At 51.3% G+C, this 139889-nt stretch overlaps 5 protein-coding genes, 1 non-coding gene and 1 pseudogene across 7 annotated transcripts; 6 read left to right on the top strand and 1 right to left on the bottom strand.

The window, feature by feature from the left end:
• Window positions 1-19270: 19270 nt before the first annotated feature.
• On the bottom strand, window positions 19271-19401 carry LOC136150453 (small nucleolar RNA SNORA26; annotated as a pseudogene).
• An 18633-nt stretch (window positions 19402-38034) lies between these two features.
• LOC136150391 (U6 spliceosomal RNA) lies at window positions 38035-38138 on the top strand. Its single transcript, XR_010659823.1, has one exon. It is a non-coding gene; the product is annotated as a U6 spliceosomal RNA (small nuclear RNA).
• Window positions 38139-50294: 12156 nt separating this feature from the next.
• On the top strand, window positions 50295-57208 carry LOC136149075 (keratin, type I cytoskeletal 42). The gene is made up of 8 exons (XM_065908984.1): window positions 50295-50603; window positions 52927-53009; window positions 53135-53291; window positions 54436-54597; window positions 55137-55262; window positions 55477-55697; window positions 56901-56950; window positions 57074-57208. Exons 1-8 carry the CDS (start codon window positions 50295-50297, stop codon window positions 57169-57171), a joined length of 1206 nt encoding a protein of 401 aa, XP_065765056.1. The 3' UTR covers window positions 57172-57208.
• Window positions 57209-59304: 2096 nt separating this feature from the next.
• On the top strand, window positions 59305-64719 carry LOC136150217 (keratin, type I cytoskeletal 17). 2 transcript variants are annotated; one of them, XM_065910951.1, is made up of 8 exons: window positions 59305-59760; window positions 60841-60923; window positions 61514-61670; window positions 62475-62636; window positions 63235-63360; window positions 63456-63676; window positions 63775-63800; window positions 64625-64719. In XM_065910951.1, exons 1-8 carry the CDS (start codon window positions 59305-59307, stop codon window positions 64717-64719), a joined length of 1326 nt encoding a protein of 441 aa, XP_065767023.1. The 2 variants fall into 2 exon arrangements, with proteins under 2 accessions (XP_065767023.1, XP_065767022.1); XM_065910950.1 differs by lacking the exon at window positions 63775-63800 and adding an exon at window positions 64350-64409 and having other exon boundaries at window positions 64632-64719.
• Window positions 64720-71496: 6777 nt separating this feature from the next.
• LOC136149194 (keratin, type I cytoskeletal 16-like) lies at window positions 71497-73805 on the top strand. Its single transcript, XM_065909262.1, is given in 6 exon segments — window positions 71497-72003; window positions 72444-72526; window positions 72633-72789; window positions 72892-73053; window positions 73143-73261; window positions 73574-73805. Coding segments are annotated over 6 exon segments (1260 nt in total).
• Window positions 73806-102558: 28753 nt separating this feature from the next.
• Window positions 102559-106635, top strand: LOC136149036 (keratin, type I cytoskeletal 14-like). Its single transcript, XM_065908892.1, has 8 exons — window positions 102559-103125; window positions 104354-104436; window positions 104978-105134; window positions 105285-105446; window positions 105528-105653; window positions 105750-105970; window positions 106063-106109; window positions 106541-106635. Exons 1-8 carry the CDS (start codon window positions 102571-102573, stop codon window positions 106633-106635), a joined length of 1446 nt encoding a protein of 481 aa, XP_065764964.1. The 5' UTR covers window positions 102559-102570.
• A 9589-nt stretch (window positions 106636-116224) lies between these two features.
• On the top strand, window positions 116225-122275 carry KRT9 (keratin 9). Its single transcript, XM_065910890.1, has 8 exons — window positions 116225-116887; window positions 118525-118607; window positions 118728-118884; window positions 119165-119326; window positions 120024-120149; window positions 120280-120503; window positions 120889-121157; window positions 122256-122275. The coding sequence occupies exons 1-8, from the start codon at window positions 116225-116227 to the stop codon at window positions 122273-122275; spliced, it is 1704 nt and encodes a 567-aa protein (XP_065766962.1).
• Window positions 122276-139889: the final 17614 nt, after the last annotated feature.

A 139889-nucleotide genomic window follows, 5' to 3' on the forward strand; every position in this document is an offset into this window, starting at 1 on the left:
GTTCCCTTATTTATGTCCCTGCTAGACTGTGAGCTCGAAAGAGCAGGGTACATGCCTGTCTCCTTTTCTGTGTATGCACAGTAGGTGTCTGCACACGGGGGGTGCTCAGTGATTGTCAGACAAACAGGCATGTAGGTGTCACTGATCAGGGTTCTTGGCCCTCAATAGAAATTGATAAGAGGCCAGACGAAAAATCCAGGCAAGGCTTTACTGGGGCCCCTGCTGTAGCATGGGAGAGCAAAAACAAGCAACAGTTTCTCTTCTTTGCTCCCTGAGGAGGGGTGGGTCGGTTCTCTATGTGGACAGAGGGTAGCGGCATAGCCAGGGGTTGGGCCAGACGGGAGGCTTCGGCGGTTTGCCCACTTCTTTGGTGGTGGTGTGTTCAGGGGCCTTGAGCACTACCCTGCTTTTGCTCCCGGCTCCTCACAAGTGGCAGTTAGGTTTTTGGTCTTTTTGTACCTTGCTGTCCATAATTTGCCCCAATTGTACTTGAATTCAGTTATTTTATTTTTTACACAGTTATTTTTAGTTCCTTACAGTTTGTGTTTTGTTGCTTGAGGAGACATTTGTCCAGGTGCAGGCACTTCAGCAAAGGGTCCCAGGTCCCGGCCTGTCTCAAAGGTGCTCAGTGATGGGAATGACCAACCCCTGGCTCCAGGCTGTAGCTTCTGCCGCCCTTTTAGACAGTCCTGGGGTGAAGCACTGAGAAAAGTTCTTCTCGGAGGTCCAACTCTGGGCTCCATGGGGAGCTGCTGGATCTGGCCTCCTGGTGCAGGGCAGGGAGGGTGGCCCTAGATAAGCACGTTCCCCAGCTCTTGTTGCAGGGACCTGATGTCCAGTGCACTGTAAACAGTTATTGCCACAAACACACACAAGCTTTGCTCTGGGCAGGCTGCAGTTCAGAGGCGAAGCCTGGGGCAGGTAGGACTCCAAATTCTTGGTTACTACCAGCTTCCTAGGCCCTGCTCGCCTCTCAGGGACTCCCATTTTATCCCCCAGAAAGAAGACTCAGGAATTTCTAAGACCTTTGCCAGGTCTAAAGTCTATAGCTCTGTGCTCCCTGCTGGGGACATTTCCAAGGAGAGGTCTGTAAGAATCCACTATCCAGTGTGGAGATTGCTTCCAGCCCGGAGACCTTGTGGCGTACTGATGGAGCCAGGATGAATTTGTCTGAAAATGACATCTGTGCCTGCTGACAATCCTGGCTGATTTATTACCACGCTCGTAGTTTTGAGTCCTGGCAGGACACGGAGCATGGGCTACCTGAATCTGAGTATCACCTCTACCTCTTCCTGCCTGGGTGCCTCAGTCTCCCAGCCTCCATTTTTTTTTTCCATCTCACACATTTTCTCTTAAGTTTTTGAGGCGATTTAAAGAGAATATATGTGATAGGGTAAAAATGTTACATTATTAAATCACTAAGTAGATTATGCCAGATTCTCAGCCAAGAAGGGAGAAAGAGCGAGCGAGCTCCTCAGAATGAGGCAGACGTGGGCACCTCTCTGGGGTGAGCTCCGGATGTGGCAAGGACATGACTGTGTGGGACACCTGGGGACCCTCAGCCTCTATTAAGATTCCCCAGAGCTCTGAAATTGGCATGCAAGCAGCAGACTCTCCCACCAGGAAAGAATCACATCTTCTGGGGAAATAGGTGTCTCCAGGGTAACCAGGGCAGATGGTTGATCTGGTCCAACGGAGTTCCCAGTAGCTCCGGTGCTAAAGAAAACTCTGACCTAGAGGGAACCCCAGGGATCACTGGAAGCCCTGTCACACCCAAGGTTGGATTTCTGAGCAACTGGAGGGGTAACGGGCACAGGATTTAACTTGATTGAAAGTCAAATAGATGCGCTCTTTATTGCTTTCCTTATTTGGGAGCTACTGGTTATGTATGTACATGTTGGGAATCATGCCTCTCACCCTTCCTCAGTGAATGAAGTCTGCTGTTCTTGCCACTTGGTAAAGGAGGCAGACCTTGGCCTGCTGTGGCTCTGACCACCCAGATTGCACGGGGTTTTTGTGAGATGTGCGTTTCCTTGATCATCTCTTCAGCCTCCCCGCACTCAGGGTTGGATACTGGGAAGTGACACGAGAGACCTTTATGGAGTATTGGAAACGATCTCCATCTTGAGCCTGGTGGTGAAAATTCCTGGAGCCTAGTATGCTTTACTACCCTCCAACCATCCCCCCGCCCCCCACTGCCAGGCTGTTTTCTTATTTTTTGGCTGCACTGGATCTTTTTTTTTAAATTTATTTTTAAAAAGTATTTTATTTGTTTATCATTTTTGGCTGTGCGGGGTCTTCATTGCTTTGTGCTTGCAGGCTTTCTCTAGTTGCAGTGAGTGGGGGCTGCTGTTGGTTGTGGCGCGGGGACTTCACACTGAGGTGGCTGCTTGTTGCTGGTGCGTGGGCTCTAGGCACACTGGCTCAGTAGTTGTGATGTATGACCTTAGTTGCCACTAGGCATGTGGGGTCTCAGTTTCGCGACCAGCGATCGAACCCATGTCCCCTACACTGGAAGGCGGCTTCTTAACCACTGGACCACCAGGGAAGTCCCGCCAGGCTATTTTCTTGTTCTCATGTTTCCTCTCCTAGTCCCCTGAACTACGTCCCTTGCCAGGGACTCCAGCTCAGTTCTTCTTTGCTGGCAGAGCATCTGCCTTCCCCATCTTGCCTTCCGCTCCTTCCCCCTCCCCTGGGATCCTGCAGAGGATGGGATGGGATGAGGGGAGGCAGCTTTGCTTAGGGAGGGAGTTATAGGCCAGAGTCCCTGGCTCCCCTTCCCTGGGCAGGCCAACTGCAGACTTGCTTGTGGGGAGGATTAAGGGTAGCCTGGTCTCGTGGAGGAAGCCAAGAATGGCCAGGCCTGGTGCCCATCGTCAGAGAGTTCACAGCCTGCCAGGGTTCAGAAGATGCTCCCAAGGAGCCAGGGACCCAGGCAGAAGGGAGGAAGTGCCAGGCACAGGTGCACAGAAGGTGCTGTGTCCTGAGTGTGGCAGAAGGAGTCCCCTGGCATAGGGGCGGGGGTGGACATTTCAGATGGAGTAAAGAACACCAGATGCGTGGTGTGGAAGTCAGTTCAGACCTGGCTCCTCTCTGGGAGAACCACAAAGGTGTGTTTGGCAGTCTGCCCTCTTATTTTTTAAAAAGCTAATGTAGGGATTTCCCTGGCAGTCCAGTGGTTAAGACTCTGCACTTGCAATGTACCAATGCAGGGGGGCGTGTATTTGATCCCTGGTTGGAGAACTAAGATCTCATGGGACCACACATACACACAAAAAGCTAATGTAATTCACATAAGGGCCATCTTCAGGAAAACCTCTGTGTTCACCCAGCAGCAAGTCTTCCTTGGATTTCAAGTCCTTCCTATGGACGTGAGAAGATCTCTCCTACCAACTGGGAGAGAGTGAGTGGCTTGTACTTAAGATCCTGGGGAAGAAACACAGAGAGAATTGACAGGACACAGCTGGGTGTCCCCTGAACTAAGTCACATGACCCCACACCTCTGTACCCTCCCCAGGCATTCAGCTCCCCTCAATGTGCAGCTCTGCCTTGAGCCTGGGTCATCTGCAGAAGCCCAGGCCTCTCTGGGTGGCTGTTGTTCTCCCCTGCACCCACCCACCTTCCCCCAGTTAAATCCAACTCTTGAAGGGCCATGTAGGGGCCCACTTGTGGCTCGTGAACCCTGGAAACAGGACCAGTCTGAAGACAGCTGCATTTTATACTTAATGTGCTGTTAAATGTAAAACATACATGGAGTTTTGAAACCTTAGCATGAAAAAAATTGTAAAATATCTCAGTAATTTTTGTATGAGTACTTATTGAAATAATATTTTGGATATATTGTGTTAAATAAAATAGATCATTAATTTCACCTGTGTCTGTTTTAAAAATGTGGCTATTAGGAAATTTAAAGTTACAGGGGTGGCATGCATTGTATTTCTCCTGGAAGGTACTGCTCTAGGTGATTCCAGACTGAAGAGAGGGTTCATTGGCCCAGCAAGTGGCAAATCCACACTCATACCCTTGGCTGTTCCCCCCAGCCTTCTCCTTACCAACATCAGACTTCTCTCCTGGTCTTCTAGTCCCTCCTCGATCTTCTCTGATGAGCTGACGAACTGCTTTCTGCTCCCAGTTTAGAAAACAGCTCAGGGATGGTCATGTGAAGAGTCAGTCACGTGATCTTTTCCTTCCCCAAATGGCTTCTCTTCGCCCATCCAAACTGGGTCCCCTCCTGGGCAGGGCTGAGGGTTCTATCACCCAGAAGGTGGAGGTCTCTCGTTCTGTCTCACACGCTCAGCCCAAGCTGACACTTCCACCAGTTAGTGACCAAATATGGGCACCTGAGGGCCTCTCTGGTGGTTCAGACAGCAAGGACTCTACCTGCAGTGCAGGAGACCCAGGTTCAGTCCCCGGGTTGGGAAGATCCCCTTGGAGAAGGGAATGGCAGCCCACTCCAGTATTCTTGCTGGGAGAATTCCATGGACAGAGGAGCCTGGCGGGCTACAGTCCATGGGGTCAGAAAGAGTCAGACACTGAGTGACTAACACTAACTATTTTCATGGCCACCTGACCGTGCCCCAGCGGCCTGGGGGCATTGGCTTTGTCTTTTGTCCCAAATAGCATAGATGCTGTTCTCTGAACCCCTAATAACATTCTTCCTGAGAGGAATTCTAGGAAATAAAGTGAAGTCGCTCAGTCGTGTCCGACTCTTTGCGACCCCATGGACTGTAGCCTACCAGGCTCCTCCGTCCACAGGATTTTCCAGGCAAGAGTACTGGAGTGGGTTGCCGTTTCACTCTTCCTGAGAGGAATTCTAGGAAATAAGTAGAAAAAAAGCCTTTGTTCTTTATCACAGTTTCAGGTTTATAGCAAAATTGAGAAGAAGGTGCAGAGAATTCCCTTCTGCCCCCAGGCAGGCATGACTGTCTTCTCCACTATCGACATTCCCACTAGAGTGGTACATTTGTTATAGTCAATGAAGCTACACATCACAATCACCCAGAGTCCATGGTTTGCATTAGTGTTCATTCTTGGGCAATACATTTTTTATTTTGTGAAACTAACAATTACTGAGCACTCACTACCCGCGAGGTGCTGTCCTGAGTGTTTTCCACTCCTGTCTCACAGAACTCTGACAAAGCAGGTGGCATTAGCTCTTTCGTAGGTAAGGCGCCTGGGTTTGGGCAAGATCGCTGGCCTGGGTGGCGGTGACCCTCTTCTTGCTGGGCAGCATGGCCATCAGAGGGACCAGGTTTCCAGGAGAAGTCTTGGATGATTCTGCCCTTGTTAAGGGGGTTAGTCATTTTCTTGATGGGGCTAGTGCCTGGGAGTGCAACCCCAGGTCTGGGTGAGCGGGGGATGTTACTTCATGCTTGAAGACTGAGTCTGGGTGGCCAGTGCTGCCGTGGACAGGGCAGCTATCACAGCACATAACTTGAGTTTAAAAACTCTTTTGACCCTTAATTCCTTTCTTTAAACAGTGTCTGAACTCCTATTTTGACTAGCATTGTGCTGGGCGCATGCCTGTCCCCGAGGGGTCAGGGGAATCTCCAGGGTTCAGTTGTGGCTTAGAGATGAGTGGGATGACCTGTGTGTATATGTGTGTGTGTGTGTGTGTGTGTGTGTATGTGAATAAATGGGGTGAGAGTGCATGTGCGTGCTATTGGTGTGTGCCTGTGGATGGGTATCTGAGTGTGAGTGTGTACACGTTGAGTGCGTTCCTTTCTTTCTTCTCAGATGCTCCTGAGGACCTGAGAGCTTCCAGCATTGCAGCCCAAACCTAGGGGAATCATTTCAGTCCCCACAGGAGGCCCTGCTGACAAAGATTGTTGTTGTTTTAAATTTTTATTTATTTTTATCTTCGGCTGTGCTGTAAGACCGTTTCTCTTGTTGTGGTGATCGAGGGCCACGCTCTAGTTGCGTTGCTCAGGCTTCTCGTTGTGGCGGCTTCTCTTTTTGCAGAGTACAGGCTCTAGAGGGGCAGGCTTAATATTTGTGGTGCACGAGGTCAGTTGCTTTGCAGCATATGGGATCTTCCTGCATCAGGGATCAGATCCACGTCTCCTGCATTGGCAGGCAGCCTCTTCACCACCCAGCCACCAGGGAAGTCCCAAGATTAGGGGTTTGAATCAAGGGACCATTTGAAAGGCTGTCCTGCTACTAGTCTGTTCTGTCTTCAGACTGTTACCAAGTCCAAGGTCATGCTGCTCACTACACAATAGGCTAATAAATCAAGAGACCAGTTGCTGGCACAAGGAATAGTGACTTTATTTGGAAAGCCTGCAGACTGAAAAGATGGTGGACAAGTGTCCCAGAGTACCATCTTCCTGGAATTAGAATCCAGGCTTATGTTCAAAAGGGTTCATTGCTGCAGACTTCTTGTTGCCCAAATCCTTTGTTCCTGCAACTGTCTGTGTAGGTCAGGTTTTGAAGTTCTTGTAAACTTTCAATAAGACAAATGTTATTCTCTGTTCTGAAACTTTTTATTTCTATATGAGTGGAAAATTGTTATAACTTTTAAAGGTCAGAGCTTTGAGAATGGACTATTCTGTATATTTCAGGCTATAGGCAGCATTCTTAACTTGTAGCAAAAGCAATAGTATACAAAGGGTCAGTTCAGTCACTCAGTCGTGTCCAACTGTTTGTGACCCCATGGACTGCAGCGTGCCAAGCTTCCCTGTCCATCACCAACTCCTGGAGCTTGCTCAAATTCATGTCCATTGAGTCGGTGATGCCATCCAACCATCTCATCCTTTGTCATCTCCTTCTCCTCCTGCCTTCAATTTTTCCTAGCATCAGGGTCTTTTTCTATGCATCAGGTGGCTAAAGTGTTGGAGCTTCAGCTTCAGCATCAGTCCTTCAATGAATATTCAGGGTTGATTTCCTTTAGGACTGACTGGTTTGATCTCCTTGCTATCCAAGAGACTCTCAAGAGTCTTCTCCAATACCACAGTTCAAAAGTATCAATTCTTCAGCACTCAGCTTTCTTTAAGGTCCAACTCTCATCCATATATGACTACTGGAAAAACCATAGCTTTGACTATATGGACCTCTGTTGGCAAAGTGATGTTTCTGCTTTTTAATATGTGGTCTAGGTTGGTCTTGGCTTTTCTTCCAAGGAGCAAGCATTTTGGCTGTCAGTCACCATCTTCAGTAATTTTGGAGCCCAAGAAAATAAAGTCTCTCACTGTTTCCATTGTCCCCTTCCGTTTGCCATGAAGTGATGGGACCAGATGCTATGATCTTTGTTTTTTGAATGTTGAGTTTTAAGCCAGCTTTTTCACTCTTCTCTTTGACTTTCATCAAGAGGCTCTTTAGTTCCTCTTCATTTTCTTCCATAAGGGTGGTGTCATCTACATATCTGAGGTTATTGATATTTCTCCTGGCAATCTTGATTCCAGCTTGTGCTTCATCCAGCTCAGCATTTCTCACGTTATACTTTGCGTATAAGTTAAATAAGCAGGGTGACAATATACAGCCTTGATGTACTCCTTTCCCAATTTGAAACCAGTCTGTTGTTCCATGTCCGGTTCTAACTGTTGCTTCTTGACCTGCATACAGATTTCTCAGGAGGCAGATAAGGCGGTCTGGTACTCCAAGCTCTTTAAGAATTTTTCACAGTTTGTTATGATCCACACAGTCAAAGGTTTAACGTAGTCAATGAAGCAGAAGTAGATTTTAAACGGAAAGAAATAGATCCCGTATGGGATCAGATTTTTTTTCCCCCTACTACAAGGCGATTTGCATAATCTCTCTGAACCTCAGTGTTTTTCCTATGTGTATCAGGAAAAACCCCCTGGCTTAAATCTGTAACCCCCAGTTCACCTTCTAAGAAGAGCAATTTCAGTGCCCTGAGGGGCCTTAGGGGGCAGGTGGAGGAACCTCATTGAGTTGAAATGCTGGGCTGAGGATGAAACCCCAGGGAAGGAGTAAGTGCACCATCGAGGCTGGGGGCCATGCATTCAGTGAGGACAGGTGGGGGGGGGGGCGCTGGGAGAAACGATGGATCTCAGGTGGCCTTTGGGAGGAAAACTCTGTGCTTGGTGTGTGTCCCACCTGCCCCTCCTCACTGCAGGAGCAAATCCTTGGTAAAATAGTGATTGCTCATTGGTGCTTTTGAGGAGATGGCTTTCTTTAGGGGAGAGTGAGGTTTTGGGCTTTGCTTCAAGACTGGCCTAAGCATCTGCATGGGGGAAACTGTGACACTTTGGTTACCTTATAGGAAGGTCATGGCCCATTGCAGAAATATTTACTATCTGCTTCCAAGGGATGGGCATGGCATTAAGCACTATATTTGCTGTCTTGTTCAATCCTCCCAACATCTCACCCAGTGGGAATAGCTCTTCTCTTTTATAGATGAGTATGCTGAATGTATGGATGTGAGAGTTGGACTATAAAGAAAATTGAGCACTGAAGAATTGATGCTTTTGAACTGTGGTGTTGAAGAAGACTCTTGAGAGTCCCTTGGACAGCAAGGAGATCCAACAAGTCCATCCCAAAGGAAATCAGTCCTGAATTGAATAATGGAAGGACTGAAGCTGAAGCTAAAACTCCAACACTTTGGCCATCTGATGTGAAGAACTGACTCTTTGAAAAAACCCTGATGCTGGGAATGACTGAAGGCGGGAGGAGAAGGGGACGACGGAGGATGAGATGGTAGGATGGCATCACCAACTCAATGGACGTGAGTTTGAGTAAATTCCGGGAGTTGGTGATGGACAGGGACGCCTGGTGTGCCACAGTCCATGGGGTCTCAAAGAGTTGGACACAACTAAGCGATTGAACTGAACTGATGCCTAACTTACAGGCTGGAGGTATTTCTGCAAGCCCACAGCTGGTATGTTGCAGGGCTGCATTCAAGTCCTGAACCTGTTCCCTTAACCGTTAGGGTACGGCTGCCCTGGCTATGCTCCCCACAGACTCCCTGAAGTCACTGCTGGCTTCTCTTCCCAGGGCTGGGGGAGGCATAGAACCCTTGTCCAGGGCAGAGTGGCCTGGTGCGGCCCTTGAGTGAATCCACTTCCTTCATTTCTTTGAGCATCTCTATGTTCTATTTTGTTTTAAAATAAGGATGATTCCCCCTGAATTATAAAATAACTATTGCATACAAATTTAAAAAGTAGAAAAATGACCCCCACTCTAAAAACACCTGTTAAATCAGGTAGTACCTGGGGATGACCAGGATCCATCTTGGCATGTTTCCATCTGTTTGCATGGATTTTTATGAATCTGTCCACTGCTCTGAGTGCCTCTCTGCCTTGGGCCCAGTTATCCTCTACATAGCCTTCGACATAGCTTCTGATCTGTCCCAAAGAATCCGTTCTTACTTAAAACACTAGTGAACGATGTAAGTTTTACCCAGTGACCCTTGATAAAAGTGAGGGAGGACAGTTTAGCTCAAAAGTCACCTTGTGCAGACCCTTCTTGGCCCGTCTTATGCAGCTCTTTCTGGCTCCTTCATCTCCCACTTTGAGCCATTCCCAGTTCCAGGCCTTAAATTCCTGCCCCCTTGATTTTGCAAGTCAGCTCTGCCCCTTGCTTGACAAGAGTGCAGTTAAGACCTGACTCCACTTGGCAAAACAAAGGGCGTGTGTGATTGCAGGGCTCCTAGAGAGCAGATATAGTTAGAAACATCAAAGATGTGGGTTTTTTTTCTATTATTATACATTTAAACATAGTATTTTTGTTTGAGATCAAATTGTATAAACTCTCTTATAACTTGTTTTTGTCATGTAACAGAGACGGAGGTACCCTAGTCCTAGTAAGAAAAAGGATATATGTGTGCGTTGATCCTAAAAAAAAAAAAAGGTGACATAAAGGAAAATAGGATATAGAGTAGAGAGGATGGGAATATTAATAGAAACTGGATTTTCTTGACTTTATCTTGTTTTGGACATTTGGTTTGGGAACGATGTTTATATTTTATATAATTATAAGAATAATAAATGCAATGCTGTTGTTGCTACTTAGTCGCTTCAGTCGTGTCCGACTCTTTGTGACCCCCATGGACTGCAGCCCATCAGGTTCCTCTGTCCATGGAATTCTCCAGAATACTGGAGTGGGTTGCCATGCTCTCTCTCAGGAGATCTTCCCAAGCCAAGGATTGAACCCGGGTCTCCTGCATTGCAAGCAGATTCTTTACCACTGAGCTACCAGGGAAGCCCAATAAATGCAACAGATGGAGGCATATCGAATATGTTCATTTTAGATATATTTAAATTCACAAGTTTGTAATGATTAAAGAAAATCCTTGTAGTTGCCTTTGGAGGATGTTAGGGAATCATTACTTTGTGAGCTTGCCTTTCCTGGAAGAACTGTGCCTACTGTGTGGAAACTAATTGTAGATGTAGGGGAGGGACGTAATTCTCTTTATAGAAGTATTCTAGGTAATAAATGAAGAAGGCAGGCTTCCCTGGTGGCTCAGTGGTAAAGAATCCGCCTGCCAATGCAGGAGACATGGGTTCAACCCCTGGTCTGGGAAGATCTCACATTCTGAGGAGCAGCTAAGCCCATGTTCAGCAGCTGTTGAGCCTGGGAGCTGCAACTACTGAAGCCCTCACACCCTCGAGCCTGTGCTCCCCAAGAAGAGAAGCCACTGCAATGAGAAGCTCGCACGCCACAACTAGAGAGTAGCCCCCACTCACCGCAATTAGAGAAAAGCCCATGCAGCGATGAAGACCTAGCACAGCCAACCTAAATAAGTAAAATTACTTAAGAAAAAAAGGAATGATACAAGTAGACTGTTTCCATTTTGCAGCTCCTAATGAATGAATGAATGGATCTGGGCATCAATCATCTACAGCTGCTAAAGCTGCCAGTAGAGAGACATATTTCTCCTGTACCACCTATAAATTGCCCCTGCTGAGGAGACAATCTTAAATCTGATCAGGACTTTAGGTCAAACTAGCAAGTTTCAAGCAACACAGAGGACAGCAAAACATGTTAAATTACACCATGAGAATGCAATCAGCAAAGTCCAGACTCTGGCTATCAGGTTGACCAACAGTCTGGATCTACAGGACAAATCATCTTTTCTGCAACAATTTCATTAGGAGGGAAAGAAAATACAGGGAGGAGGTTCTTATCATTTGAAAGACTTAAAATGTATACAACCAGTTTTTTGTGTGTACCTTATGTGGACCCCAAATTCAAAAGAAAAAAATGTGTCATTTATAAGCGTGTGTGCTAAGTCACTTCAGTTGTGTCCAACTCTTTGCGACCTCATGGACTGTAGCCTGCCAGGCTCCTCTGTCCGTTGGATTCTCCAGGCAAGAAGCCTGAAGCGGGTTGCCTTGCCCTTCTCCAGAGGATCTTCCTGACCCAGGGATTGAACCCTTGTCTCTTACACCTCCTGCATTGTCAGGCGGATTCTTTAGAGAAATTTAAACACTGACCAGATTTCTTTTTTTTTTTTTTTGGCTGCAGCAGGTGGCTTGTGGGATCTTAGTTCCCTGACTAGGGATCAGACCTGCGATTGGAAGTGTGGAATCTTAACTACTGGAGTGCCAGGGAACTTCCTGACTAGATATTCTATTATGTTGTGTGGTATTGTGATAAAATAAATATATATTTGGTTTCTGCTCCCAGTTCCTGACACAGAGCTCCTAAAACCCTTGTAATTTCCTGAATGATAGGGGTGCTAGAATCATTTTTTTTATTAGAATGTTTGGTCTTAGTCCCCGGTTCCTGACACAGGAGCTTCTAAGACGCGAGTCTTTGGAGCGATAAGTGATAAGTGTCTTTTTGTTTGTTAATGCGATGCCTGGTGGCTGGGGCCCCTAGATAATTTCCGGATGAGGGCTGGTTGCCAGAGGAACCAGTCACGTGATTAGAGAGCTAGAACATTCAGTCTCATTCTCTAGCCTCCTATGGGGAGGGGGGAGGGGATGGAATTGGAATTAGTCACCAGGGGCAAAAGATTGAATCAATCGAGTCTGTGTAATGGAAGTTCCAGAAAAACTTTAAGAAGCAGGGTGCAGGTTGGTGAACACCTCCAAGTGCTGGGAGGGTGGTGCACTCATTCCTGGGAGTAGAAGCCCCTGAACTTGGGACTCTTCTGCACCTTGCTCTGTATTCTTCATCTGTCTGTTCATCTCTGTCATTTATACTATCCTGTATATTTAACTGGCAATAGTAAGGGCTTCCTTGGTGGCTCATTTGGTAAAGAATCTGCCTGCAGTTCGACCGGAGACCCAGGTTCGACCCCTGGGTTGGGAAGATCCCCTGGACAAGGGAATGGTTACCCATTCCAGTATTCTTTTCTGGAGAATTCCACAGACAGACGAGCCTGGTGGGCTACAGTCCATGATGTTGCACAGTCGGACACAACTAAGTGACTTACACACACACACATGAGTAAGTAAAGTGTTTCCCTGAGTTCTGTGAGCTGTTATAGAAAATTATCGAACCCAAGGAAGGTGTTGAGGGAACCCCAATTTGTAACCAGAGTTGGACAGAACTGTGGGTACCTTAGGATCCACCACTTGTGATCAATGTCTGAAGATGGGGACTGAACCTTTAATCTGTGAGGTCTGTACCAACTATGGGTGGTTAGTGTCAGAATTGCTTGGTATGGAAAATCCTCACATTTAGTGTCAGAAGTCTTGTGAGTAGAGAAACCATGCTTCTTTATTAAGGAATTATTATTAATTATTTTAATAATTAAAATTAAGGTCAAGAAGTGACAGTTAGAACCGGACATGGAAAAACAGACTGGTTCCAAATTGGGAAAGGAGTACATCAAGGTTGTATACTGTCACCCTGCTTATTTAACTTATATGCAAAGTATAACACGAGAAATGCCAGGCTGGATGAAGCTTAAGCTGGGATCAAAATTGCTGGGAGAAATATCAATAACCTCAGATATGCAGATGATACCACCCTTATGGAAGAAAGTTAAGAGGAACTAAAGAGCCCCTTGGTGAAAGTGAAAGAGGAGAGTGAAAAAGCTGGCTTGAAACTCAACATTCAAAAAACGAAGATCATGGCATCTGGTCCCATAACTTCATGGTGAATAGATGGGGAAACAGTGGAAACAGTGAGAGACTTTATTTTTTGGGGCTCTAAAATCACTGCAGATGATGACTGCAGCCATGACATTAAATGACGCTTGTTCCTTGGAAGAAAAGCTATGACCAACCTAGACAGCATATTAAAAAGCAGAGACATTACTTTGCCAACAAAGGTCCATCTAGTCAAAGCTATGGCTTTTCCGGTAGTCATGTATGGATGTGAGAGTTGAACCTTAAAGAAAATTCAGCGCTGAAGAATTGATACTTTTGAACTGTGATGTTGAAGAAGACTCCTGAGAGTCCCTTGGACTGCAAGGAGATCAAACCAGTCAGTCCTAAAGGAAATCAACCCTGAATATTCATTGAAGGACTGATGCTGAAGCTGAAACTACAATACTTTGGCTACCTGCTGTGAAGAACTGACTTGTTGGAAAAGACCCTGATGCTGGGAAACATTGAAGGCATGAGGGGGAAGGGACGACAGGATGAGATGGTTGGTTGGCATCGCTGACATGAGTTTGAGCAAGCTCCAGGAGTTGATGATGGATAGGGAGGCCTGCTGTGCTGCAGTCCATGGGGTCACAAAGAGTCGGACACGACTGAGTGACTAAACTGAACTGATTAATTATTTCAGGTGGTGATAATTGTATGAAGTTATGTTAAAGAAAAAGGGTTCTTAGCTGCTAGCTACATACTGAAATATTTAATGGTGAAATGCTATGATTCCTGGAATTTATTTGGAAATAATATGTAGTGATGAGGGAGGAGGTGGGTGGGGATATAAATGAAGGTGGTCTGTGAACTAGCAATTGTTAACTTTAAGTGGTGGGTGCATGGGGATCTTTTATATAATTTTTTCTACTTTGGTACATGTTAAAAAATTTCTGTAATAAAACAGCTGTTGTTGTTCACTTGTGTCTGACTCTTTGTGATGCCATGGGCTGTAGCACACCAGTCTCCTCTGTCCTCCACTATCTCCTGGGGTTTGCTAAAATTCATGTCCACTGAGTCAGTCATCCTTACCATCACCATCCATCTATCTATCTAACCATTTCATCCTCTGCTGCCCCTCTTTGCTTCAAACTTTCCCAGCGTTAGGGTCTTGTTTTCCAATGAGTCAACCCTTGTATCAGGAGGCCAAAGTATTGGAGCTTCAGCTTCAGCATCAGTCCTTCCAATGCATATTCAGGACTGATTTCCTTTAGGATGGACTGGTTGGATCTCCTCGCTGTCCAAGGGACTCTCAAGAGTCTTCTCTAGCACCACAATTTGAAGGCATCAATTATTCAGTGCTTAGCCTTCTTTATGGACCAACTCTCACATCCATACATGACTACTGGGAAAACCATAGCTTTGATTATATGGACATTTGGCAGCAAAGTGATGTCTGCTTTTTAATATGCTGTCTAGATTTGTCATAGCTTTCCTTCCAAGGAGCAAGCATCTTTTAATTTCATGGTTGCAGTCACTGTCTGCAGTGATTATGGAGCCCAAGAAAAGAAAGAAAATCTGTCACTGTTTTCACTTTTTCCCCTTCTGTTTGTCATGAAATGATGGGACTGGATGCCATGATCTTAGTTTTTTTGAATGTTGAGTTTCAAGCCAGTTTTATCACTCTCCTCTTTCATCTTCATCAAGAGACTCCTTAGTTCTTCTTCACTTTCTGCCATTAGAATGGTATCATCTTCATATCTGAGGTTACTATTTCTCCTGGCTATCTTCCAATCTTGTTTCCAACTTGTGATTCATCCAGCCTGGCATTTCACATGATGTACTCTGCATACAAGTTAAATAAAACAATAACCATATAAATATAAATAAATAAATAAATATATATATAAATGTAAAACAGTAACATATATACAGGCGCATACTTAGTTGCTCAGTCATGTCTGACTCTTGTGACCCCATAGACTGTAACCTGCCAGGCTCCTCTGTCCATGGGATTCTCCAGGCAAGAATATCGGAGTGGGTTGCTATTTCCTTCTCCAGGGGATCTTCCCAACCCAGGGATCAAACCCAAGTCTCCTGCATTGCAGTCAGACTCTTTAACCACTGAGCTATGAGGGAAGCCCACATATGTATATGTATGCACATGAACCTCTTTCTGGACCAGTGAACAGAATTCTAATTCTACAACTACATCAACTGCATTTTTAACGACTATGTAATTTTTGTCTGCATGAAGCAGAAACAATGTTACCAGTTTCCTTTACTTGGACATTGAAATCATCTCCAATCCTCTGTTCTCATCAACAGCACTGGATGAACATCCTTGCGGATAATTCAACTTGCATGTCTTTCAGAATTTCTGAGAATAAATTCCTCTAAGTGGATTTTCTGGGTGAACAGTTCAGCATGTCTTTAAGGTTTTTGCTAAACTGCCCTCCAGAGACAAATTGGCTCGTGTTTCCTTCAGCAGCCCCTCTGAGGGAGGGCCTGTCTCCTTTCTCCCAGTGACTTCTCTAACTGTTCTCTCCCTGGGCTCTGCAACACTCTTTCATATCTTGGCCCCAGGCTTTACAAATCCTGGTTCATCACATTTAGTTGTCACATCAACCCAATGAGGCAAGGACTTTTAGTGCTCCCATTTTACAGACAAGGAGACCAAGGCTCAGAAAGGGTGAGTAACCTGCCCAAGGTCACACAGCTGCTAGTAAGCTGTGATTGGAGGGCCTGGTTTGGAACTATATTGAGGCTCAGCTCTCCCTCTGCTTTCTCTACTAGCTCCCCTTCCTTCATTGGACTCATGTCCCATCCCAAACTCCTGCTTCCTGCTGTCTTGGGTCTCACATTCCTCTCTTCTGCAGCGAACTCATTCCCCACCAGCTCTATGAAGATGGCTTCCAAGTTTGCACCTTGGTTCAATTCAGCTTCCATGAATTTCTATTTCCAAGTCTCTCTCTAGTAGGGGTGTCAGAATCACAGTAGTCAAGAGAACTTTGGCTCAGGGATCCCTACCTCCTGTAAGTCCCTTCCCCTCTCTGATTCTCAGTCCCTCCTGTGTATAAGTGGGAAAAACCACACAAGATTGGGAAACAGTGAAGCAGTTCCTCATAGCAGAAAGCTAAACATAGAATCGCCATATGATTCACAATTCCACTTCTGGGTACAAATTCAAAAGAATTGAAAAGAGAGTCATGAACAGATGTATACCAATGTTCATAGCAGCATTATTCACAATTAGCCAAAAGGTGAAAAAAACCCAAATGTTTATTGATGGATCAACGGATAGACAAAATGTAGACTATCTATACAATGGAATATTACTCTGTCTTAAAAAGGAATGAAATTCTGACACAGGTTGCAACATGAATGAACCTTGAGGACATTATGTTAAATGAAATAAACCAAACACAAAGGAACAAATATTGGAACATTCCTAGTATATGAAGTACACAGAATAGGCAAATTTGTAGAAATAGAATGGTGGTTGCCAGGGCCTGGGGGAAGGGAGAAAAGGGAGTTGTTGTTTAATGGGTATAGAGTTTCAGTTTGGGAAGATGAAAGTTACTGGAGATGGATTGTTATGAGGATAATGCTAATGAATGATGGCTGAAAAACAACGTGAATCTATTTAATGCCTTCAAACAATATATTTAAAAATGATTAAAATGGTAAATTTCATGGTTTGCATATCTTCCCAAAGTAAAACACACACACATATAAACGCACACACACATGGTTACCCAGTGGATTGAAATTAATTCACTTGTTATCCTCCCTATGATGTTTAATAAACACCCCAAACTCAGCCTGCCCTAGATTGAGCTCCTAATCTCCCCTCTCCACCAAAATGACCCCCGCCGTAGCCACCCTTTCTTGGCTGATGGCAACCCCATCCCCATGGAGACAGCATCCTGACTATTCTCTTCTCTCCCAGCCCACATCCAGTCTTTAGGAAACTCCGGGCTCTGTGCACATATCCCTGATGTCTGGTCCCCACACAGCAGCCTGAGAAAGCTCCTTAAAATGGGAATCACATTGCGATGCTCTTCTGCTCAAAAGTAAAAGCTGTTCTTCACATGTTCTATGCGGCTGCCTGTATCAACCTCTGTCACCTCTCCCAGCTCATATCAACTCTGCGGCCCTCGGCCCTCCACTCCAGCCACCCCCGCTCCCTTGTTGGGCTAGAACATGCCAGAAATGCTCCCACTTTGGGATCTGGAAGCTTCTCCCCAGATAGTCACATGGCTTTCTTCAAAGTCTTGTAGGGGAGGAAAACATAATTTTCCTTCTATCCTTCTAAGTTTCTGGTTGACATTTCCTGTAATAAAAGACAGATTAAAAGAGAAAAACAATATATTTATTAACATGTATAATTCCAGCATACAGGGGAGGTAACCAGGAAAAAAATGAGTGACTTCATGGTGGCTTAGAAGTGAAGTGAAGTGAAAGTTTCTCAGTCATGTCCAACTCTTTGTGACTCCATGGACTGTAATACATGGAATTCTCCAGGCCAGAATACTGGAGTGGGGGTAGCCTTTCCCTTCTCCAGAGGATATTCCCAACCCAGGGACTGAACCCAGGTCTACCGTATTGGCGGATTCTTTACCAGCTGAGCCACAAGGGAAGCCCAAGAATACTGGAGTGAGTAGCCTATCCCTTCTCCAGAGGATCTTCCCAACCCAGGGATTGAACTGGGGTCTCCTGCATTGCAGGCAGATTCTTTACCAACGGAGCTTTCAGGGAAGCCCGAGGTGGCTTAGAAGTCAGATTTAGATATCATTTTAATAGGAAAAAGGGAAGGGAGGGGGGATATAGGCTTTTTAAGGAGAAATAAATAAAAAAAAAACTTTTAAAAAATTGATGTGTAGTTGGTTTAAAATACCTGTCAGTTTCAGGCATACGGCACAGTGATTCAGTTATATAAATAAATTGTTCAGATTCTCTTTCCTTATAGGTTTTTACAAAATACTGAGTAGAGTTCTCTGTGCTATACAGTGTGTCCTTGTTGCTTATCTATCGTAAATATAGTAGTGTGTGTGTGTTAATTCCAACCTCCTAATTTATCCCTCCCCCAACCCCGCTTCCGCTTTGGTAACCATAAATTCGGAGAAGGCAATGGCAACCCACTCCAATACTCTTGCCTGGAGAATCCCATGGACGGAGGAGCCTGGTGGGCTACAGTCTATGGGGTCACACAGAGTCGGACACGACTGATGCGACTTTAGCAGCAGCAGCAGCAGCAACCATAAATTTGTTTTATGTCTGTGAGTCTGTTTTGAAAATAAGTTCATTTGTATCGCATTCCTTAAAAAGATTTCCTGCTATCCTTCCTCTCAAGATTTAGCCTAAATGTCTCCTTCGTACAGCGGCCTTTCCCGACCATGCTGTTTTATTTATTATTATTTATTTATTCTGCTGTGCCAGGTCTCAGCTGTGGCACGCAGGATCTCCCATCTTCCTTGCGGCGTGGGGTATCTTTTTAGCTATGGCACGTGACATCTTTTAGTTGTGGCATGTGGGTTCTAGTCCCTGACCAGGGATCGAACCCCTGCCCCCTGCGTTTTAGCCACTGGACCACTAGGGAAGTCACAGGATCACCCTGTTTTAAACTGCAGCCCTCCACCCTGGCCTCTCATACTCCTTTTCCTGCATCACTGCTCTTTTTTTTCCTCTTAGCACCTTCTAGGACACCGCATATTTTATGTGCTTATCAGGTCTGTTAATGTCCATCTCCTCCACTGGAATCAGCCACCAGTTACTGATAGATCGCAAGCCCTTCAGCGCAGGGCCTGACACATAGTAGGTTCAGTAAACACTGGTCGAAGGCAGGTGTGAGTCAAAGTGCTTTGCTTACTCTGTAGTCTGCACACATCTGAGTGACTGCTACTGCTTCCATCTTTACTAATTTATTAGTCCTAGTTGCATGAAGGACATGTTCACTGAGGGCAACTCAAGCTGAAGCCCTCCTCTCTCCCCGTGGCCCTGGCTCGTCCGCGCTCCCAGAGGTACCACCCTCAGCGCTGCGTGTCCTTCAACCGTTTTCACTTATCCTGTTCACGCCCCTCCTCTGCAGTTATACTGCTCTTTCCTGGAGACATCCCTGCTGGAGCTTGCCCTTGCTCGAAGACCACTGCATAAGGTCTAAGTACAAACTCAGCCTTGCCCATCAGGCTCCCAAATGATCTTGCCCTTAACGCCTTACTCCTGATCTCGTCTTGGGACAAACGGGATTCCTTATGATGCTTTCCTGACTCCGTGCCTTTGCTCAGGCTAGTCTCTCTACCTGGAGTGCCTACTTCTTTTTTCCCTTCAGCTGTGACTCCAGCCAGGATCCAAAGAGGAGTTCCAAAGAGGAGTTTGTAAAATCTCTGGATTTTATGGAGACTGTCTTTACCCTTCGGTGTTAGCCTCCTAAGGCACTGTGTCAACCTTAAAAGGGCACAAGAAAAGGGTGTGAAGGGCCTTCTTTCACCTTCACTTGCCTCCAGTTCTACCTGCCCACCCCCCGCTCTTTCTTTTTAAATTCAGAGAGTTTTCTTGTTTGCTTATAATTTATGTATTGATTTTTGGCTGTGCTGCGGGGGCTTTCTCTAGCTGCGGTGAGCGGGGTCCACTCTCCGGTTGTGGTTTGTAGGTTGCTCATTGCAGTGGCTCCAAGGTGTGCAGATTCCAGTGACTGTGGCACATGGGCTCAGTAGCTGAGGCTCCCCGGCTCTAGAGCGCAGGCTCCATCCTTGTGGCAGGGGCATCCGCCTCCACCGGGGATGGAAGCCATGGCCCCTGCAAGGGCAGGAGATTCTTTACCACTGAGCCGCCAGGGACGTCCCTGTTCTGTGCTAGGCTTAGTCGCTCAGTGGTGTTTGACTCTCTGACCCCATGGACCGTAGCCCATCAGGCTCGTCTGTCCATGGGGATTCTCCAGGCAAGAATACTGGAGTGGGTTGCCATGCCCTCCTCCAGGGGATCTTCCTAACCCAGGGATCGAACCTGGGTCTCCCGCATTGCGGGCGGATTCTTTACCAGCTGAACCACCAGGGAAGCCTCTGCCTGCCCTTTAAGGCGCAGCTTCAACATCACTCTCCTGATGCTTCTCTATCTTTGGGAAACTTGTGCTGACCTTCTATTTTGGTGAGTATTCGGTGCTGAGTTGAGTTTGGGGTCACGTCATTTGGAGGCCACGAGGCCGGACTGTGAGCTGTCAATGAACTGTAAAGAAACGGGCTGTACCTCGTTCCTTCCTGTGTCCGGAGGAGATGGAGCGCAGCGCCCAGTTCCCGCTCAACCCGAGTGTTAACTCGGAAGTTGCTCGGAGCGGCGGAAAGGGCGCATTTCCTGCTGTGACCACAAGATGGCAGCATAGACCAGGCTTCAGAACAGGTCAGGCTCCCGCCCCTCCTTTGTTCCCCGGTCTTCCCTGCGCTCAAGGCCCTAAAAAGTAACCCGGTTCCCTCCAAGCGTGTGGAGGAGAGTCGTCTCTCTAGGGCTGGGGGCGTCGGGTCTGGGGTGAGGGCACCGGTGGGTGGCCTATAGTGAGGGTGTGCGTGGGTTTCCTGTACCGCCCCCTCCCAAGATCCGTTTTCCAAGGGAGACCCTAGTAGGATGGAAGGAGCACATTTGGTCCCATCACTTCATGGGAAATAGATGGGGAGACAGTGGAAACAGTGTCAGACTTTATTTTTTGGGGCTCCAAAATCACTGCAGATGGTGACTGCAGCCATGAAATTAAAAGACGCTTACTCCTTGGAAGGAAAGTTATGACCAACCTAGATAGCGTATTAAAAAGCAGAGACGTTACTTTGCCAACCAAGGTCCATCTAGTCAAGGCTATGGTGTTTCCAGTGGTCATGTGTGGATGTGAGAGTTGGACTGTGAAGAAAGCTGAGTGCTGAAGAATTCATGCTTTTGAACTGTGGTGTCGGAGAAGACTCTTGAGAGTTCCTTGGACTGCAAGGAGATCCAACCAGTCCATCCTGAAGGAGATTAGCCCTGGGTGTTCATTGGAAGGACTGATGCTGAAGCTGAAACTCCAATACTTTGGCCACCTCATGCGAAGAGTTGACTCATTGGAAAAGACCCTGATGCTGGGAGGGATTGGGGGCAGGAGGAGAAGGGGACGACAGAGGATGAGATGGCTGGATGGCATCACCAACTCGATGGGCGTGAGTTTGAGTAAACTCCGGGAGTTGGTGATGGACAGGGAGGCCTGGCGTGCTGCGATTCATGGGGTCACGAAGTCGGACACGACTGAGCGACTGAACTGAACTGAACTGAGGGGAAGGGCAAAGATGTCTGGAGAGGGTCAGAGACAGCCTGAGACTTCCCTGGGGTGAGGAGGTGTGTGGTGAAGGGGCGGGATTACCCCCAGCAGTTCTCAGGGAGAGCTGGGTCGGGTAGGGACTGCGTGTCCTTCCACCTCTTCCCGGGGCACGCAAAGACGGGTCTCCCCAGCAGAGGGCGCCGCGAGCACGCGGAGCCCAGCCTTGAGCTTCCTCCAGCATCGTAGTTCAGTTCAGTCGCTCAGTTGTGTCCGACTCTTCTCGACCCCATGGACTGCAACACGCCAGGCTTCCCTGTCCATCACCAACTCCTGGAGCTTACTTAAACTCATGTCCATCGAGTCGGGGATGCCATCCAACCATTTCATCTTTTGTCATCCCCTTCTCCTGCCTTCAGTCTTTCCCAGCATCAAGGTCTTTTCCAATCAGTCAGTTCTTCACATCAGGTGGCCAAAATATTGGAGTTTCAGCTTCAGCATCAGCCCTTCCAATGAATATTCAGGACCCATTTCCTAATGCATTTGTCTTCTGGGCCTCTGCCCCTGAAGCTTGGCATGCTGCAGTCCATGGGGTCACACGACTTAAGTGACTGAACGGCAAGCACAGCCTTCACCCAGGATGTGATGGGGGTGAGGGTGCTGCTGGCTAAGCTGGGGAGCTGTGGGCATTGTCACCATTTGTAATCGTGCTGGCTTATGTCCCAAGTGGCAATTGTGAGTTTGCCTGTAATCAGTAATCATTCATTCACTCATTTATTTATTCAGCTCACACTATTGCACACCCTCTGAGTGGCAGGCACTGTAGTGGGAGTGAAGGGCAAATAAGGAGTGTGCCCTGATGACCAACACCTACCACCCATGTCACAGGTCAGCCCAGGGTGCTGGGGGAGCAGCCCGAAAGGGGAGCACTTCCTGCCTCCATCCCTGTCAAGTGCACCCACTCTGAGGTGAGCAGGGTTATGCCTCTTTCACAGAGGAGAGAATTGAGGTTCAGAGAGGTTAGGTAAGGTGCCCAAAGCCACATAGCCTTTGAGGGGATGAGCTGGGATTTGCACCTGGAGCCTTTCCCACCTGCCCTGTGAGGCTGCCTCCCTCAGGGAAGAGCCAGTGAGGATGTGAGGGGGTGAGAGGCTGTTCTGGGGGCTCCACCTATGCATGGCCTGAGCAGGACAGGAGCCTGTGGGCAGGGGAGCATACAGCTGGCTGATTCATCCCAGAATGAATAACTCTGCAGCCATCAGAACTGCCCAGTCGTGGAAGGGTGAGCCTGAGGAGCAGAAGTGATTTGCCTCTTTGCGGGCCTTGCAGGGGCTGCCGGTAGACCCTGGCACATTCACACAGCATTGGAGGCTCAGCCTGGCACAGTTCCCTTCACCCTCCAGCCTCATCTTGCCTCCTCTCCCACCTGTCCTCTCTGTTCCTGCCTCTCCAGCCTTCCTTCAGCAACTTGTTGGGCACACACACCTCTGGGCCTTTGCACACACACACTCCCTCTTGTCTGGCTAACTCATCCCCCTTCAGGCCATTTCAAGCCTTCCCCAATGCCTTGAGTGCCACTCTGCTGCTTTAAGCTTCTCCATTCCCCCTAAATATGCCTCCTCATGCCTTACTGATCTTTCCCAGGTAGCTCAGTGGTAAAGAATATGCCTGCCACTGCAGGAGACACACGAGATGCAGGTCTGATCCCTGGGTTAGGATGATCTCCTGAAGGAGGAAATGGCAACCCACTCCAGTATTCTTGCCTGGAGAATCCCATGGACAGAGGAGCCTGGTGGGCTACAGCCATAGGGTTGCAAAGAGTCAGACACGACTGAAGTGACTTAGCACTTAGCACGCATGCCTTACAGAAATTAACGGGTAATCCTTGTCCCCGCCGGACTGTCAGATACACGTGACAGAACACTGTCTTGTTCTCAGTGCAGTGGGTGCCTCCTTTGGTGCTCAAGAAAGGTTTCTTGAAAGAATGAATGAGGAATGAATGAAGGTAAGAAAGAATGAAAGAAAAATGCAATGCCCAATGCATGGTCGGGGGATTTGGGTCTGTTGATGATCTTTCAAGTATCTGCCAGCCACCCTCTGGCTGCAGCTCTTGTTCCTTGTTCGGGGCACCTCCACCACCAACGCCGTACACCCCCCCCCCCCCCCGCCCCCATCTTAAAGACACAATTAACACCTAACGTTTTTAAGCATCTGGACACCCTGATGGGACTCCCATATGTATTCTCACCCATCAAATAATCAGGGACGACCTGAAACGTTGTCAGTGGACACAAGTTTGAAGACTTTAGTCGGCCTGGAAGAGTTTGCGGGTTGGCCTCGCTCGTTGCACACCGGTCAGCACGGCCCTGCCCTCCCTCGGACCCCACCCCTCGTATGCACGTCCAAAGACGACCAGCAGGTGGCGGTAGACGACAAGGGTCGGGGCTCAATTTGCTCTGTCGAATCCCCGACCGCCGGCAGGGGCGCTGACGCTCTGCTCCGTGCTCGGATGGAGGGTCGGGTTTACTAAGCCGGGGTACCGAGGCGGGGTCAGCTCTGCCTGGAGATGGCGTAGGTCCCAACCTTAGCGAAGAAGGAAGGCTGTGTGGCAGCTTCATTCTTTCTCATTCGGATAGCGCAGTCTTAACCTCTGCCTTATAGGCTTAAGAGGCAAACTTTTTTTAGGTTTTACTGGCCATCTGGTCTCTTCCATAATCACTCAATTCTGGTCTCCAAGTGTGAAATAACCCTTGAACAAATGGGCGTGGTCATGTTCCAATAAATACTTGTGGACGTTAAAATTCGAATTTCATCCAATTTTCATATGTTGCTCTTTTATTGAAAAAAAAAATAGACTAAAAAATGTAAAAACCATTCTTAACTCTTGGGCAGGGTGACCCCTGATCTAGGTAAAGTCCCAAACCAGTGCCTGGCATACAGTAGGTGCTCAGCAGCCCTTGGAGGACTTGGCAGGACACTCTCCTCCCAGTTTTGGCCCTGGGTCTCCTAAACCCCTCACAGAAGTGGTCAGTTAAGGGGATCCCTCTCCTCCCCTCCTCCCTGCGGCCGTGGCTGCATTTTGCCCACCTCCAGGCCTCCACCTGGGCAGTTGCCTCCTCCTAATGAAATCTCTGTCTTTATCACCTTACAAGGCCCAATCTCATTGCTCTCTGTAAAAATTCAACTTTAATTGAGGTACTGAAGTATTCACCCATCTTAAGTACAGAGTTTATGAGTTTTGAGAAATGCATTTACCCAAGGGGCCACCACCCAGTCAAGATAGAGAATATTTCCTTCACCCCCAAAAGCTTTCCTGGACACTTTCCTAGTCAACCTTGGAAATTTTTTAAAATGTCTCCCAGTTATCAAGCACTTGCAACGTGCCAGGCTTCAGGGACAAGTCCTGTCTCACTGAAGCCTCGGGAACCTGGTGGGATGGGGGCAATTGTTCTGTTTATTAGACCTCGTTTCTGTGAGTGGGCTTTTCCTGGGGGCACAAGGCTTCTTTAGTTGCCTTATAAGGGCTTTTAGTTCCCTGACCAGGAATCGAACCCAGCCCCCTGCATTGGAAGCGTGGAATTTTAACCACTGGAGCACCAGGCAAGTCCTGGCAATTGTTATATGTGGGCACCGTTCGGCTCAGGACCCCGAGCTCTGGGATGGGGAGACACGTGCTCACCGAGAGTTGGGTCAGGGCTGAGATTTGATCCTGGCCTGCTGGCTCCTAACTGCTTTCCTGCCTGGTTTTCTCCTAGCCCCCCCTTATGTTCCTGGGGGCATCATGGCACACACGTCTATATTACTAGTTATTTGCAGTGTGTCTTGGGACCAAGAACTTCAGCATCCCCTGGGAGCTGGCCAGAAATGCAGAGTCTCGGGACACACCCAGAACTGCTGAGTTCCCCACTCCCCAGGTGATTTCAAGGCTGAGAATTGCCATCCTGAGGCCAGCTCTTGGTTGTTTGTGTCCTGGAAGGCAGGGGCTGAGCCCATCTCAGGGCCACCATACTGCAGCTCCCCACCCCCCCGTGACTCAGAGTTGAATTAGTAGGTGAAGGGAAGAGCAGGAGACCGGAACTTTGGGGTAAAGGTTTGGGGGTGGGGCTTGTGTATCCCAGGAGCTAGTGGGAAGACTGAGTCAGCGGTAGGGGTTGGTCTGTCCACTTGGAGTTTGGAGGTCTGGCTCTCACTCCTTCTGGCCACTGTCCAAGTAGATACAGGGAGTTTAGTTCACTTGCATATTACTTGCATGTGATTAACTCGTCTCTGGTGCCTTTCCTCTTCTTGCAGATTACATGGTGGAGGGGTGGGGGGTAGGGGTGCGTGGGGTTGGAGCAGGCTGGAATCTGGAGCGGTGGACAGGACACAGGGCCAGGATGTTGGGGAGGCCTTGGGCTGCAGACCCAGGCCTAGCTCCTGGCTGAGGCACATCCTGGGAGCAGGTCTGGCATTAAGCACTGACCCTCTTTGGGTCAGAAGGGGTGCCTGTGAGCTTCTCCAAGCTCTGGACACTTGCTGTGGGAGCTAGGCTGGGGGCTGGGCTGTTCCTTCCCTGCCTTTGCCCCGCCTCCCCACCAGGTTCCCCCACTTTGAATGCCCTTTCCCATGCTCTGTCACAGGCCCTGAACACGTGTGTGTTCAGGCAGCAGGATTCTCTCCAGCAGTGAGAGGACCTTGCAGACATAATGTTGAGCAAGAAAACATAAAAGGAGCTGTATTATGAGTCCAATTATGTGAAGCACAAAAGCAGTTCTATGAGTCTCTGCTGTTAGTAATGGTTACCCAGGGTGGGGGGTTAGTACTTGGAAGAGAGCAGGCGATGGAGGATGGGGGGGCTCTGGGAGATGCTCAAATTGTTTTGTTATCTGAGTGCTGGTTATACAGCTGCTGGTTTCACTTTGTGAAAATTCCCTGAGCTGCACGTACGTGCATGTACAAGGATTGTATGTGCATTTTTCTTTCTTTCTTTTTTTTTCTCTTTCTTTCATTTCCTTTTTTTTTTAAACTGATTTACTCAATATTTATTTTACATTTACCTTTAAGAAGTATGGCAATAATATAATTTAGAAAAGTTCACTTTTTGGACCAATCATCTACACTATGTCTGTCCCTCAGATCATTTATATTAAAAATATGCCTGGGGTCATCCCTGGAGGTCCAGTGGTTAAGACTTCATCTTCCAATGCAGGGGGTGTGGGTTCATCCCTTGTTGGGGAAATAAGATCCCGCATGCTCCATGGCTAAAAAAACAAAATGTCAAACAGAAGCGACATTGTAACAGATTCCTCAAGGACTTAAAAAATGGTCCACATTAAAAAAAAAAAAAAGCTTTTAAAGAAAGTCTGTATTTTGGGATGTCTGGCATTCTAAATCCTCAAACTTTGCTTTTCACATGTCTTTAAGAAAGGAAAGTTTTCATTGAAATCTATTTGCATTTTATATATTAACAAGGTAATTTTAATGTGTAATAATAGCACATGGAGGGATCATTTTATGAACTGCTCTGTATGTTCATTTTTTTCTGTACACTACGTTGAAAAAAGACCAGATTGAATGTCTAGATGAATCCTGTGCATATTGGCCACTGGGAATGCTCCTCTTCCCATTGGCAGCTGATAAGGCCTTGGCCACTCCGTGGGGTTTTAGTTTCCACGCTCCCTGTGGGCTGGGGCTCCCTGACATCAGACCCATGGCCATTCATCCGTGTCTCCCAGCCTGGGGCCTGCACAGAGCAGGCGCTGAACATCTCAGCACAAACGTGACTCCTCAACGTCCTTGGGGTGAACTCTGAGGCCCTGGGGCACCAGACAGTGTGTGTGTGGGGGGGTGTTTCTTCTTACTGCCCCCAAGAAGGCCAGCATTAACACACCTGGCTGTGGCCAGGGTTAGCGGGCCAAGGGTGGGGAGGGCAGACAGTGCCAGAAGGGAGAGAGGGGTCCCTGGCGTGGGGGGCCGCTGACATTCTGGTTCCTCGGCACCCTAGCTTCTTGCTGCTGCTCCCACTGGCCGGGGTCAGCACCTCCTCTCATCTGGTATGTTCACCCCTCACCCTCAGGGTGTCCGGGCCCCTGCGGAGCCCCCATTTCAGGCACAGGCAGTCTCTGATTTCTCTGGACTTGGCCCTGCGCTCGGGCCGCTCTGAACCTGCCCAGCTTTGCCTCTGACTCACCCCTGCTCTCCCCACCCTGCAAGTCAGGGCCTCCCAGCGGGGCCCAGGTTACAGGATCCTGCAGGCTGGCACAGAGCCCCCTCCCTACTGCCTGGAACTTGTCATTGAGGAAACCTGGGCAGTGGTCTGGCCTCTCTGGCCTCAGTTTCCCTTGTCTATAGGTGGGAGAACAATGCTGCAGCTCTGGGGTCTGAAGAGTGTGGGACACCTCGGGACCCAGCAGGGCAGGGTGCTAAGGCCAGCGGCTGGGGGGTGGTCAGTGAGGGGCGCAGCTCCTCCCCTTGGGGGGTGGGGTCTGGGTGGTGGGGGCAGGTGAGGGGTGGGGAGGTCTCTGCGGCTGTTCCTGGGGTTCCCTGGGAGGTGGCTGGGGGTGTCAGGGTGAGCATGGGAGAGTCAGGGGCCTGGGTCTGGCCCAACTGGACCCTTGTCTGCAGGCCCGTTCCCTCTCTGGGCCCCAGTGGACGCCTTGGTCAGGGAGGCCGTTGGGTTCCATTGTCCTTCGGGCCCCTGGAACTCTCTCACATCCATGCTGTATTTGATCTGCCCAGAGTGTTATTTTGGAATAGCTTCTACATTTAAAAGATCGGGAGGCCTTTCAGTCAAATCCTGAGTTCCAGCTTCCTAAGTGGGCAGAGGTCTGGCTTCTTTGGGATTCTCTGTGCCCGCAGCAAAGCAGAGCAGCTGCTGCCGGGAGCCTCCACTCCCTGGGGCCCCAGCCTCCCGCACCATCCACACCCCGGACCCCAGCCCTGGGGCGTCTGAGTGTAGTCACTGGTTCCCCCTCCAGCCTGGGAGCCATCCCTGCCCAGGACCCTCTGTCTCCAGCTAGGTCAGCCCTGTGTGTCTGTCCCCCCGCTCCCAGCAGCCCAGCGCCCAGAAGTTGGCACACGTGCACGAACAAGCCTCTTTTCTGTTTTGCAAACTTCAGGCTTTGGAGGGCAGGTCTGGATTAGATGGGCATTAGCTCATGTGTTTATCCAAAGCAAAGGCTTAGGTTTTGGGATTTCCGGGGCAGGGGGATGTCCAGAGCCTGGGTCAGGGCCCCCAGGAGGTGTCTGCTTGGGGGGACATGGGTCCCTCCCTCCTGGGGTCAGGTCCTCCCCCTCCCCCTGCGATGCCCCTCACCCTCAGTATCTCAGCCTGGTCACAAGGCCCTGGAGACCAGTTCCTCACCTGCCTGCTGGTCTCTTGGCCTCACTTTCACACCCTCACTTCCAAATGCCACACTCATTGTGTTCTTTTTGGCACGGCCATCTATCCACATCCTTACACCCCTTCCCCTCCCTCCCCCTCCTCAGCTTCTCCTCCCGCTTCCCCCAGAAACCTGCCCTGCCCTGGCCCCATGGGCCGTCCACGATGCCCACGGCCTCCTGTGCCAGGCTGTGGGGCCTCGGTCCAGCCTCCCAGCCGCCAGCACGCAGTCATGCGCATCTGAACATGTGTTTCGGGATTTCCAAAATCATGTGTTGTTCACTGCCCTGGAAATCCCGATGAGCACATGGTCAGTGCTCAACCCACGTTCTAATGTTCGAAGCTGTCCTTTGTCCGAGGGCCAGGGGGCTGGGGAGGAGTCACCGAAGGTCAGGCTAGGATTCTTTGGGCTGTTACTTGGCCATTGCTGCGAGCGGGAGAAAGGGTAGCCCCGGCCCTTGGGCTAGAGGCCAGGAAGGCCCCCTCCCCTCTGACACCGCTCCTGAGCACAGCCCTGGGCTTCTGTCCTCAGCCACCCGCTGGCACTCAGGGGTGCCAGCCCTGGGCCAGGCAGTACTCTAAGCAGTTGTAGAGGGAGCCCTCAGAATCAGGGCCTCCCAGCCAGCTGTGAGCCCCCCTGCCCACAGCCCTGCTCCTGCCCCCCTGGCTCAAGCCGGCTCAGCTCCTGGTGGGCAAAGAGCATGAGGGAGGCTTCTCAGGGAGCACCCAGTGCAGCTTCTGACGGATGGGAAAACTGAGGTCCAAGAGAGGTGGTGACTTGACCCAGAGTCCTGGGGCCCTCTCCCAGGTGGCCCGAGTGCTGGGTGGTACCGAGTCAGTCCTGGGGGTCAGGACACGCCAGTGTCTGAGGTGCTGGGGCCCCGGCCCCTACCTGAGCATCAGGGGAGCCTGCCCTGCCCCCAGCTGGCTCCACCTGGCTGGCGTATCCCAGAGCCAGCAGAAAGCTAGGGCGGAGGCAAGTCTGAATTGGCCCAGGTGCTGCAAGTCCCAGGGGGCCCTCCCTGCCCGCAGGCCCTGGGAGCAGGGCCTGAGCTCCACACCCCAAATCCTCTGCCTTCCCTCCCCACCCACGCGTTCAGCCTGGGGCCCAAACATGGCTCAGAGCCAGCCCCAGCCTCCCTCCTTGGTAACCGAGGCACAACACCCGACAATAGAGACTCTTTGTCCTGCCAAGGCCGCACCCCAACCTGGGCCTGCATGCCTGGCTGGGGAGAAGGTGGGAAGACAGGCAGGGGGAGGGGCAGCAGGGCCCCTGAGCCTAGAGACCCTTCCCTCCCTTCTCATGCTCAGGGGAGCCAGGGCTGTTGCCCCGCAGCCTTGGATGGTGTGCCCAATCCCAGCCCCTTAGACTTGGTAGCAAGCGGAAGGTGGAGACGGGTCAGGTGGATCACAGGGAAAAGTGTTACTGATCAGTGGCTAAGTTGTGTCTGACTCTTTGTGACCCCATGGACTGCAGCACTCCAGGCTTCCCATGTCCTTCACCACCTTCCAGAGCTTGCTTAAACTCATGTCCATCGAGTCGGTGATGCCATCCAACCATCTCATCCTCTGTTGTCCCCTTCTCCTCCTGCGTCAATCTTCCCCAGCATCAGGGTCTTTCCAATGAATCAGTTCTTCCCATCAGGTGGCCAAAGTTTTGGCGCTTTCAGCTTTAGCATCAGTCTTTCCAATGAATATTCAGGACTGAGTTCCTTTAGGATTGACTGGTTTGATCTCCTTGCTGTCCAAGGGACTCTCAAGAGTGTAGGTCTGAACAAGAAAGCCCTCTTGGGCCAGCTGGGCTGTGGGAAGGGTTCATGGGGGTGGTTATGAGAAGGCCCTTCTGTGCTGGTAGGGAGGAGGGCAGCAGGGGGTCTTTCTTGGCAGAGGATGGATGGGAAGTTCGCCAGCCCCCAAGATTGGGGCAGGGAGCACTAGGAGGCTGTTCTAGCATCGTGTTTGGGGGCACCTGGGTGAGCAGAGGGGATCAGGACCTAGGAAGTCGGGTGGTACTGAAGAGGGAAGGACAGCTTTTCTGGCCTGCACTGGCTTTTAGTTTCCATGGCCCAGGGCTTGGGGCTGTGGGGTGATAGAGGCAGACAGGGTCTCGATCCCCAGGGAGCCCCCAGTCAGGGAAGAAACAAGGCCCCAGCCCTTGAGGGTGCCTGGTCTGAGATGGGGGGCCCAGCTTCTGTCCTGGGGAGTTTGGGAACATCCATATTGGGTGACAGAGAATGGATGGAGTCTCTCAGCTTGAAGCATGGACCTCATGAGGCCTCCTTAGTGAATGCCTCTGAGGCTAAGGGAGTGATGAAATCTGGGGTCTTCCTGCTTCTCCTCCCTGGGTTGGGGCACCTTCCCAGAGCTGGTGAGCCCTTCCCCTGGTTACCAGGCCTGGTCACAACTGTGCTTAATTGAAACTGCTTGTCCAGTGCCTGCAGGTTGAGCAGAAGCTTCTCCTCCTACCTCTGTCCGGCCATGTGGGGGAGGAACCAGCCCTGGCCCCATTCTATGGATGAGGAGACTGAGGCTCAGGGACACGAGTGGGCCATGCTAGAGGGCTTGGGTCCTATGGGCCAGACCGTTGTTTTTAGAGCGCCGAGCTCTCCGACATTTGGGGGGAATCTGGCGTGGGCAGACCGCAGGCAGAGCCGGGAGGGAGAAGTCCGGCGGTGTCCCTGCTGTCCCCCTAGTCCCGAGGCCCGGTGGGTGCTGTCCTGGCTCTCCGCCCCTCTCTCAGGCCCTGTCCCTTGCTTCGGGCCCCAGTGGGCCGGGGGAGGGGAGGGTGGGGCCGGAGAGCTTGGTTCCTGCTGAGACTGTATCTTCCCGGCCCACGGCCCACCCAGGCTGAGTCAGGGCCGGGCGGGAGCCAGGGGGGTGGCAGGTTTCCCAGGGCCAGCCCAGGCGGTGTCCACATTCCTCACAAGCAGGGTGCGTCGGGGTTTGGCCAAGCCAGGTGTTCTGGGCTCCGCCCCGGCCCCCGCCTGCCAGCTCAGCGCCCCGGCCTTGGCCTTGTATGGACCCTGCCTGGCAGCCGCCTAGAACGGGGCGTGGGAACTGCTTACCTTGCACATCCCTGCTGGGTGGGGTGCAGGCTGGCTAGGGGGAAGCCTACTGGAGCCCCAGCTGCCATCACGGCCTGGGCAGCTGGGGTGCCCACCGCTCAGCCCCTCGTCACGCCCCCCTTGGCCTCTGAGCTTGGAGAGCTGGAGGCTGAGGCTTACACTGGTGTGTGGCTTGGGCCTTGGCCTCGCTTGTGGCTCAGGAAGCACTGGAAGGAAGAGCGAAGGGTGTTCTGACAGCTGGGGAGGTGGTGAGGGCCCCCCAAGGCCAGGAAGCAGTGGGTGGGGGTCACTTCCGGTTTGTAGCCCCCCAGTGTCTAGAGGAGGCTTTTGTCCTCACCAGCTTGGAGACCTGGGTGCCAGGTGGGGCCTGGGGCAGAGGCTCAGAGTGGGGCCCTGTGCCCATGGCAGGCTGCAGCTCTGGGGCCTGCCAACAGCTTGCCACCTTCCCTGTTTCCTCCACGGCCCTCCCGGGCTCTCTGCATGGCAGGGGGCTGAGAGGGATTCATGGAGTGTTCCGTCAGGGTCAGTCCCCACCACTCCCTTGTGAGACGCTCCCACAATCCATCTCCTCTCTCTGGCTTCTCCTGTCACAGGAAGACAGAGCCCCCCACTCTATTGAGGCCCCTGGGCTCTTGGTGGGCAAACTGTGACCTTGAGACTGAGACCCGAGTTGGGCTGTCCCAGGACCCTACACTTTCCGCATGGGGGACCCTACCCCCCAGCTCTGCAGCTTCCCCATCAGCCTCTGCAGGTCAGGTCCGGCTCCTGGCTGGGGCTGGGGGAGATAACCTTAAGTCTGGGGTCTGGAGACCCTGACCGTAGTTGCCTGGTCTCCTCTGAGGGTGGCTGGTAGAGCTAGAGTTTCATTCACCCCGGCGAATGTAGGCTGGGCGCCCCTTGCCTGCCCGTCACCCAGTTCTGCGGCCTCAGCAGTTCTGAGCCCAGCCCGTGGGGCCTGGGCTGGCGCCCTCCGTCATGTCCCTGCAGCAAGCAGGGCTGGGCTGTGTCCCGGGCAGGCCCGGCGTAGCTTGGGCTGCAGAAACCACTTCCCAGGCCTTGGTGGGAACCGACGGCCCTGGCCCCGGGCCCAGGGTGGGCGTGGGAATTCTGTCCTGCATGCAAGGTCGGGGAGGGTGACCAGGGCTGTGGGAGAAGAGGCAGGGCACGAGCTGAGATGTCAGCCGGACTCCTGGAGAGGCAGCAGGCTGAGTGCCAGGCAACCAGGGGGCTGGGCCAGGGGAGGGGGAGCAGGTGGGTGCACGCAGCCCCCTCCCTGGCTAGCCCATCGCCGAGCACCTCTCGATGAAAGGCCTCCCCTTTCCAGTTGCCTTCGGCTGAGTCCTAGGGCTGGCTTTCTGGGTGCCCCCATTCCTGGGGACCCTCTAGGGACTTCAGCTGCTTTTCTTCCTCCCCTGCCCAGGGCCTTGTGGCTGGAGGGCAGCACTTTGCCCCAGGGTAAGAGTGGGGTGCTGTTTGCAGTGGAAGGAAGTACCTCAGCTCCTGGAAGCCACTCTATGTCCTGGTGTCTTAGAGCTAAGAATGGTTCAGTGTATGAGTGTGTGCACATGTGTGTGTGTGTGCATGTGTGTGCATATGTTTTTATCAGGGGGAGGCAGTTATCCCAGTGGAGGTGGACTTGTGCACATTCAGACCAGGGTCCCTCTAGTTGGATTCTGAATCCTGAAGGATTCTGGGAGTTGGCACTGAGAACTGGGCCCCAGGGCAGCCTGGGAAATCGTGGGAACAGGTGAGAACAGGCTGGAAGGGTGCGGTGGCAGCTGGAATGTGAGGCCTGTGAGGCATGGAGCAGCCCCGCCCTCCCTCATGCAGGAATGGGCATGAGCTGGGGAGCCAGGACCCCGCACCCTCCCGGTGCTGTCCCCAGCTCTGCTCTGCTGGCCCCCCAGCCTCTGCTCCTCCACCATGGGGTGCCCCCACACCCCCTCACTCCTTGCTGGCCTAGAGCCTGTGGGCTGGCTGTGCCAGTCTGCTTAGGAGAAGCTGGCAACTTCTCCTGAAGGTTCCTGCGTTTTGGTTGGCCTGTTTGCTTCTGACCCTCTGCACGGACAGACTCTATCACTCTCAGGGGACGTGTTCTGATGACTTAGGACAGCACAGAGTCTACCCGTGGAGGCTTTCCTGAGCCAGTGGATAGAGTTTCTTTTTCAAAAACTTTTTGGCTGGGCTATACGGCATGTGGGATCTTGGTTCCCTGACCAGGGGTTAAACCCTTGCCCCCTGCATTGGAAGCACGGAGTCTTAACCACTGGACCACCAGGGAAGTCCCTGGATGGGTTTCTGCGCCAGCTCTGCTCCTGGGATGGGTGCTGAGGGCACCAGCCCCTCCTGGAGCCTCTGGACTCACTGTCAGCCTCTGCAGAGCAGCTTTGTCCTTGCCTGTCCTGCATGGTTGACTGGGACACCCCGTGGCCATGCTCCCCAGCAGGGCACATCGGCCCTTCCCCTGTGGGCCCCTGCCAGCGTCTCCAAGCTCAGGTCCCATCTCTGCCTCCCCAGCTGACTCCCTCCATCCAGGACATCTCACTTCCCTGAGGGTACGAGGCCCCGGTGTGTTCCGGCCTTTGCATGTGCCAATCACTCTGCATAGGCCAGTGTCTCCCTATGACCCTCATGTAGACAAGTCCCCGCTCAGACCCCTCCCACAGCTGTCCTGCCCCTCTAAGGTGCTTCCACAGCCCCAGCTGCTCAGCCAGCTTGTGATGTCCAGTCTCCCTCCAAGACAGAGTTCCCTGAGACCAGGACCCATTGTCACGTGTGTCCCCTGGCACGTCCCCAGGCCCTCTCTCACGGAGATGACAGAGTCAGAGAGTGAACTGTGAAGGGTGCAGGCAGCTTGGGGAATTCCTCAGAGGCCCTCGGATTTGCAAATGACTGTCACATGTGTCCCCTGGCACGTCCCCAGGCCCTCTCTCACGGAGATGAGGGATTGAGAGAGTGAACTAGTGAAGGGAGCAGGCAGCTTGGGGAATCCCTCTGAGGTCCTTGGACTTGCAAAGGGGTGTCACATGATCCTGGCCCTGCTTCTACTCCCTCCAGTCTGAGGGGAAACATCCTTCTACCCTGCGACTGGGGTCTCCTGGGGCGATTCCAGAACTCTCTCTTGAGATCAAGGCGCAAGCTCCTGACCTCACCCAGGGTGGGGACTCAAGGTTAATGGGCCAGTGTGCCTGGCAATGACTGCTTTATGTGAGTGGGTGAATACAGTACGAGCAGAGAGAGGCTGTGTGAGTGTGCACAAGTGTGAAAGCGTGCATGAGTGTGTCCACAAGTGGGTAAAAGTGTGAGCATGAGTAGTGAATGTGAATCAGTGTGTGAGGCTGGGAGAGTCTGTATGCATGTGTGAGAGTGTGGATACGAGTTGAGTGTGCATGGGTGTGTCGGCATGAGGGTGTGTGAGTGTGAATGCATGTGAGTCTGTGAATGTGCATGTGAGCTGATTATGAGTGTGGGGCCTGTGAATGTGTATGTATTGTGTGTGTGTGTATGGATCTATGAGTGTGTGAGTTCGTGTGCATCTGTGGATTATGAATGGGTGAGCCTAGAAGTGTGAGTGTGACTATGTGAAAGCTGTGGGTAATGTGTGAAGGTGAGAGCCTGGGTGTGTGTATGTGGATGTGCCTGAGTGTGTAAGAGCTTATGAACATGTGTGAGTGTGTGAATCTGTGGTGAGAAGTTGTGTGAATGGGAGAGTGAACATGTGGGAGAGTGTGAATGTATGAGTGCATGAGTTTGTGACTATGTCAGTCTATGTGTGTGTCAATCTGAGCATGTGACTATGGATGTGTGAATGCGTGTGCGGACCGTGTGTGAACGTGTGGTTTATCTCGGAGGATGGTGACAGAGGACCTAGAGCGGTAGGTAGGAGAAGCTTGGCTCCTCTTCCCCAGGGTGGAGGTCAACCCCAGGGAACCCTCCCAGGAGTCGGGGGAAACCCCAAGAGCTGCCTGACTCAAGTTTGCCCCAGAAGTTGACTCAGAGGGGCAGGGGGTCTTCCCCTCTTCTAGAGAGAGCTCAGAGGCCAATCTTTACTAAAAAGAAAAAAAATACTACAAAATAGATTCAAAATATAATCTTCAAGACATAGGTAGGATTTAAGAATCAAGGCAAAAAAAAGAAAGAATTAAGGTAATAAACACCTGGGAACCTGTGAGTTTAGAAACAGTGACAGTAGTCTTTCAACCCACCCCGACCCGCACCGCGGATTTTGGGTTGTTATTCCCTCGCTGGAGACACAGGCCTCCTCTCGCCGCCAAGTTGCTGGCTGGGCCAGAGCGGCTCAGTGCTGCCCCCTGGCGGCGAGGGGAACAGCGGCTTCCTCTCGCTCCGCGCCGCCGCCGCAGCCCTGGTTGGAGTCCCAGCCAGGCCACCCTGCAGACCCCACGGAGGTGCACACACTCGCTGTGCACGCACGCGCAGGGCCCGTCCGGGCACAGATGCACACATCAGGCACTCAAAGCTTTGCACGTCGACCCGGTCGACCTATTGTGAACGGAGCAGGTGACATACGCTGTGTGGGGCGCTTCAGCAGGAGCCAGCCCACAGCAGCTGCTGTCCCCAGGGAGCTGGAGGCAGGAAGGCGGGGGGGGGGGGGGGGTCCCCCGGGGGGGTCCCCCCCACAGAGGGGACAGTGTCCTGCCTCAGGAACCCTCTCACTCTCCGCTGGGGGAGTCTGGGCAGGAAGCAACTTTGGGGTGAGCCATTTAACAGAACGACCTAAGGTGGAGGGAAGAGAGGAGAGCTTTGTGCCTGAGGCAGAGAAGGGATTTTTGGAGATGAACTCAGGGAGAGGCAGAGTGAAATGGACAATTCAGCTTTAACAAGGAATTTCGCATCCAGTGGCGTGGAAGGGACACAATGGCCCAGCCATAACCCCTGGTGCTATGGGGTTCGTGGGACTAGAGGAGGCACTGAAGATGGTGAGGAGGGGCCAGGTCCCTGGAGAAGGCGCCAGGTGTGAAGCGCAGGTAGAGGATGCCTTGAGTTTCATGGTCTTCTCCGCAATCGCAGGCCGCAAGCACCTTTCGGGACTGCACAGCAGAGACGCGCGACCCAAAGTAGCCAGCAGAGGGCGCTCCTGCTGCAGATTTGAGGCTCCAGTGGGCGGGCTATTGAGCCTCGGGTTTGAGCAGTGTCAAATCATTCTTGGAAAGCGCCGGGGTCTGCAGTCCTAACGGAAGCGTTCTGGCTTCCCTCTTAGGCGTACGGAGCAGAGGGGTGAGAAGAAACAACCACGTGAGGTGGGAGCCCCACAAGTCCCCCGCTCCCTGGCCAGGTGCTGTCTAGTCAGTGTTTGCATCTGTTGCCTCCAGGTGGCGACCTTGGCATCAATCCAGAAAGGCAACTTGTTCTCCCAACCTGCTCAGGAAGTCTTCCTTCAGGCCAGCCAGCTTTTCTACAAGGTTCTCCAGGGCTCCGCCTCTGGAGTCTCCGCGCTTCCCTCGCTTGCCTCTAGATGGAAGACTTCCTCGCCTGGTGCGCAGCAGGTTCCCCCAGCGGCCACATCCACCAAACCTGTGGATGCTAGAATTCTCAGAACCAAATGCAGCCCTTGTCTTCTGCCACAAAGCATGACAGGCCTCTGTGTGGTTGGTGAGTGGACACAGCCAGATCCCGCTGGCTCAGACAAGGGGGCAACCCGTCAGTCCCTTAGTGGTGGTGGTGACACCTCCTTCCACCCCATCATCTCCACTCAGGCAGAGGTACCTGGAGCTCAGGTCATTCACATATTATTCCTTTCTGCAGTTATCAAGCGTCATTTGCTATGTCCATTTTTGGGGACAGAGAGGAGACAGGGTCCCTTGCCTGAGTCTAGAGGAGGAGACAGGAAATAGATGTGACCACGCAGGGTGGTATGTACTTCGAGGAGAATTGTTTTCTTTCTCTGAACCCTACTTTTCTGTCTGGCTTCTCTGACAGAGTCAGTGGCATCATTACCACCCATCTGCTCAACCCGAAAATGCAGAGTCATCTCCATGCTTCCCCCACTCAGCCCCATCTCCCTTTAGGCCACTGAATCCCATCTCACCCTCATCATCTCTCTCCCGCCATCCTTTCAGCCTTGGGGCTGGCCTTTGGTCCCCTTCCAGCTTTCACATTGTCACCAAAGTGAGCCCTTCTTCAAACTCCCTGATGCCCAGACTCATGTGAGAAAAATTTTAGTGAATGTGACCTAAGGGAAATCATTTGTTTGGGGGAAAAAACGCTAAACAAGGTTGGAAGACCAATGGCCAACTGAGAAAAGACGTTTGTAACTCGTGTAGGGAGGCCTTCTTCCCACAATGACCAAAGCTGACACCAGCCAGCAAAGACAAGATGCCACAGGGGGAATAAAAGGTAAAAAGTAGGAACATCTAGCTCACAAAAAACAGGAAGGGCGCTCTCTTTGGCAGTGCATATACTAAAATTGGAATAATATGGAGAAGGTCAGCATGGCTCCTGTGCAAGGATGCATGCAAATTTGTGAAGTGTTATATATTTTTTAAAAAAAATTATACACATGAACTTATTTAGAAAACAGACTCACAAACTTTGAAAACAAACTTAGAGTTGCCAAAGGGAAAATGTGGTGGTGGGGGGAATAAACTAGGAATTTGGAATGAACGTATACACACTACTATATATATGATAGATCATCAACAAGGACCTATTGTATAGGACTGGAAACTCTACTCAATACTCTGTAATAACCTATATGGGAAAAGATTCTGAAAAAGAATGGATATGTGTGTATGTGTAAATGGATCACTTTTCTGTACATCTGAAACTAACACAGCATGGTAAATCAACTATACTCCAATATAAAATAAAAATTAAAAAAAAACAAGAAAGAATAAAAAAACTTAAGGAAGGATGTTCAGTCTCACTCAAGGTTAAAGAAATGGAAATTGAAGCAGCAGAGAGAAATTTTTCAACCGTTGAAAGGACAAAACTTGAAAAATAGCAACAAACTTCAAAGTTCAATGAGACCTAGTGTTGATGGACGTGGTGAGGGAAATATTCTCATTCATGGCAGGTGGGAATGAAAATGTGTGGAACTTTTTAGGAAGACTTGGAGGGGAAGATCCATGATGTACAGGGCACTGGGCCTGCCTTGGCCTTTTTAAAAAATTTTTTTGAATTCAAATTTCAATTTCAAATATACACGAAAGTAGAGAGGATGGCAGAACAACGTCCCATATTCCCATCAGTTCAGTTCAGTCACTCAGTCGTGTCCGACTCTTTGTGACCCCATGGACTGTAGCGCGCCAGGCTTCCCTGTCCATCACCAACTCCCTGAGCTTGCTCAAACTCATGTCCATCGAGTCGGTGATGCCATCCCACCATCTCATCCTCTGTCGTCCCCTTCTCCTCCTGCCTTCAATCTTTCCCAGCATCAGGGTCTTTTCCAGTGAGTCAGTTCTTCCCATCAGGTGGCCGAAGTATTGGAGCTTTCAGCTTCAGCATCAGTCCTTCCAGTGAATTTTAAGGACTGAATATTCATATTCATAATATGAATATTATCACTCAGCTTCAGTAATTGTCAACTTGCTGCCATTCCTTTTTTCTTTTTTTTAATATTTTATTTTAATATTTTAAAATTGAAATATTGTTGATTTATGTTTCAATTTTAAAACTGAAATATTGTTGATTTATAATGTTGATTTATAATGTGTTCATTTTTGCTGCACAGCAAAGGATCAGTTATACATGTATATACATTCTTTTAAAAATACTCTTTTTTCATTATGGTTTATCATAGTTTTTTTTTTTTTTTTTTGACTGAGCTGGGTCTTCCTTATGGTTCATAGGCTTCTGTAGCAGCAGTGCCCAGACTTGGTTGCCCTGTGATGTGTGGAATGTTGGTTTCCCGATCAGGGATTGAACCCATGATCCCTACGTTGGAAGGAGGATTCTGAACCACTGGCCTGCCAGGGAAGTCCCTATCAGAGGATATGGAATATAGTTCTCTCTGTTATACAGTAGGACCTTGTTTATCCACTCTATGTATAAAAGCTTACATCTGTGAGCCCAAGCCTCCTTCTCATCCCTCCCCTGACCCCCTTCTCCTTGGCAACCACTGGTCTGTTTTCTGTGTTCATGGACATGCTGCCATTCTTGTTCCTTCTCTCTCCTCCACCACCTTTTGTTGGGGAGACTGGGGTATTTTAAAGCAGAGATATAATTTCATTCACCTTGAATGAAAATTTTGCAATAGCCATCAAAAGAAAAACATGGATTTACCCTTTCATTCAGTAATCCCACTGTTAAAATTCCCTTAAGGATATATTGGTAAAAGTTCACCAGGCTAGATGTTCAGGCAGGTTTATTATATCATTGTTCGTGAGAAGGAAAAAATTCCTGGATGCCTGAGCGGAGGTTGGGAGGGACAGGAGTGAATGAATTATAGCTCACGGTCACGATGGATTAAAGAGAGTGAGGTGGCTCTCCAGGAGATACTATTAACTGAAAGATTGTGGTATTATTAACTGGGAAATGGAGGCATTGAGGAGATCGATCATATCCCTTTGTATGATTAAAATATCTATAAACAGACAAAACCAAAATGAAACATCATAGCAATGCTTGGATGACTCTGTTGCTACAGGATCAAGTCCAAACTCTTCAGCACACCGTTCGTGGTGGTTTCTCTTTCCAGACTTCATTCTAGCCATTTCTCCCAATAAGCCCTATGAGTTGGTCCACGGATTCCCAAGATGGGTTTCAAGGAATTCTACCTTCACCTGCTCCTCCTGGAAGGGGCTTCATGGGCGATTAAGTTTGGGAAATGCTGTTTTCTCCTTGGAGAGTCACAGCGCACATTAGCTTGTTGAAGGCTCTGGGAAGTTCACAGTCAAACAAACAAAAACTGCTTGACCGGGATGTACATGCCTTGCTCTGGTCCCCCCAGACTCTGGAGCACGGTTCTCAGCCCTGGCTTTCATCAGGGCTTCGTCCCTGGTGGCTCAGCTGGTAAAAGAATCCACCTGCAATGCGGGAGACCTGGGTTTGATTCCTGGGTTGGGAAGATCCCCTGAAAAAGGGAACGGCTACCCACACCAGTATTCTGGCCTGAAGATTTCCATGGACAGAGGAGCCTGGTGGGCTACAGTCCATGGGGTTGCAGAGTCAGACGTGGCTGAGCTATTTCATTTCACTTTCCTTCACTGGCTCTGTGAGGAAAGGAGGAGGACCGCTACCCTCTGGGGACTCCTGCCCTTTGCTGAGCTTACATAGTCCCACCTCTCCTCTGCTAACCACCACCCCCTCTCCCCCAACCTGCTAACACTTCTAGTTCCCTAAGAAAGGAGTGTTTTAGTCCAGCCCCAGGGCCTTTGCTCTAGCTCTTACCTTGACCTGGGAATGCCTTCCCCTGCATGTGCTGGCTCCTTCCTTAATTCAGTTTCCCCTTAAACGTCACCTAGGAGAGGCCTTCCTGCCCTGGTCCCTGGAAGCACTAAATTTTCTTTTCATGCTTCCACAGGGAACATCTCATTCTCTGGTTTGATTATTTTCCATCTTTCCTACCAGAGTGTCTGCTCCATGAAAGCAAAGATGTCTTTTGTGTTCATCACCATATCCCCAGAGCCTAGGGATAGCTCAGCACACAGTAGGTGCTCAACTAGCAGTAGCCAATCAAACGTGTTTCCTTTGAGATTTGCTTTTCTTGGCGTTCCTTTTGCTCCCTGAGAACAGTGATCCAGCTGCAAGTCTCCTGGTCCCCACCCACCTCTGCTTGGATGTGTTCTCACCTCATCTCCTCTGCCTGGCAAAGCCCCGCCCTGGCTTCGAAACCTGGCTTTGTGGTCCCTCCCCGTGAAACCATCAGCAGCAGCCTGGAGTGAATGAGTCGCTCCCTCCTGCTCCTCCCAGGCGCTTGAACACACACACTTTCATCACCGCACAATAACACGGCGCCGGGATGGACCGCGTGTCCATCTCTTGCTTACCTGCCTATGCTCATTAAGGGCAGGGCTCAGCTGACTCAGTGCAGAGTTCTTGGCACCCTGCCCAGGGACGGCCCCACCATGGATGCGAAGAATGGGTGCTGAGGAAGAGCCCAGCATCGGGCACTTGCTGTCTGCATCCAGCAAGCCAGCATCGATTGGGCACTTCCTGTGCATAAAGTGCCAAGTTAGACCTTAGGGTGGGTTCAGAGATGAACAGAAAGCCGTCTTTTGGCTGTGCGTGCATGCTCAGTCGCTTCAGTTGTGTCTGACTCTTTGCGACGGTAACCCGCCAGGCTCCTCCGTCCATGGGATTCTCCAGGCAGGAAAGCTGGGTTGCCATGCTCTTCTCAGGGGATCTTCTCCACTCAGGGATCAAACTCGAGCTTCTGCGTCTCCTACATTGCAGGCAGATTCTTTTACTGCTGAGCTCCTGGGGAAGCCCTCATTTGGCTGTAAAGGATTGTAATTCTAGAAGGGGAGCAGATCTACCTCCAAATATTAATGATTCTAACATGAGTGACAGCGGCTAGCATTCTGGTGCTAGAATAGGTGAGGGGGAGTGTATTAGTTTCCTATTGTTGTTGGACAAAATTGCAGTTTTATTTTATTTTTTTGCTACTTTTTTATTTTATTTTATTTTTGTAAATTAATTTATTTTAATTGGGAGCTAATTACTTTACAATATTGTAGTTTTTTTTTTTTTTTTTGCCATACTACAGCTTTATTTTTTAAATGATTATTTATTTATTTTATATTCAGCTGCACTGGTCTTGGTTGCCATGCCTGGGCTTTCTCTAGTTGTGGCGAGTGGGGGCTACTCTTCGTTGTGGTGCATGGGCATCTCATTGTGGTGGCTTCTCTTGTTGCAAAACATGGGCTCTAGGGTGCTTGGGCTTCAGTGGTTCTGGCACATGAGCTTAGTTGCCTTGTGACATGTAGAATCCTCCTGGATCAGGGATCGATCCTGTGTCTCCTGCATTGGCAGGCAGACTCTCAACTGCTGGGCCACCAAAGTGAAAATGAAGTCACTCAGTCATGTCCGACTCTTTGCAACCCCATGGACTGTAGCCTACCAGGCTCCTCCATCCGTGGGACTTTCCAGGCAAGAGTACTGCAGTGGGTTGCCATTTCCTTCTCTCTAAAGTTGTCATTTGGCATGTCCCTGGTGGCCCAGCTGAGCCACGAGGGACTTCCCAGGAATCACCAAGAGCGTGCCAAACGACCACTTTAGGGGCTTAAATAATACGTGAACCGTGAACTTCCAGATGTTCAAGCTGGTTTTAGACAAGGCAGAGGAACCAGAGATCAAATTGCCAACATCCGCTGGATCATTGAAAAAGCAAGAGAGTTCCAGAAAAACATCTATTTCTGCTTTATTGACTATACCAAAGTCTTTGACTGTGTGGATCACAATAGACTGTGGAAAATTCTGAAAGAGATGGGAATACCAGACCATCTGACCTGCCTCTTGAAAAACCTGTATGCAGGTCAGGAAGCAACAGTTAGAACTGGACGTGGAACAGCAGACTGGTTCCAAATAGGAAAAGGAGTACGTCAAAGCTGTATATTGTCACCCTGCTTATTTAACTTATATGCAGAGTACATCATGAAAAATGCTAACACTGGAAGAAGCACAAGCTGGAATCAAGATTGGCGGGAGAAATATCAATAACCTCAGATATGCAGATGACACCATCCTTATTGCAGAAAGTGAAGAGAACTAAAAAGCCTCTTGATGAAAAAGAAAGAGGAGAGTGAAAAAGTTGGCTTAAAGCTCAACATTCAGAAAACTAAGATCATGGCATCTGGTCCCATCACTTCATGGGAAATAGATGGGGAAACAGTGGAAACAGTGTCAGACTTTATTTTTTGGGGCTCCAAAATCATTGCAGATGATGATTGCAGCCGTGAAATTAAAAGACGCTTACTCCTTGGAAGGAAAGTTATGACCAACCTAGATAGCGTATTAAAAAGCAGGGACATTACTTTGCCAACAAAGGTCCATCTAGTCAAGGCTATGGTGTTTCCAGTGGTCATGTGTGGATGTGAGAGTTGGACTGTGAAGAAAGCTGAGCCCCGAAAAATTGATGCTTTTGAACTGTGGTGTTGGAGAAGACTCTTGAGAGTCCCTTGGACTGCAAGGAGATCCAACCAGTCCATCCTAAAGGAGATCAGTCCTGGGTGTTCATTGGAAGGACCGATGCTGAAGCTGAAACTCCAATACTTTGGCCACCTCATGCGAAGAGTTGACTCATTGGAAAAGACCCTGATGCTGGGAGGGATTGGGGGCAGGAGGAGAAGGGGACGACAGAGGATGAGATGGCTGGATGACATCACCGACTCGATGGACTTGCGTTTGAGTAAACTCCAGGAGTTGGTGATGGACAGGGAGGCCTGGCGTGCTGCGATTCATGGGGTCGCGAAGTCGGACATGACTGAGTGACTGAACTGAACTGAACTGAGAGGCTTAAAGCAACACTCACATTATCTTACAGTTCTGGAAGTCTGAGGTCTGAAGTGCATCTTGCAAGGTTAAATCAAGCTGTCAGCAGGGCTGAACCCCTTCTGGAGGCACTGAAGGAGAACTGTTCCTTGCATTTTCTGCTTCTAGAGTCTGCTTACATTCCTTCACTCATGGCTTCTTCACTCTGACCTCCGTTTCTGTTGTCACATTATCTTCTCTGACTCTGAGCTTTCTCCCCGCCCCCATCCCTATTTAAGGACTCTTCCCAGGTGGTGCTAGTGGTAAAGAACCCGCCTGCCAATGCAGGAGATGTAAGACACACGGGTTCGATCCCTGAGTCAGGGAAGACCCCCTGAAGTAGGAAATGGTAACCCACTCCGGTATTCTTGCCTGGGAAATCCCATGGACAGAGGGGCCTGGCGGACTATGGTCTGTGGGATCACAAAGAGTTGGACACGACTGAAGTGACTTAGTACTCATGCACGTTTTTATATTGGGCTCAACCAGAAAATCCAGAAAATTCCAGTTAAGAATGCAAATTCCTTAACTTAATCACACCTGCAAAGTCTCTTTTGCCATATAAGGTACACAGTTCTGGAGGTTAGGATGGGGACATCTGCCTAGCAGAGGGAAGGGTTACCACTCACCCTGGGAGCCTTCACCCACCCAGCTTGGGAGTCGCTGATCCTTCCAAATCCCTAGTGTGCACAAGGCCTGAGGCCAGCCGCTGTCTCATGTCAGCCTCACGAAGAGTTTGTCATGGAAACCAAGTAGCCTCATTTTTCAGATGAGGCTGAGAGAAGGGTTGTGACTTGTCCACAGCAGAGTCTGCATCGATCCAGGCTCTTGGAGTTGGCCTCCCGAGTGAGCTCTTTCCATAATGGGCGGAATAGTGATCGTGGGGGTTGAGAAGATTAGGGGCTGTGATTCCTCCCCAACAGAACCTTACTGGAGAAAGTGAATCACACCTGAAATGTTGAACAACAAGCCCAGGGCCTGGGTTTTGGGGCAGAGGCAGGACCAGGGGGCTGTGAAGCTGCCGGCTTGGGGCAGGTTTTAATGGGGAGGAGCCTGTCCCACTTGTGTGGGACGGAGTATTCCATGGGGCCCAGGCCTCTGCACAGGTGTGCTCCTCCCTTTTCTTGTTGGTCAGGCATGTGTATCATCTTGTGGTGGGCTGGGTGATCAGAGGAGGCGCAGTCGTAAAGAATCTGCCTGCCAAGGAACTAGAGGCAGGAGACGCAGGTTTGATCCCTGGGTTGGGAAGAACCCATAGAGGTGGGGAGGAGGAAATGGCAACCAGTATTCTTGTTTGGAGAATCCCATGAACAGAGGAGTCTGGTGGGCTGTAGTTCATGGGGTTGCAAAGAGTCGGATATGACTGAGCGACTGAGGATGCATGTAGTACAGGTGATCAAAGACCCGAGAGACCCCCTTCCCGCCGGTGGTGTTAGGTGCAAGGAAGGAGACGCACCAAGCTCAGAGCATCACACAGGGGGACACAGCGCCCACCCCGAGCGAGCTCCCAGTCTGAGTGGGGAGACAGAACGTTTACCCTAGGAAGCGTCCACTCTGACGGGGGAGATGAAGCCCCTTTCTCAGGGAGCCTGGGCCACACATCCCCTGGAGGAAACCACTTGAGAGTGTTGAAGAGCAGGGACCAGTGAGGGTGAATTAATCCAGGAGCAACCAGCCTCGCAGGGCATGGAGAGTCGAGTGGGCAGGTGGGGCAGGGCCTGGGGGCCTGGGAGGCTGGGGTCTTGAGGATGGGCAGTCTGGAGCCCCTTGGGGGTTTTTCAGTTGGTTCCTGCAGGCCCTCAGGTCCCCTTCAGCCTTCAGGGCAAAGCGGGGAGGGGATGAGCCCCAGGCTTGAAAGGGGACCCCCCGGACCTGTTGCCTTCTCATCCTCCCCCCTAGCTACCTCAGGCCAAGGAAGGGGAGGGGTGGATGGGGAGAGAAGGGGGGGCAGAGGGGAGAAGCTGGTCCTTTCCCTCTGTGCCCCCCTCTGGCTCCCCTTCCTGGACCTCCTCCCCATCCATTCCCGTTGGTTCGGGGCCTCCCTTGCCCTCTCCTCCTGCTCTGGGCGCTGAGGCCTCTGGGCCCTTGCTGGGATGGGGCCCTGGACAGCCGATGTGGCTTTGCCTGGAAAGGCGCAGTGTCCCGGGCAGCTGAGTCCCAACTTGGGTCCACCCTGGGAGCATGTTTCCTGGAAGCCAGTCATGGGGGAAGGGAGCCCCTGGGAGCCCCTGGTGTGTGTGGGGGCGCTGGAGGAACCCCCTGCCCCTGACTCTCCTAATTGGATGCCTCCTGAGGGCCCAGGATCTCCCACAGCCGCTGTGGAGGCAGAGGGTGGGGCCTTCTTTGGAGCCAGACACAAATCATTACAGGGTGGATCTGGGCAGGGTGGCCCTGGGGCCTCAGGAGAGAGGCTGAGGAAACAGACTAGGGGAAGAGGATTCCACCTGCGGGCCAGGGTGCCCTTCCTGGCCAGGGGTGGGGGTGCTCGGGGAGAGGTGAGGGGTAGGGCGTCCTTGGTGACCCTCTGTAGCCCATCCTGGCGAGGTCCCCGCAGCTGAGAGGGGCTCAGTGTCTATGAGGAAACAAGCTGACCGGCCCTGGTGGCCGGGCTCTGGGGGTAGGGTCCAGGTCTTTGAGAACCCTCAAGGTTTTGGGGTGTTCTCTTCATCAGTCAAGCCAAGGTCCCAGCTGGGAGGCCCCCCCCCCCCCATCCTGGGCCTCTCACTTCCCCAACATCACCTGATATGGACTCTTTCCTTGGAGGGAGGGTAGGTAGCCCTAATAGTCCCTTCCTGGGTCCCTGTCTTCCACCCTAGTCATGGTCCAGGGTCCTCGTTCCTAACAGCGAACACTTAGAGAGCACCTGACGCATACATGCTGTGTCCTGGATTCTGGGTGGCGTGGACACTGCCTAGGAGGGTGACAGTTAATGCTTGGGGGGCCTGCAGGAGCCAAGGTCAGTTGGGCTGATGTGGCAAGATGTTTGTCAACATCAACGTGCATCTATTTTTTAATAAAAATATATGTATTTTTAAAATTTATTTTTGGCTGTGCTGGGTCTTCATTGCCACGCTCAGGTTTTCTCTGGTTGTGGCCAGTGGGGGCTACTCCCTAGTTACGGTCCGTGGGCTTCTCATTGCGGTGGTTTCTCTTGTTGCAGAGCACAGGCTCTAGAGCTCGACCTCAGTGGTTGGGTCGTGCTGGCTTCGTTGCCCTGTGGCATAGAGTTGGACACAACTTAGCAACTGAGCAACAGCAACAATGTGGGATCTTAGTTTCCAGACCAGGGATCGAGCGTTGGCAGGTGGACCACTGGACCATCAGTGAAGTCCTGATATGCATCTGTTGAGCATCAACTGCATACGGGGGCCCCCAGATCACCTTGCACCTGCCGTCAACACCATAGGGTGGGTGTAGTCCCAGGGGCCCTCCCCGCATACCCTAGTCCTGCTCAAGTCTGAGACAGGCCTGTTCTACTCATGCTGAGGACGCACTGGCTCTTCAGCAACCTCTGGAGAGGAGACCCAGGGCCTGTAGGTTTGGTCAAGCCCGGGGCTGGCGTGGGGACCCTGGGGGATTCAGCTGTCTCCCCGGGGTCTCTTCCTCCTGTCTCCTCCCTGCTCTGCTGGGCTCCCAGCGGCCTCTGGGGCTGGATTGCCTCCTCCTTTTCCCGACCTCTTCCGCCTCTGGGCCAAGCTGCTGACAGCTGCAGGGGGTGTGGGCCTGGCGCTGCCCCTCCGGCTGCCAGAGGCCTCTCCCTGCTGGGGGTGGAGGACAGGCCTGGGCAGGAGGAGTCATGGCCGAGAGGACCTCGGCTCCTGCCAGACCTCCCCTCCTTCCCTGGCACAGAGAGTGGGCACTGCTCGGGCCCTGGCTTCAGGCCCGGCTGCCCTGCCTATTGCCTGCTGGCTGCTCAGAAACCCTGGGCCTTGGCTTCCTCATGGCGTTGTTGGGGAGATCCGGCAAGGGCTGTCCGGAGCTGTGACGGAAGCATGTCTGGGTCTTCTTAGGCGTTCCAAGGATGGCCACACTCTCCAGAGAGCTAGGGAGGCCTTCCTAGGGCCTGTCTCCGCCCCTACACCTGGGGAGAGGGGCTGAGCTGGGCCTGTCCTTCTGCAAGTGAGGCCTTTCTGGGCTGAGGTGGGCACAGAAGTGGAGGGGTGCTCCAAAGGCCAGAGGCACAGGGCCTGGGAGTCACTGGTGTGGGGAAACCTAGGCCCTGCCCTTGGCGCACGGCCCGATGTCAGCAGGGGAAAGGGTAGAGTGACGGGGTGATGGTGGGGACTTGGTGATTTTCGAGAAAAGTTTAGGAAACTTTCTGTCCCTTCAAACTGGGCCTGAAGACGGACGTCTGGGTACTTTGGAGATGGGATGCAGGCTCTGGAGAGGCAGGGTGTGGGTGGTGGGTGCCTTGTGGCCTGGCCCCCTCTCCAGGCTTCTGGCTCTGCTTCATATTCACTTCTTTGAGCTGAGGGAGGCCTGTCTGGACAGAGGAGGGCTGTCAGCTGCTGGTGCGGGGGTTGGGGGGTGGTTCATGGAGGGTGGCTCCAGCAAGGAGGGGAAGCTCTTTCTCTGTGGGGGTGAGTGGCTGGTGCAAGGGTGGCCTCTGAGCCACTCAGGTGACCCCAGGTTCTGTTTGTTCCCTCCCCCAGACTGTCCTGGAGTAGCAGGAAGTCCTTCCAGGTATTGTGGAAGAGCCCTGGTGTTCTGACCTTGCCCCCTAATCTTGACCTTGAGACCCTGCTCCCCACGCCCAGGAACCTTCAGACTTTACAGTTGGGGCGGGAGCAGAATAAACTCTGGTTATCCCCTCTAGGCAGCCCGTGCAGTCCCCACTCTCCAACGAGGAGACACCCTTGCGTGCGAGGCCACCCACTTTCTAGGCAGGAAGTCCTTCCAGCAGTCTGACCTCAGCATACCAGCTCTGATCTGCATGAAACCCGGACTCCCTCCCTGTCCCCATGTGTGTGGGCCCAGAGCCCAGGCCACCCATGTGCCTCCCTCCACCCCTGGAAGCTTCTCATTCAGACAGGCCCCGTGCAGACACAGACGCCAGGGTCCTGGCAGCGCCTAAATCATTAGCACCGCCGAGATTAGGCCGCTAATCTCCAGGCTGGGAGCGGGCGGGTGCCAGTCGCCAGGATGTGGGCTTGTGTTTTTTCCTTGCAGGGGCCGCCCTTCCCCAGGGTGCGGCCGCCCGGCAGGTCCTGCCTCTCCTACGCTCAGCACCTCCTCTGGGGGCCCTTGGGGGGCGTCTTTCCGTAGATACTGGTAGGGTGAGCAGGGGCGGTCACCCTAATCAACTCTCAGATTCCCTCTCTTCCTTGGTCCCCACTTGACTCATTCCCGCAAAGACCCTGGGAGGCAGGAGTTACCCCATTTTGCAAATGAGGCAACTGAGGCAGTGAACTGACTTCCTAAAAGGCTTGGATCCAGGGTTCCCTCAGGTCAGCAGCTGTGACTGTTCCTCTCAGGTAGGGCAGCCCCTGGCCAGGAACTGTGTTTCCCGCATAGGGTGGAAGTAATCCCAGGAGAGCTGGGGGCTCCCCTAGGTCAGAGGCTGACTCGCTCCCACTGTTAAGGAGTGGGGGAGGGTGTCCCCCTGGATCTCTCCACCCTCTCCCTGGAATCCAAGAATGCTGGGTGGGGGGCCAGAGCAGCCCCAGGCTCCGGGCCTGTGGAGCCTTGTCCCAGGCCCTTTCTGGCTCCCAGGGTTGGGTTCTCCGGACTCCCCCAAGAATGAGCTCAGCCGCCTAACTGCGGTTGAGGATGCAGGATCACCCTACCCCCGGGGCTGCGGCTCCAACACCACCTTTGTTTCTAATAGACAATGGCGGCTAAGAGGCCATTGTGCCCAGGCCAGGCTTGGGCAGGGGAGGGGGCCCGGGGATGCACTCAGGGTGTCCAGCCTGAGCCCCAGGCCCTAGGCGGCTTGTACAGAAGCAAATTACACAGCTGGGGTTTTGGCTCCGACTTCAAGGGCCAGGGGCCCAGCCCCCCGTTAGCCTGGTTATAAAGGGCTGCCTGGGGTCTCTGTCCAGACCAGACCCTGCGCTTGACTTGTGGACGTCATGGCCGCCACCACCAGCAGCATCCGCCAATTTTCCACCTCCGGCTCTGTCAAGGGCCTGTGTATGCCCAGCGGGGGTTTCTCTCGGATGTCTTCCATCCGTGTTGGGGGTGCTTGCCGGGCCCCCAGCCTCCTGGGAGTCGGCAGCCCCGGCAATATGTCCATGTCCTCGTCCCGCTTCTCCATGGGCTTGGGGGGCGGCTATGGTGGGGGCTACACCTGCAACCTGGGCGGGTGCTTTGGCTCCAGCTTTGGCATGGCCGACAACTTGCTGGGAGGCAGTGAGAAGGAGACCATGCAGAACCTCAACGACCGCCTGGCCTCCTACCTGGACAAGGTGCGCGCCCTGGAGGAGGCCAACACCGACCTGGAGGTGAAGATTCACGACTGGTACAAGAAGCAGGGACCCGGGCCCGCCCGAGACTACAGCCACTACTTCAAGACCATCGAGGAGCTTCGGAGCAAGGTGGGCACTCCCTGCCCTCTGTCCTCAGTATCTACTTCCGACTCGTGCATCCCAACTTTGGACCTTTGCCAACATTTCTCCTCCAGCCTAGGTTTCCATCATTCATCCATTCATTCACTCATTCTCTCACTTGCCCTGGAACCCAGATCTGGTCCCCAGGCCTGGAGGGCATCCCACGAAGGGAGGCTGTTTGGAGTTCCTTCTTCCTGGGGGAGGGTATTTGGTGTGAGTGATAGAGGCATGGTCAGGGAAGTCTTCAAAACCTTGAGAGCATCAGAAGACGTTCCAGGTATAGAGATCAGTGTGGACAAAGACACAGAAGTGGGAACGAGTTTGGCTGCTGGGAGATGAGGCTGGAAGTCTCCTTCTCACTATTCCATTCCCTCTGAGTTTGCTCCCCTGCTACCTGCCTCACCTCCTCCAGGCAGTCCTCCTGGATGGATGGCACTTGCCTTTTGTCCTCAGATCTTGGGGTCCTTTCTGTACTTTGAGGTTCAGTCTATACTGTGTTCATTGTGCTGATTTCACTGAGTTTGACATATTCTCCCGGCTGTTTTCGTTGTGGGTCTTCTTCATTCCTTCCACGATGTTCACGCTGGGGATCCCTAAGGGCAGATGCTGTCTCTCCTTGCAGAGTTCTCAGAGCAGGGCGGGGTGGTCCCTGAGAAAAGGAGCTATGTCTTCCTACTTAGACTGGAAGCTCTCAAGGAGAGAAATTTCTCTAACTTAGTCTGATGGAAGAGGCAGCACACACACTCTCATCTGATCGCTATGAACCCATGACCTTGACATTCTGTAAACATCGCACCTGGGTCTTTTGCACAAACCTTCTCGCTGGAAGGACCTAAAGGGCTGCAGTTTCCGGAGGCAGGAGAGAGGTCAAAGAGGTTCAAGAGCCAGGCTTGGGGAGAGCTAGGCTGGGGGCTGGCTGGCCTGGGCTCAGCCCGCTCTGTTTCCTGGTGGAGAACCAGGCCTGTGGCCCTGTGGGGGGCTTTGCTGGCTCCTGCCAGGGACCCAGGCCAGGAAGGGAACTCCTGCAGTTGCCCCCTGGAAGCCACACCGATGGGAGTGCCAGGTCAGATACCGGCCTTGGTCTGGGCAGCGGGGAACCCAGGGGAGCCCTGGTGAGTCAGTGTTCCCGAGCTCCGGGGTCAGCCAGCTCCTCACCGCCAGACCCCAGCGCGCTGCGCAGCAGGCCGCTGAGTCACTGCCCCTCGGCGGTTTTCACCACCACCCCCTCGCTGGGCCCCAGCAGCCTCCAGACTGGGAGGTGGGAGGTGGGGCAGGTCTGCAGGCTGCAGACGGGCCCACTGAGGCCCTGGGCCAGTTCAGACTGGCTCTTGGGTTCAGTCTGGAAACGGAGCCTGACCCAGGGAGTCTTTACAGAACTTAGGGCCTCGAGTGGGCTCTGAGGTCCAGGCTGAGTTTCCTGGGGCTGCCCCCTCTTAGAGCTTCTGCACTTCAACCCTCAGTCTTAAAAAACTCCAAAGTCTACCCAGCTCATCTGCCAAGACTTCCTCTCTGCTTCCTCCGGGCAGCGTGCAGGGGCCTCGCCCTCCCCCTCCCCCACCGCCCTTGAAGGGAGCCTCTCAGGTGTTTCTCACAACAATAATGACAGCGGCAGTAATAATAATGAACCCTTTGCTCCTTCCAGAGCCTCTCCCTTTCCTTGTGGTCATTTGAAACTCCCAGCTGACCCTGTGGGAAAAGAAAATCTTGGCCTAAGGTTTGATGTGGGACCCATCATAGCTTTAATAACCATTTCATTAATTGTTTAATTAAATTAATGTTTCCTGGGGGCTGACTCTGGGCCAGGCACTGTGCCCAGGTCTGGGGATTCCAAACAGAATGAGACAGGTGTGAGACCAGGCCATGTTCCTCTGGAGCACAGAGACCAGTGGAAGAGAAGAAAAATACACATAAAAAAGTCATGGAAAAAACTGCACTTGTGAGAAGTACCATGTAAGAGAGATGGGCCGAGGGGAGGAATAATGGGGAGGAAGGACTCAGACAGGAAATGGAAGAGGGCTACCTGGAGGAGGTGGCAACTGAGCCCAGAGGTGAGTTTAGCTGGGGAAGATGGAGTGAGGTCCAGGCAGCTTGGCAGTGACTCCCATGGTGTGAGAGGATTGCATATGGGTCTTTCTACTGGTATCATGGTATCCATACCTGGGTATCATGCCCTTTCTCCTTGTGAGGAGACCACAGGGGCCCTCACCTCCCTCACTCCAGCTCACATTCCAAAGGGTTGTCAGAGGGATGTTGCAAGGCCTTCCCAGGGCTGCCAAGGGTGCTTGCTCACCAGCCCCACCATGTTCCCCAGATCCTGGCGGCCACCATTGACAACGCCAACTTGGTGCTGCAGATCGATAATGCCCGCCTGGCAGCTGATGACTTCCGCACCAAGTGAGTCGGGGCCTCCCAGGCGGCTCAGGGGGCTGGTGCGGTCCAGCTCTGCACCCCGCAGAGCTCTCTGTGTGTATGAGGGTGTCCTCGGGGCACTCCATGCCTCATGCTTCCCCTCGCTGCAGGTATGAGACGGAACTGAACCTGCGCATGAGCGTGGAGGCCGACATCAACGGCCTACGCAGGGTGCTGGACGAGCTGACCCTGGCCAGAGCCGACCTGGAGATGCAGATTGAGAACCTCAAGGAGGAGCTGGCCTACCTCCGGAAGAACCACGAGGAGGTGAGGCCGGCTCGGGGATGCAGGAGAGACTTGCCTGGGAACAGGCAAGGCTGGGCTCCCCACATCTTCCTGGGCCGAGGCCACGCTCTCCGTCCAATTCCTGTCTCTGATGCGTTCCTGGCTCTGACCCTGGGAGACCCTCAGAGGGCCCTGGTTGAGGCCTGGAGGGCCCTCTCTCTGGAAAGATACTTCCCTATCCCTCGAGGCACAGCCTGCTATGGGTTGGCAGTTAACTATCTAATAGGCCAACCGGTCTAAGAACACGCTGGCTAATTATTATGATTAATTGTAATAGTGATAGTCATAACAACGGGGAACATCTGCCCAGTGCATTCCAAGTGATTCACAGCAATTATCTCAGCTGATACGGACAGCATCACTGCGAGAAAGGAGCCAGTTCCTCCCTTTGCCAGCGAGGGGACTGAGGCTCAGAGAGGTTAAGGAATTTATCCAAGGCTGCATGGGGGTGGGTCTTCCCTCCTGTCTGCCTGAGCCATGTCTGCACCAGCTCTGACGCCACCACTCTGACACTTCTCCCACCTCTTAGGGACCCCGAGGCTTAATCCAAGGGTAGGGATCCAAGACCCTGCAGGGGTACTGATGAGCCTTGTGGCTTCCTTCTCACCAGAACTCTGGGGTGGCCTGAGCTGAGAGAGCCTAATGCCCGAACGGCAGGAGTTCATCAAGTGGTTCTGCTTGATTTTGAGGCTGGTTTTGGGGATGCACCCCTGAGCAGATTCACATTTCCTAGTGAGGCCTGACTCTCCTAGTACCAGCAAGTGGCTGCTTTCCTTGTGTTTGTGCTGCGTGGCTGGTGGTAGGGGCCTGAAGTGAGGGGTCAGGGCAGCGAGTGAGGTTGTCCTGGCTCATCCCCCAGTGTAACCAGGAGCTGCCTTCTCTCCTGCCCCAGCACCCACTGGGACTGGGCGAAGTCCACCCTCCAAGTGTGTGTTGGGGGAGATTGTTGATGTCCACAGCCATGCGCGTTTGAGACATGGCCACATCCATCTCCACCTTCAGGGTGAGGAGCTGTTGGCCTGTCTGTGTCTGTCCTCTGCAACCATCTCTCCCAGAATGAGAAGGCAGCCCCAGGCACTCTCCCCAGGATGGCCCTGAGTGAGCTCCTCTATCCCTCTCTGCCCAGGAGATGAATGCCCTGCGAGGCCAGGTGGGTGGGGACGTCAACGTGGAGATGGACGCTGCCCCCGGCGTGGACCTGAGCCGAATCCTGAATGAGATGCGCGACCAGTATGAGAAGATGGCGGAGAAGAACCGCAAGGATGCCGAGGACTGGTTCTTCAGCAAGGTGGGTGGCCCGTGTGAGCAGGTGTGCACACGGGTGTGCGCGGTGCTTTGTGCTGGGCACTGCTTAGAAAACTTGCAGATGTGGATTCCCAGCCGGAAGGACCTTTGGAAACCAGTTGGGACCAAACCATCACGTTCAGGGGGAGACTGTGAGGCTCAGAGAGGCCTCAAGCTCACATAGCCCTTTACGGGGGCCAGGGAAGCAGAGCCAGATCTCCTGACCCCACCAGACACCCCCCCCAGCCCGGGAATTCGTAGGCAGGTGTGTATTTGGATGCAGACTCCTATGCCCCCAGTAAGAACAACACCCAGAGCAAAGGCCAGGGCCTGCCCTTACGTGCGCCTGCAGCCCAGTAAGGAAGCAGCAAAGGACCGCAAGACAAGATGAATCCTGCAAGCGCCAGTGTGTACCAGCGAGCCTGAGGCCCTCTAGGGTCGAGGAAGGGCGGGTCTGGGAGGTCAGGGCTCGGGGGTGGCCCCTGCCCTCTGCCTCACCTCTGCCAGCCTCCTCAAGCCCCAGGGGCCCATCCTGCCTTCCAGACGGAGGAGCTGAACCGCGAGGTGGCCACCAACACCGAGGCCCTGCAGAGCAGCCGGACGGAGATCACAGAGCTGCGCCGCATGGTCCAGAACCTGGAGATTGAGCTTCAGTCCCAGCTCAGCATGGTAGGGCCGCCGTCCCCTCCCTGCCCTGTGCCCACCGCTCCAGGTGGGCCCTGCCTCCTGGACCCCCGCTGGGAGAACCAGAGGCTCCCTGCCCCGCCCTGCCATGCTGGCAGCACCCACAGGCCCGCACCACCTGGGGACCCACTTTTGGGGGCTCTGTCGTGGGGAAGTGCCCCAGCTTGGTTTCCCCAGTCACCTACACCTCGACCCCCAGAAAGCGTCGCTGGAGGGCAGCCTGGCGGAGACCGAGGCACGCTATGGAGCCCAGCTGACCCAGATGCAGGGGCTCATCAGCAGCATCGAGGCTCAGCTGAGCGAGCTGCGCTGTGACATGGAGCGGCAGAACCACGAGTACCAAGTGCTGCTGGACGTGAAGACCCGGCTGGAGCAGGAGATCGCTACCTACCGCCGCCTGCTGGAGGGCGAGGACGCCCAGTGAGTGGAGGGCACCCCGCACCTGCTCAGTGGGCTGGAGTGGCTTCACCTGGGTGGGATAGCACCAGCTGAGGCAGGAGGAGGCGTGGAGGCTTGCAGGAGACGAAGCAGAGAACACTGGCTGGGGTCCCACTAGATGGTATAGGCTCCAGGGAGCCAACGGGGCGCTTTTGTGTAGAGAGAAGTATGGCTGTCAAGACATCTTAGAATAGTCACTTTGGCTACAGAGAGAGAAATGTGTCTGAGGGGACAGGGTGGGGTCAGGGAGACCTGTCAGAAAACTGGAGCAGGGAGTAAGGCCAGGGAAAGTGTTAGTCGCTCAGTCAGGTCCAGACTCTTTGTGACTCCATGGACTGTAGCCCTCCAGGCTCCTCTGGCCATGGAATTCTCCAGGCAAAAATCCTGGAGTGGGTGACCATGCCCTCCTCTAGGGCATCTTCCCGACCCAGGGATCAAACCCAGGTTTCCTGCATTGCAGGCAGATTCTTTACCGCCTGAGTCACCGGGGAAGAAGACCTGCTATAAGGCAGGTGGAGGACAGGGGAGGGGAGGTGGTGCACCCAGAGGATGTGTTACAGCTAAAAACAGCAGGGTTGGATGCCTGAACACGGGGGTGAGCGTGGCTTGTAGGCGGAACTCAGTAAATGTTTGAGTAAGTGCATGAAGGAACGGGTAACAATGACCCTGGGTTTCTGGTTCCAGTGACTATATGGATGGTGATCCCATTGTCCAGGATGGGTGGCGCTCTGGTTTGGAGTTGGGAGGGTGCGCAGGCCCTGGTGTAAAGGGGCCATGGATATCCTGGAGTCTCCATGTTTAGTCACTCATTCCAGCGTTTTGCTCTGTGACCATGGCCAAGTCCATCTGTAGTCTAACCACAGTCTCTCCTGTTTTAACGAAGTTTATTTGTTGGGCCCTTCAGGATATGGAAAAAAACACTCGCTCAGCTTCTCCTTGTAAATCCCTGGTTGGCAGCAAAGTGCCTCTGGGCCTCCTGTTGGGGTATCCGCTTTCTTTATTCCTGCCCACTGGGCCTGTCCCTTTGACCCCATGGTTGCCATTCTCTTCTGTGTCCTCCCCGCTGTGATTTCTCTTCGATTTCCTGGGACTTCTCTCCCCTCGGCCTCACCAGCTGCTCCTCCTCCCAGGGGGCTGGACTCCCCACTGGCACCCCTGGGCTGACAGCTCCCCCTCTTCCTGCAGCCTGTCCACCCAGTATTCCTCCTCCCTGGTCTCACAGCCCAGCCGGGAAGGTAAGAGCCTGCCCCGTCCTGCCCAGGGCGGGTGGGGAGAGGCTGAGGCCCCTTCTGTGTGGGGGGCTCAGGGAGGGCCTCCAGCCTGAGGTTCTGTGTGTATCCCTCCCCCTCCGCCTACAGGCATGGTGACCACCCGCCAGGTGCGGACCATTTTGGAGGAAGTCCAGGATGGCAAGGTGGTCTCCTCCCGTGAGCAGGTCCACCGCTCCACCCACTGAGGCCCCTTTCCACCTGCAACAGCCCAGCCTCCAGGGCCCAGGGGCAGCCGTTGCCTCCAGCTCCCAGCACGCTACTGCCGCGCCCCAAGAGCCCATCTGGGCCACCACCCAAGAGCTGTTGCATTTCTCTGTCTGCTTCCCACAGCCCCTCACTGACGGGGGCCTCCTGACTTTGTCCCAGTGACTGCAATTAAAGCTTTGCTTGAAGTTCCGTGTCTCCTGTGATTTGGTCTGGTCATTGGTTTGGGCAGTGTGGGCTGGCGATGGCGGGGTGAGAGAGACATGTTAAATGTCTGGGGCTGCTTGTCACCTGCCGATCTGTCTTCCCACCCCATCCGGGCCTGGGGCCCAAAGGAGGGAGACAGGATGCTTGAGGATAGAGAGATGGGACAGTCCAGCAGTTGGGGAAGGTTTTGAGAATCAGTCCCTGGGTCCCCCATTGTCTGAGACTGGCCCCTGGGAGGGCCCCATAGACTTTCCAGGAGCCACACCTGTTACAGAGAGCGCCCTGCCTCAGCCTGGGGCGGCTACAAGGCCAAGATCAGAGGGAGAGGGGCTGGGCAGGGGACTTCCTGGAGAAGTGGTCCAGGGCACTGAAGGGTGTGAGGCTGGCAGGGGCATGGCCACCCCAGGGAACCAGACGGGCTCTGTTGGGCTTGGGGGTGTGTGGGGCGGGGTGGCCGCTCTGCGTGTGAGCGTGGGGGGGCGTCCTGTTTGCTTTGGTGGCTTGGCAGCTGCAGGGCTATTGGGGAATCTCTCTCAGCTGCTGGCGGGGGCTGTCTGGGCCTGTCTGGGAAGTGGAAGCCATCGGCAGTCTGAGACACGACCACATTCCGCCCAGCGGGCCCGCCGGGACCCTGGGACCGAGGGTGGTGGGCAGGTCAGGGTGGGGCTGTGGGGCGGGCACCCGGCCCATCCTGAGGGTCTAGCTCAGGGGATGGGGTGGGGCCTCTGGGGGTGGCTGCAGGGGAGGGGACTGGTGGGGGTTGGGGGTTCCTAGGAAGACCGTCTTCTTGGGCAGTGTCCTTTAGATTTCCAGTCAGCTGGGACCTGAAGCCACATACCCCCCATCCGAGGGTTCTTGGGACACAGGAGGGGTAGGGAGGCTGGAAGGGGCCTGCCCCTCAGACTTCTTCCTGTTCCCCTTATCTTGATGCCCCCTCCCAAACTGTTACTTCCCCAGCCTGCAGCTAAGCTCCTCTTTGCCCACTCCAGCCCAGAACTCCCCATCTGAGAAAGAGAAAATGGGGAAAGGTCAAGAAAGGATGCTAGAGTCCCAGGGGGTTCCAGGGATAGAGACAGGAGCAGAAAACTGGCCAGATGGAATCATGGCCCCAACATGCTCCCCTGGCGTCAGGGCTCTGCAGAAAGGGGGGGCCAGTGTGTCAGGGGCCCCCAGGGAGGCGGAAGGGTGCTGTGGCTGAGTGCAGTGAAGGATGAAGGATGAAACCCAGCCAGCCGGGTTCTGAGTCAGGTCGGGCAGAGGGACACCCTCCCCGTATAAGCCCCAATTTCCTTTACTGTAAATGGGGTGGTAATCAACCTTGACTTAGCTGCTGCATGCTGAGCCCCGTGGGTGGGTCCAAGGCAAGATGGGGTCTCGGGGCTCGCTGCCCCCCCTGCCGCCCAGGGGTAGCCCCAGGTGTGGCATGGTGTATGACTGGGAGCAGCCTGGGTTCCAAACCCATTTGCCCATCAGACACAGGGTCCAAGCAGGTGTGGCTGGGGTGGCAGCTGCCTGGGAGGGCCCGTGACAGTGACGTCCTTCTTATTCCTCTTCTCCGTATTAGGTCATGGGAAAGCGTAGCTGGAGGGCCCGCCTGAATCACAGGTGACGGGCCTGGGACCAGAGGCACACACATGCAGACGCCCAGCGTGAGGGTTCAGAGAAATGATGCAAAGACCTGACGGTGGGAGGGGAGGGGGCCCGCAGCCACCTGGGAGCTGGCAGGCAGCCAGCAGTGATGAAAGCCCAGGGGAATGGAAACAGAGGAGTGAGCCTGCTGTAATCGCTACGCCCACTTGTCAGGGCCTATAAAGGAGGCCGGAGAGCCTCGGCAGTCACAGCACCTTGGGCTTCTCTCCTCTCCAGCCTTCTCTCTCCGTGTCTCCCCGCCACCTGCTGCTGCCACCATGACCACCACCATCCGTCACTTCTCCTCCGGCTCCATCAAGGGCGCCTCCGGCCTGGCGGGCGGCTCGTCCCGCTCCTGCCGGGTGTCTGGCAGCCTGGGCGGTGGCTCCTGCAGGCTGGGGTCTGCTGGCGGCCTGGGCAGTGGCCTTGGAGGCAGCAGCTATTCTAGCTGCTACAGCTTTAGCTCTGGCGGTGGCTATGGCAGTGGTGGTTATGTCAGCGGTGGCTATGGTGGTGGCTTTGGAGGTGTCGATGGGCTGCTGGTGGGAGGTGAGAAAGCCACCATGCAGAACCTCAACGACCGCCTGGCCTCCTACCTGGACAAGGTGCGCGCCCTGGAGGAGGCCAATACGGAGCTGGAGCTGAAGATCCGTGACTGGTACCAGAAGCAGGCCCCGGGGCCGGCTCCTGACTACAGCTCCTACTTCAAGACCATCGAGGATCTGCGGAACAAGGTAGAAGCTGTGATGGGAGGGGTCCTGGGTGGGGCACAGCTTTTCCTCTGCTGCCATCTGCCCTTGATCAAGGCCTGGAGCCCAGCCTGGGGGCTGCCACAGGGTCTTGGGGAGCCAAGGACAGCTTGGCTCCAGCTTGGCCTCTGGGAGCCCACTTTGGGGCCACTATGTGGCTTACGGTTTCTTTTTCAGGACAGTAGCCTGGGCTAGGGACAAGTAGGTCTTGTGGGGCTTCCTGGAGCCTGTTTCCCATCATGGAGCTTTTTGCCACCTTGTGTGGTTGTAGGATAAGAGGGATGGAGGCATGAGGAGGGCTGGGCTCCTGGGGCTGCCGGATACTCAGACACAGTTTTCCTTGGAACAAGAGGGGGATTTAGGGCTAAGGTGGTGTCAGGGGTCTGGTGAGCTCCTGCTGGCACCTGCTGGGAGGAGGAGGCAGGAGAGAGTGGGTAGGACCTCAGGAGGCCACTTCTATTCCTTATTTGGGAATTTTTCTGGCTTCTCCATCTCTCCCTCTGCGCCCTCAAGACAGGCTCAGCAAACTTGGGGCAGGGCTGCCTGCTGGAGCATAGGGTCAGGGCTTAGCAGAGGTCACGACTTCTGATTTGGAATTACACTTTGGTGAGGGCTTCTTTAGTTTTCCTCTTGTGGGAAGCCTCTCAGGGGCACTGTATCCCCAGTTGTAATAAGAGGGAGTTTCTCACATCCATCCTCTTTCCAGGATTCAGGAAGAGTTTCTGCCTGGGGCATCCTCCTATTCTTTTCTGGCTCTCCTGCATTCCGAGGCTGGCACTCCCAGCTGGCTGTCTGCTTTGGTTTAAGGCAGAGTCTGGCAAGGGGGTTCTGTGGAAGGGAGGAGGCAAGCCAGGGGGAGGAGGGGAATATCAGCCATCAGACTCCTGCTGGCCCTGCCTCTGTCACCAACTGTTGAGCAGTAAAACTGGGAGACAGGGTGGGAAGGGAGCCTTCCTGGAGAAGGTAGCCACATCCTGGCCCCCAGATGGAGAGTCTCATCTCAGAATCCTGGTCTGGGCTGAGTTGCTCCCACCCAGGGACGTGATCTCTCTCCCATCTTTCCAGATCCTCACGGCCACCGTGGACAATGCCAACATCCTGCTTCAGATCGACAATGCCCGCCTGGCTGCTGATGACTTCCGCACCAAGTGAGCCCTAAGGGTCAGGGGGGAAACGGGGGGCAGCCCTCCCTGCTGAGGAGCCCAGGCCTCCCCAGTGGCTGATGGCAAGGTCTAGAATCTAGGGGTTAAGGAGTTCACCTCTTAGCCCAGGATGCTGCAAAAGCAGCAAATTCTGAAGGTCACTGGGCTTAGTCAGGTGATGGAAGAGAGAGAGGGGAGGCAGGAGGCAGAGAGGAGAGGAGTCAGGAAGCCGGGTGGGGTGGGGCCTTGCACTGCGTGGTCCCAGGGTCCCAGGGCTGGGAATGGCTTCCACTCCACCCTCTCATTGGAAAAGACCCTGATGCTGGGAAAGATTTGAGGGCAGGAGGAGAAGGGGGCGACTGAGGATGAGATGGTTGGAAGGCATCACTGACTCAATGGACATGACTTTGAAGAAACTCTGGGAGATGGTGAAGGACAGGGAAGCCTGGTATGCTGCAGTCCATGGGGTGGTAAAGAGTTGGACATGACTTAGCAACTGAACAAATACCCCCTTATCATTCAAGGGCAGACTGCTGGCCAGAACCTGCACCAGCCAGTCCAAGCATCTTGACGGAAGTCTCTGGTTCCCTTTGCAGGTTTGAGACAGAGCAGGCCCTGCGTGTGAGTGTGGAAGCCGACACCAATGGCCTGCGCAGGGTGTTGGACGAGCTGACCCTGGCCAGAGCCGACCTGGAGATGCAGATCGAGAACCTCAAGGAGGAGCTGGCCTACCTCCGCAAGAATCATGAGGAGGTGAGGCAGCCGGGGCAGTAGGTCAAAGAGATGCTGAGGGGGTGGCAGGGCTCCATTGCTGTGGCAAGGCTGCGACTGGGACGAGAAGTCCTACTATGTAGCAGATTCTGAAGGTCGCTGGGTTTAGTTAGGTGATGGAAGAGAGGGAGGGGAGGCAGGAGGCAGAGAGGAGAGGAGTCAGGAAGATGGGTGGGGGTGGTGACTTGCCCTCCGTGGTCTCAGGGCCCCAGGACTGGGATTGGCTTTCACTCCACCCCCCTCATCATTGGAAGGCAGGGTGCTGCCCAGGTGTCCAGGTTGGTTAACTTAGAGCGTTGCCCTGTCTGCGGAGCCCAGTTGTCCATGCAGGGCAGCCTTCTCCATGTACTACCCTGCTTCCCTGCATCTGGGGAGTTCTCCCAGGGGCCCACAGAAACCTCTTATGTCCATCCTGGCCTCCCTCACCAGACAGGAGATAATTGAGGAGGATTCCCAGCTCAAACCCTCCAATCTGGACCCTAGGTAGAAGTATGGAAATTAGATGGGAGGTTTTGGGGGCTCAGGCCTAAGAATTAGATTTTATTTTCAGAGAGCCCTCAGTCTAGTGGGGGAGAACAGAATCTATCCTGGGGAAACTGCTAGTCTGATATTGGAGGCAAAGCCCATACAGACCAGGTGAAAAAAAGTCATTTGGAGAGTCAGAGGGTAGAGGGTGAGCAGAACAAAGGAGATGTTGTGGGAGGGGTCTGGAGAGTTTGCGTGGGAAGGTTGGGAGTGAGAGGTCAGAGTGGGGGATGCCCACACCCACCACCCCCTCCTCCACAGGAGATGAAAGCCCTGCGAGGCCAGGTGGGTGGCGAGATCAACGTGGAGATGGATGCTGCCCCCGGCGTGGACCTGAGCCGCATCCTGAACGAGATGCGCGACCAATACGAGAAGATGGCAGAGAAGAACCGCAAGGATGCCGAGGACTGGTTCTTCTGCAAGGTGGGGGCTGCCGCAGACCAGAGGTCTCTCCCAGGGTGTGGGGTGCAGGACCCAAGCCCCCACAGTAAGCCCAGAGCCTGGCACGTTGGGCTGCACGGTGAGCTGCACAGATCCCGGGCGTCAGGGTTGCCTGTTGCATTCATAGGCCTGCAGCTTGCCTGAAACTGGGATCTGATGGGGTCAGGGGGAGCCCCCCTTAGGAATAAAGTCAGAGGGTCAAGACCCCAGGAGCTTCCATCTGTCCCTCAAGAAGTCAGGAACCAGTACCACGGGCCTGGCTACTGTCCTGGCTGGTTCTCAAATTTCCTACTCTTGTACCTTCTTCTTGAAGGCATTAGAGATAAAACTTAACATCCTTTCAAAGTCTGGGTTTGGGGAGGTGGGAGGCTGATGAGAAGGCGCTGCTCCTGCAGTCAGGTTTGGAAGGAGGCTTGAGAGGCCTACGGAGGTCAGGTGAGGGGAGTTGGGGGGATGGGGTGAGTCCAGGAGCCTGTCTGGGTCCAGAGTGGGCCCTGGGCTGAGCATATGGAGACCATGGGAGTCGCCTTGGAGAAGGGAAGCCAGGTTCATGCTGCCCTGTCCTGTGTCCTGTCTGCAGACGGAAGAGCTGAACCGCGAGGTGGCCACCAACAGCGAGCTGGTGCAGAGCGGCAAGAGCGAGATCTCGGAGCTCCGGCGCACCTTGCAGGCCCTGGAGATCGAACTGCAGTCCCAGCTCAGCATGGTAGGGGCGCGGCCGGGCCTGGTAGGGAGGTGCCCAGGTCTTTGGAGGGGGCCCTGCGCACCCTTGCTGATCCGGCCTCTCCTGCTCCCCTGCAGAAAGCATCCCTGGAGGGTAGCCTGGCCGAGACAGAGAACCGCTACTGCGTGCAGCTGTCCCAGATCCAGGGGCTGATCGGCAGCGTGGAGGAGCAGCTGGCTCAGCTGCGCTGTGAGATGGAGCAGCAGAACCAGGAGTACAAGATCCTGCTGGACGTGAAGACCCGGCTGGAGCAGGAGATCGCCACCTACCGCCGCCTGCTGGAGGGCGAGGACGCCCAGTGAGTTGGGGAGCCAGGCCAGGGCTGGGGGCCTGGGGCAGGGCTGAGTCCCAGACCCACATCTAATCTTTGTTTTTTTTTTTTTTTTTTTTTTGCAGTCTGACCCAGTACAGGACCAAAGAACGTAAGCATTTTAGTAACTGATGGTGGGGGCTGTACAAGGCAGGTGACCCACCTGCTCCTTGCTGGGGGAGTGACCCCAGGAGCTCCAGGAAATGATGGCTGATCCTCAGCAGGCGTGGGGGAAAGAGACCTGGTGGGACTCAGGGTCCTCATTAGATGAGGGAGACACTGTCTGGTCCGATGGGGGCAGGGCAGGAAAAGGCCCTTTCCTGGGAGATCTTAGGCTGAGAAAAGAGACGTGATCCCAGCTCTGAGACTCTCATCTGGTGGGGAGATAGGCACATGGTCTCACTCTTTTTGCTCGTGGGACCTTACAGATGAGTAAAAGCAGTCTTGTGTCTGGAGTCTCTTGTCTGGTGGCAGAAAGGGACTTGATCCTTGTCCTCCAGATCCCAGTCTGATGAGGCAGATAAGGTCGCAGCCCTGGGGTCTCTAGTTTAAGGGAGGTGATGGGGACCAGGGTCTTGTCTTGGAGATCCTTGTCTGAAGGGGGCAAAATCCATGTCCTGGAGACTGCAGAGAAATGGAATCAGACTCCATTTCAGACTAGCATTTGGTCTGCGCAGTCTTCCTCTTGCAGAGGGTCAGAATCAAACCATTTATTTGCGAGGCAGGACCCAGACAGGGGCACCAACAGGGAAAAGGGTGGGAGGGAGGGAGTGGCAGGGTCGGGGGGGGGGGCACATGTGGGGATGTGATGTTTAGGGGCCAGCAGAGGCGTGGACACAGGTGGCCGTGGTGGGAAGAGCTGGCTCCGCTCAGGGGGCTGGGGGCTGAGCCAGGATGTCTGGGCCCCCACACACCCCGAGTGTCTGTCTCCTGCAGCCGTGACCACCCGCCAAGTGCGCACCATTGTGGAGGAGGTGCAGGACGGCAGGGTCATCTCCAGCCGCGAGCAGGTCCACCAGACCACCCACTGAGGGCTCTCTCCCCCACCAGCCCCCTGGGGCTCCCCACTGGCCGTGCAGCCTCCAGCCTCCCCAGCCTCAGCCCCCCAGCTTCAGTCCCTTTCCTGTCCTCACTCCCTGACCAATAAAGCTTGTTGACTGAGACACAGAATGCTTCCTTTTTTGTGGCCACTGAGGACCCTAGTGAGGAAGGGGTGAAGGGTATGGGGGAAATGGGGACAGGGGGAGCTGTCTGCAGACACCCACTGCTGTTGACTTGGAGGACAGGGGTCATCTTAGAACAGGGGTGAGGACTAGGTCTGGGCAGAGCTTGGGGAGGGGGTTGCTCTGTGCCTCCCAAGTGCTGATGACCCCAGGGAGGGTGGTCCAGGCAGTGACCCCAGGGAGGGTGGTCCAGGCAGCACCAGACCCAGGGAGAGGTCAGCGTGTCAGGAGGACGTCTTAGGTGCCCTCTTCTTGCCCCATAAGTGGGTGCGTGACCTTGGGTGGTGCCTTCCCCTCACGGAGCCTCATTTTCTCATCCCTAAATGGACAAGAATATCTCAGGAGCCAGAACTCCTCATGGTCCTGTGGGCTGTGTCCTCCTCTTAGAGGAGACGAGGTGGGGGAGGGGGGGATTGGGGAAGAGAGGCAGGCCAGGACAGGAATCAGGATCTTCCCGAGAGAGGCACCAGGACTGAAGGTGGGTGGGTGGAACCGGATGCTTCCATTGTCTCAACTCCAGGAATCTTGAGACCTGCGCTTCCAGAAAAGGCAGGTGTGGGAGAGAGGGCGGGGCCTCTTCCAGGGACATCTCCTCAAATGGTCAGCTGAGGATGGGGCGTTCAGGGGAGGTGGTACCCTGGGAGCAGCACCGCCCTCCCTGGCCCTTTTTCCCCTCCTGGTTCCAGCAGCTTGGAGGTCAGGTGAAGCTGCCTCCTGGGGAAGCGGGGTGGGGCAGAGGGGGTGGCGTCCTGCCCTTTCGCTCTAACACCCTCCAGCCCAGTCCTTCTCACTCAGCCAGCAGGGGAGGAGTCCCGGAAGCCTTCCTTTGAGTAAATCTGAAAACCACTGGGCTGGGTGGGTCTGATTTTCCAGTGTTCTTAAGAAGTCGGGTGGGTGGAGGGATTAATGAGAGGAGGGATGCCCCCATCCTAGTACACAGACAGGCCTGGACTCAGCTGCTGCAGAGTCACACAGACCCCTCCAAACACCTGCTTTTCCCGATGCCTGAAGACTGAGGGTCGGCCCAGGGGCAGGGAGGGGGCAGGAGCGGTCAGAGACCCCAGTGGTGGGGGTTTGGGACCAGAGCGAGAGGGGGCGGGAGGATCAGGCAGGGCAGTGGCACGGGAGCTGTCTATGAAGTGGGCAGCGGGGTGTTAGGACTTGGAACAGATCCCAGGCCCTCTCCAGATCTCAGAAGTAGCAGTGAAGGAGGGGCTAGATGAGCCCCGGCCCGCGGCCCTTCCCGCCCTGACCCCACAGACGCGGAGGACAGTGAGTTCCCTTCCACGGGCTGGAGTCCAGGGCCCGCGTCTACAGAGGCAACCGCAGGACTCCAGCGGGCTCGGAGTGTGGGCTGGCGTCTGTCCGTTGCCTGGGCAGCAGTCCCGGTAGGGATGGAGGGCGGGAGGGAGGAGGCGCTGAACCCACGGGGCCCCCAACCATACATCCGGCCGCAACCAGAAGAACCAGCCCTGGGCCGCGGATGGCTCATCGAGGGGTGATCTCGTTTACCTGAACAACAGTCTCAGCAAGCGCGGAGAGGCGCCCCATTGTGTGGATGGGGACACAGAGGCTCCGGACTCAGCCCCTGTCCGGAGCCTGGCGTGTCAGGGGTGGAGCGGGGCGCAGGAGGGGCGGGGCTGTGCTGGGAAGGGCGGCCAGAGCCCCTCCCCCTGCCCAACCCCAGGCTCTTGGGCGGGGTCCTTGTCTCCCCGCAGACTCTGGAGGTCCCCTCTTACTGAGGGGCCGAGTGAGGAGGGGTCAGAGTGTGGGACTGGCCAGAGGCAGCCCCCGACTTCACCCTTCTGCGGGGGAAGAAGCCTCTGCCCACACAGTGAGTGGGTGGGTGGTCGGGAGGCCACAGTGGGGGAACAGCCAGATGTCCCCAGCTGCCCCAGGAGGGCGGTGGCCGCAGTACTGGAGTTGAGGGTCCTTGGGGCAGAGCGCAGGGCCCAGAGAGGGAATGCCCGGCCCTTTCCAGGAATGCTCAGCCCAGGCCTGGGCAGGAGGGAGCAGCAGGGAGGAGTGAGCAGGCACGCCAAGCTGACCTAGGCTGCTGGGGTGTGTGCAGGCAGCGGGATCGGGGGACCCAGCTGCGGGCTTCTCCGGAGGGACTCCCAGTCCGTCCACACCCGCACTCCCGCCCACTGCTGCATGGAATGTTTCGGTGAGCTGGGCTGTACCTGCCCCCGGTGCAGCCTCACCCACTTTCCTATGATGGCCACATGCATGGGATTCCCAGGATGGGGCTGGGCCGGTGGTAGCCAGTCCCTGTGACTCTGCCTTCACACACCCACACCAGGAAGGGTGACCTGGCGGCACTTCTGCTGAGAAATGACACGGCGGTCACGCTGTCTGCAGCACTGTGCCGCTCTGTGCCCGGGTCTGCGCTGGGCATGGGGGAAGGAAGAGACCCAGGCCTTGGCCTGGGAGGCCCCTGAGCCACCTGGAGGGAGCCCAGTCTAGGGCTGGTGAGCCGGGCACAGCGGCAGGCCTGACACTTGCCTCAGCCCTTAGGAACTGTGGTCTTCTGCGCCACCCAGGCTGTCCGGGGCTGAGGGGAACAGCGGGACAGAGCCAGGACATTTCTGCCTCTTGGCAGTGCGCAGGCGGTCACCCAGCCTGACCCAGCCACAGGCTCCCCTGAGGGCCTCTTGGTTGTGCAACCTTCGTGAGGGGTTGTGAGAATCCCACGAGAGAAGGGGAGCATCAGACATGGTTGGGGAGAGAACCACAAAAGGCAGATCAGGTGGTCACAGACTCACCCAGATCCTGGGACCAGCCACGGGGCCAGAGCCTGCATCCAGGCTATTTGTTCCCTCCCAGAGAGCCCGCCTCCTCCCTGCAGGCCCCCTGCACCCCATCATGGCCTGAACACTCCATGTTAGGATCACCTCTACCTTCTCCAGACGCCCTGCTTGGAGATCCTCTCTGTCTTGTTCTTTGCATCTGAGTGTCCACACAGTTTGTGGCACATAGTAGGTGTTTTATAAATACCTGTGGATAAATGCAGTGATAGCCACAGCTCTGTGCAAGCTTCTTTATTTATTTCACCCCTTTGTGCCTGTGAAGTAGTGCTGCTATTCCCATTTCCCAGAGAAGGAAACTGAGGCTCAGAGGGGAGGAGTGACTTGCCCAGTATCTGGCCCCTGCTTGCCCAGCTCCAGCCTGCTCTGTCCTGGCTTGTTTGGGCTCCTCTCTTTCTTCATCCTGACCTGAAGCCTGTGGCTCTGGCTACCAGCGGGGGCTGGGAGCTCTCTTTCCCTCTGCCTCTCCGGAATCTCATCCTCCCCCGCCTCCCCAAGCCGTCTCTTGCTCCCCAGCCTGGCTGGTCACTGGAATCCCCTGGGATCTTGTAAAAATGTCCTCACCATCAGGTTTATCCAGCCCAATGCTGATGAAGTGGGTCAGAGCAGGGCCCGGGAATCTGTATGGGGACTCTCATGACCAGTCCGGTTTGGGAATCACTGCAAGTGGAGTACTAAGTTGCTTCAGTCCATTTCTGACCCTTTGCGACCCATTGGACTATAGCCCACCTGGTTCTTCTGTCCATGGGATTCTCCAGGCATGGATATTGGAGTGGGTTGTCATGCCCTCCTCCTGGGGATTCTTCCTGACCCAGCGATTGAACCTGTGTCTCTTACATCTCCTGCATCGGCAGGCGGGTTCTTTACCACTAACACCACCTGGGAAGTGTGGCATTGGCCAGTGATATTCCCTGGCCAGTTCAGGTATGTGTTGCTACCTGGGACGGGGCTGGACCAAGGAGAGAGGAAAGAGGCCGGGATGGAGGAAGGGATGGGAGTCTGTGCTCTGTGCCGACCAAGCCTGGCAATTCTGGCTCTTGCCAACCTTGGTGCAGGTATGTCTCACTGGCACGGAGGAAATGCCAGCTGCATCCCGCAGGCCAAGCGTCCCATGTTTCCTGCTGTACTGGGCTGTATTCCCAACCTTAATTTTTCTCTCCAGGGTCAAACGATAAGTTCCCAGTTCAGAGACCATGATGATGTCGCTCTCCTCCCCTCTGCACCCCAGATGCGTGGTGGGTGCTCCGTCTGAGGTGTTGACTGAAGTGGTCTGATGGGTTGGTTGGCAGCTTCCTGAAGCTTCTCAGCCCACGCAGGTCCCCGATCTCCAGGGCAGGACCTGCTGTGTAATCCCACCCCCGACTCATCCAGGACGGGGGTGAAAGGTAGGGGCGAGGGGGTAGAGGGGAGGGGCAGTGATCTGGTGACAAGGGAGGTGGGGGGCATGCAGGGCAGGTGGGGGGCGATGCAGAGAAGAAGAGACCACGGGGAGAGTCAGTGTGGACCTGGGTCAGGATGCCGAACCTGGGTCTGGTCTCTGCTTCTCTGCTCTTTCTGGTTGGGGCTTGGTGGTCTTTGGTGACCTTGAATACTGTTTCCAGTTCTGAAGGTGATGAGTCTGTAATTGGACCTGAACTCCAGGCCCATGCTGATGCCTGTGATGGTGGGATGTCTGTCCAAGATTCCAGAGTCCCTTTTGCCCATTTTGGGGGTTGGGGGAAAGGAGCAGTAAGTTCCCTCTCCCAGGCCTGGCCCTGAAGGCGTGTGCTGGATACCAGCTCTGCTCATCTCTCTGGGCCCTGTGCCTACAGGTACGGAGTGTGATGTGGCAGAAGCAAAGCCCTGGTTACGCTGAGACAGACTTTCCTGCCCCAAGATTCAAGGTGGTATCACCCAGCAAGGCTCAGGCTGAGACAAGCCCTCTCTGCCTCTTCTCACTTCCACAGAGCCACTTCAGAGCAAGGACAGTGGCCACCCCCCAGGGCACCCCCGGGAGGCCTCTGTGTTGGAGTCCAGACCTCCCCCATCTTGTCTTCAGCCCCCAGGCCAAGGTCATGCCCTCCGGGCAGAGCTCATTCCAGGCACCTTGGGGAGGCAGATGGTAATGGACACACCTGGTCCCCACCCGCAGGGCAAGTGTGGGAATGTGGAGACATTCCAAGCTCCAGGGTCTCATCCTGGCTCTGCAGCTCACTGACTTTGGGTAAATCGCCATTTCTCTGGCTCTCTCTGAGTCTCCCTCTCTTCTCCTCACTTCACAGAGTTGACTCAAGACAACGGTGTTTATTGGAGGGGCATAAGAGAAAGTGGTTCAGGATGGTGGAAAGGGTTTGGGATGGGCGAGCAGACAGACAGGGTTTCAAGCCTTAGCTCCCCGCTGACTGGGGTCTTGAGTAGTCCGCTTCCCCTTCCAGGTGCATCATCTGTGAACTGGTGGCAGGAACAGGGCTCCTCACAGAACTGCGTGGCATGTGTAGGGCACTCCATATGATACCCAAGCCCTGGTCAGTGCGGCAGGTGACCAGAGACCCACCTTCCTGTCTCCTTGACTGAACGCATGGAGTTGTCAAGATAAACCTAGAATCTGTGGGTGCGCCAGAGAAAACTTGGGATCTGAGCCTCAATACAATGTCGGGGCTTGGAAGCCTGTGGTGGGGGTCGGGGTCACAGGGGTACCAGCAGCAAAGTGGGGACTCCTTCCCACTGCAGTTTTTGGTGGGTACCCATGATTAGGTGAAGCAAGGCAATGGTGGAGGGGTGCTGCTCAAAGGGTGGAAGTGCGAGGGGGCATGGGGAGGGCCAGGGGGAGGGAGGGAGGCACCAGAGGATGGAGGTGGGTGAGAAGGTGCAGGTGAGCGGTAGCTGGCTGGAAAGGAAGGAAGGGGAGACTTGTGGGGGCCAGGGGTGTACACTGGGGAGGTCCTTCATGCATGTTTCTTTGTGGCTAGTGATATGTCCTCCCCTTTCACAGATGAGAAAACTGAGGCCCAGAGGCTCGCAGACCAAAGGACTGCCTATGCCATATAGCTTGTCAGGGCAGGGATTCAAGCTGCCATGTACTGGTTTCATGGTACACACCACTTCCAGGAGGTCCTGGGTGCTCAAAAGCAACCCCGGAAACTGAAATTGAATCCAGTAAGGGAAAGAGTCATAGAATTTTTAGAACTAGAAAGAACTCTGAGATTGCCCAGTCCTGCCTTGTCACTTAGCTGAGGGCGAACAACAGCTCATAGAAGGAAGATGGTCACACAGTGCGCATAGCAGAGCAGGGCCATGAACCCAGCTCTCCTGTCCACAGCCAGGATCCCACAGCTGTCTCCCGAGACAACCCCTGGACAGCATCACTGAGGCCGTTCATCCAAGGCTGTCACCATGGGGCAGGGAGTCCTTGCATGTCCTGACTCACTGCCTGGGGATGCAGTCACCACAGAGTGGCCTGTGCCAGGGCACTGCTGGCCCCTCAGGCTCTAGGAACGGGAGCCAGATTCTCGTTGCCTAGCCTGAGTCACCACCGACTCGAGTTGGGGTGTTTTCTCTTGGATCCACCCCGCCCCCCCCCCCAAAAAAAAAAGCTGGGTGGGAACTCAGCACAGAACAGAGTGAAAAGCATCGACCCTGGACTGAATAATCCGGAGAGGGGCGTTGGATGGGACCCGGAGTGATGAAATCTGGAGGGGAGTCCCGCCTTCTTCACGTGCATATAAACTTTCCTGCTGTTCGAGGCCGCCTCAGCATCCTCTTCGCCTCCCTGAGCACCCTGCCCTTCTTGCTTCTCACCATGACCACCTGTAGCCGCCAGTTCACCTCCTCCAGCCCCGTGAAGGGCTCCAGCTGCATCAGCAGTGTTTCCAGCTGCGTGTCCTCCGTCCTGTCCGGAAGCTCCTGCCGGGCCTCCAGCGGCTATGGGGGCCTGTCTGTATCCTGCTCCCCTCGCTACTCCTCCGGGGGTGTCTGCGGGCTGGGGGGCACCTATGGCGGTGGCTTCAGCAGCAGCAGCAGCAGCAGCCTTGGGGGCGCTCTGTGTGGCAGCTTGGTTGGAGGATATGGGGGTGGCCTTGGTGTTGGCTACACTGGTGGTGATGGTAGCCTCCTCCCTGGCAATGAGAAGATCACCGTGCAGAACCTGAATGACCGTCTGGCCTCCTACCTGGACAAGGTGCATGCCCTGGAGGAGGCCAACAGGGAGCTGAAGATGAAGATCCATGGCTGGTACCAGAGTCAGGGGCCCAGGCCTGCCCGCGACTATAGCCCGTATTTCAAGACCACTGATGATCTGAGGAACAAGGTGGGTTGGCCAGGGGGTTAGCTCTGGTGGCCCTTAGAAAAACGCTTGCTAGTGTCTCCATTTTACAAAGAGGGAGACTGAGGCCTGCTTTTGAGGAGTGACCACAGGCCACTTAGAATTGGTGGCAGAGGGTCCTTTTTCAGCATCAGGGTACCGTGATGCTGGGCTGGTACCCTGAGTCTCTTGTTCCCTGCAAGCATTCTTTGGATTCAGCTTCTCTCAGCCTTGGGCCCAGGATGTGGTGGGGGATATGTGATTGTATCACTCCCCCACACTAAGCTCAGTGGAGAAGGCACCTGAGGCTGACTGGGGGGGTGTAAAGCCTGACCTACCAGCTGGACAACTCTCAAGACTGGGGAGGCTTCTTTCTCTCATCTTTGCTATTCACTTCTGAGCAGCAGGGCCTTGGCTAACCAGACCTGTCCTTCACCCCCCTGGAGATTATCAAGGCCACCATAGAGAATGCACAGCCCCTTCTGCAGATTGACAACGCCAGGCTGGCGGTTGATGACTTCAGGACCAAGTGAGCAGAGGGCGAGCGGTGGGGTTGTCCACCCAGGAGGATCAGCAGGTCTTGAGCCTCAGAAGCCTCATGATGGACCTTAAGGCCTTGACCTTTGTCTTGCCAGGTATGAGCATGAGCTGACCCTGCGCCAGAGCGTGGAGGCCGACATCAGTGGCCTGCACAGGGTGCTGGACAAGCTGACTCTGGCCAGGACTGACCTGGAGATGCAGATCAAAGGCCTGAAGGAGGAGCTGGCCTACCTGAAGAAGAACCACGAGGAGGTAAGGTTGCTGCTGGTGGTGGGAGGCAGGTCCAGTGGGGTTGCAAATGCAACTGGGGCCAGGGAAGGGGTAAACTGAGCACATCCTTGCATCCCTTCCTAGGAGATGCTTGCCTTGCGGAATCAGACTGGTGGGGACGTCAGCGTGGAGATGGATGCCGCCCCCAGCGTGGACCTGAGCCGCATCCTGAATGAGATGCATGATCAGTATGAGCAGATAGCAGACAGGAACTGTGGGGACACCGAGGCCTGGTTTCTGAGCAAGGTAGAACATGGGTCCTCAGCCCTTCTGCCGGACTTCCCAGCCAGGGGGCCTCTGGAGCACTTTAAACCTTCTGTTCTTTCCTGTCTCAGTCCAAGGAGCTGAACAAAGAAGCGGCCTTTAACAGCGAGCTGATGCAGAAGAGCCGCAGTGAGCTGAATGAGATCTGGCGGGTGCTCCAGGGCCTGGAGGTTGAGCTGCAGTCCCAGCTCTGCATGGAGAAGGACCGGGAGGGCACAGCCCCAGCATCCAAATCGCCAGCAATGGCGCCACCTCCTGTAATGAAAACCTGCCACTACATGGTTCCTCCTCTTTTCTCAGGAGTGAGTTGGAGGGATCACTGCACCCATTATACAGATGGAGAAATTAAGGCTCAAACAGTGGAATAACTTTTCTCCATGTCGTCTGGCTCATCAGCAGCCCAGCTGGGGTCGAAATCCACGCGCCTCTCTGGACACATGCCCAGAGACCTAGGGGGTCAGCAATGATCACTTCTGTTGACTTTTTCTCTCTCTCCCTCCCATTCACAGAAAGCATCCCTGGAGAAAAGCCTGGAGGAGACCAAAAACTGCTACTGCCTGCAGCTGGCCCAGATCCAGGAGCAGATCTGCAGCTTGGAGGAGCAGCTGGCCCAGCTGCGCTGCGAGATGGAGCAGCAGAACTAGGAGTACAAGATCTTACTGGATGTGAAGACGCAGCTGGAGCAGGAGATCGCCACCTACCGCCACCTGCTGGAGGGCGAGGACGCCCAGTGAGTGCCCGGACCCCCTGTCCTGCCCCCCAGATCCTTCAGCCCCGCCCCTGCTGCTCCCAGCACACCTGACTGCTCTGCTTTTTCTCCCGCACAGTCTGTCCTCCCAGAAACCATCCAGCCAAAACTACGCTTCCTGAGAAGGTAAAGCTCCTGAGGGTCCCAGCCACCCTTGAGCCCCCGGCCCTCCAAGGGCCCTTCTCACTTCCTTTCCTCTCTCCCACAGTCTTCACCTCCTCCTTTCCGTCCTCCTCTGGCTGACTGACCCGGTCCATCCTCAAGGAGGAGGGCTTGTCCGGCTTCTGCCCGGGCCAGAGCTCCAAGCCCTGAGCGGCTTCTCCGGGAGCCTCCCGCCTGCCCACCTGCCAGCCTCACCACCCGAAGGCCCGGGTCTGGCCCCTGCTCCCCGCATGCGGCTCCCAGCTGTCTTCCCTCCCTCTCCGCTGGTGGTGGGCTAATAAAGCTGAATTTCTGGTTGATGCAACAATTCTGCGTGGTCTCCATTCTTGAAGTGATGAGAGGGGGTTGGAGGTGCCTCCGAGGAATCTTCTGGGACCTGACAGCTTGAGGGAGGAAGCAAAGAGCTAAGTGAAAGAGCTCGCAGGTCGTTTCTAGACGACCTCCAGGCTGTTGTGGGGTAGGAGTGGGAGTTTGGACGCAGGCTCGGGAGCTTGCTTGCTCATGTTGCTGGATGCTGAGTGAGGGTTTTTAGCAGCTCTTTCCTCCCACTGTCTCCCAGCAGCTTGGTGAGCTGGGTGTAGCCAGGCCCATCTTGGAGAGTAAAGTCACACAGACACTGAGTGGCATGATTGTGGCTCGGTCTGTTTGGCTGCAAAGACCATTTTTCTTTTTTTTTTCATTCTTCTTTTATATGGCTCTATCTTTTTAGGTATTTTAACCCAAAGGCTCCCACGTTTGAGCTCCTAACTCTACCCCTTGGCTCCTCGCCTTTGCACACCAGGATTTTTGTGTTGGATGGTAGAAGGTCAGACTTCTGTCTTGGGGGTGGTGTCCACGGTTAGGACTGAATCTTTCTTCTTTCAAACTGCTTCTCGTCATCACTACTATTAACTCTCTTCTCTTCCTCGTTCCCCTCAGCTAGTGAATTGAGTGCCAGTGAGTCCCCCAGACGTATCTGTCACCCATGCCCTCCTCTTCATCCCTACAGCCACCACCACCTTCCTTTCTCCCTGGAACTAGGTCTCTTGCTATTCATCTCTCCCACTCTCATTTCTACCTAATGACCTTACGTTCTTTTTTTTTTTTTTGAAGTATTTACTTTTTTGGGCTTCCCTGGTGGTTCAGATGGTAAAGATCTGCCTGCAGTGCAGGGGACCTGAGTTCGATCCCTGATTTGGGAAGATCCCCTGGAGAAGGGAATGGCTACTCACTCCAGTATTCCTGCCTGGAGAACTCTATGGACTGAGGAGTCTGTCAGGTTACAGCCCATGGGGTCGCAAAGAATGGGGCATGACTGATCGGAGGAGTCTGTCAGGTTACAGCCCATGGGGTCGCAAAGAATGGGGCATGACTGATCGATTAACACTTTCACTTTCATTTATTTATTTGGCTTCGTCGGGTCTTAGTTGTGCATGGACTCACTTGCTCCTCTTCTTATGAGATCTGAGTTCCCTGACCAGGGATTAAAGCCACATACCCTGAATTGTAAGGCAGATTTCCAATCACTGGACCACCAGGGAAGTCCCCCCAGTGACCATTCTAATGAGAATGTGGGCAAGATAAAAAATGAGGGTGTGATCAGAACCACTCTGTTCAACCATTCTTGATGTTCCCTCTCCCCTGGGACACTTGGCCTTCCTGTCTCAACCCACCAAGGTGTCTCCCTCACCCCCTACACTTTACCGCATGAATCCACCCTATGTGGCTGTTGGGGTGTACCATCCTCTCACTTGCCATGAATGCCTCTCATATTTTAAAAGTTTAATTAAAAAAATAAAACATGGGAATTCCCTGGTGGTCCAGTGGTTAGCACTCAGTACTTTCACTGTTGGGCCTGGGCCTTCAGTCCCTGGTTGGGGAACTAAAATCCCACAAGCCATGAGGTGTGGCCACAAACCCCCAAAACTAACCAAAAAAATCAAAGTTATGTCTGCATATCATGATTAGATTTTTATGAAAAGAGTGGCCCCCAGGCTGACATCCCCAGGTGTCACACACCTCCTTTCCCACCTGCCACTTTCAAGTTTTAGCTCTTACATTTGTCATTTACGTCTTTATTTCTAAATAACAGGTTATACTACAATTCCTTGATTTTTTTCAGTTTTAGATTTCTTTTTTAAAAATTGAAGTGCAGTTGATTTACAATGTTGTGTTTCTGGTGTACAGTAAAGAGATTCATATGTATATATCCATATATGTATTGATATATTCTTTTCATACTCTTTTCCATTATGGCTTAGTACAGGCTATTGAATACAGTTCCCTGTGCTATAAGAACGACCCTGCTCTGTATCTATTTTCTACGTAGTGGTTTGTATTTACTAATTTCATTCTCCTCTACCCTGTTCCCCTTTGGTAACCATACATTTGTTTCCTATGTCTGTGAGTGTGTTTCTGCTTTGTAAATAAGTTCATTCGTGTCATCTTTTAGAGTCCACATATAAGTGATATCATATGGTACTTATTTTTATTTATCTGACTTACTTCACTTAGTACGATAATCTCTGTGTCCATCATCTTGCTGCAAATAGCATTATTTCATTCTTTTTAAGGCTGAGTAGTATTCCATCATGTATATGCACCAAATCTTCCATTCATCTGCTGATGAGCATTTAGGTTGCTTCCCTGTCTTGGCTATTGTGAAGAGTGCTGCTATGAACATAAAGGTGCATGTATCTTTTTGAATTATAATTTTCTCTGGATGTACCCCCAGGAATGGGATTGCTGGATCATATGACAATTCTATTTTTAGTTTTTTAAGAAACCTCCATACTGTTTTCCATAGTGGCTGCACCAATTTGCACTCCCACCAGCATTGTGGGGGGTTTCTCTTTCTTCACACTTTCTCCAGCATTTATTATTTGTAGACTTTTTAATGATGGCCATTCTGACTGGTGTGAGGTGGTACCTCATTGTAGTTTTGATTTGCATTTCTCTAAGAATTAGTAATGTTGGGCATTTACTTCTATGTCTGTTGGCCATCTGTATGTCTTCCCTAGAAAATTATGTATGTAGGTCTTCTGCCCATTTTTTGATTGGTTTGTTTATTTTTTTTTGATGTTGAATTGTATGAGCTGTTTGTATATTTTAGAAATTAAACCCTGTTAGTCACATCATTTATATATATTTTCTCCCATTCCATAGGTTGTTTTTTCATTTTGTTTATGATTTCCTTTGCTGTGCAAAGTTTACAAGTTTGATTAGGTCCCATTTGTTTATTTTTGTTTTTACTTCTATTGCCTAAGAAAACATTGCTGTGATATATATCAGAGAACATTTTTGTTTATGTTCTGTTCTAGGGGTTTTATAATGTTTTGTCTTATATTTTAGTCTCCAAGCCTCTTGAGTTTATTTTTGTGTGTGATAGGAGGGAGTTTTCTAACTTCATTGATTAACACATGACTGTCCAGCTTTCCTAACACCACTTGCTGAAGACTGTCTTTTCTTCATTGTATATTGTTCCCTTTTTTGTCGAAGATTAATTGATGGTAGGTGTGTGGGTTTTTTACTGGGCTCTCTATTCTGTTCCATGGATCCATGTGTCTGTTTTTGTGCCAATACCACACTATTTTTTAAAATAAATTATTTATTTTACTTGGAGGCTAATTACTTTATAATATTGTAGTGGTTTTTGTCAAACATTGACATGAGTCAGCCATGGGTGTACATGTGTTCCCCGTCCTGAAGCCCCCTCCCACCTCCCTCCCCATCCCATCCCTCAGGGCTGTCCCGATGCAATTACCATAGCTTTGTGACATTGTCTGAGGTTTGGGAGGGCTATGCCTCCAGTTTTGTTCTTTTTCCTCAGGATTGCTTTGGAAATTCTGGATCTTTCTTGTTCAGTCACTCAGTCATGTTCGGCTCTTTCTGGGTCTTTGTTACTGTCATATAAATTTTAGGATCATTTGTTCTACTTCTGTGGAAAATGTCACAGGTAATTTGATAGGGATCCTATTAAATCTGTAGATTGTTTTGGGCAGTATGACTGTTTCTCAAATTTAGTTTTTGATTTTTTAATGTTTATTTGGCTGTGCCAGGTCCTAGTTGCAGCGTGCAGGATCTTCAGTCATTGTGGCAAGCAGGATCTTTAGTTGCAGCGTGCAAACACATATTTGCAGCATGTAGGATCTAGTTCTTTGACCAGGGACCAGTTCTCAAACCCAGGCCCCCTCCACTGGGAGTATGGAGTCTTAACCACTGGGCCAGGGAAGTCCCTCAAGCTTAGTTTTTAATTGCTGCTATAAAGGAAGGGGATTCAACTTTCTATACAGCATTTTTCCTCTCCACGTTGTTCTACCCTCTCAATAAATTGTAACTAGATAAAAGTTTAATGCTTACATTATTGTGACTATTTAAATATTACTCATAGTCAAATCATGTTTTACACCATATTAAATTTCCTCAGAATAAATATGTGTTTTTCAGTTTGCTTAAGTTTTCTTTGTACCTGTCACTAATTCATTCCCAAAACTATGAAAGTGAAAAAAAGTGGAAGGGTTAGTCACTCAGTCGTGTCTGACTCTTTCTGACCCCCATACCTCTGGGAGGTATATATACACACAAACATAGCTACAATCATACCAAATACAATTTAATGCTGTCTCCACTTTTTTTTTTGAGTTGTTTACTCTTCAAAAATTTTTTTTAGAATTATTTATCTTAATTTTGGCTGCGCTGGGTCTTCATTGCTGTGCATGGGCTTTCTCTAGTTGTGGTGAGTGGAGGCTTCTCACTGCAGTGGCTCCTTTTGTTGCAGAGCTCAGACTCTAGGTTCCTGGGCTTCAGTAATTGTGGCTCACCAGTTCTAGAGCTCAGGCTCAGTAGTTGCGGCACACAAGCTTAGTTGCGCTGCAGCTTGTGTTTCCACTTTTCTTTCTGGTTGCCATTTAATATAATGCAGCGGTGAACGTCTTTCTGAATAAATCTTTGCTTTCCTATATATTTTTTGCAGTGTTTCTTTAGGTTAGATTCCCAGAAGTATAATTACTAGGTGAGAAGGTAGTGAATATTTTAAGGGTCCGTCACTTTTAAAACTGTTGTTATGGAAGGACTCTGACACAGAGATATAGTTCTGGCCTGGGTTGTTAAAAACGGAGCTGGAGCACATAGTCACAAGTTGTTCAGTAATGAGATGTCAGAACAGAGTGTGCAGACCCCCTCCACCTGGGTGTGGAGAGCAATTTTAACAAAGCTGTTTGTGCCAGTGTCTTCAGAATGAATACCACCCATCTGTGGACCCTCGGGAAGCTCCATGAGAAAGTCCTCCACTTGACAGATGGGAAAACTGAGCTGTCAACTAACCAAGGGGAAAAAAGAAAAAAAAAAACTTCCTTAGGGTCTCCTAGCTAGTCAGTAAGACTGCCTAAGAGCAGGAATCATGTGTCTCCTGTTCATTGCTGTATCCAGTGTAAACAAAACGTGAGCCCCTGTTTTACTTTATATTTTTATTTTATTGAGGTATAATGGATTTTCAACATTATATTAGTTTTAGGTGTACAAAGTGAAAGTGAAAGTGAAGTTGCTCAGTCGTGTCCAACTCTTTGTGACCCCGTGGACTGTAGCCCACCAGGCTCCTCCGTCCATGGGATTCTCCAGGCAAGAATACTGGAATGGGCTGCCATTTCCTTCTCCATTAGGTGTACAACATGGTGATTAAATATTTTTATAGATACACCCCATTTAAAGTTATCAAATATTGGCTATATTCCCTGTGCTGTATAATATGTCCCTGTAGCCTATTTATATTATACACAGTAGTTTGTGCCTCTTTAATAAAGTTTCATGTATTTATTTCTTTTATTTTCAGCTTGCTGTTGCCTGCAGGCTTTCTCTAGCTGCACTGAGTGGGGGCTGCTCTCTAGTTGCAGTTCTTCTCATTGCAGTGGCTTCTCTTATTGTATAGCGTGGGCTCTAGGTGCAGGCTCAGTAGTTGTGGGGCACTGGCTTAACTGCCCTGAGGCATGTGAAATCTCCCCAGACCAGGGATTGAACTCGTGTCCCCTGCATTGGTAATCAGATTCTTTACCACTGGATCACCCCAGGGAAGTCCTAGTTTATACCTCTTGATCCCCTACTCCTATCTTGCCCTTTCTCCCTTCCCTCTCTTCCCTGCCCGTAACCACTATATATCTGTGAGTCTATTTCTCTTTTGTTATATTCATCATGAGTCCCTTTTACAGAAAGATATTATCAAAGCAGAAATGTGAATTTCCCCTTCAATAAAGGAAGCAGTTTTCCACCTGGAAATGCCTGGATTTCTCAAGCTAAGAGTCAAGTCCCAAATTGGACTGCACTTTTTAATTAATTAATTAATTTTTTTTTTCACTTTTAATTTTATAAAATTTTGTTGAAGTATAGTTGATTTACAATGTGATAATTTCTACTGTATAGCAAAGTGACTCAGTTACACACATATATGGGGCTTCCATGGTGGTTCAGAGGTAAAGAATCTGCCTCTTCTCTGTGGAAGAGAAGATCCCCTGGAGAAGGAATGACCACCTACTCCAATATTCTTGCCTGGAGAACTCCATGGACAGAGGAACCTGGCTGGCCACCATTGTAAAGAGTCAGACATGACTGAGTGAATAACAGACTGCTCCTTGCACACATACATATTTTTTTATATTATTTTCCATTAAAATGGTTTATCATAGGACATTGAATATAGTTCCTTGTGCTATACAGTAGGTCTTTATTGTTTATCCATCTTATATATACTAGTTAGCATCTGCTGACCCCAAACTCCCAATCCTTCCCTCCCCAACCGCTCCTCCCTCTTTGCAACTACCACCAGCCTGTTCTCTATGTCAAGTGAGGTGGAATAAAGTGAAAATCGCTCAGTCATGTCCAACTGTTTGCGACCCCGTGGACTAAGCAGTCCATGGAATTCTCCAGGCCAGAATACCGGTGTGGATAGCCTTTCGCTTCTCTAGGGGATACTCCCAACCCAGGGATCGAACCCAGGTCTCCTGCATTGCAGGCAGATTTTTTACCAGCTGAGCCATGAGAGAAGCCCAAGAATACTGGAGTGGGTAGTCTATCCCTTCTCCAAGGGATCTTCTCAACCCAGGAATCAACCCAGGGTCTCCTGATTGCAGGTGGATTCTTTTTTTTTTTTTTGCAGGTGGATTCTTTACCAACTGAGCTCCCAAGGGAAGCCCTCTCTATGCCAAATCAGACTGCATTTTGCTTTTGCCTGGTCTTCCCGCTTCCTAACATCCTGGCACCTGAGATGAGGGGGTTGAGGGCTCTTGAATGTTCCTTGTAACCTATTTTGAACACAACCTCAGATTTATTTTTTAATCTTTTATTAAAACTTCTTATTTTATATTGGAGTATAGCCTATTAACAATGTTGTGATAGTTTCAGGTGAACAACAAAGAGACTCAGCCACACATATACATGTATCCATTCTCCCCCAAACTCCCCTCCCATCCAGGCTGCCACATAACATTGAACAGAGTCCTTGTGCTATACAGTAAGTCCTTGTTTGTTATCCATTTTAAATATAGCAGTATGTACCTGTCCATTCCAAACTCCCTAACTATCCCTTCCCCCCATCCTTCCCCTTTGGCAACTGTAAATTCCTTTTGTAAGTCTGCGAATCTGTTTCTATTTTGCAAATAAGTTCATTTGTAGCATTTCTTTTGAGATTGCACATGTAAGGGTGTCATATAATATTTTTCCTCACACCCTCAGATTCTTAATGCTTGAGTTAGAGTCAAAGCTGGTGAAACATTGTTTTAGATAATTGTATAAAGTGCTAAAAACAATGACTGGTGTGAGAATTAATGATAGCCCATAAAGTGTATCTGCTGATGTCAATGACTTAGTGGTAAGCTCGTAAGGGTTTGCTTTCTTTGGGCCCATTGTTTCTGAGAGCTATTAAAAGCTCTGCGTCACTCTTGATATCTGAGATAAGTGATTTCTTCTGTTTGCCTTCCCATTGCTGTAGCTTGCTGTTTAAGATCTTCTGGCAGTCCTGAAACATAAACACAAATGAAGCTTTTGGTTTTGCCCCTCCCCTACAAACTTAGATCGCACCTAGCATGTAAGGGACACTCAAGATTTGTGGAGCTGAGCTGGGGGTTTAGTGTACAAGCCTCTGTCCTCTCTGGTCTCCATGGAAGCTTCTCAGAAGCAAAATTCTTGGGGACTGACTTTTCCAGACTCCATATGCCTTTCATCACGTTGGTCCAAGGCTGTCATAGAAGAGAGAGCAAGTATCTTTTTGAGTCAAGGAGAGGTGGAGTTAGGTCTGTGAGAGCTGAGGCGCCAAGCAAGTGCAGCTTCTCATCTGGCGTCTCTCCAACGTGCTATCCCTTCCGGTGATGTGCTGCGTGGTCACTGCCCTGGGCAGACACAACTCTGCGTCCCCGTTTCCCCAGCTGTCCAGGACTCTGGAAAGGCTTTGAGCAGACCAAGGTGTGTTAAAGAATAAAGAGCTATTTAGAAGCAGAGTCCATTTCTGACTCGGTTCCTGTTATCTTGTTGCTGGGGCCCAAAGGTCCCTCTCTTTCCTACAATTATAGGATTTTTACACACAAATCAGATATGTCCGTTTCCTTCCAATTGTAACTGAGCAAGACCCTAATAGGGCCTTCTTGGGAGAGACTCCCCCTTCATCTCCTCTGCTGGAGCTCCTCCCCGAAGTATCCACATAATAGTACCTCATGCATATTTCCTGAGTTTTTCTTTGAAAATGCTTTGCTGAAGCCCTTCAGAGAGTTTGGGTTTCTTCTGGGTGTGAGCCACCCAGTCTCCTTGCACGGCCCTGCAATGGACCTCTTTCTGCTCCAAAACTCAGTGCTTTGCTTTGGTTTGTCTTCACCTTTCATAGGGCAAGTGAACTTGTGTCAGTAACACTGTTTTTATCTGCCCTATGAATAATGTGACAACATAAATGGAAATATAAAAAGTGAAATATTCATCCATTGTTCTGTTCCCAGGATATTTAGTCTCCTGGGTCCTATCTGGCCTCCTTATGTATGTGTGTGTGTTTGTGCTTAGTCACTCGGTTGGGTCCGACTCTTGTGGCCTCATAGACTGTAGCCTGCCAGGTACCTCTGTCCATGGAATTCTCCAGGCAAGAATACTGGTGTAGGTTGCCATTTCCTTCTCCGGGGGATCTTTCTGATCCAGGAATCGAACCCGGGTCTCCTGCATTGCAAGCAGACTCTACCAACTGAACTACGAGGGAAGCCCTTATATGTGAATACATGGCAAAGATGATTTTCAAATATTTTAGGGTCTTCATTATTAAATGAATAAGTTAATAGAAATAAAGGCCAGTATAAAAGGACACATGTGCAAGGTATTTATTGCTGCATTGTTTACAGTGACTGAAAATGGAAAACCAAGTGACAGACTCTGGTAATGTACAGTAAAGGAGACAGCGATGTAACCAAGCGGGACCTCAGGGGGCCTTCCTGGGACAGACACCCTCCCCCATACCCTCTTTTTTGTTCTTGTTCAGTCGCTGTCATATCTGATTCTTTGTGACCCCGTGGACTGCAGCACACCAGGCTTCCCTGTCCTTCACTAATATCCTCTTTAGCTCCTCTTTGAAGTAGTAGTAGATAGATAGTAGATGCACATTTCCTGAGTTGTTTTGTAGATGTGAAAACCCCCACCAAATGGAGGAAATTAACTACCTGATGATCGGGAGCACCTACTGGATCCTAGTGTTAGAGTTAGTCGCTCAGTCTTGTCTGACTCTTCGTGACCCCATGGGTGGCAACCTGCTATGCTCCTCTGTCCACGGGATTCTTCAGGCAAGAATACTGGAGTGAGTAGCCGTGCCCTTCTCCAGGGGATCTTTCCAACTCAGGGATCGAATCTGAGCCACCAGGGAAGCCCTACTGGAGCCTAAGGATTGATAATTTTAACCCCAGTGACACCACCCTGTTACTTCACCATCAACCATTTAGAGAACTGTGCACTAGATCACATACCCTGAGACTTCCTTCTGTCACCTGGTCTTTAAAAATGTCTTGCTGAAACCCACTAGGGAGTTCAGGCTTCTGAGCATTAGCCAGCTCAAAAGCATTAGCTAGGTGTCCCAGACTCCTTCTACGGTGCTCTGCAATAAATGCTGTACTTTCCTTCACCAAAACCTGGTGTCAGTAGCTTGACTCTACCATGCACAGGGGATCAGAGCCAAGTTTGGGTCCGTAACAGTGCCCCACTCATACTATGGAGTATTCAGCAGCCATCATGATTGATAAGTTGGAGCTATGTCAGATGGCAGGGGTGCACACGTGCTTAGTCACTTCAATTGTGTCCGACTCTCTGTGACCCCCATGGACTGTAGCCTGCCAGACTCTTCTGTCCATGGAATTCTCCAGGCAAGAATATGCGCGTGGGTTGCCATGTCCTCCTCCAGGGGATCTTCCCAACCCAGGGATCGAACTTACATCTTTTTACGTCTCCTACCTTAGTAGGTGGGTTCAGATGTCAGCTGGCAAGGGAGATTCCTCAAATGTAGAAAAGCATATGTAGGATATTAATCTCACTTGTGTGAATAAACAAAAGCCAGTCCCCCATTTATTTAATATACACATGTGTGTGTATGTGTGTGTACAATTATATGAGCACCAAAAAAATTTGAACAGGAACAAATGTTGTGATAAACATGTTTACCCTGGGGGTAGGGTGGGAGGCTGATGTAGGTGCAGGGGAAGAGTAGAAGGGAAAAGGGGATCCAAGAAAAACAAGAAAGGAGAAAAAGACTGCAAACATTTATATATATATATACACACACACACACAAAATTGTGTCTGTGTGCCTATTAACAAAGAAAATAAATACAATTTTAAAAACCAAAAAATCAGTTACTGTGTTGAATATCACATCAAATTTCATGGGTTTCCCTGGTAGCCTAGACAGTAAAGAATCTTCCTGCAATGCAGGAGACCTAGGTTCAATCCCTGTCTCAGGAAGATTCCCGGGAGAAGGGAATGGATACTCACTCCAGTATCCTTGCCTGGATAATTCCATGGTTAGAAGAGCTTGGAGGACTACAGTCCTTGGGGTCACAAACAGTTGGCTGTGACTGAGCGACTAACACTTTCACATCAAATTCCTCGTTAAAAACAGATTGCACACACTAATATCCTGAACTGTCGATTTTATATTGCTATATGAACGTTTTTTTTGTTATTTTATTGAAGTATAGTTGATCTACAATGTGGGGTTAATTTCTACTGTACAACAAAGTGATTCAGTTATAAGTATACATATACATTTTTTTTCAAATTCTTTCCTGTTATGGTTTATCACAGGATATTGAGTATAGTTCCCTGTGCTATACAGTAGGACCTTGCTGTTTAATCCATTGCGTCTGCTAATCCCAAACTCCCAATCTATCCCTTTCCCTTACCCCCTCCACCTTAGCAATCACAAGTCTGTTCTATATTTCTCTATTTTTTTGTTTCATTTGTGACATATTTTAGAGTCCACATAGAAGTGATATTATATGTCATCTTTCTCTTTCTGAATTACTTCACTTAATATGATAATCTCTAAGTCCAACCATGTTGCTGCAAATGGCGTTGTTTCATTCCTTTTTGATGGCTGAGTAGTATTCCATTATATATATACCACATCCTCTTTATCCATTCATCTCTTGATGGACATTTAGGTTGTTTCTGTGTCTTAGCTATTGTAAATAGTGCGGCTATGAACATAAGGGTGCATATAGCTATATGATAGATTTAAAAAACCATCTTAAATGTTTAAGTGGAGTTCAGTAATGTGAAATATATTTACAATGTTGTGCAAGAACTTCATCTCGCAACACTGACACTCTACCTTCAGAACACAAATTCTCTCTCATCCCACCTCTCAGGCCTTGGTAACCAGCTTTCTACTTCTGTTTTTAATGATTCTGACCATTACAAGTACCTTATGTGAATGGAATCACACAGTATTTGTCATTTCTGGGTCTGGCTTATTTTACTTAGCATGATGTCCTCCAGGTTCATCCATGTTTTGGCATGTGAAACCATATAATAGATTTTAGAATTCATTTTATATTTAGATAATAATATGGCTATACAAATCAAAAGTGATAACCAAAAAGAAAAAAATAAAGCAAGCCTAAAGTAAAATCATTGTCCCTTGCAGAAGGTAGTGTGGAACAGTGGAAGGAAGCAAGAGGACAACATGGATTGAAATTTGATCACAACATTGAGTTGATCTCTTCATCTCTCTGAATTTCAGTTTCCTCTTCTATAAATTTAGGGTGTTGGTATCCACCTGAAGGGATTCATGAGAGGAATCAAGGAGATAAAAAGTGGACAAAGCACACAGTAGGTACCCAATCCAAGTTTGCTTGCTCCTTCCCTCTCTCTCGGGCTTCCCTGGTGCTCAGACAGTAAAGCGTCTGCCTGCAATGCAGGAGAGCCGAGTTCGATTCCTGGGTTGGGAAGATCCTCTGGAGAAAGAAATGGCAATCCACTCCACTATTCTTGCCTGGGAAATTCCACGGACAAGGGAGACTGGCAGGCTACAGTCCATGGGGTTGCAAAGAGTCGGGCACGACTGAGCAACTAACGCAATCCCTCTCTCTTGGGCTTCCCAGGTGGCGTGAGTTGTATAGAACCTGCCTGCCAACGCAGGAGACATGAGATGCGGGTTTGATCCCTGGGTCAGGAAGATCCCCTGGAGAAGAGCATGGCAAGCCACTCCAGTATTCTTACCTGGAGAATCCCATGGACAGAAAAGCATCAGGGGGCTATAGTCCATAGGGTCGCAAAGAGTCAGAGACAACTGAACAGACTTAGCGTGCACATCCTTCTCTCTTGGTCAGTTTTCAAAGCATTCTTAACCTGTTATTACCTTCTTTGATTCTTTTTTTAAATTTATTTTTTAACTGGAGGAAAACTGCTCTACAAGTTTGTGTTGTTTTCTGCTGTGCAGGCTTGCATGCTCAGTCACTTCAGTCGTGTCTGAGTCTTTGCTACCCCACGGATTGTAGCTCGCCAGGCTCTTCTGTTCTGCAGTCAAGAATGCTGGAGTGGGTTGCCATGCCCTCCTCCAGGGGAATCTTTCCAACCCAGGAACTGAACCAGCGTTTCTTACGCCTCCTACATTGGCAGGCAGGATCTTTACCACTAGCACCAACTGGGAAGCCCGGTTTCTGCTATACTATACCGCAGATCAGCTGTAATTATACATGCATGCCCTCCCTCATGATCCTCCCTCCCCTCTCCAATCTCACTCCCCCTGTCCTCCCCATCCCCCATGTTACCCACCTCACCAGTGTGGCCAAGTGCCCCTGGGTATCCTGGCCTTGGCTGATACCTTCCCTCCCCCTCTCCTCCTCTAGGTAAGGCGATAAGGCATTTACACCATGCAAATGGCCCGTGCTACAAATTGGGTCTTGATTTGTTGTGAGCCTGGTGGGCTGCAGTCCATGGGGTTGCTAAGAGTCAGACACAATTGAGCGACTTCACTTTCACTTTTCACTTTCATGCATTGGAGAAGGAAATGGCAACCCACTCCAGTGTTCTTGCCTGGAGAATCCCAGGGACAGGGGAGCCTAGTGGGCTGCCGTCTATGGGGTCGCACAGAGTTGGACACGACTGAAGTGACTTAGCAGCAGCAGCAGCAGCAGTGATTGCAAAGACAGGGAAGTATAGGCTTTAACATTTCAAGGAAAAAAAAAGTTAAAATGCAGATTAATCTGAAAAGTGGTCATGTCTGTAGTTATTGCCTGTGAATAGCAAAAAATATAAGAAAATAGCTTTTCAGTATTTGAAATTTGCTATTAATATTTCACTTAACAAAGAGTCATTCACATCAGTGCTGAACGACTGAAGTTAGAGCTTAGGTCTTTGTTGTTTGACTTTTACCTTATTCCCCTGATGTAAACATTCATGTCAGAACAACACTTGCTTATCAGGAGCAACCAGAGATTGCAAGAATTTGTCAAAATAGATGAAAGCATTCTGTGGGAATCATTTGACTCTGCGAAACTACAGTTTAAGAGTTTGTCTTATTATTTGTAAATTGTGGGCTGAAAAGTGAAAGTGAAAGCCATTCAGTCGTGTCCGACTCTTTGGAGTTCTGCAGGCCAGAATACTGAAGTGATTAGCCATTCTTTTCTCCAGGGGATGTTCCCTTCAGGGGATCTTCCCAACCCAGGGATGGAACCGAAGTCTCTCTCATTGCAGGCAGATTCTTTACCAGCTGAGCCACCAGGTAAGTCCCCAAATTGCGTGCTCAGTTCAGTTCAGATCAGTCGCTCAGTCGTGTCCGACTCTTTACGATCCCATGAATTGCAGCATGCCAGGCCTCCCTGTCCATCACCAACTCCTAGAGTTTACCCAAACTCATGTCCATCGAGTTGGTGATGCCATCCAATCATCTCATTCTCTGTTGTCCTCTTCTCCTTCTGCCCTCAATCTAGTCACCCCTTATATTGGGTTTCCCAGGTGGCGCTAGTGGGTAAATGAGATGCAGTTTAGGCCCCTGGGTTGGGAAGATCCCCTGGAGAAGGAAATGGCAACCTGCTCCAGTATTCTTGCCTGGAAAATTCCATGGATGAGAAGCCTGGTGGGTTACAGTCCATGGGGCTGCAAAGAGCATGTACACATACATAGAAATCCTTTATGTAGTTATCAGTATTTAATTTATACACATAATCACATATTTATAAAATTTATAATTATAAAATTCATATATAAATATGTAATATACAATATATTATTATATTATCATATATTTATAATATAAATGCATTATATATAATATCACAAATACATTAGTTAATATTACTATAGTAATATCTAATGTTTAACATATACGGCTATATAATAACATTATGTGTGCGTGTGTGCTAAGTTGCTTCAGTTGTGTCTGACTCTTTGAGACCCCATGGACTGTAGCCTGCCAGGCTCCTCTGTCCATGGGATTTCCCAGGAAAGAATATTGGAGTGGATTGCCATTTCCTTTGCCAGGGGGTCTTCCCGAACCAGGGATTGAACCTGTGTCTCCTGCATTGCAGGCAGATTCTTTACCACTGAGCCACCAGGGAATCCTGTTATTTTATGTTATGAAATTACATATTATATCTAATTTGTAACATATTACGTATTACATAATACACTTGCTATTGTTCAGTTGCTCAGTTGTGTCTGACTTTGCTATCCCATGGATTGTAGTATGCCAGTTTCCTCTATCCTCTACTATCTCCTGGAGTTTGCTCAAATTTATGTCCATTGAGTCAGTGATGCTACTATATGATGCTAATGTATGCTCTATGCATTATATAATGGTCTTCCCTGGTATCTCAGTGGTAAGAATCTGCCTGCAATGCAGGAGACACAGGAGATGCAGTTCAATCCCTTTGTCAGGACGATCCTCAGGCGAAGGGGGAGGGTATCTCCCTCTGCAGGGCAACCGGATCCAGTATTCTTGCCTGGAGAATCCCATGTACAGAGGAGCCTGGCAGACTACAGTCCATGGGGTCCAAAGAGTCAGACATGACTGAACAACTGAGTATGGATATACTCATTATATATGCTATATTATTTAATAAATACATATTCATAGGCTTCCCAGGTGGCTTAAGTGGTAAAGAATTGCCTGCGAATGCAGGAGATGCAGGAGACACGGGTTCAATCCCTGGGGCGGGAAGATCCCCTGGAGGAGGAAATGACAACCCACCCTGGTATTCTTGCCTGGAGAATCCCATGGACAGAGGAGCCTGGTGGACTAGAGTCTATGGGGTTGCAAAGAGTTGGACACAACTGAGCACGGACGTGTTATACAATATATTGTGAAGTTATATAATTACATATTAGTAAAATTATACAAAATAATATATACACAAATTATACAACATTTTATACAAATAATATAAATATTTCCCCTCTCCCCTGGATATCTGGTGGGTGAACATTTAACAGCACACCACTGGCTTATATAGTTAAAACTCAAAAACCCAGGTGCCTCAGTTTGGGTTTTAGAAGCAGATCCTTAGACAAAAATTTCAGAGGCAAGAAGAATTTGGGATGAAGTCTCATGAAAAACTGTTAGGAAGTGGGAAGTGAGACAGGGAGGGGATGGAAGCTAATAAGGAGTGTGTTATCAATCATGTGAACACAGCAGACAACTGGAGCTTAATCCCACCAGGGAACTCCCACTGAACGCCGCCTCCTTTTTCCCAAAGGATGAGGGAGCTGGGGTATTTAATACCCAATTCCATTGGCTTCCCTTGTGGCTCAGCTGGTAAAGAATCTGCTTGCAATGCGGGAGACCTGGGTTCGATTCCTGGCTTGGGAAGATCCCCTGGCGAAGGAAAGGCTACTTATTTCAGTATTCTGGTCTGGAGAATTCCATGGACTGTATAGAATTCCATGGGGTCACAAAGAGTCGGACACGACTGAGCCACTTTCACTTTCCAACAGTCTCAGGTTGGAGTGCGCTCAGGCAGGGGGAGTTTGTTAATCCCCTAGCACTTTGGCCTGCCCTGTGGGCTGGCAGAATGGGCTCTTGTGCCCAGAGAAGGCCCTTAAGCAAAAGTCTCTGATGTTCTGAATGCAACTAGGCTGACACCTTGAACTTGAACCTCCCAGCCTTCAGAAGTGAGAAATAAATTTCTGCTGTTTATAAGCTACCTAGTCTGTGGAATTTTGTCATAGCAACTGAAATGGACTAAGACATACACTTATTTTTTTCTTGAGCCTTTTTGCTGGAATATCTCACAATTTTAAAGGTCTTTAAACCACTATAGTGGTGGTGGTGGTGGTTTGGTCGCTAAGTCATGTCCAACACTTGCGACCTCATGGTGTGTAGCCCGCCAGGCTCCTCTGTCCATGGCATTCTCCAGGCGAGAATACTGGAGTGGGTTGCCATTTCCTTCTGTACTAAATGGGGCTTAATGGCATCGACCTCACTGGGCTGTAAACCACATATAGTTACATACATTTGACTTTTGCAGTGTGAATGTAAAGAAAGATTTCTTTTGGGAATTTCCCGGTGGTCCAGTGGTGGACTCCATGCTTCAAAAGCAGGGAGTACGGTCTGATCCCTGGTCAGGGAACTAGGATCCCACGTGCCGAGTGGTGTGGCCAAAAAATAAAAAAAATTAAAAAAAGAGAAAGACTTCTTTTTGGGGGCTAAAATATGAAAAGATTTAACCATCAAACAGAAATCTCCGGTGTTGATGAATCTGGCCAGTAAATGCCTAGGAGAAGCGGCTGGGGCTTGGTGGCAGCAGGAGGTAGGCTGTGATGCTGCCAAGGTTGGGCTTTACGGAGCATTTTGGCACCTTTGGGACACCCGCACATTCATCGGCAGCTGGGAGGGGCTCAGTGCCTGGGGACTGAGGCCTAGGGGCGCTTCCCTGCCTTCACTCCTCAAAGTCTGTAATAAGGACACAGCAATACTTCCCCAAGAGGGTTAGGATTAAATGAGAACATTGGTGGTGGTGCCTAGCACAGGGCTCAGTGAATGAAAGCTCTTAGTGCCTTTCAGATTCTATGAAGACAGGTTCTTCTTGGACCTCAGAAGTGTTTCTCTCTCTTTACAGTCAGATGTGCCTCCTTCTTAGTGAGACTTCCATATCAAGTTTCCCTTTTTGTCTCGTCTGCTGGGAAACCTAGATGTTAGGTATAGCAGCCTCTTGCCTTTAGTTACCACCACTTCCCTTTTGCAGTAGACACAAACTGGAGTGGCTGCTTAGATCATAAAGGTTGGGACCAAACCTGTGCCCCTTAATTCTTCTGATCCTAGATCTTTGCTTCTTGAGGGATGAGGCAGTGGGGCAAATATGCCTACTGGGTAGGTCATGTAGGATTCTGGCTACTGGTCACATCAGGCCATGAAGATGGCCTTCCCTTGTTCTCCCCTCCCCCCCCCCCCAAATTTGAGTTGATCCTCTCTAGCCAAGAGGCTGAAGGATGAATTTAGGTCTGCCTTCAGCAGTGGTTCCAGCCGTGTGTGTGTGTGTGTGTGTGTGTGTGTGTATGTGTGTGTGTATGTGAGACAGAGAATGAGGAATCAATGAATTGTCTCTTTTGAAACTAATTCAAATTGAATTTCTGTCTTTTGCAACCAAAACATACTCATCAATACACTCTATTATCTGATTCTTGGTTTATTTTTCTTTGATGGACATTTTTAGCTTTATTATACATGACTATTTTTTTTAAAAAAGATAAGTTTTGTTATAGGCTTTTCTTTTTTAAATTAAACCATAGTTAATTTACAATATTTAGATATACAGCAGAGTAGATGCAGTTATACATGTATGTATATATACATATATATATATATTTCAGATTCATTTCTGTTATAGGTTATTCCAAGATACTGAATATAGTTCCCTGTGCTATAGTAAATCCTTGCTGTTTATTTATTTTATATATTGTAGTGTGTCTGTTATGTTAATCCCGTACTCCCAGACTCCTAATTTATCCCTCCACCTCCCTTTTCCTTTTGGTAGTGAAAAGAAAGTGTTAGTCGCTCAGTCCTGTCTGACTCTTTGTGACCCCATGGGCTGTAGCCTGCAGGCTCCTCTGTCCATGGAATTCTGCAGGAAATACTGGAGTGGGTAGCCTTTCCCTTCTCCAGAGGGTCTTCCCAACCCAGGGGTCAGACCCGGGTCTCCTGCATTGCAGGCAGATTCCTTACTGCTGGAGCCACCAGTGAAGCCCTTCTTTGGTAACTATAAATTTGTTTTCTATGTCTGGGAATGTATTTCTGTTTTGTAAATAAGTTCATTTGTATCATATTTTAGACTCCACATGTAAGAGACATATGATATTTGTCTTTCTCTGCCTGATTTATTTCACTTAATATGTGAAGTCCCAGCCATGTTGCTGCAAATAGCATTACTTCATTCTTTTTTATGACTGAGTAGTATTCATTGCATACATATACACCACATCTTTTTTATCCATTCATCTGTTGATGGACTCTTAGGTTGCTTCCATGTCCTGTCTGTTGTAAATAATGCTGCTGTGAGCATTGGGGTGCATGTATCTTTTCAAATTACAGTTTTTGTCTTTTCTGGATATATGCCCAGGAGTAGGATTGCTGGATTATGTGCAGCATAATTATGCATTATGCAAACCAACTTTTTTTAGTTTTTAAAGGAACTTACATATTATTTTCCATAGTGGCTGCATTAATTTACATTCCTATTAACGGTGTAGGAGGGTTCCCTTTTCTCCACACCCTCTCCAGTATTTACTATTTGTAGACTTTTGAAAAAAATTTATGTACTTTTTATTGAAGGATAATTGCTTTACAGAATTTTGCTGTTTTCTATCAAATCTCAACATGAATCAGCCATAGGAATACATACAGCCCCTCCCTCTTGAACCTCCCTCCCACCTCCCTCCCCATCCCACCCCTCTAGGTTGATCCAGAGCCCCTGTTTGAGTTTCTCGAGCCACACAGCAAATTCCCATTTGCTATCTATTTTACATATGGTGATACAAGTTTCCATGTTACTCTTCCCATGCATCTCACCCTCTCCTCCCCTCTCCCCGTGTCCCTATGTCTGTTCTCTATGTCTGTTTCTCCATTGTTGCCCTGTTAAATAATTCCTTAAGTACCATTTTTCTAGATTCTGTATATATGCGTTAGATTACAGTATTTATCTTTCTCTTTATGACTCACTTCACTCTGTATAATAGATTCTAGGTTCATCCACCTCATTAGAACTGACTCAAATGCATTCCTTTTTCATTTGTAGACTTTTTAATGAGGGCCATTCTGACTGGTGCGAGGTGATACCTCAATGTAGATTTGATTTGCATTTCTCTAATAATTAGTGACATTGAGCATCTTTTCATATGTTACTGGCCATCTGTATGTCCTCTTTGGAGAAATTTCTATTTAGATCTTCTGCTGATTTTTTTTTTTTTTTTTATATTGAGCTGTATGATCTGTCTGTATATTTTGGAAATGAACCCTTGTCAGTTGCATCATTGACAAATATTTTCTCCCAGCCTGTGGGTTGTCCGTCTGTTTTGTCTATGGTTTCCTTTATATTTTGTTTATGGTTTCTGCCTCAATGGACATGAATTTGAGCAAACTCCTGGAGATAATGAAGGACAGGGAAGCTGGTGTGCTGCAGTCCTTGGGGTCGCAAAGAGTTGGACAGGATTTAGTGACTAAACAACAACAACAAATGGTTTCCTTTGGTGTGTTACACATGTGTCTTTTCTCACAAGTTGCCCATTCCCTCTTTTGGAAGTGAGTGACATAGAAATGGGTGTGTGTGAGTGTGTGTGTGTGTGCCTGTGCAGCCGGATAGATATTGTCCTCATTGCACCGACAGCCAGGTTGGGAGGAGAAACAGGTACTGGGTGATGCCAAGTGACTGGTGGGACTTCCTTGGTCTTGGGGCCTCGTTGGAACCCCTGAGCTGTTGCTTCCCTGGTCCCCTCACTCCTGGACTGGGATAGGGGATGCCACGGGGAGGGGGGAGATATTGTTGGGCCTCCAACCTCAAAATGTGGGCTCTGCCTTCTCCCCTCACACCCAAGCCATCCTGCTGACTCTTTCTCATCAGGGTTTCTGGGTCTGCCGGTTTCTAGAGACTCCACCCTGGCCAGGCCCTCACAGACTCACCAGCTCATCACCCCGGCCCGCTGGCCTCAGCATCTCTCCTGAGGCCTCTCTCTTCCTGTCACTCCGATGCCCCAGCTCTATCTTGGACTCCTCTTTGTTCTTTGCTCTGCCTTTGCCTGAATTTTAATACCCGATTTCCATCTGTGCTCACCTCCTGTCCACCACTGATTAACCTCCGTGTGCTGTGTGCATTCGCTCAGTCGTGTCTGACTCTTTGCGACCCCATGGACTGTAGCCCGCTAGGCTCCTCTGTCAATGGGACTTTTTAGGCAAGAATACTGGAGCTGGTTGCCATTTCCTACTCCAGGGGAATCTTCCCGATCCAGGGATCGAACCCGAGTCTCTTGCATATTCTGCACTGGCAGGTGGATTCTGGGCCATTGAGTCACCTGGAAAGCCCCTGATCAACCTCTAGGGCTTAAATTAAGGGAAGTTCTTAAGCTAAACATGTTCACTGTGCCAAACGCCATGCTGGCTACTCACCATGAATTGTCAACTCCTCTCAATAAATCTGCAAGGGAGGTTATTAAACCCATTTGATAGGAATCAAGCTCAGAGGGCTGCAGTGACTTGACCAAGGTCACATGGTTGGTCAGTGGGGGATCCTACACTGGAACCCCAGGTCTCACTAACCTGGGAGGCCCTGCTCCCTCCCTGGCCCCTCGGTGTCTCAGCCTAGGCGTGGGCTGCGTGGCGTTGAATCTGGTCCCCCACTTCTGACTGATGGAAACTGCTTCTTCCTTCCACCCTCCAGGCCGGAACTGCCCGGGACCCCTTCCTTTCTCGCCCTCTGCCTTACCCTCTCCCAACCTGTTGCTCAAGGCTCCTGACGCAGCTATTGTGATTCCCAGGTGCTGACTTTGCTGGCGCTGGAGTTCCCACAGCCACGCCCCTGCCTGGGAATGCCGTCTCCCACTCCACCCATTCAGGGATCTTCCTTCCTTCAAACCTGAGTCAAACCTTTCCAAGAAGGCTTCCACGTGCTACCCACCCCCTCTGGTGGCTCCTCAGCTTTGGGCTCCCCTCAGCCTAGGAAGCAGAGTAAGCTCTAAGCTCCATTAGACCTAGATCCTCCATCAGATTGGGCGTCCCCGAGGGCAAAGGCTGCGTCTCCCCTGGCAGTCTAGAGTAATTAACAGTAAATTAACAAACTGAACACTGCTCTGGGAGAGAGAAAATTTGTGGCCCTCTAAGGCACTGTAGGAAGCTACTAGGAGCACAGATTACAGACTCACTGGGAGGGCTGAGACAGGGAAAGCCGGGTGATCCGAGGTGATGGAGTAAGACTTCCTGGGAGAGGAGGGGTCTGCCGACCCATCCTTTATCTGGATAAGGGTGAGTGGCGTCTTCCTTCCCCCTTTTCCCTTTGCTGCCCCCTCTCCCAAGGCGTGTCTCACGGATGCCAGAGTGGCCCTTGAAAACACACCTGACAGTGTCACTGCCCTGCTTAGGACACTTCAGCGCCCCCAGAGCCTCAGAGCACCTCAGCGCAGCCTCTGTCCCTCAGTCCCTGTTCTCAGTTCCCCCAGGCAGATCCGGCCTTCAGCGGCTCACTCCAGCGGTGCTTGAGAGCTTGCATTCTCCATCAGAACCACGTCTCACGCCTCTGTGTCTTTGCTCAGGTGCTTCCCCGAGTAAACAGGATGTCTTCCCTCACTTTCTTAGCTTGTTTAGCATCTATTCGTCGTTAAGGCACAGCTAAGTCAAGAATTCCTCTAGGATGCTTACCCATCCTGGGATGGGTGGGATGACTTCCATTTCTCTGTGTTCCATCAACCCTTCATCCCCCGTGACAACCCACCTACCCACTCACCATTCATCCACCTTACTCTATCTATCCATCCATTGTCTTTTGTATATCCATCTACCCACTCACCTGCCAATCCATCCATCCATCCATCCATCCATCCATCTATTCTTCCTGCCACATTTCCTTACCATCTTCCCCTTCCTCTCTTCCTTCCTTGTTCTCCTCTCTCTTTTACCTCCCTTTCACTGAACATTTGCTTTATGCTCCGCAGTTTACAGAAATCATGTCTTAAATTTGCCTGTCAGATTGATGCTTGGCCTTAAAAAGCATGGGCAGAAAGAAGACAGAAGCAGAAATTCAGGCAGAGGCTGGGAGATGACGGGGAATGTAAGGGTCTGTGGGGCAACTGGGCTGTTGGGATGGAGCTCTGTTTGCATTGGGCATCACAGGTAATTGACTAGAGAATGTCAGCCTTGTTTTTTTTTTTTTTTTTGAATGAGGAGCTAATGGAAGGTTAGTAAATCCTTCTGTTGCTGTCCTTTGACCACCTAACCATTCATGTTCTTAACAACCCGAACGTGATTCTGGGGTACAGACATAGCTCTTTTCACACCACACATTCTCAACCTGCCTAGCTCAGATTCCCAGCTAACAGCTGTTAAACACTTGGTACTTTCAAAGCAGGTTCTGCTGTGTGATTTTGGACCCAACCTTTCCCCTCTCTGGACTTCAGTTTCCCCATCTGCAAAGTTAAGAGACTAGATGACACCTGAGGCCCTTTTCCTCTCAGACTCTCTGGCAGGAGAGGACTTGCCTTTGAAAAGTGAAACTTACAGTCCAGGCAAGCTGGGATTGAATCTTGGCTGAACAGCTTCCTTGCTGAGAACCCTTGAGAATTTCCTCAACCTCTGAAACTTCTGCATCTATAACGTGGGATGGTCAGTCTCAGATTCATCAACTCTTGCAGCTGGCAGGCGCAGGCAGGCCTGCGGACACAGAGACACTTGAATCAGCCCATTGGTAGCGTCAACCCAGATTCTCCCGGGACGCTTGGCCCAGGTGGGCAGGCTGGCCTGGGAAACCAGCGGGTGGCAGAGCTTTCAAGGGGAAAGGGGAGCCAGGTGCTCCAGGCTCCTGATTGCCTCCTACACCTGCAATCCTGCCTGCCAGCCTGCCTCCTTCTGGCCCCTGTGCCAGCCCTGCCTTTCTGGCGACAGATGCTGAGGTCTAGATCAGTTCAGGTTCCAGCTTGTCATTCCTAGAAGTGACAGCCCTCAGCTCTAGCAGACATAACCCTTGCTGTACACAGTTTAGCTGGGACTTGGTGAGGAGAGGGGTGGGCAAAGTGAAGGAGCGTGGGCAGGGAGGGTGTGGAGAGATGGGGGAGGAAGGGCAGGTGACCTGGACTCTGCCAGGAGGAGAGGAGAAGCCCAGCTCTGGGCAGACCCTCCGGGTGGGAGGTGATCTGAGAATCACAAGGAGGGCTCCAACTGAACACTTGACTGTGAGCTTCTCTGGACCTCAGACTTCCTACCTGGAACATGAGGAGGACCCTGACTGTCCTTATCTTTCCCCCATGGCTGGTGCGTGGCGGGGAGGTGGGGGGAGGCTAAGAAAAGCCTCTAGACATCAATGATTAGAGAAAGACTTGGTATCTCTTCAAAGGAAGAGGCATGGGAATACCCTAGGGCACAGAGGGTTTGAGGGGGCCCAGGTTGGCTATGGGCTAGACAAGAGAGCAGGAAAGAGTTCTTTCTTGGGCCTGGACAACCCTCCAAGTATCTCCTAAAAGCCACAGTCCCTCAAGTCTGGATAAATGAGGCTCTTGAGCCAGTGGATGTCAAAAGCTCTTTCCCTGTGCTGATGGATTAAAAAATCAGTGGGTGAAAGTTTAAAAAGAAACAGGATGAATTGCATAGTCTTGCAGTATCTTCCTCAAAGTATTTATTAGTTTCAGTGAGAAAAATAATACTGTAGTGGAGAAGCCTAGCAAACCGACTTTAGCCAGTGAGCAAGGTTAATGTCATCAGCCCCAAGACACATCAGTTCACGTCTTGGATGCCTGAGATCATGCACTGAGAAGGTCATAATGACACATCTGTGGTCTTCTTGTCAAAAATGCATCGCCTCAATCTGATGTTGAGAAATTATCAGAAAAACCAAAACTGAAGGATATTTTATAAAAATAACTGACCAGTACTCTTTAAAAGTGTTAAGGTCTTAAAAGACAAGGAATGACAGAACGGGCTGTCACAGGCTGCAGAACACACGACAACTAGTGAGCAGAATCCTGGAATGGATCCTGCAACAAAAAAGGATCATTGCTGGAGAAACTGGTGAAATTCAAGAAAAGTCCATGGATAATTAACATTATTGGGTCAGTATTAATGTACTGGTTTTGATCATTGTATAATGTTTATGTGATCTGTTCGTATTAGGGGAAGTTGGGTGAAGGGGACACCCAGCATTCTGTAGATTCTGTACAATTTTTGCAACTTTTAATGAAAATTCAAGATAATCTCAAAATAAAAAGTCATAAAAGAGCTCTGTCCCAGAGCAGTTGTCTATTTGTGAAAGAGTCAGAGAAACTGGGTGATGGGGAGCGTGGATCAGAGACCTGAGAATTCGGTACTTCCCTGCTGCTCACTGCCTGGCACCTTTATATGTTGAGTTAAAGCTGCTCCCAGAAGCCTTCCAGATTGGCCCTGCCCACATCTTATCACAACCATCTCTCCGACAAGTTTTCACCACTGCCTCTGCAACAAGGAGAGTTCCGGGTCTGTTACACGTGTAGTGGGTGGAATAGTGTCCCTCTGAACTTTGTGTACACCTGGAACCTCAGAATGTGAACTGATTTGGAAATAAGCTCTTTGCACATGTAAGAGCTGAGAGAAGATCATACTGGACTAGTGAGAGTGTTAGTTGCTCCGTCAACGTCTGACTGTTTTGGGGCCCCACGGACTATAGCCCACCAGGCTCCTCTGCCCATGGAATTCTTCAGGCAAACATACTGTAGCGGGTTACCATTTCCTTCTCCAGAGGATCTTCCTGACCCAGGGATCAAACTCGGGTCTCCTGCACTGCAGGCAGACTCTTAACCTTCTGAGACACCAGGGAAGCCTAGGGTGGGCACTAAATCCAATGAGTGTCCTTAGATAGAAAAGGCCACACAGACACAGACAGATGATGGCTGTGTGAAGACAGGGCAGAGACTGGAGTTGCGTTGCCATAAACCAAGGAGTGCAAGGAGCGGACAGAGGCTGGAAGAGGGAAGGCAAGATCTCCCTCAGCACTTCCACACGGAGTGTGGCCCCTTAATTTTAGACTTCCGGCCTCCAGAACTGTGAGAGAAGACTTTCAGTTGTTTTTAACCACGAGGTTTGTGATAATGTGTTTCTGCAGCCCCAGGAAATGAATACACATGAACTGCACTTTTCTGATATTTATTCATGGCTTCAGTAATTCAGATGTGAGTCCTCTCTTCACTCTCAGGCTGGGGTTTCCAAAGGGCAGAGACTGTCTCTTCAATGAGACTGGGGCTCTAAGGGCAAGCAAGGGCTGTGTCTCCTTCCTCAGACTGGGCTGTCCCAAGGTCTCCCTCCTTAGGAGCCGCTGGGTCCTCAGCACACAATGCTGGTTCTGTGGGGGGGCTGCCGGGCCCTGCCCCTTCACCAGTTTGGATTGGCATCGGTCTCCCTTCAGCAGACTGGTGCTGGGAGACTCACCAACCGCAAGAGGCACCGCCCTCCTTTACCGCCACCTCTTCTTCCCCTTGGAAGGCTGGAGGAGGGTCAGGTAATGGCCACATGCCACAGAAAACCGGCCTGGGAGTCCAGAGGTGGGGGGTACTTCAGTTCCAACAGATGATGCCTCCCCCTAACCCATCACATTAACCCCTGCTGCTCCAGAAAGCTGCCCCTCGTCAAAATGTCAGGAACACCAGGCTGGGCTATTTTCACCTAGATCCCTGTCTCTAGGGGGCAGGGGGGTGGCCTTAGGATCTGAGCCAGGGTCTAGTTCTGGGTCAGGGGGATGATCAGAACTGTTTCTGATGCTGGGATTCCAGGGTCCCTGGAGGTTGGGAGTGGGCTGGCAAAGATCTCTTCCTGGATTGCATGCGTGAACGTATGTGTAAATGGGTTCCCCACCTTCTTTGTCTTTTGGATTCCCCTTTGGCGAGGGGCAAGGAGGGAGCCTCTTGTGGGTTCCACTGAATCAAGTGAGAGGGAAGAAGAGCTCTTCCTGTGTCCCGTGCTCCAGGGAATCTGTCCGTGGTTCCCAGCGGTGGAGAGAGACAGGGTGGTGAGCACCGCAGAGGAAGCGGGTGCTGGGCTCTGCACCCACTGGTGCTCCCTGGGTCCCTCCGAATGTTTCACGTTTCTCTGGAGAGCACCCCCACCCCTCCACCACACAGCCAACAGCAACATCTTCTAACAAAGGGATCTCCTCCTTCAGCCCAAATCCCTGCTGCCTCTCACTGAGGAAATTGTAGGGCTGGGCCGGGGTGGGGGACCATTCTCTGGAAGGAGATTAGCAGTGTCTGTCAGGGGAGGTTGGGGTGGGGCAGGGCCCTCGCTTACTCACATCCTCGAGCGTCCTCAGCATGGCAGATTTGGGGAGCCCACAGCCTCAAGTGTCTGTCTCAGCATTGTCTTCTAAGCCCCAGTGGCGGCAGGTGGGGGTGGGGAGGGCGGCTCCCCGACTTCTGCTTTGGTGGCGGTTGGGGAGGGGGCAGAGGGAGGCTCTGCTTCCATTCCAGGAGCAGTTGATCCAGGAGGAGTCCTGGAGCCTCCAGCAGGGGTTGTTGGGGCCTGTCCGGGGAGATGGGACGTGTCAGGCAGCCTCAGACATGACCACATTCCTCCCAACATGCCTGCCGGGGTCTGTGGGGCAGAGGGGCGGTGGGAGGGCAGGGTGAGGCTGCAGGGGTGCCTTTGGAGGCTGTCTGGGAGATGGCTGAGGTCCGATATACAGACATATGAGGCAGAGCTTGATGGACCCCTGGAAAAGTCTCCTGACCCTTGGCGCCTCAGTAGTTGGGGACCCTTGACTCCACTTTCTGATGCCTGCGCTTCTCTACCCATCAAAACCCTACAAGGGGTCAGACAACGGTGCCTGAACCAGACCCTTCCATGGGGCTGCCCTGGCTGTCTGAGTGCCCTGGTGCCCCCATTCCTGTTCCAGGGGTGTTGCTCCACTCTCTCTCGGGCCCAGACTGGGCTACAACAATGCTACCCAGCCTCTGTGCCTGACTCGACTTACAAAACCCTCTCCCATCCATTGTCACGTTGTCTTTTCAGAGCTGACTCTGCAGTAGGCAGAGTGGCCACCGAGAGTCAGTGGCCAGACTGAGCAGGTGGTATTTACGCCCACTTTACAGATGAGCAAACCGAGACTCGGAGGAGCGTCAGGGCCTAGGTCACACAGGAGTAAACAGCAGAGTCAGGACTCACCTGACTCCATGCTCTTTCCCGAAGTCTTCCATGACCCCCACCTGCCCTCGGCCAGACTAAGCAGCCAATGCCATGGGCATATCCACAGGTGTGTGGAGGACCTTAGGGTCTGTGCCCAGGGCTGAGGAGAGCTGCCTGGATTTCTCTTTACCTGGGGCATTGGGGTGGAAGCCTGAGCCACTTGACTACTGGCAGGGCACGTTTCAGGAGTGTGACAGGCTCCTTGGCACAGCCCAGGTCAGACCTGGGAGGGTCCCAAAGCCTCGTCTTATTTTATAGATGGTAATGCTGAGTGGCATCTCTGTGCCCCCTGTGACTTTGCCATGCTGCTGTTCCTCCAGCCAGGTGCCACCTGGAGTGGTGGGCACCCCCCGAGTGGACGGCAGAGGCTGAGTTAATGAGGAACTAACAAGTCAACAGGCGTATGGTGCACACAGGCCCCACTCCCACCGTCTTGCTGAGCCCAGCACGCGTGCTCCCGGGGTCCGAAGGGAAAGTGTAGCCTGCAGGCCCACACCTCCTCCTGTGAATCACACCTGGCGGGACAAGAAACCCCAAACACCCTGAACAATGAGTTTCCAGTAAAATATGACAGACATGATGAGGTGGAAGAGAGGAGGGATCTGCCTGGGAGTTGGCACTGGCCTCTGGGTGATGAAAGCCAAGGGGAATGGAAAATGCCAGGCCCGCCCCTACCCAGGAGTATAAAACCAGGCATCCTTCTAACTCACCTCAGCACCTTTCTCTTCCCTGCCGACTCGCTCACTTGCTCATTCATCTCTCTCCTTGGCACCATGACCACCTGCAGCCGCCAGTACACCTCCTCCAGCTCCATCAAGAGCTCCGGGGGCATCGGTGGTGGCTCTAGCCGCATGTCCTCCGTCCTGGCTGGAGGCTCCTGCCGGGCCCCCAGCGCCTATGGAGGCCTGTCCGTCTCCTCCTCCCGCTACTCCTCCGGGGGTGCCTGCGGGCTGGGGGGCGGCTATGGTGGTGGTTTCAGCAGCAGCAGCAGCTTTGGCGGGGCCCTGGGCAGCGGCTTCGGTGGAGGATACGGCGGTGGCCTCGGTGCCGGCTTTGGCGGTGGCTTTGGTAGTGGCTTCGGTGGTGGCGTGGGTGGCGGTTTTGGAGGTGGCTTTGGCGGTGGTGATGGGCTCCTGGCAGGCAGTGAGAAGGTGACCATGCAGAACCTGAATGACCGCCTGGCCTCCTACCTGGACAAGGTGCGTGCCCTGGAAGAGGCCAACGCTGACCTGGAGGTGAAGATCCGTGACTGGTACCAGAGGCAGCGGCCCGCTGAGACCAAGGACTACAGCCCCTACTTCAAGACCATCGAGGACCTGAGGAACAAGGTGTGTGGGCCAGGCGGCGGGAGGTGCCATTCTAGCCACCTCACTCAGGAGCAATGGAGGCTCAGAGCATTGATTGCTTTGAATTCTTAGACAGGCTAGCCTCCATCCCCTTCTTCTGGCTCTAGATGCCCCCAACAGAGCTGGTCTATGAGAAGATGGTCTCCCTTTCCCCACCTGGCTCATACCTCTCTGGACTCGAGACCCATGAGACACCAGGGGTTCCTACCCTTACAAGTTACAGGAGAAGAAGCTGAAGCTTTGGGCTGTCTGCCCAAGGTCACATAGCAAATTAATGGCAGAGCCAAGGCTAGAGCCCTTGTGCCCCACCTGCCAGCTTGGGAGGCAGCAATCTGTTCTCCAGCCCAGGCGAGGAGCGAGGCTGTAACGGGACCAGGCTAGACATCCAAACCGCTCATTAGCTGGGCTGTGGCGGCTGCCTCCATGAGTCTTGGCACAGGCAGCCCCTCCCCACAACCAACAGGGCATGGAAAACCCACAGAGACAATCAGCGGTGGCCCACCTCACGTGCCCTGCACAGGAGGGGAGCTGGGGGGACTTGTGTCATCTGACTCTTGTTCCTTGCTCCCATATCACCCCAGGAGTCTGCTGATCTTGGTGTCTGGCTCTGATGCTTTGAGGGGATTAGGGAAATCAGATGATGAGGGAGGGAACTCTAGCCAATCCAGAGTTCAGTCCATCCCCAGAGACCCTCCCCCCACCCCCATTTGCTTCTTCTGTTTTGAATCCTCTGTGCCAGGTGGATCTCAGTTTGTGGGAAAGCCCCACTTAAGATCCTGTGCTCTGAGGGCTTGAGAAGGAGTGCACGTGCCTACAGAGTACTGGCAGGCCTGGCTTGTGCAGAGAGGAGAATTCAGGTCAGGAAGGGGGTCTGGAGAGCCTGGTCATTCTCCTCAGTGGCAGGGAACTTGAGGCTCTGAGACCCATCTCAGGTTTTGCAACAAGTCAGTGGTAGAAGCAGGACCAAAACTCAAGGGCTATTTATTTTAAAGCCAAGGCTCTTTCTATCCATTCTGATGACCATGAGCCAGCAAAGTCCTGAGTCAAGGCTGGACCAATGGGGATTATCCTTTAGGCTGCCATGGCAAAGGCTTGTGAGGAGTAGTGTGAATTCAAGAAAAGTATGAAGGTAAAGGCCTGATGCAGGCTGAAGTCAGGTCTAGCTAGCACTGTCCTTTCCACCAATGACCTGTGCCCTTTCCATCTGCAGATCCTCGCAGCCACTGTGGACAATGCTAATGTTGTGCTGCAGATTGACAATGCCCGTCTGGCTGCTGATGACTTCCGCACCAAGTGAGTTTGCGGTGGTGGTTCAGAGCACCCGGTCTCCCCTGGGTGGGGCATTTTGGGAGCAGTGTTCCTGAACAGAGAGTGCCAGTGTCAGGATGGCTGTGTGCAAACCCCTTGGGGCACTTGTAAAAATACAAGACTCTTGGGCCCCACCCTTGGGATTCTGATTCAGTTATTTTTAATAGGCTACCTGGGTGATTCTGATCCACAGTCAGATTAGGGAGCCACTGCTTTAGGGAGAGGCACTCCCCACTTCCCAACTTGCCCCTGAAGTGCAAGAGGTACTTGCCTTCATATTTGAAGGCTTCGAAATATGGCACCTCCCCTCCATGAATTCTACAGCACAATGAACTATCTTATTCCTGTCATTGTCCCCTTCCCCAGATGTTCATATCTGAGGAATAATGGGCATTATGTCTATCCATGCCAATCAAGACTGGCTCCATAAACCACCCAAGAAGGCCAGCTATGGACAGAAGGAGGAAGAGAACAAAACCACCAGTGTGACTGGGGTGGGTGTCTCATTTCTCTTGGGTCATTCCAGGTATGAGACGGAGCTGAACCTGCGCTTGAGCGTGGAGGCCGACATCAACGGCCTTCGCAGGGTGCTGGATGAGCTGACCCTGGCCAGGGCCGACCTGGAGATGCAGATCGAGAGCCTCAAGGAGGAGCTGGCCTACCTCCGGAAGAACCACGAGGAGGTGAGAGCTAAATGGAAAAGCCTGCTTAGAGGGTTAGCTGGGAGGGAAGAGATGCAATTCAGATGGCTGAAGACAACATTCAGTCCAGGAACACCTCCGACCGGGGAATTCTAATCGGCCTCCATAACGGATTGTTCATCGGTTGTGTAGGAAATGAACTCCCTGAGAGGCCAGGTGGGCGGAGACGTCAACGTGGAGATGGACGCCGCCCCCGGCGTGGACCTGAGCCGCATCCTGAACGAGATGCGCGACCAGTACGAGAAGATGGCGGAGAAGAACCGCAAGGATGCCGAGGACTGGTTCTTCAGCAAGGTGGGCAGCATTCGGAGTGGAAGGGACCCAGGAACACCTTTTCCCGAACTTCCCGTGAAAACGGTGCCTTCTTTTCTGCAGACAGAGGAACTGAACCGCGAGGTGGCTACCAACAGCGAGCTGGTGCAGAGCGGCAAGAGCGAGATCTCGGAGCTCCGGCGCACCTTGCAAAACCTGGAGATCGAGCTGCAGTCCCAGCTCAGCATGGTAGGGGCGCGGCCGGGCCTGGGGGTATGTGCACAGGGTCCCGCTGGGAGGGAGACCACTCTCCCTGATTCCTGATCTTCTTTCCTTCCCTCACAGAAAGCATCTCTGGAGAACAGCCTGGAGGAGACCAAAGGCCGCTACTGCATGCAGCTGGCCCAGATCCAGGAGCTGATCGGCAGCGTGGAAGAGCAGCTGGCCCAGCTGCGCTGCGAGATGGAGCAGCAGAACCAGGAGTACAAGATCCTGCTGGACGTGAAGACCCGGCTGGAGCAGGAGATCGCCACCTACCGCCGCCTGCTGGAAGGCGAGGACGCCCAGTGAGTGCCTGGAACTCCTGTCCTGTCCCCCAATGATCACCCACTCCTCCACCGCGGTGTCTAATGATCTTCGCCCTTTTCTGTCTTCACAGTCTCTCCTCTTCCCAGTTCTCCTCTGGCTCTCAGTCATCCAGAGATGGTAAGGCCTTCCTCCTCATCTAGTCTGAACTCAGGACCACCGCCTGTCTCCCAGCAGGTCTAGGATGTTAAATAGGGGCTTCTGGAGGTGTTGAGCTAGGGTCCCATAGTTAACACCATGGACAGAGCCCCACATGGTCTTCCCACCAAGGCCGGTCCATTTGGGCGGATCTGGACAGAACCATTTTGATCTCAGTTATTAGGACATTCCAATCTGAGGACACAGACTCCCTGACCTTAGGGCGCTCTAGTCTAAAAGAAATGTGTTGATAATATCAGTGCCAGAGTAAGAGCAGTGGGTGAGGCGGTAATCAGGGGACAGGGCAGTAGGGAGATGGTTCATTTAAGTGCTCTGGGCTCCTTGGCCTCTGTGCTCCTGATTTCTCTATTGCCACCCACCACTAGTAACGCTCTCTCTTCTCTCTTCCCTAGTATCCTCCAGTCGCCAGGTTCGCACCAAAGTCGTGGACGTGCACGACGGCAAGGTGGTGTCCACACACGAGCAGATCGTTCGCACCAAGAACTAAGGCTTCTCTGCACTGCTCACACCTAGAAAGCCCCCCAAGTGGACACAGATTTCCTTGGGGGATCCCTTCTCCTGTCCCCTCCTCCCCCAAGCACTTGTCTCGTGAGCCCTGTTTCACCCTTGCCCCTTCCAGCAATCAATAAAGCTTCATTATCTGAGTTGCACAACTCCTGTCTCTGCCTGGTCATTGACAGGAGTGGAGGTGGGGAGAATGCGGGGGAGGCATCTCTTGGGAGCTGTCAGAGCACCTGGCTGTGGCCTCTGGGACTGGGAGAAAGAACTTGGGGGAAGATTGGGCTCAGGTCCCAGGATTGCTTTCACCACCGCAGAAGATAATGTGTGTACCAGGTCATATGTGGCGTCTCCTGGAACATTCATTCATTTACTCACCCCTCTATTTACTTATTCATTAATTCAACAGATATTATTGAGTGCCTTTTGCAGTGCCAGGCACTATGCTAGGTTAGGGATTCTTAACATTTTGGTCTTTAGGGACTTCTTTGAGTGTATATTAAAAACTATAGATCTCTTCCCACCCCCAGTAAGCATACATACATTTGCATATAATTTATGAGATTCACAGTTCCCCTAAAGCTCATCAGTGGAGGTCCATGAACCCAGTAAGTTTCTATGTTTCACTAAGAGTTTTGTCTCCCTCCATTCCACCTGTTCTTGCCTCCAGAGCTGGGTCTTCATCCTGCCTGCCTTTAGTTGATAAACAACAAGTGGATTAGTGTCTCCAAGCTTCAGTTTTCACATCAGTAAGTTGGGCACAATAAGAGTATCTACCCCAGGACTTTGTTGTGAAAATTCACATGTCAGACCTTTACCACAGTGCCCGGCACCTTGCCAGCTCAGAGCACGGCTGTGTGAACTTGTGCATGGTGACTCTTTTCCATAATGAGGGTATTTTTAGAGGCTTTGGGAACAGATGGGCTGATTTTGAACCCTGGGTCTCTTTTGAATTAGCTCCATGCTCCAAGAAGCATGGTGAACTCTGCTTCTTAGAGTTTTCTTGGGAATCGAGTGACTGAATGTGCTTCAAGAGGCAGGGTTGCAGGAGCCTCCTCTGAGGGGGATTGTCTTTTTTCCTCTCTTTTTGGAGGGCTGGAGAAGAAGGAGGAAGGAGAGGACCATACCTGAGTGAGTAGTGGAGATTCCAGAGGTGGGTAGGGCTCATTGCCCCAAGGTAGGAAAAAGTTAACTAGTCACTGTGTCAATTTCAACAGCTCATTCATTTGGCTGCATGAATGAAGCTTCAAGGGGGAGTCAGGGTGGGACTTGGGTTAAAGGCAGTCTTTGAAGGCAAATGAGCTAAAAGACACGGCTAGAATCAGACATCCTGAGCTGGAGTCGCAGCTCCTACACTGACTAGAATCTGGGCAAGATTCTTTCTTGCAAAATGGGGAACGAAAACCCTCACTGTGTTAAGTCCATGTAGGATTAAATGATCTCATGCAGGAACGAGTTTAGCATTGTGGTTGGCACATAGTTGGGGCTCTATAAAATGGAAGTGTAAGAGCGTGAGTTATTAGGAAAAGGAATGAAGTAATGTTGGTTTCTTTGACCTCATCTTCACCTCAGGAAAGAGAGGCCATAAGCTCCAGGATGTCTTTTTACCTGAGTGTTGCTCTAAAAAGGGTTGATCCGGGGTGATCTCTGGGTGAGGGTGGGGCATTCTGGAGGTGAGCAGCAGAGTTTTGGAGGTATGAGGGGACGATTCAGGGAGGAGAAAGGTTTCAAGGCTCTTCCTTGGAGATTGAGAAGAGGTGGTTTTATGGCCCTAAAAGTGACAAGGCCCTGGTGGGGAGGGGCTGGGTGACACCCCTGGGGAGGCTGGACCTTGAAGACCTGTGTTCCCAGCTGGGCAACAGGTTCAATTGGCATGGAGTCGGGGGAGTGGTCCACAACAGGAGGACAGAGAGCAAAACATATCCACAGTCAAGGGCGAGGACTGTGTGAAGATTCTTGGGACATCACTGGCCTGGAGGTGGTGCTGGATTAGTTTCCACTCCCAAGGAAGGTCTGCTTTTGAGCAATATAGAAATGTGAGATTTCTTAGACCTGGCTGTGGTGGGGCTAGCATCTTCTCTGTAGGGGCTGCCATTACTCTTTGGAGGGAATCAGGTTTGTTTGACTTAAAGCTGGAACAGGGGGCTGCCTGACAGAGAGCAGGCTCAGAAGTGGAAGGGGAGGAAGTCAAGCAGTGGGTTTTGAGGCGGCCCCACCCTCCGTAGCCATCTCAGAGGCCCACATGGAGCCCACTCTCCTCTGATGTGCATCCCTCAACCCTATCACATCCCACTGGGAAAAGTGGAGCCCACACCTTGAGGCCAGCTGCTGACCAGTGCTCTCGTCCACAGGCCCTGACACCACAGATACCCAGCTGAAAACTTGGGCCATTTACTCTCAGGAAGGCAAGACCGCCTGCCCCACCGCCACCCTGTGTCTAGATGATGGGGAACTTGGCGAGCGACTCCATAGCGCAGTCTAGTGGAGGCAGCAGGAACTGCCTCTCAGAGTCCCGGGCCGCCTGGCCTCTCCGCCTCCACTTTCCCCAGAGCAATTAGGAAGGAGTGGACATCTCTCTGTCCTCAGAACACAGAGGGCGATGTGGGAAGGGCTGCAAAGCCGGCTCCTCCAGCCGCCTCCTCTTTGGGGCACAGCAGCTTTGCTCCAGGTCACAGGACTGTGAGTGGCCGAGCCCAGCCCTGCTCCCCCAGGCTTGTGCTCATTCCTATTCTGTTTTCTGTCTCTCAGGATGAAGCTGAGAGCCCAATGGCACCAATATTTATTTCTCCTAGCTGACTCCAGGTTTTTTTTTTTTTTTTAATTGGAAAAGGTCCATTTTGGGTTTCCATTTTGGGAAATTCTGGGTCCCCTTTAGGATGGGGGGGGGCTATTTTCCCCTAAATATTTATTTACTTATTTGGCACATCGGATCTTAGTTGTGGCACATGTGTTTTTCTCTAATTGTGGCACATGGATCCAGTTTCTCCTCAGCATGCGTGATTCTATCAACAGTTCTCCCACAGGGATCAAACCTGTGTCCCCTCCATTGGAAGGCAGATTCTCAACCACTGGGCCGCCAAGGAAGTCTCTGGGGGGCTCTTTTTGTTGTGAAAAGACCTCAAACATGTCCAGGAGCCACTACAGGCAACAAGAGGCTTATCTCCCTGTGGTTATTTGATCAGGTGAAGGGCTCATCCTCACAGCCACAGACAATCTGGTTTGGATAACGTAGCTAACTAGTTCTACAGGCTGGTGTTGGAGGAGGCAGCTCTAAGGAAGACTGAAACCCAGGAGGCTGGTGGTCCCGAGGTTCTGACCTGATCCTCACTGAGATTGGATGCTGCCACAAAGGGGACAGGGGCTACGCAGGACTTCCAGGGCAATGCCCAGATTCAGACAGACACGGAGCAAGCACCAATCCGAGAGCTGCCCTTTGCTGGGCCAGCACTTTCCCGATGGGCTTCCCGGTGCAGTGCTAGCAGCTGTAGGGCAGGACTGGGAAAGAAAGCCTTTTTCCTTTGAGGTATTCTGATGAAGACGGGGTGAAAAGAGACACAGAGAGATGGAGAGAAACAGACATGCATATAGACAGAGAGAAAGAGAGCACGGTGTGTGGGAAGAGAGAGAGAGAGAAGAGTCAGAGAGAAAGGAAAACAGAAGAAGACAAGACAGTGAAGGCCCTGGGCTAGGAATAGGTAGAGAGGCTCACTTGTTCATTCACTCAATCGTAGGTATTCACTGAAGCTTACTGTTCTAGGTGTGGGGAAACCTAAGGATGAACTGAGACAGACTGAACAAGGAGAGAGATAAAGTGAGGAGGCTGGGGGTGGAGAGAGGGAGCCCCGGGCTCATCTTAGCTCATCTTAGCTCCCACTCACTGTAGGACAAACCTGCTACACCTCCGGGTTTAGCTCTGTGACTGTAACCATGTTACATACCCTCTCTGAGCCTTAGTTTGCTCACTTGTAAAATGACTGTGAAATTAGTACCTACCTTATAAAATGACTCTGATGGTTAAATACGAACAGGGCAAGCAGAGCAACGGGAGTCTTACCTGGAGCCCTGGAGGTGCTTTCATAGAAGAAACCACACTCCTCCAACCTTTGTGTGCCCTTCTCCCAGCCCCACTTAGCACAGATGAAAGGGGACTCAACAGACTAGGAGGATGGACTTATGAGTCAGAAGACTGAGAACTCGTTATCCACATAGTCCAAGGGGAAGTCGGGGGTGGACACATTGCCACTGACAGTCAGGAAATGTCCCTCTGGGTGCTAGATTCACACCCAGAGCTTTACAAGATTAGTTCTCGAGCCTCACAGCAGCCTGGGGAAGTCAGAAGTATTTTTTTTTTTTTTTTTTACCATCCAAATCCTTTACTTGACAGCTCACCACTTTTTGTCCACACTGGTCTTCTGTCCTTGCAGTTGCTTTTCTTCTGCCCACCTCAGGACATTTGCACATGCTCTGCCCCCTCGCAGGCCATCCCCACCCCCAGGACGCTCTTCCGCTGGCTCTCTTGCACTCACCCTTCACTCAAGGGTTTCTTCCTCAGGGAGATGCTCCCCAATCTCCCCAGCTGGGCCACACTGCCATTATGTGTACCCCATTTTCCTGCTGACAGTACTCAGCCCAGTTTTGCATGGTACATTTATCCTTGAGAGTCTGTTTTAGCCCATAGCTGCCTAAGGAGGTAGGGGCTCTGTCTGACTTCATCACCTCATCCCTAGCACCCAGTAGGACATCTGACACAGGGTAGGTGCTCAGTAAAGGATGAATCCAAACTCACAGAGAGGAAGTTGAGGTCCAGAGAAGGGAGACTGCTTCCCCAAGTAAGTGGAAGAACCTGGCTTTGGACTCAGAACTGTCCGGCTCCAAAGCCAGTGTCCTTAAAACTCTTCTGCTGGGCGTGTCCTTGCAGACACAAGCCTGGGGTGTCCAGGCTCAGGGGAGGAGCCTATCGCATCCCCTGCTCTTGTCCATGCCCACTGGTCTTGGAGAAGGGGAAGTCTGGCTGGGTGGGGTGGTGGCAGGCGCCTAACGTGTGAGTAAAGACTGAGCGTTGACAGAGGTGCAGGCGCCCTGGCCCTGCTTAGGTGGCTAATGGAGGGGCGGGCCCATGCACCACGCCTGCCCTCCTTCCCCCTGCAGCCAGCTACCTGATGACTCAGGGCCCTCCTGGGGCCCCACCTGGGCCCCATGACAGACAGCAAGTTGGGGGGAGCAAGTGGGAGGTGTGAGCAGCTGGTTGCAGGCAAGCAGTGGGGTCCCTGTGGTCAGAGGAAGGCTGACCTCGTCCCCTAAGTCCCCATCCCCTCCGCCCTTTGGGGACACCTCGTAGCTGGGACTGTGTGGTCCTTCTCTGTGCCTTTGTCTGCCTGAGTCCTCGAAGCCCCTCCGCTCCATGCTCTGCTTGGAGCGCCGGGGGCACGGGGGGCACCGTGGCTGCTGGCTTCCCTGTGGGCCTGGCTGCAGCCTTGCCCAGGGGGCTGCAGAGGCAGCTGACTCTGCCCGGGTCTCGGACGCCGGGGTGTCCTGAGCTGCCCGTGCACCGCTCCCTGTTCACGCTTTGGAGGTTTCCCACGGTGGGTGTTGGAGGTGAACCCAGAAGGCAGCCCCCGAGCCCTGAGAGAGTAGAGGAGTGAGCCATGTCATATGGCCTTGGAGAAATGGCTTGCTCAGACCAGGGCTCTGCCAGCCTTCTTCATCTCTGACCCCACCTGGCCCGCTCTGGTTCTCTGGGCCACTCAGAGAGCTCGGGAGAGGGCGAAGGATGGCCCCCAGGTGCCGAGGAGTGGGACCTCATTTCTGGGCCATAGGAGGTGTCCAGCATTGCAAGCTCCTCTTTGTACTGGAGGCAGGGCCAGATGTGGAGAGGATTGGCAGATGTGGGGAGCAGAGCTACACATGGGGAGTGGTGGGCATTCATGGAGAGGCTCCTCCAGATAAAGGCCTCACACACACCATCTTTCTGGCCCCTGACAACTCTGCTCAGAGCAGTTTCTCATGGGGAAACTGAGGCCAAGGCCCTGGGGATAGGGATGCTGAACTGGGAGGCATCTCCTCTCTCCAGCCCGCTGCCCCTCCGAGCTCCAGTGGGGAGAGCCAGGACTGAGAACAGAGGCAGGCTGGGGGAGAAAAGTAGATACTGGAGCCGATGTGCGGGGATGGCCAGATGTGGGAGGATGACCCCGGCCCTCTTAGCTCTCAACGAAGAGAGGGGAGCAGGCAGTGACCAGGGTTTCCTCCATGCGGGCAGAGAATCTGCCATGTAAGTTCAAAAGTCAAGGGAGACTCAGGTTAGACAGGCAATCCAGAGCAAATAAACCATTAAGTCCTCTTCTGGCCCTGGGAGGGGAGAGAGCTGGCTGTGCAGTGGTCCCCAGGGGCAGTCTCCCTGGGCAGCTGCAGTGAGAGTCTAAGGATGGGGACCTGCTATTCGGAGCTGAACAAGAGTCAGGGCATGTTTGGAGGGCAGGAAATCGAGGAGGTGGCTGAGGGCAGGGATTGGTGGGCTTGGGACTAGGGCTGGAAAGAGGCCATTTCTCACTGAGTCAGCTGAGCAGGGGTGCCCCAGCTGGGAGCATCTGGTCAGCCAGGCTGGTCTCAGCTACCCTGATAGAGACAGACCTGGGTCCTTAGGATCCCCCAACATGACTGAATTTGCAGAGAATGGACATGCAGGGCCCCAGAGGCACTATGCTGTTGATTGTTCCCTCGACTGCTCCCCCTGCTTCTGCCCAAACTCTCCTCCATCCAGCTAGGTCACCCGGGACCTGAGGCTTCCATCATGGAGTGGCAGCATCAGAATGGGGATGGGGGAGGAGGAAGAAAGGACGATAGAAGCAGGCCCAGGCCTGGGATACGGTCTTCCCAGGTCTCCAGGCATGTTGCAGGTAGATGCTGGACTCACTGGCAGAGCTTGGTGGGAGCCTGGGGAAAGGTTGACAGCCAACACTCTCACCACCAAGCTTAGTCTAAGAGTTTCCCAGGTGTCAGGCATTCACAAAATGCCTTCAATACTTTTTTGTATTATCTGTTTAATCTTTTATTTAACGTATTTAGCCCTAGTCATTTATTTAGTGCATTTTGGTGCATCAAAGCTCACCTTTCATTTCAACAAAGATGTATTATGAAGGAATGGGCTTCTCTGGTGGCCCAGATAGTAAGGGATCTACCTGCAATGCAGGAGACCTGGGTTTGATCCCTGGTCAGGAAGATACCCTGGAGAAGGGCATGACTACCACTCCAGTATTCTTGCCTGGAGAATTACATGGATAGAGGACCATAACCTGGCGGGCTATGGTCCCTAGGGTTGCAAAGAGTCAGACATGACTGAAGCGACTTAGCCCACATTCATGTTATGAAGGAGAGTCTGTATTACTACCAAAAAATGGAAATCAGAATCACTTACCAGAAATAAAAGGAAATGATACAAATAAATACTTAATGTCTAGCTAGATACTGTTGCTTCCTAAAAGTTCTGGGTCTAAGGCTGGTTTTGGTTTTATTAAACAGTGTGATTGTCAAGAAGGGAGGATATTGAAGAGGGCTTAGGGTCTGAGGTTTTCTCCTTGACTGAGCAAAAGTTTGGGAAATTGAGAAAGGAAATCTTTTTTTTTTTTCACCAAATGATTTACTATATTATTCAACACAGCCTCCATACATTACCTAAAAGCATCTCAGGAAACACTGGTCGTTTCTGAAAGCCTTTTTAGCTGCAGCGCAGAGGTCATTGTCTCTTCTAGAGGTCATTGTTGATGATGCTAGCTTCTCTCTTCTTACGTTTAGCTCTTCTTTAGGCTCTTAGCATTTCCTACCTGGAGCTGGTTATCTTCCCTTCATTCAATTTGTTGGGATCCTACTTGGACCAGACCTGGTGCTAGGCACAGGATCAAGTTCAAGATGAGCCGCGGAGGCATAGAGGAGTTTATATTACTCACGTGGGGTGGGGATGGCGGGGCACAGAGAAACATTGTGGAAACTGTAATGGAGCAAAGTGTAAACCAGATGGAGAGAACCCAGGAAGGCTTCACAGAAGAGAGGGCACACAGGTGGGTCACCAAAGACGAGCGGGAGTTTTCTGGGTGGAAAAGACAGGGAGGAACACCTCAATTGGAGGGATCTGCAAGCTGAGCATTCTCCAAAGCATGCAGGGTGTGTGGGAGCATTGTATAGTTTAGTTAGGGGTCCTGGGGAAGCAGGAGAGATGGGGCTAGAATGAAAGATCAGGATGAGCCTTGAAAACCAGGAATGTGAACATTATCTTGGGGGTGAAGGGAGGTCAGTGATGGTCAGACAAGGGTTGGAAAGTCCACTCTGCCTCTTGTGTGGAGAAGGAGTCAGAAGGCCTGAGAAGAGCCAGGAGTTGGTGGCAAAGGTCCAGGTGGGGTTGGAGTGGATAGGGACTTGGGGGGGCTGAATGAGAAGAGGTAGTCTAACATTTTCAGGCCTGTGTCTCTTACTAGGAGATGGGCTACTAATGTCATCATTTTATAGAAGAGGGAATGGAGACATAGAGTAGTCAAGTAACTTTCCAGAGTCACACAGCTAGTGAGCACGGAGCTGGGGTTGAGCTCAGGTAGTCTGGTCCCAGAGCCCGCTGCCTTCTCTCCTACGCTCTTCTGGCCTTGCTCACCAGAATATACTCCGACTTTCTGCCAGGGACAGGGGCTTGTACATTCCAGAAGGGCAGGATAAGTCCTACATCTCAGTATCCTTCCCAGGGCTCAGTATAGGCTAGACACCTATACTGGTCAATTTCCTATCCATTGCTGGCCTTGCTGAAGGACTAGGATGCTCGAGCCACTTGCCTTCTTGCTCGAAGGTCAGGTTGTATCAACACTGCTTAGTTAATTCAGTCCGTTCTCCCAAGTCCTTCGTGTGAGCTCTGCTTGCCACTTCCAAGTGCTGGGGGCACATTGCTTTGTTACTGTCTCAGTGTTTCTGCCATGCCACTCATCTCTTCCATCAGATGGAGACCCTGAGAGCAAGGACTGGGCTCCCCATCAGTTTGGGGTTCCTTGAGGCCTGGAACTTTCTACCCACACAGGTAGCCCCTCCATCCTCTATAATAACTCCTTGGTACCCCGGCCCCAGCTCACGCACAGTGGGCGCCAAGTAGGAGCAGAGAGAGGTGCAGACCATAATGATCATCAATCGCGGAGGTGACTCTGTTGTGGGGATTTCTATCGCAGAGGGACCAAGTCTCAGCACTGCTGTCAGGCCAGTGGAGACCAAACTCCAGGATCTAGGTCACCCCCTTGGCAGCAGAACTGATTTATGGTGCCCCTGACAGCCTAACAGTCATCAAATTACCCTACACAATGGAGAAAGGCTGGGCTGCCTTCAGGCAGTCACCAAAGGACGCTGAGCCTGGGGTGGCTTGGGGCAGCCCGGCCACCTCCCGAGTCCCAGACCTCCTTTGGAGTCTGTCTGGGGGCGACTGGGGCTGACAGCGGGCACACCCAGGCGTGCCACCATCCACTAGGGATATAAGTAGGCAGCCTCAGTGACAGCTCTGCATCCTGGCTCCAGAGCCCACAGCACTCCTACGACTGCTTTCATCCTTGGGCAGCGCCATGAGTTGCAGACAGTTCTCTTCGTCCAGCAGGAGCCGCAGGAGTGGCGGCGGGGGTTGTGGGGGCAGCTCTAGATCCTCCTCAAGCCGCTTTAGCTCCTCAGGAGCTGGAGGAGGGGGGAACCAGTTCAGCTCTACCAGTAGCTATGGCGTGGGCAGCTCTGGGGCCTGTGGGAGGGGAGGTGGTGGCAGTTTCGTCTCCAGTTATGGCAGAGGGTCTGGGGGTGGTTTTAGTGTTGGGAGTTTTACTGGTGGCTTTGGTGGAGGTTCCAGGAGCTGTGGGGGTGGCTTTGGTGCTGGTGTTGGAGGCTTTGGGGGATCCGGGGGCTTTGGGGGTGGCATCGGTGGTGCTGTTGGAGGCTTTGGGGGGCTTGGGGGCTTTGGGGGTGGCATTGGTGGTGCTGTTGGAGGCTTTGGGGGGCTTGGGGGCTTTGGAGGTGCTGTTGGAGGTGGAGATGCTGGCATCCTGCCTGCTGATGAGAAGACCACCATGCAGGAACTTAACAGCCGGCTGGCCTCCTACTTGGATAAGGTGCAGAAACTAGAGGAGGAAAATGCTGACCTGGAGACTAAGATCCGGGACTGGTATGACAGGCAAGGGCCCAAGAATGTCAAGAAGGATTACTCTGGCTATTATGATACCATCGAAGATCTGAAGAACCAGGTAGGCCGGGGAAACTCAAAACTCTGTCTATCTCTCACACCTATATGTACAGTCGCTCACTCACATGCTTTATTTCCCTCACAAAGGCAAGATGCTGGACTCTAACTTACACGATAGCCAGAGAATTCATCTTTTGCAAACTTTAACTTCAAAAAGAATTTTTTAATTGAGCTATAGCTGATTTACAAAGTTGTGTTAATTACTGCTCTATGGCAAAGGGATTCAGTTATATATACATATGTACATTCCTTTTTAAAATATTCTTTTCCTTCATGGTTTATCATAAGCTATTGAATATAGTTTGTGCTACCCAGTTAAGACCTTTTTGTTTATCCTTTCTATTTATAAAAGCTTACATCTGCTAACCCCAGCCTCCTGCTCCATCCCTCCCTCATCCCCCTCCCTCTTGATAACCACTGGGTCTGTTTTCTATGTCTGTGATCCTGTTCCTGCTTCATAGTATTATATTTTAGATTCCATGGAAACTTGAATTTTTATCAGAAACAGTTCTTGACCTGTCTCATGTGGGGCATGCAGAAGTAGCGTGGAGGGAGCATAGCAACGGGGCAACTTGTTACTGGGTCTGCCGCCAATTCACTGTGTGACCCTGGGAAGCCTGATGTCCTCTCCAGGCCTATTCTCCTATCCATTTAACAAACAGAGTGGGCAGACTAGCTCTCAGGCACCTGTTGGTTTAAAATTTCTGCAATCTTGGGGGAAACAAAAGAGATAAGAGTGCTGCTGTCCAAAACAGGCACATGAGAGAGGGCCATCTGTGCCTGTCTCTTCTCTTAGCCCCTGAGAGTTCAAAGCTTTCAAGTAAAGAAAACTAGACATCTTATCTCTCCCTTCCTACTTTTTCTGGGCTCTTCTAGGGACCTGTCTTGATTTTTCCAGTTTGGTTGGATCCAGATATGCATTCTAGCTGGTCAAAATGTGGAGAAGATCTAGAACTCTGAGGGTAGATATCACCTATCCATCCATCAATCCATCTATCCACCCATCCGTCCATCCATCCATCCACATGTCCGTCTATCCACTCAACTTAGAGGCTGAGTGCTCTCACTGTTGCTCTGGGCAAGCATAGTAATGTCTCAGGTGTGGTCTCTGCCCTTGAGGAGCTCATAATCTAGCTAATTTGCTGTTCCCACCTGTTTCCCTTGCCTTCACACCTTCTGATGAACAGCCTCTGGATATCTTGTTTATTCTATCCCAAACCTCTTCTTTAGTCATCCTTCAGAGATCAATTCAATTGCCACCTCCTCCCTGAAGCATTTCTTAATCTCCTGTAACCATAAATCAACTGTCTTTTCCTTGAACTCTTCTAGGATATTCTGGTATTGGCAGTCAACCAAGCTCCCTGAGGAGCTGTATCTCATTGATCTCTAACTCTCACAGTGCCCTTTGCAGTAGATATTAAGATATTTGTTAAATGAATGAATGAAGGCCACACTGAACATCCTTGCTGAAGGCTGTGAGGAGTCTGTGCCACATACCAGCTTTTGGAAGCCCCTCCTGCCTCTTGGGCATCTTCCTGGATGGGCTCCTCATCTCCTATGGCTTTGCCTAGGCTTTTGCCTCCCAGAAGAGGGTCATAGCAGGGGTGCCTGGGTTCTGTGCTGTCTCCTCTTTTATAGATTGTGCAGATCACGGTGGAAAACAACAAGATTTTAGTGGACATTGACAACAGTCGCATGACTATGGATGACTTCAGGATGAAGTGAGTCCTACTTCTCCTCCTTCTCCTGTCATCCTTCCTTCCTCCAGCCCCTAGTACTCTGGAGCTCCCTGTGGGGGCTGTTGACCTCTGGCTCATGCCCTACCCCTGACTGGTCTGCAGGTTTGAGATGGAGCAGAGCCTGCGACAAGCAGTGGAGGCTGATATCAATGGCCTGCGAAAGGTGCTGGATGATCTAACCATGCAGAAGTCTGACCTGGAGATGCAGTATGAATCTCTGCAGGAGGAGCTGGTGGCCCTCAAGAAGAATCATGAGGAAGTAGGGTCTTGGCTACTTGTGGCTTGTTGGGGAGATGGGGAAATAGAAGTTCAGGGATAATTGGGGATGGATGGGAGCTTTGGGCCATTGCATGGAAGACACCCCCTCCTTTACTCTCGAAGAGGACATGCATGCCCAACCTATGGTGGTGGTTGGGCTTTGACTTGTCAACTGTGTCCCATCCCATTTTTGCACCGCAGGAGGAGCAGAGGGAGAGGGCTGAAAGGTGATGGAGAGGATCCCATCCCACCCTGACCTCATATCCCCTTCTTCCCGGTAGGAGATGAGCCAGTTGTGTGGGCAGAGCACCGGGGATGTCAGTGTGGAGATGAATGCTACTCCTGGTGTGGATCTTACTAAGATCCTCAATGAAATGCGCGAGGACTATGAGAAGCTCAGTGCCAAGAACCGAAGCGACATTGAACAGCAATACGAGACTCAGGTGAGCAGTGCGGGACACTGATTCAACCTTCTCTCCCTCCCTCCGTCTACCCGTCCTTTCCACCCGCCCCTCCATCTCTGAGTCTACTTGGGTTTCTCAGTCATCCTCCTTCCCATGCATTCACTGCCCACAAGTGTAATTATCGAGTAGTTTCCCAGTGCCAGGTTTCATGTGAAGTGCTGATGTCACAGAGATGAGCCACACAGGATCACTGCCCTGGAGAAGCTCAGAGTTTGTGACGTGTGTGAACAAAGGCAGAGCATGAGGAGCTTACACAAGGCCGTGTGCTTTCAGGCTCTGGTGGAGGTATCCAGTGTGCTCCCAGTGCTCCACTGAGCTCCTTGATGACTCCCTTCCTCCTGGGTCTCCAGCATCTAGTGTGGAGGTGGACACACGAGGACATGATTTGTAGTGTGTACATGTGTATGCAAGTGTTTGGGTGGCACTTTGAAATGAAGTAAAAAGGTGGTTTAAGGACAAAGTGTGAAGAGTCTTAGAGCCTGCTGAGACATACTGACAGAGAAACAGAAACAGAACATTGAGAGAAACTGACAACGTGGCTGGCTGGAGGGGCCCGGAACTCAAGATGACTTGCTTTTGGCTTTGGCTCAGTCTTGGTCCTGAAGGTGAAGGTGCTGACCGGTGGGGAAGAACCTTCCCCATTCAGGGAGCTGCTCAATGAGCATTTGTGTTTCAGATGAGACAGATTGAGCAAGAAGTGACGACCTGTAGCCAAGAGGTGGAGTCCAGCAACAAGGAGGTGACCAAGCTTCGGCACACGGTCCAAGAGTTGGAGATCGAGCTGCAGTCTCAGCTCAGCATGGTTGGTATCCAGGCTCTGGATCCTCTGCCTGGGGTGGGGGGCACACAGGAAGCAGCACATGATCCCCAGGGACAGGACGGGGAGCCCAGCTATGAGGTAGCAGCCTTCTCAGTGCCTCCTCTGCCCCTAGAAATCGGCCCTGGAGAAGTCCCTGGAAGACACGGAGAACCGCTACTCTGGCCAATTGCAGCAGATCCAGGGTCAGATCAGTATCCTGGAGGGCCAGCTCACTGACATTCGGGCAGAGATTGAGTGCCAGAATCAGGAATACAGCCTTCTACTCAGCACCAAGATGCGGCTGGAGCAGGAAATCAAGACTTACTGTAGCCTCCTTGATGGTGGCCAGGCGGATTTGTATGTGTCCTGGGGTTTTGTGGCACTCCTAGGAAGTTCTAAATCCCTGATGCTATTTCTGTTCTTCTGGATAGAGCAGCTGGGAAAGTTCTTGTACACAAGGGTCTGATGGGCTGAGGATTTCTTCTTCCCAAGGAGGGGGAAGCTCAGGGCCTCTGGGCTTTGAGAAAGGAGGATGGTAACAATGAGAGAAGGGACTGCTCCCTGCTCCAGGGAGAGGAAGTCCCTCCCCTCCCAAGTGTGGTGCCAGCCCAGCCTCTGTCCTCTGCCTTGCCGGAGGAAGACTTAGGAGGACTCACCTTTAGGCCTTCTCTCCAGGTTCATCCTTGTGTGTATAAATATGTGGGGTCACCTGTTTTATCTCTGTGCTTTCTTTGCTTCTCAGTGAATCTCATGGAGGTGGACAGACTGGCTTTGGAGATGGCAAAAGAAGTGGATTTCAAGGTGGAAGTGGAAGCAGTTATGGAAGAGGATCCAGGGGAGGAAGTGGAGGCAGTTGTGGGGGAGGAAGTGGGGGCAGCGCTGGTGGAGGAAGTAGCTCTGGAGGAGGAAGTGGTGGCAGCTGTGAAGAAGGAAGTGGATCTGGAGGAGGAAGTGGAAGGACATCCCAGTCCCAGTCCTATTCCTCAAAATCTGGCAGCTGTGACCCACAAGGTAAGGGATAACTCTAAGGCTGTGGGGTGGGGGAGGCATAGGTGTCAGCTGCTAAGTTACCACCCTTTTAAAATATCTTTGAACCTCTCTGGGGAATACATATTCTAAACAGAGTGGGACTTTAGGGAGATCTCCAGTGAGTGCCATAGACTTGCTGTTGTTTCTGATCTGATCATTATTTTGGAGAGAGTCTTAAGTGAGGCTGGGATCACATCTACATGTGACTTAAGTCTCAATAGCCTAGGAAATGAGCTGGAAGTGGAGTATTATTTTGTCCATTTCTCTCCATACCTTATGAGGTGGGTATTGTTATTATCCCCATTTTAGAGATAGGAAAATGAGGTTCCTTATGTCTTGCTCAAGGTCAAACAACTCAGAAATGAGGGATCAGCTCTGTGGGGCTCCATGGCCAGTACTTTTCATCATCACAAGGATGGGGACACCTGGGTCAGCAACGGTTCAGGCAGAGAAGAGTCTCAAGGGTTGTAGTCAGTGGTTGGGTTGTACAAGTCAGTTATACGACGAAACTGTCCAAAGGAACATATTATCAAAGATAATAGTCTAAGGGCAAGAAAGAGTCAAACAGATGAAGTGGTCTCTAGGTCAGAGAGATTCCCCTTGTACATGTTGAATCTTGTAAAACAAAAATCTAGTGTGAAATTGTAGCAAAAGGCTGGGTAACATGACTGGTAATGCTTAGCTCAGAGGTACCTGGGATCTGCCCTTCTCTGGAGGGTGGTTTTGTGTGTTGGGTGGCATTGCAGGGCCATGGATCTGCATCTATGGGCAGAGGCTGGGGCCATCTTCCCCTCGACATGCAAGGGATTCGCTAACAAAAGTTGCTGCATGGAGGACGGGAGTGCCTCCTGGGCCCCCATCCTCAGAAATGGGGGAGCACCTGCCAGCTATTACAGCAGAGCGTTGGGAATTGAATGGGGGCCACTAGGACCGGAGAATCCTTCCATCTCAAGATTCTCCAGCTCTTTGAGCTCCAGTCTCCTTGCTCCCCATTTGCCCACTTTCCTCCAAGTCCCAGTCTCTCTGTCTCTTGTTTTCGTCCTTTCTTCTCACTCTCACCGCTCTTCTGTCTCTCCACAGGCCACCAGACACGATACTAGAGCCCCTGCAAACTTTCCCAGCCCCACCCCAGCTGAGCATCCCCCAGATGGGCAGACTCTGGATAAAGCCTGTTCATTGCATTGCAACACTGGGAATAGCTGGCAACAAGCCCTGAGACCCATTTGGGAAGGGGCTCACTGGGCATGTGTGCCTCTGGCTGTCCACTGGGTCCTTCCTCTGGGAGGGTTGGGGAGAACTCTCTCCTTCTGTCTGGTTTGGGGATGACCCCACTCCCTGCCTTATCTCAATTTCCTAATAAAGCTTTCCTGTTGCAAATCAAACCTGGACATTGACTCATTTGTTCCTTGGGATTGATAAGGGGCAGAAAGGAGATGAAGGGAGAATCAATGGAATCCATCTGTAGAGTATTGGTTAGCTTTTCTATCAGCTAACTTCTACTTGCAACAAAGCAACCCATAATCTGGTGGCTTAAAATCACAATCATTTACTCAGCCCGTGCTTTTCCAGTTGACAGTTTGGACTAGGAATTCTGTTTTCCTTTAAGCATCTGTGGTCAGCCCCAAGTCAGCTAGGTAGCTCTGCCTCTGGGGCTTGGCTGCATGCTGGTTGGGAGTGAAAGGGTCATATGACTCTCTTCTTCCAGCCAGCTGGCTCAAGCAAGTGTTCCAATGCACAGAGATGTGCACAGAGAATGCACAGAGATGTGCAAGTCCTCTTGAGGCTTAGGCTCTGAGTGGTCACTTAGGCTGCATCCTATTGGCCAAAGCAAGTCAGATTCAAAAGCAGGGGAAATAGACTCCTCTTGATGAGAGAAGCTGGAAAATCACATAGCAAGAGTATGGGTAGAGGGAGGGCAATAGTGGGCCAGTTTTTAAAAATGTTTATTAATTAATTTTTTTGGCCTCACTGGGTCTTAATGGTGGCATGCAGGATTTTCGATCTTTGTTGTGGCATGCAGGATCTTTAGTTGCAGCATGTGGGGTCTAGCTCTCTGACCAGGGATCGAACCTCTTTTGGGAATGTGGAGTCTTACCCACTGGACTACCAAGGAAGTCCCTGGGGCAAGTTTTTGCAAACCATCTGCCACAGTCTCTCAGCAGATCACAAGTTAGCTACAAAGGGAAACAAGGCAAAAATGAGATGGATTTTGCTTCGGAAGATTTCACAGATGGTGAAACATAAAGGCACAGATCAAGTGCTCCAAGGCAAAGTGAGGACTATTCCATAAGACAGCAGCTGGCAATGTTCTCCAGGGATTCTGACTAGGAACAGACAGAGCCCTCAGCCTGTGTTCCAGATGCTACAGCTGTGTATCAAACCTCCCTGAAGCTTAGAGCCTTAAAAGAACAATGCTAATTTGGGGCTTAGTGCGAACAGCACACTTCTGCTTCGTTGGATGTTATCCTGACTCATAGGTTTGGGCTAGAAGCATCTGAAGTCCTGCTCACTCATGTTTGGCCCCTGAGCTGGAAAGACTCAAACCTGGGGGCTGCCCCTGCAGAGGCTCCTCGACATCTCTGTATGGAGACTCCTAGTGTGATCCCTGGAGCAGAGCAGCCTCAGAGGAGAGAGACTTCTTGCACGCTGGCTTGGAGCTCCCAAGATATATGTCCTAAGCAAGAAAGAACCAGGAAGAAGCTGTTTTGCTTCATTGCTTAGACTGGACTTCCCAGGTGGTGGTAGTTGTAAAGAATCTACCTGCCAATGCAGGAGATGCAAGAGATGAGGGTTAGACACTGGCTTGGGAAGATCCTCTGGAGTAGGAAATGACTACCGTCTCCAGTATCTTCCCTGGAAACTCCCATGGGCAGAGGAGCTTGGTGGGCTGTAGTCCATGGGGTCGCAAAGAGTCAGACAGGACTGAGCGACGGAGCACAGCACAGAAAGTCACGTGGTGTCACGTCTGCTGTACTCCCAGTCTTGCCTACATTCAAGGGGAAGAAGCATAGACCTTACAGTTGGCTGAATTCAAAGATGATCCCAGTTATTCAACCAACAATTCAAACCTAAGGGCTGCCGTGAAGGGATTTTGGAGAAGTCTCTGCTGTTTTGGCCTTAAGATGAGAGATTAAACACAGCTGGACACAGTCACGTGCATGCATATGAGCTAAGTTGATTCAGTTGTGTCCGACTCTTAGCGATCCTGTGGGCTGTAGCCCACCAGAATACTCTGCCTATGGGATTCTCCAGGTAAGAATACTGAAGTGGGTTGCCATGCTCTCCTCCAGGGAATCTTCCCAACCCAGGGATCAAATCCACATCGCCTGCATTGCAGGTAGATTCTTTACCTGCTGAGCAAGTGGGGAAGCCTCAGACATAATCATATAAGCTCTTAAAATGCAGAGAGTTTGGAATTCTTATCCGCTGGGGGCATAGTAGATGAGAATCTGCCTGCCGATGCAGGGGACAGATTTGATTCCTGGTCTGGGAAGATTCTACAAGCCGCTGAGTAACTAAGTCCATGCGCCACAACTACTGAGCCTGCGCTCTGTAGCCCATGTGCTGAAACTACTGAAGCCCACACGCCTATAACCCATGCTCCGAAACAAGACACCACAATGAGAAGCCTGAGCATCACAACAATCTTTAACCTACCTTTCCCAGAATCCCTTAAAGGTATGAATCTAGGTGTAATTTGAGTTTTTATGATTAGATGCTATTCTGTAGGACATGAGTTGAGTGGAGAGAGATCTGGAGGAAGTATTTTTTTGTTGGCATAGATCTACCCATTACGATATGGTTCTAGGGCACTTATTGCAGCAAACCAAGAGTTCCTTTGGGGGCTGATTACGTGGTGTTAATGTGGGAGCCATTCCTAGAGGCTCAGTCTAGAGTCTGTGCCTCCAGGCTTCTAACGATTTTGAATCTCCAGATTTCCAAGTCTGTGGGTGCCCTTCTTTACTGATCAATGGTCTAAAGTTTACGTAAAAGTCTTGATAAGACTGTGATTTTCAGTTGATGCTGTGGTTTGGCAACTTGGAGAAACCAACCTTAAGGTGAACTATTAGCTACTTCAGTCTTGTAAGTATAAGAAATAAGACAGCTTTTCAATATATTCATGGAAATCTCCTGTTCCTGACTATCCATAGAGTTTGGATCTTAGGAATCTGAGTATTATTACTCTTTCTATAAGTTCTCCAGTACAGCTAGAAGAAAATTGACAACCCCCACTTTATCAATGAACACATGGGCTTCTAGAGTCCCATGTTTTAACAATAGTTGGATTTTCGCTGCTCTCAGGCCTGTCTAAGCCATATAACCATTCTGATTCTCATATCATTCACGCAACCACATTTATTGGGCAAATAGATACTAAATTCCTTACATGTGAGACACTGTTCAATGAAAAAAGAGACAAATATTTCTTCCAACATGGAACTTACAATACAGATGAGGGAGGGAAAATACTGTCATAAATAAATTGTCATAATATATTTTAAGATGATAAATACAAATAGAAGTTAGGAATGGTTTGGGGATTTGGGGGCTGTGGTTGAGTGAAGAGGGTTGCAACCTTAAATAGGGTGGCCAAAGTCAGGCCCATTGAGCAGGTGGAATGTAAGCAATGACTTGGCAAAGTGAGGGAGGCAGTCAGGTAAGTGCGTGGTGGGAGATCAATCTAGGCACAGGGCTTAGGCGTGTAAAGGCCCTAAGGCTGGGAAGGTGTTTCATACGTTCAAAGATGAGGAAGGAGGCCAATGCAGTTAGAGCAGGGTGAGTGAGGAAATAAGTGGTAGAAGATGATGATAGAGAAGTAAGTAAGAAGTGGCTGCATCACTTAGAGCTCTGTGGGGCCCTCTAAGGAACCTGACTTTTATGCCCAGTGACATAGGGAGCCACTGAAGGCACAGCTGGGAGTGAACGACTCCCAGATGGCAGGTGACAGAGGATGGAGGGAGCCTGCAGGCCCGAGTTCACTGCCTGGAGGGGGATCCTTCCCATCCCCAACCAGGAACCATCACACCAGTTCTTATATGAGCACATTAAAAAATTTCATTATGTTAAGCTGGGGAGATTTTTTTAATTTAATTTTTTATTAGAAAGATTTTATTGGTGGGATCTCTGTTCGCCAATCAGGGATTGAACCTGTGCCACCTGCAGTGGAAACTCGGAGTCTTCACCACTGGACCACCAGGGAAGTCCCAATCTAGAGAAACTTTTAAGGTTGTTACAGCAGCTAGCATTGACATGGATGTCTAGCACAAAGGACTTTCACCAGAGAAACAGCCCCATCTAAGTTAAATTTTAAAAGGATTCCTTTGGTTATTGTTTAGTAAGAGGCTGAGGCACCAGGTGTAGAAACAGAGAGACTGGTTTGGAGGGAGGTAATCCTAGTGAGAGACCAAAGTACTTGGAGTAGAGATGGTCAGAGGCAGTTGGCTCTGGGGGTCATTGAAGTAATACCATTAGGATTCTTGTAGAAAGAGAGGCAACAAGGAAGTTTCTGAGTCTGTTGTCCAAAGAACTGGAGGAGAGGGATTGTCACCCACTGAGATGGGAAATCTGTGAGTGGAGGCCGTGGATGTGAAAGATGAGTCAGTTTTGGACATGCTGGATTTACAAGGTCTCTTAGACAATGTTATCAGCTGAACTGTGTCCCCCCAAGTTCATACATGGGCTTCTCAGGTGGCTCAGCAGTAAAGAATTCGCCTACAGTGTGGGAGACACGGGTTCTATCCCTGGGTCGGGAAGATCCCCTGGAGTAGGGACTGCCAACCCACTCCAGTATTCTTGCTTGGGAAATCCCATGGACAGAGGAGCCTGGTGGGCTACAGTCCATGGGGTCACAAAGAGTCGGACACGATTGAGCGACCAAAAAACAACATGTTCATAGGTTGAAGCCTTAAACCCTAGTACTTCAGAACGTGAGTGTATCTGGAGATAGGGCCTTTGAGGACATGAGTAAGTTAAGGTGGGACCATTAGGGCAGCCCTAATTCAGTCAGTCTTAGAAGGATTGGTGTGCTTGTAAGAAGAGGAAGTTTGAATACACAGAGAGACACCAGGGTTGTGCTTCCTCAGAGAAAGGCTGTATGTGGATACAGCAAGAAGGCAGCTATCTTCAAGTCAAGGAGAGAAGACTCAGAAGAAACCAAACCTGCGACACCTTTGGTGTTGTACCTTGCAACACCAAATCTGCACTTCTATCCTCCAGAACTGTGAGAAAATAAATTTCTGTTGTTTACACTACCCATTCTGTGGTATTTTCTGGCAGCCCAAGCAGGCTAAAACAGGCCCCATGAGTAGAGATTTCTTAGGTGTCTTTGGCCCACAATTACCCCTTTTACTAAATTCTGTATCAATCAGTGTTTTTACCTGCAAAGACTGAAATGCTCCCGTTGAAGCCAGTTTGTTAAGGGATGTTGGGTAAGTCATAGCATTTTCAGGAGGAACCCCCAGAGAACAAGTTTTGAAGGCTGCACAGCTGGAGGAATCCCACTCCTGCTACCAATTTCAGGCAAAGACTTGGCGGTACATTCCACTCGATGCTACTGGTACATTCCTGGTGTTGCTGCTTCTGGAAGCTGGATGCTTCTGTAGCCACTCCTGCCAGACAGGTTCCATGGAACACCGCTGCCTTAGGACATGAACTCCCAGCTGCAGGCTTTTGTGATGTGTTTGGTTGGGAGATCCCGGTCATGTCACATCTGTGCTCCATCAGCGAGGCAGGATGGAAGGCTAATTTCTTCTACAATGAGAAGTGGGGTTTCCCAGGTGGCACTAGTGGTAAAGAACCCACCTGCCAATGCAGGAGGCATAAGAGATGCAGGTTCGATCCCTCAGTGTTAGTCGCTCAGTCGTGTCCAACTCTTTGCCACACCCCATGGACTGTAGCCCGCCAGGCTTCTCTATCCATGGGATTTCCCAGGCAAGAATACTGGAGTGGGTGCCATTCCCTTCTCCAGGGGATCTTCCCAACCCAGGGGTCCAACCCAGGTCTCCTGCATTTTGGGTGGATTCTTTGCCGTGGCAAGGTACAGACACTGATAAAATCCCTTTGCTCCTCCCCACCAGCCCCAGGGAAATCTGGCCTTGAAGTGTGCACTCAGGAGACATATTCTTAAATCCCCCTCAGAAAGAAGAGATGCCACCTTCTTTCCAGCTAGGCTTGCTGGAAGAGGAGTTTCACCCAGTGAGACCCACGGGGTGCCTCTCAGAAGGCCTAGCCCTCCCCACAAATGATCTGATTCTCAGCAGAACAGCAGCACCTCCTTCGTGATCTTCCCAGCAGGACAAAGAAACCGGTTCTCCCTCTCCTTCTCCCTCTCCCCTCAGTCCTCTCCTGAGCCCAGTCCAACCAGGGCCCAGAGTTCTCTACTTCCTCATCCCCTGCCTTCTGTCAGGGGCTATGGGCTTCCCTGGTAGCTCAGCTAGTAAAGAAATTGTGTGCAATGCAGGAGACCCCAGTTTGATTCCTGGGTTGGGAAGATCCCCTGAAGAAGGGATAGGCAACCCATTCCAGTATTCTTGGGCTTCCCTGGTGGCACAGATGGTAAAGAATCTGCTGCAATGTGTGAGACCTGAGTTTGATCCCTGGGTTGGGAAAATCCCTTGGAGGAGGGCATGGTAACCCACTCCAGTATTCTTGCCTGGAGAGTCCCCATGGACAGAGAAGCCTGAGGGGCTACAGTCCCTGAGGTTGAGAAGAGTCAGACGTGACTGAAGTGACTTAGCAAACATGCACAATGGGGGGTTCAGCCACCAGCCGGAGAATGCCCTTCCAGAGGAGCTGAGTGACCAAAAGTAAGAACAATTGTACACAAGAGGAAGGGGCAGGGATGAATATTCACTGAGAACTTCCTATTGCTAGGTACTGTGGTGAACCGTTTACATATACTTCCTTATTCAATCCTCACATTGCTGCTCACATTTTATTCCATACATGAACAGACTTGCTGAGAGGGATTAAATAATGTGCCTGAAAGATAACATAGCTTCTTAATGATGGAGCCAGGGTTTGAATATAGGAGATGTGATCCAACAAAGTGGAGATTATCATGTCCATTTTACAGATGAAGAGAGGTTAAGTAACATGTCTGAGGTGACACAGCTTATCAGTGACCCAGTAAAGACTGGAATTCAGTTTGGCCTGGCTTCAAAACAGGTGCTCTTTTTCCTACCTCAATTACTGAGCCCTCAATGAATATAGGGGCTTCCCTGGTGGCTCAGTGATAAAGAATCCACCTGCCAATGCAGGAGACATGGGCTTGACCCCTGGGTTGGGAAGATCCCCTGGAGGAGGAAATGCAACTCACTCTGGTTTTCTTGTCTGGAAACTCCCATGAACAGAGGAGCCTGTCCATGGGTTTGCAAAGAGTCAGACACGACTGAGGGACTGAACTTGCACTGAATACAGAGACAACTACCTAGGCAGAGGCTTGTCAGAAGTGCCCTGTGTATCGACTTCCCTGGTGGTACAGTGGATAAGAATCTGTCTGCCAACGCAGGGGACATGAGTTTGATCCCTGGTCTGGGAAGATCCCACATGCCGCACCATGAGCTGCAACTACTGAAGAGTGAGTGCAGAGTCTGTGCATCGCAACGAAGAAAAGCTCCTGCTCACCTTGACTAGAGAAACTGCAAGCACAGTAATAAAGATCCTGTTCAACCAATAACAAAGAACCGCCCTGCGTAGGAATCAGTGACTCTACAAAGAGCTGGGAAGAAGACGGGTCACTTCACACATGTGGATTCTTTCCTGGTTTCTCAGTTTTCCCCCTAACCCCTGGAAGGCCCCACTTCTGTGCCAGTTAATGGGAGGTGTGGGTAACTGAGCTGATGGTGGAGGAATGAGAGTGACAGCTGGATTGTCTCAGAATCCTTTTGGCTCCGACATCTATTACCCAACACTCATAAACACCGAGCGCTTTGATCTTCCTGAGTTTCCCTCCCTTTCGGGTCTCTCCAACGTGTTGAGGCTGTTGCTGGCCCTCTTGGCCTCCGGGCCCTGAGTCTCTCACTTTATCTCAGGCCCCAGCAGGAGCAAAATCAGTTCCCTTCTCGGTAAGTCCTACTAGACCAAGAACCACTGGGGCTTTTTGAAGGGATTCTCTTGAAACCAAAAACAGAGTTCAGGAAATTCCCTGGTGGTCCAGTGGCCAGGACCCTGCACGTCACGGCTGAGGGTCGGGATTTGATCCCTGGTGGGGGAACTAAGATCCCACAAGCTGCATGGTATGGCCAAAAAAAATTTCAAGGGAATGAGCCATCAGCAATAAATAAAACTCAGCAAAAACATTACAGCGTGAGGTTAAAAGACAGAGAGGAAAGGTGTGTGAATGGCGAGGTTCCACCTCTGAAAATCTCTAGCTGGAGCCTCCATCTGTTTTAATTCCTTCTTCAGATCATTCATTCAACAAATATTTATTGGTGCCTTTTCTGTGTCAGGGATTGGAAATCAATAAAATTGTGAACAAAAAAGATAAGGTCTGTTTCCCCCTGGGGCTCGCAGTCTAGTGCTGGGGCAGATAAGCAGATTGGTCATTGCTGAACAATGCGGTGAGTATAGTCTGTGATGGGAGGGGACAGGGGTTGGGAAAGCATGCAGGCCCCCTGACCCAATAATGGCAGATAGGGAGGCTTCCTTCGGCAGGCATAGGACAGAGAAGGTCTGTCTCATCTCATTATTTCTCACGACAGCTGTGAGAGGTATTGTTGCTTCCAAGTACAGATGAGGACACTGAGGTTCATAATATCTATTTTATTTATTTATTTTGGTTGCATTGTGTGGCACACAGGAGTTTAGTTCCCAGACCAGGGGTTGAACCAGTGCCCGCTGCGTTGGGAGCGTGGCATCTTAACAATTGCACCAGCAGGGAAGTCTTGAAACAGGTTCAGAGAGGGAAGTAAGTAGCTCGAATCACACACACCAATGTTGGCCTGGCTCCAAATGCTGCCCTCCTAGCCTATGTGGCCTCTAACACTTTCCAGCACTTAAAACTTTTTTTATTTTATTTTATTGAAGTACAGTTGATTTACAAGGTTAATTTCTGCTGTACAGCAAAGTGATTCAGTTATACATACATATATTCTTTATGATATTCTTTTCCATTATGGTTTATTCTAGCACTTTCTAAGGTCAGAGATGGGCTTTTGAAGAGTGGAAAAGAGCTATGTTGAGATGATTGTGCAAATACTTAGTTAAGCAAACTCTGTGATGTCTGGCCTCAATTTCACCCAGAAGGCACTTTGTCTGAGCTTGTTAAAGGAATGAATGAGTGAACGGCACTAAAGGAAGATGAAGGCTTTGGACCAGATAGTTCCTAAGGACCCCTCTGTCCCAAAGTTGTCTGGTTCTGATACTCATACCTCTTCAGGTGTCTTTGATCTTCCTGAGCTTTGGGGAATCTCTCATCCAGGAGTCTCTCGATCCGTCCATCTTTGCTGTCACCAGCACACGCAGTCCCAGGGACCTGCCCTTCTCATCTTAACTCAGGCCAGACCCAGTCAACCAGGACCCCTCTCATCTGTTCCCTTTAGCATGAAAGAGACACATGGAGTATTGCCAGAGGAACTTTCATCAAGAGAGAGAGAGAGGAACCTCAGGAAGGTGAATCAAGAAAACACAAAACCTGTTAAGAAAGAGTCAAGTCTGAGAGTCAGAGCTGGGGTAGACGTGGAGAGGAAGCTGGCTCCTCCAAGCCTCCTGCTCATGCGGAGCCCCTGTCTACCTTTACCAAGTCATTGACCCCTTCATTCACAACATGCACTCATCCAGGGCTGTGCCAGGCATGTGTCAGTTGCTGGAGCTGCAAAAGGGACACAGGCTCTGCCCCAGAGTCTTTCAGGGGAGATCAACAAGTAACAGCAGCACAACCTGGGGTGCTGAACCCCACTCTGGGAAGCCTGGGGGCGTTGGGACACACAGCAGGAGTCCTAACCCAGTCTCAGGAGTCAGAGAACATTGCATGGAGCAACTGCTGGGCCAAGACCTGCAGCACTGGTTGGATTTATCCAGGTTAAAGTTGATGGGGGTGGTGTGTGTGTGTGTGCATGTGCGTGTGCGTGTGCGTGTGCGTGTGTGTGTGTGTGTGTGTGTGTGTGTGTGTACTGAGGGGAGGCCGGTCTTCTGGCTAGGGGCAACTGCATATGTCAAGGCCTGAAGGTGACACTGATTGTGGTTTGATAGAGGAAATGGAACCTGCTTTCTGGGGCTATAGAGAGAGAGAGGGGAGGGGTGGGCTGGTGGAAGATAGGGGTGGGCTTCCCAGGTGGTGCTAGTGGTAAAGAACCCGTCTGTCAATGCAGAATACATAGGAAATGACGGTTTGATCCCTGGGTTGGGAAGATCCCCTGGAGGAGGGCGTGGCAACTCAGTCCAGTGTTCTTTCCTGGAGAATCCCATGGGCAGAGGAACCTGGCAGCTATAGTCCACAGTGTGGCAAAGAGTCAGACAGGACTGAAGCGACTTAGCATGCATACACGGGTTGGAGAGGAAGATGGCTTGTTTGGTGAAGGGGAGGAGGATGAGCTGTATCCTGAAGGCCCCAGAGAAGCCCATGCCCTCTCTGCACTCAACTTTCACTAGTCCTGTGTGGGAGTTGAGGCCCTATTGGCTAAGAACTGCTGCCATCTTTGATGCTGCCAACCATATTTGTTCCAAATAAAGTCCTCCTAGTAGAGAATCAATCTAGCAAGAAGATAAGTGCTCTCCAATCTGCTCAAAAGCTGAACTAGAGGTGGGGAGCATCACGCTTCAAACCTTGACATCTGCTTTCTCTGAGTGAACACTCCAGCTGTGTTGTGTCATGGCTTCAACTGCTCCATATGTGCACCCGTTACACCCATCATTGGTGAGAACCCACCCCCAGCTTACAGCTGTGCCTGAATTGGGTCCCTTCCTCTCTCTCCAAGGTTGTGCGCCATTGGTAACAACTATAATTCTCCTGGTCTTTGTCGTCCTCTTTCTCCACCCTATCCTCATATCCTCATCATGATTGCAGCTGGACCTCTTCTGTGGCAGGCCTTTATGTGCATCATCTATTTTATTTCCCATGGCCGCTCAACATCACAGATGGGAAGCTGAAGTGTAGAGAGATGACATAAGGATCTGGGTTGGTAATGGGGTGGGAGTGGTTACGGTAGTCAGCAAAGGCTGTGTGCTAAAAGTTGCCCATAGCTGTGCCCTATTACAATATTATGCTGCCTAAAATGATCTCAAGGCACCTACTAAGTGCAGAGATGGACACCTCCCATGAGCAGGAAAGCTTTGGAAATCCTCGTCTTAGGAAGCAAGCAGCCACAAAAGAACAGTGAGTCCTTGTCTCAGCTATTTCTTGTCTCTGGGCCTCTGTTTCCCCACTACAGGCCCTCAGTGTGTGGAACAATTGGAGGTGTAATAGAGTGTAGCTGGGTGTAGCCTTTTGCACATGGCCAATGCTGTGTTCCATTACCGCCTCCCCCTACCTGGTGATGGTTACCACCCCCGACTCCCCCAAGGCCCCTTCTAGGCAACGGTTACCACAGGACCACTAGTGGTCCTGCTCAGCTATTGACTGGGCCTGCAGTAGGTCCCACCCCCAAGTGAGCAACTATTAATGAAGGACCACCTTAGTAGGGGATTCAGCCAAAGGTCCGTGGAATAGTGGTCATCAGGGGGAGAGTGAGGTAAGAGGCAGATCCCGGCCTTCTCCCTGGGGCCCTCCAGCTCACTGAGTCCTGGGCCAGCGGGTGAGCCGGGGGCCCCAGGGAATAGGCTGAGGACTCTGTCCTGCAGGCTCCAGAGTCCTCACCAAGTCTACCCACTGGCCTTAGCTCAGGCTTTGAGGCAGCGGTGAACCTCTTCCCCTTCTGTGTCTCTGTGACCTAGGAGCAGCGGCTGTCGCTCTGGGTCACAGTCCGTGGGACCTGCTCCACCCTTTTTTGGGCGGCCCAAGGAGCCTGAGTGTTGGGTGAGCTGGGCGCCTGGCTCCCTCGGTGATGACAGCTGGGCAGGGTCTGGGGACCTGGCCCTGAGGGAGTTGTCCACGGAGATCTCCTTCCTCTTAGCCAGAACCTTGACCTCAGAGGGAAAGAGTTGTGCCGTGGGACCTTGCCCTTTCTTGTGAGGACAGAGAAAAACATTTGCTTGGCAGAGACTTACGGGGACACTGTTGCCTGACTGTGACCTGACTTCAACAACAAAGGATCTGACACCAAGAAGTCTACAACACCTAACCACACCCCTCCTCATCTTTCCTATAAAAGGGCTTTTCTGAAAACTTTCAGGGATTTTGGGATTTTTAAGGCATTAGCCACCCATCTCCTTGCAAGGACCTGTAATAAACCTTTCTCTGTTCCAAACTCTGACGTTTTTGGCATTGTTTGACCTCAGTATGTGTTGGCCACATGGACTTGCATTTTGGTAACAGAGTGACAAGGAAGCAATGAGGGCACTGGGTGAGTGGTCTCCATGGACTTTCTGAACCAGGGAAACCCATGATTCATAATCTCTCTGAATTTTCTATGCTCCTGGGGTCTTATATCCATCTGCTTTGCTGCCACTCTGTCAGCCTCAGGGCCATACCATCTTCTTTCTTTCAGGTCTGAACATGAACCAAACCAAATCCCTTCCTTCGGTTCCCTTTGACATGACATGCTGGGGTTTTCCAAGGGAACTTCTGTCAGCCCTGGCAGATACCTTAGATAAATACAAAGGAAGCAAAGACAATTCAAAATCCATTGCAGATAGCATTGTTTGAAGTGCAAAAAGTTTGTATGTGTGTTGGGGTGAGCTTGCTCAAAGCATCTGCTTCATAATGATTCCTAATAGGAGTCCCTTCCTAAATTCTTTGGGCCTCTCTATTGTCTAATGTATTTTTCCCCTGGGGTGTTAACAAATATAAAATATGCCCCCTCCAACCAAAACTCTTGAGATCAAATCCAGTGGGAAACATGTAAGTAAACAAGTCAAATGGTTTTCTGTATTTGCAGGACTTTATTATAAAGTCTTTGCTTTCTTAGAGTGCTTTGTGAGTTTCCAAGAGGAGGTGACAGTATCCAGAACTCCCTGATCAATTTGCTGAGTCCAGGGTAGGAAGAGCAGGTGATCGTAAAGAATGCTGATGGGGTGGCTGGGGTCCTCCAAGCCACCTTCCTCAGCTGGGCAGAGAGCTTCTAGGAGGGGCCCCCACTGAAGAGGGACACAAGTCATCTCAGAGTTTCTGAGAAACTCCAGCCCTATGGCAGACGGGATGAGGGAAAACAGTTGTATCTCCACTTCAGTCTGCAGATGAGGCGCCTGGGGAATGGTCCGAAGATTCCCTGTCTCCACCACCACCTCCCAGAATATCTCTCCTTCCAGCAACTGTCAAGGCAGAGCCTTGTCGTTGTTCCAACAGATGTCTGTGTCAGTTCATCACACCCTGTTTTCCTTCTTTTCACTGATGTATTCACCATCACACAAAGTAAGCCCCCAAGCTGGGGACCTTCTCTCTTGCAACATGTGCTACAAGAACCATAGTACTATTACTGCTAAAAACAAACAAAATGAAGTGGCACTCATTGGTCGAGCTTCTGCTAGGTCCCAGCACTCTCCCAGGCAGGTTAAGTATGCTATTTCATGAATTCCCACCACAATTTGAGGAAGGCTTTGCTGTCTCAAGATCCTGAGTCTTAGAGGTTCACCAACTTGCCCACGGTCACTTAGTATATAAGTAACAAGGTCTGGCCTGGCTCCAAAGTGGCAGGGAAGACTTCCCACCAATTCTCACATGAGAGTGGTTCGTATAGGTGAGAACCAGCTGTGCTGACTTCTAAACCAGCCCCCTCTCTGTGGAGAGGCTGAGGTCTGTGCTTGCTGAACACATGTGGAAGTGTGACTGATGGAAAAATGGGGGCCAGGGCAGGGGACCCTCTGGCTCCACTGATTTATGATTCTGAAACTCATCAGTCTCAAAGAAAATCTGCATTCCTCAAGCTTTTGCCTTCCTGTGAGGGCCTCTCATCTCTCTCTCTCCAATGTCAAGGCTCCCGGTCAGCTGCATGGGAAACTTGTTCTAAGTTTTCTCCTAGGTCCAAACATGAACCAAAAAACATCTTTTCTCTTCTCTTGGCTTTCTTCCTTTTCCCTTCTCCTCTTGGTTATGGCTGAGATGCTTTGGAATTTTCAGAGGAGAGGTTGAGAGGCCCAGGGAAGACTTTATGGGAATGAACAAGAAGTACTCAGAGCCTCCAAGACCCAGTGAGGTGGAGTGAAGCTTTTGGGACTAAGGGTAAAGGAAAACATGAGAGGCTGTGTCCAAAGCTGCCGCCACTGGTAAATCCACACTGTGCCCTCAATCCCCGTCCCAGGTCACCCATGCAGTTAGCAAATTTCTACGATACTGAGCCCAATCCCATGGGCCTCACCATCCACTGGGACACATAGGTAAACAGAAACCTGTGATGGGGGAAGAATACAGTCTGGGGAACTCAGAGCAGGGGCTCTCGATGTAGATGTAGGGAATGATCAGGGAGAGGATGAGGGAGACACGGGTGAGAGAGGGCAAAGTGGAAGTGCTGGTGGTGGTGGAATGGGTGGAGGGGAGGGCACAGATAGAGGCCTGGAGAGAAGGGCCAGCCTGGCACATTCAAGAAGCCAGAAGAAGATTGGAATGGTGGGAGGGAGAGAGTGATGAGGGATGAAGGTGGAGAAGTAGGCTGGGCTGGATCACAGAGGATTTTGAAAGCCATGCTAGGGAAGGGTAATCCATGAAGACTCCTGGGTTTAGCCTGTGGAAACATTAAAAAAAAAATTCTTTTCTATTATGGTTTATTATGGGATATATGAAACTATATGAATATAGTTTCCTGAGCTATACAATATATCCATATATACATCATTGTGTATCCATTCTATATATAACCATTTGCATTGGCTAATCCAAAACTCCCATTTCAGCTCTCCCCTGCCCCTTCCTTCCTTGGTAACCACAAGTCTGTTCTCAATGTCTGTGAGTTTGTTTCTATTTCGTAGTTCATTTGTGCCCTATTTTAGATTCCATATATGTGGTATCATATGATATATGTCTTTGTACAACTTCACTTAGTATAATAATGTCTAGGTCCATTCATGTGGTTGCAAATGGCATGGTTTTGTTCATTTTTAAGGTTGAGTGGTATTCCAGTGTATATATGTACCACATCTTCTTTATCCATCCCTCTGTCAACGGCCATTTAGGTTGTTTGCATGTTTCAGCTATTGTAAACAGTACTGAAGAGAAAACTGGGGTGCGTGTGTCTTTTCAGTTACAGCTTGTCCAGATATACGCCCAGAAGTAGGACTACTGGCTCATATGGCAACTCTACTTCAAGATTTTTGAGTAATTTCCATACTATGGTCTCCATAGTGGCTGCATCAATTTACATTCCCACCGACAGTGCAGGACTTTTAGGCTGAGGAACGTTCTGATGTTAGATTACTAGAGTGATCTCAGGGGCTGCTCTGAGGCTGCTCTGAACCCCTTGCCTACACCCACATTTTCTATTTGTGCAGGGCAACTGCTGGGGGTCAGGGGAGCTTGGTGGTGGTGCCCCACTTCAAATATTGACCCCCCCCCCCCACAGTGTTTCCTCCTATCAGGTGGTTGTGGGAGGAGATCAAAGTTCAGAGACGTTTAGTGGCTTGTCTAAGGACCAAGAGCTACTTGGGGACTCTCTGCCCTCCTGCATTTGAGTCCACATACATGGGATTGCATCGCTGATAGGATTTCCTTTTGGGAATTTGTCTCAGCCCCTTGCAAGGAATCCAGTCCCACTGAAGATACGCTTCTAGTTTGCCCAGCTTTCTGTAGTTTCATCTCCTAAGAGTCCTACTAAGCTCCACACCCAATAGAACTAGGAACCGAGGGGACGGTCGTATTCTGGTAAGGTTGTAAATATTTGGGTTACACTGTGGTTTCAGCTGGGTTTTCTAGGTGGCTCGGCTGTAAAACAATCCGCCTGCAATGCAGGAGACGAAGCAGACGCAAGAGACCGCGGGTCCGATCCCTGAGTTGAGTAGATTCCCTGCAGTAGGAAATCTCCAGTATTCTTGCCTGGAAAATCTCATGGATAGAGGAGCGTGGCCGGCTACAGTCCACGGGGCCGCAAAGAGTCAGACACGACTGAGCCCACGCACGTGACTCCATCAGGGATGGTACTGGGAGGAGGACGGCGGCTGACCGCCCACCAGGGCGTGGTGGGGCGTGTAGTTCACCTGCGAAAGTGCAGGCAGCGTCATCAGCGCCACCTTCCCTTACAGCCGAGGCTGTAGCGGCCCCTTGTGGCCATTTTGCTCTCGAGGAAACCGAAAGGAAAGGAAAGAAAGTGAAGTCACTCAGTCGTAGTCCGACTCTTTGTGACCCCATGGACTGTAGCCTACCACGCTCCTCCGTCCGTGGGATTTTCCGGGCAAGAATACTGGAGTGGGTTGCCATTTCCTTCTCCAGGGGATCTTCCCGACCCAGGGATCGAACCGGGGTCTACGGCATCGCAGGAAGACTCTACCGTCTGAGCCACCAGGGAAGCCGAGAAAACTGAGCGTCAGACAAATTACAGTTTCAGAACTGGGAGGAGAGGTACCTTTCCTTAGATGGCCTCTCCGACTCCTTCGTTGTCCAGAGAGGCACAGACACAAGCCCAGGGTCCCACAGCTAAAATCGTGGTCTTTGGATTTCCAGTCCTTCTGCGGCTCTTCTTCCTGTGCTATTCTCAGCTCAGTGCCCGTTTGCTCTCCATAGGGAGGCCAGGGAGTGGCCTGGAGAGTCGGGCCTGCCCTTGCTCAGACAGACCTTCCCTCCCTTCTCCGAACCAAGCGCAGGGGTGCAGAGAGGGGAGGGCCTTATCTGGTGACGGGGCGGCGAGTCCCCATGTGGCCTCCAGGGGGCGCTGTGACACCGAGTTGGCCTGGTCCTGGGCGCAGGCGGAGCCAGCTCAGCCTCCTGAGGACAGAGAGCTGCAGGCCTCCGGAGTTTGTTAAGTCAGCCCGGTGGCGGGCAGCCTGCTCGGTGGCGGGCAGCCTGCTCGGTAAGAAACCAATGCCTGGCTCCAGGGTGGACACCTCCTCCTTTTCCGGCGGCTCAGATGCCAGCCTCTGCTCCGCCTTGCAGTCCCCTCTTCTCTTTGAACCTCTGCGTAGCCTGGGGTCGTTGGGGAGGAGGGGGGGCGCGGTAGGTAGGATCACTGTCTCTGGTACACAGACTGGGAAACAGAGGGTCTGAGGGATTGCCCAGGCTGGGACATCAGAGCCCTACTGTGTTTCCGTGAGGCAGGAGCAACCTTCCCTGGACTCTGGGGTGCAGAGCGTGGGCCAGTGTCACTCTGACTGCTGGAGCCAGTGCAGAGATGGAGCTGAGAAAGGCCAGGGCTGGAGGGGTCAGGGGCCGGGCAGGGTGTGAGGGATGCGGGGTGAGTCACTTAGCAGCTTAGATGCTGGGCAGTGAAGGGGCAGGAGTGCTGGGGCCGGCCAGGCCTGGGGGCACCAGGTACAAGGCCACCCTGCGGAAGGAGGCTGGGCCATGGCACCACGCCTGCCCCAACCCACCAGTTCCCCAGAGCAGGGCTGGAGCCCAAGGAGAAATGTGGTCTGGGACCTCTTGAAGTGTGGGAGGATGGGGGGAGTGGGGTCTGGAAACCCGACGGGGGTGAGGGTCAGGCTGCTTTCCTCCCCCTGCTGCCCACCCCCTTCTGCTATCCCCCCTGGCTAAAGCTTTTC

This window comes from Muntiacus reevesi, chromosome 18, assembly GCF_963930625.1.
Source record: "Muntiacus reevesi chromosome 18, mMunRee1.1, whole genome shotgun sequence".
NCBI lineage: Eukaryota > Metazoa > Chordata > Mammalia > Artiodactyla > Cervidae > Muntiacus > Muntiacus reevesi.

Coding starts and splice junctions, on each gene's coding strand:
- LOC136150217 (XM_065910950.1), top strand. CDS start 59,305: ATGACCACCACCATCCGTCACTTCTCCTCCGGCTCCATCAAGGGCGCC. Junction 59,761..60,840: donor TCGAGGATCTGCGGAACAAG/GTAGAAGCTGTG, acceptor CCATCTTTCCAG/ATCCTCACGGCCACCGTGGA. Junction 63,677..64,349: donor CTGGAGGGCGAGGACGCCCA/GTGAGTTGGGGA, acceptor ATTTCAGACTAG/CATTTGGTCTGCGCAGTCTT.
- KRT9 (XM_065910890.1), top strand. CDS start 116,225: ATGAGTTGCAGACAGTTCTCTTCGTCCAGCAGGAGCCGCAGGAGTGGC. Junction 118,608..118,727: donor ATGGATGACTTCAGGATGAA/GTGAGTCCTACT, acceptor ACTGGTCTGCAG/GTTTGAGATGGAGCAGAGCC. Junction 120,150..120,279: donor TGCAGTCTCAGCTCAGCATG/GTTGGTATCCAG, acceptor CTCTGCCCCTAG/AAATCGGCCCTGGAGAAGTC.
- LOC136149075 (XM_065908984.1), top strand. CDS start 50,295: ATGTCCATGTCCTCGTCCCGCTTCTCCATGGGCTTGGGGGGCGGCTAT. Junction 53,292..54,435: donor TCCGGAAGAACCACGAGGAG/GTGAGGCCGGCT, acceptor CTCTCTGCCCAG/GAGATGAATGCCCTGCGAGG. Junction 55,698..56,900: donor CTGGAGGGCGAGGACGCCCA/GTGAGTGGAGGG, acceptor CTCTTCCTGCAG/CCTGTCCACCCAGTATTCCT.
- LOC136149036 (XM_065908892.1), top strand. CDS start 102,571: ATGACCACCTGCAGCCGCCAGTACACCTCCTCCAGCTCCATCAAGAGC. Junction 105,447..105,527: donor AGGACTGGTTCTTCAGCAAG/GTGGGCAGCATT, acceptor TCTTTTCTGCAG/ACAGAGGAACTGAACCGCGA. Junction 106,110..106,540: donor CTCTCAGTCATCCAGAGATG/GTAAGGCCTTCC, acceptor TCTCTTCCCTAG/TATCCTCCAGTCGCCAGGTT.